Source organism: Clupea harengus, chromosome 7 (genome assembly GCF_900700415.2).
Source record: "Clupea harengus chromosome 7, Ch_v2.0.2, whole genome shotgun sequence".
NCBI classification, from domain to species: domain Eukaryota; kingdom Metazoa; phylum Chordata; class Actinopteri; order Clupeiformes; family Clupeidae; genus Clupea; species Clupea harengus.
The window spans coordinates 8,570,285-8,712,249 of NC_045158.1; the positions used below are offsets into that span (position 1 = coordinate 8,570,285).

At 43.8% G+C, this 141,965-nt stretch overlaps 9 protein-coding genes and 2 non-coding genes across 23 annotated transcripts in view; 4 read left to right on the top strand and 7 right to left on the bottom strand.

The window, feature by feature from the left end:
* fbrsl1 (fibrosin-like 1) overlaps positions 1-2,394 on the top strand; it is a 232,000-nt gene extending 229,606 nt beyond the window's left edge. For all 8 annotated transcript variants that reach the window (XM_031570377.2, XM_031570371.2, XM_031570375.2 and 5 more), the window contains one exon: positions 1-2,394. This exon is cut by the window's left edge and continues 117 nt beyond it. In XM_031570377.2, coding sequence (XP_031426237.1) covers positions 1-1,192 — 1,192 coding nt within the window. In that variant the 3' untranslated portion in view covers positions 1,193-2,394.
* An 11,571-nt stretch (positions 2,395-13,965) lies between these two features.
* Positions 13,966-27,592, top strand: chfr (checkpoint with forkhead and ring finger domains, E3 ubiquitin protein ligase). The gene is made up of 18 exons (XM_012815985.3): positions 13,966-14,307; positions 14,796-14,938; positions 15,833-15,932; positions 16,185-16,294; positions 16,917-16,973; positions 17,241-17,459; positions 17,914-18,129; positions 18,348-18,522; positions 19,273-19,427; positions 20,289-20,451; positions 20,999-21,141; positions 21,701-21,823; positions 21,935-22,018; positions 22,290-22,360; positions 22,538-22,625; positions 22,830-22,937; positions 23,594-23,666; positions 24,357-27,592. The coding sequence occupies exons 2-18, from the start codon at positions 14,827-14,829 to the stop codon at positions 24,397-24,399; spliced, it is 2,040 nt and encodes a 679-aa protein (XP_012671439.1). The 5' UTR covers positions 13,966-14,307; positions 14,796-14,826; the 3' UTR covers positions 24,400-27,592.
* An 85-nt stretch (positions 27,593-27,677) lies between these two features.
* si:dkey-112e17.1 lies at positions 27,678-46,244 on the bottom strand. Its single transcript, XM_031570388.2, has 7 exons — positions 44,797-46,244; positions 36,880-37,865; positions 35,165-35,216; positions 34,030-34,165; positions 33,264-33,415; positions 30,634-30,873; positions 27,678-29,491 (listed from the first exon to the last, which is right to left on the bottom strand). The coding sequence occupies exons 1-7, from the start codon at positions 44,875-44,877 to the stop codon at positions 28,820-28,822; spliced, it is 2,319 nt and encodes a 772-aa protein (XP_031426248.1). The 5' UTR covers positions 44,878-46,244; the 3' UTR covers positions 27,678-28,819.
* A 139-nt stretch (positions 46,245-46,383) lies between these two features.
* On the bottom strand, positions 46,384-98,108 carry zdhhc8b (zinc finger DHHC-type palmitoyltransferase 8b). Its single transcript, XM_031570385.1, has 11 exons — positions 97,801-98,108; positions 55,931-56,052; positions 54,669-54,826; positions 53,147-53,319; positions 52,771-52,873; positions 52,263-52,354; positions 50,897-51,029; positions 50,653-50,764; positions 50,280-50,389; positions 48,848-49,935; positions 46,384-48,073 (listed from the first exon to the last, which is right to left on the bottom strand). The coding sequence occupies exons 1-11, from the start codon at positions 97,902-97,904 to the stop codon at positions 47,905-47,907; spliced, it is 2,364 nt and encodes a 787-aa protein (XP_031426245.1). The 5' UTR covers positions 97,905-98,108; the 3' UTR covers positions 46,384-47,904.
* Positions 98,109-98,503: 395 nt separating this feature from the next.
* Positions 98,504-102,285, top strand: pgam5 (PGAM family member 5, serine/threonine protein phosphatase, mitochondrial). 2 transcript variants are annotated; one of them, XM_012815944.3, is made up of 6 exons: positions 98,504-99,430; positions 99,969-100,141; positions 100,238-100,363; positions 100,601-100,689; positions 101,022-101,155; positions 101,628-102,285. In XM_012815944.3, exons 1-6 carry the CDS (start codon positions 99,198-99,200, stop codon positions 101,776-101,778), a joined length of 906 nt encoding a protein of 301 aa, XP_012671398.1. In that variant the 5' UTR covers positions 98,504-99,197; the 3' UTR covers positions 101,779-102,285. The 2 variants fall into 2 exon arrangements, with proteins under 2 accessions (XP_012671398.1, XP_012671399.1); XM_012815945.3 differs by having other exon boundaries at positions 101,025-101,155.
* Positions 102,286-103,836: 1,551 nt separating this feature from the next.
* Positions 103,837-114,154, bottom strand: ankle2 (ankyrin repeat and LEM domain containing 2). 4 transcript variants are annotated; one of them, XM_031570383.2, is made up of 13 exons: positions 114,070-114,154; positions 111,520-112,053; positions 109,198-109,389; positions 108,835-109,028; positions 108,291-108,479; positions 107,870-107,992; positions 107,694-107,757; positions 107,436-107,605; positions 107,040-107,146; positions 106,748-106,938; positions 105,140-105,995; positions 104,930-105,061; positions 103,837-104,737 (listed from the first exon to the last, which is right to left on the bottom strand). In XM_031570383.2, exons 2-13 carry the CDS (start codon positions 112,040-112,042, stop codon positions 104,521-104,523), a joined length of 2,958 nt encoding a protein of 985 aa, XP_031426243.1. In that variant the 5' UTR covers positions 112,043-112,053; positions 114,070-114,154; the 3' UTR covers positions 103,837-104,520. The 4 variants fall into 4 exon arrangements, with proteins under 4 accessions (XP_031426243.1, XP_031426242.1, XP_031426244.1 ...); XM_031570382.2 differs by having other exon boundaries at positions 114,030-114,115; XM_031570384.2 differs by lacking the exon at positions 114,070-114,154 and adding an exon at positions 113,879-113,988.
* Positions 114,155-115,016: 862 nt separating this feature from the next.
* golga3 (golgin A3) lies at positions 115,017-130,304 on the bottom strand. 2 transcript variants are annotated; one of them, XM_031570381.2, is made up of 24 exons: positions 130,078-130,304; positions 128,566-128,867; positions 128,113-128,241; positions 126,367-126,479; positions 125,109-125,827; positions 124,675-124,786; positions 123,987-124,293; positions 123,505-123,707; positions 123,274-123,411; positions 122,913-123,074; positions 122,399-122,767; positions 122,225-122,302; positions 121,867-122,130; positions 121,580-121,674; positions 121,205-121,421; positions 120,921-121,064; positions 120,526-120,723; positions 120,237-120,353; positions 118,569-118,708; positions 118,243-118,375; positions 117,774-117,896; positions 117,347-117,511; positions 116,926-117,083; positions 115,017-116,525 (listed from the first exon to the last, which is right to left on the bottom strand). In XM_031570381.2, the coding sequence occupies exons 2-24, from the start codon at positions 128,705-128,707 to the stop codon at positions 116,342-116,344; spliced, it is 4,410 nt and encodes a 1,469-aa protein (XP_031426241.1). In that variant the 5' UTR covers positions 128,708-128,867; positions 130,078-130,304; the 3' UTR covers positions 115,017-116,341. The 2 variants fall into 2 exon arrangements, with proteins under 2 accessions (XP_031426241.1, XP_012671436.1); XM_012815982.3 differs by having other exon boundaries at positions 127,990-128,241.
* Positions 130,305-130,444: 140 nt separating this feature from the next.
* ranbp1 (RAN binding protein 1) lies at positions 130,445-136,828 on the bottom strand. Its single transcript, XM_031570392.2, has 7 exons — positions 136,811-136,828; positions 136,552-136,690; positions 134,660-134,799; positions 134,400-134,557; positions 132,676-132,804; positions 132,256-132,333; positions 130,445-131,845 (listed from the first exon to the last, which is right to left on the bottom strand). The coding sequence occupies exons 2-7, from the start codon at positions 136,564-136,566 to the stop codon at positions 131,697-131,699; spliced, it is 669 nt and encodes a 222-aa protein (XP_031426252.1). The 5' UTR covers positions 136,567-136,690; positions 136,811-136,828; the 3' UTR covers positions 130,445-131,696.
* On the bottom strand, positions 132,096-132,226 carry LOC116221230. Its single transcript, XR_004164075.1, has one exon. It is a non-coding gene; the product is annotated as a small nucleolar RNA SNORA77 (small nucleolar RNA).
* Positions 133,952-134,082, bottom strand: LOC116221229. Its single transcript, XR_004164074.1, has one exon. It is a non-coding gene; the product is annotated as a small nucleolar RNA SNORA77 (small nucleolar RNA).
* Positions 136,829-136,954: 126 nt separating the features above from the next.
* trmt2a (tRNA methyltransferase 2 homolog A) overlaps positions 136,955-141,965 on the top strand; it is a 5,762-nt gene continuing 751 nt past the window's right edge. The window contains exons 1-10 of the mRNA XM_031570389.2: positions 136,955-137,240; positions 137,543-138,172; positions 138,350-138,458; positions 138,550-138,731; positions 138,906-139,020; positions 140,535-140,650; positions 140,738-140,849; positions 140,988-141,110; positions 141,252-141,327; positions 141,449-141,565. Coding sequence (XP_031426249.1) covers positions 137,553-138,172; positions 138,350-138,458; positions 138,550-138,731; positions 138,906-139,020; positions 140,535-140,650; positions 140,738-140,849; positions 140,988-141,110; positions 141,252-141,327; positions 141,449-141,565 — 1,570 coding nt within the window. The 5' untranslated portion in view covers positions 136,955-137,240; positions 137,543-137,552. The remainder of the gene's footprint in view (positions 137,241-137,542; positions 138,173-138,349; positions 138,459-138,549; positions 138,732-138,905; positions 139,021-140,534; positions 140,651-140,737; positions 140,850-140,987; positions 141,111-141,251; positions 141,328-141,448; positions 141,566-141,965) is intronic.

The window sequence follows — 141,965 nt, forward strand, 5'->3', positions numbered from 1 at the left end:
CCACCACAGCGCAGACCGAGCCCGAGAAGCCGAGAAGAACTTGATCGAGCGCCACCGAGAGGCTACCATGCTGGGAGACATCAAGGTGAAGGAGAGCCGTTCCCCCGGAAAGGAGGTTCAGGAGCGCCGGTCCTCCGAGGATCAGTGCAAGCCTATTCACCGCTCCCCCTCGCCTTACTCCAAGGCCATCAACCTTGACACTGGTCACAAAACGGCTTCTGCCCCTCCTCCACAAAACAAGGATGTGGACAGGAAGGAGCCGCCATCCGAGATGATCCACAAGGTTAAAAACGACATGAAGATCAAAGAGGAGCGCAAGGAGGAGCAGGAGGTGATGGTAGTGGGGTCAGAGCCCTCCCCTCAGCCCTCGGTGCCTCCCCCTCCACCTGCACCTCCCGCCCCTTCTGGCCCCCACTCCCTCCACCCTGCGCTATCCCATCAGCCGCCTCCGCCCTCACCCCGTTGCAGCGACCTCCCAACCTCAGCCGCCATGCACGGCGTGCCCATGTCGCACTCGCTCCCTCTCTCCATGTCGGCCATGCACCAGATGGGCAGCCTGAACGTGCTGGATCGTGCCCGCATGGCTCCCTTCATGGGTGTGAGTCCTCTTGCGGCAGCAGGCCGCGAGCGTCTGCCCCACCCGGCCTTCAGCTGGGACCCGCTGCGGGAGGCCTACCGCAGTCTGGACCTGCAGCGGCGCATGGATTTCCAGCTGCGGGCCGAGCAGGCACAGCGCTTCCAGCCCGGCACCCCATATGAGGCAGTCGAGCGCAGCTACCGGGAGCGGGAGTCTCACGACTACGCGCACCACGAGCACCTGCTGGAGGTGCGGCGCGAGCAGGAGCGCATGCGGCAGCAGGCCGAGGAGCGGGAGCGCATGCACCTGCGTGAGGAGCTGGATCGGGCCCGGTTGCACCAGCTGCACCAGTCGCCCATGGAGGGACACCTGCCTCACATGCCCCCCTTCATGTCGCACCTTGGGGGGATGCCTTACCCGAGACTCAGCCCCTCCACCGGACATAACGGCCTTCTCAACCGCACCCCTCCCACCGCAGCGCTAAGTGCCCCACCGCCACTCGTGCCCTCGGGTAACGCCAGACCGTCCTCGCCCAGACGGACTACCCCACTCAACACCCAGGACCCCCGCGATTACTCGCCCTCCCGAAACCCCAAAGAGGTTGAGGCACGATAGCTTCAGTTGCCTGGATTGACTTTTGAGGGGAGTCTCTCCCTCTCCCATTCTGAAGACAGAATGCACTTATGTTCCTGAGTGAAAATCAAAAATGTCAGAAAATGAAAGAGACGTGTATAAATTGTACAAAGATTTGTACAGCTGAAGAAGCACACGCCATTATTTTATATGGACTTGGAGAGTAGAATGTTGGTTTGAAGAAAAAAAAGTTGAAACTCAAAGCATATGTTCATCAACAATTTAAATCCAATTTAAAAATTGATATTAATATATTAATCCAATTGTTCTATCATTTTTCGTGTGAAAAGTGAAATTATGAAATGAGTTTGTATATTTCCTATTATCTTTCCATGTATAGACATTATTTTTATGAATTTGCATATTGTTGCATTACAGTATGTCATACTTCCCCTCATCTATTCCTGTTCACTGTACGACCTAAATCACGTCCACAGTGGAGGCTGGATTTTTTTAAGAATTGTTTGGACAGTTAAATTTGCCCTACGGTACCTGACAGTTCTCAGTGCTAATGATGTAAAAAAAAATTACATTTAAGGTGGTTTTGTTCGCTTGGTTTGCCTTTGAGATATGCAGACAAAAGTGTATTATCCCTGTTTGGTTATTGTAAAGAAAAAAAATGTAAATATCTTGTTGATATTCCTCGAGACGAAAAATTACAATGTAAATTTACTAGGCTTTTTAAATGTTTCTAGAAAAACAAAATTCTACAAAATTGAAACCACTTCCGAAATGAAACCATGGTAACAGATCAGCCACTGCAATCAAAAAGAAGGCAAGCGTTAAAGCGGGGGTCATAGAATGATGACATGCAATCTATGCAACAACGCATTTGAAGACCAGAATGGAGTACAACCTGCAAGTGATATTGGGAATATTTTACAAGGAACCTGGATTACTGACATCCATCTGTTTTTCAAACAAAGGATTATAAAACCGAACTAGAGACTGCCTCCGCCAAGACAAACTTTCATAGAATCAAACCAGTCTTGCAGCCCCAGAGAACTTGAGAGGAGATTGATTGATTGGGCGGCAATAGACTTTCTCTGTCGACCTTGTGGTGTTGTGCAGTTTCTTCTTTTCTTAGACTCTTGTATACAAAAAACAAGTAGAGTTTTAGGCGTGCAAAAAATGAAAATGAACATTCATGGTTTTAAAATGTACGGAATAAAGGTTGGACCTTATATCTGCAGACTGTCCGGTGCTTTATTTGATGTGCTCCTACCACTAGCAACACTGTCCTTAGATTAGAGCTTGTACTCAACACCCATGCTCTATCAGTTGTACCAGTAGACACCAGCAAACTGAAGTTAAACGCTAAGATGATGTCCCTGACCAAACATGTAGTACACCAATTCTGGTCATCTGGAAAAGCTATGAATGTGCTTACTTTCTTTATTAGAGCGGTATCCAATAGCTCGTTCATATTTTATTTCCAATTATTATCATTTTAGTCTGACATTTTCATGCAATAAGGTCTAGTCTTCCTTGCGAATCGATGAGATGTGGGGAGAGGGAGAAGGACTAATAGGACATTGATTTTGTGAGAAAGCAGGTTTTGAGTGTTTGTGTTGCAGGTAACCGTTATTGACTCACAGGCGAGCGGTGTATTGACCTGCGGTCTGCACTCATTAACAGAGGCAGGCGATCGGATGTGAGGGGAGAGAGAGAGAGAGAGAGAGAGTGCCTCCCCCACCACCTCCTCCTCCTCCTCCTCCACTCTCTTCCACTCTCATGCTCGTGTGTGTCTAATAAGCCCAGAAGGCCCTCTAGTCTCTCTCAAACAGGAAGAGGAAGTGTAGGTCAGCACTGCTATGGCCCATTATCCATCCACCTGGTTCTGGCTCCACTCTCTCTCTCCATCTCCCACTCTCTCTCCCTGTCTCTCTCTCTCTCTCTTGTGCTGCCTCTCTCAGTGACTGTCCTGAGACCCACTATCCATCCTTCTAATGCCCTCTGCGTTTCCCATCTGTTTCTCGGCCAGCGTCCCGCCTGGCTCCCATCCCCGGGTATCAGAGCGTAATGACAGCGCACATCAAACCTCAGAGGTCATTAAAGGATGTTATTGAAAATCAATGTCCCCCTGTGTCTGGCAGACCTCTAGGCACAGTTTTTTGTGTTAAAGGAGAGGTGGGGGGGCTTGTGGACTAGATTGCCAGCCGGAACAGCAGAACAGTGTATTGGGAAGATTTAAATCACGATCACTTTCAATTTGGGAGCGATGTAATTGAGCCACGCAGTGTGCAAACGGGAGCTGGTGTTTACGGCACTGAGCCTGGCTTTAATGCCTGTGCTTTCGGGGCCAATCATTCAGTCCGAACAGACAACTTACCACCAACCTGTAATTGCAGAGTGCTTTTTCACTGTTGTTTACCTCCGGAAAATGCTGCCTCCTTCCTCCTTCCCCACTGCATCAAGCTTTGTTTGCATGGAGTCACATCCAGACGTGTTCTGTACAGAGGCCCGAGACTCCATCGGTTTCGTTTATTGTGTTGCAAAGCTCGATTTCTTTTTGACCTTTTCAACAAATCAATTTGTGGTCAGTCTTGGCAGACATTACATTTCCTACCACTGCAAATCTTTGGGTTTGGGATTTTATTCACGTTTAAAAAAAAATCTAGTCCTGATGCAGGATTTTCAAGCTCAAATGTCCCCACCAGACATAAAATAAACAAAAAGATATTTCTGCTGTTGCTATTTTTTTTTTTAGCAAGCTAATGTTTACCATCCCTGGAATATCCCTGTGAGGGCCATTGCATTAGTTCCCACTTAGAGAATGTTTTGCAGTGGAGATTGGTAATGAGGCTGGAGCTCAATGATCGTATTCGAATTTCACCAGGCACCACGGGACCTACAGATTTTGGGAGGTTCCGCTCTTTGAGCAAGCCCATTAAATAGCAGCACTGGTCCACTGCTGTTTCCCTTCAGTCAAATCAGCCAAGCAAAGGCCAAGCCTGTGCTAAAATGTTCAGCTAAGAAAGACTGAAAATGCAAAAACTGTAGAGGTAGTTTGTGCACTCTCATTTACCTAGTCTTAGTATTTATGTGCCTTACTGTGTATTTGTAATTAACATAGTAACATAGAGTTGCATTACTCTAGAGATACCGTCATAAATCTATCTATATATCATTTTATCTCCTTTAAAGGTTATGTATGACCATTATTCAATTCCCTCCCTAATCTTTTTATAGGTCCCAACGTCAACAGATCAACAGCTGACATTTTCCAGGCCAGTCGCGTCAGTGGAGCTTTGAGCTGAAAGCCGCCCAGACGGTGTCAATTCCAGTCAGCAGTGACAAAGTGCTGGCTAATGTCTTTGCACCTCCAGTCCAGTGGCAAACGCTCCCTCTGTCACGGCCTGTCGTAAAGCAACACACACACGGGGGCCAGAAGTGTCAAATATAAATCAACACATTTCAAAACAGAAGTCTCTATGAGCGTGGGGTAGGGTAGGGTAGGGAAGTAGTGGAGCTGGGGGCAGAAAAGAGACAGGGGAGATCGGGTGAAGAGAGATGCCAGTCAATTTATTTCTCTTCCTCCACTTTCATTCATAGTCATTTATTCACTTTATGAACCCCCCTGCTCACACTCTGGCAGCATTATGTATACTCGAGCTGTGCAAAATGGGGGAAAAAGGAAACGTTTGTGCAGCTGGGTGCAGCTGGCAGAGGTAGTCTCTTCCCCGAGAGGAGGTCGGAGAGCCTGGCATGGCGCCCTCGCCACCCTGTGCTTTGTGTGGGCCAGCGAAGTGGAGAGTGAGGGGGAGGTGGAGAGAGAGGAAGAGGCCCCCCTCAGAAGCTCTTGAGAGTGAGAATCTTGAAGCAGATCGTATGCACACAAAATCCCTTCCAATTTGGCACATTCAGAGCACACAATTAGTCATTGAGACGTTAAATCAAATGTGCCTCCGTGTTCGAATCAGGGAGGGGAGGACATTTTGCCAGCTGGTAACAACACGACACGCTTGGACGAGCCAAAAGTGTACTTTATTTAAATATTAAACTTGTCTTGACAGTATTCCTCTGGAGTTCTGTTAGCACTTTGTCTGGCCCACTGTTAGTGGATTGCCTCAGAGCTATTTGGCAACGACCAAGATTAAAGATTCTTTTCAGAGCTGCAGGAGGGGAATAAAGTCTTACTCCACCAACGTGTGATGTTCTTAAGCATTTACACCACTTAACTGTTACAAGTACACATATTTTATCTGGCAGGGATCTCATACAATTTTTGCAAGGATGACAGATGACTTGGTCGTAAATCTCCAAGGTTTGAATGAACATACAGTACATTTGGCAAGTTATCTAAGAACGTGTGTTTTTAAGAAGTTAATTTAATACAGTCGTGGCGATTGAGAAAGAGCCATTAGTTATTAAATAAATGAGGAAAATGCTGGAACATTCTAGTTCAGATTGTGTATGTTGCGAGATTTTCTTTGCTTTTCAAACACACTAAATCCAACTGAAGAGTTTGTTACTTCATAATCCATTTAACCTCTCGAGTTCATCTTTAAAATGTTCCATTGCACTAAGTGTAGTAGTCATGACAATGTCATTGATAGTCTCTTTTGCACCAGTGCCAAAGCCAAACATACCATGAAACCGTTGAACGCAAAGACATTGGATATTCAAGCAATGTCTCAAGCTACCGTTCATAATCCTCCTCTGTAAAAGCTGCAAAAGCTCTTGTTAGTAATGAAGGGGAACATTTCAGTAGTGTGTTTACAGTGCTCCTTGTACTTAACATAACACTACCTTGGTGTTTTGTCTGAATACAATAGCTAACCCAAACACAAAGTTCAGTAGGGAAAACTATTTGTCTCCACCGGCCAGCAAAAGTGCTCCCTGTGCAGCACATTATCACCAAAGAAAATGGATCAATTACAGTAAGCCTTTGTCTGAGACTGACCGACTATTTTCCTGCTCTCTCCATTTTTTTTTAAGTTAGCAACACTTCCTGATTCCATCAAGTTGTGTGAGAACTGGAAGTTCAACCTCGTGAATGATTATGAATTTATAGATAACCTACAAATGGATAAAACTAGCTGTGTAGCTGTTGTTTAGACAAACCTTGGCATTCAATATACCTTGTACTATATAACGGCTCTGGATGTGTTTTGCTTATCAGTCCCCCTTACTTGTAGTTTCATATTATCTAGTTCCAAGATTTCTGTGGATATTTTAATCTATTTTTTTTCCATTCATACTGCTAAATACACTATTATGTTACTATACACTGTTATGTAAAGTAAGTTGTCATTGTCTGCTATGCATTTAGGCAAGAGGAGTTTGTGGTTTCTATGTTGATACAGGGTGAATTGTTACTTTGAAAATACAAGACAAAAATATCGTCCTTTGAAATGTTCAGTCTGGGGCTCTGTTCACTAGCCTACTGAATAGCTGTTGTACTGCCAGCATGTGTACACAGTCCATTGTGTTCTGGGAAGTGATCTCCTGTTGATTCGCTGAGCGCACACAGCCAGCATGAATTCTTAGCCAGGTATTATTCATGAAGTTCACATCAGAAAACCCCCAATCACATATACAGTAAGGGTGCTGGAACAGTTGTTTTCAAATGGAGAGAAATCAGCAACAATACAGACTGCTTGGGTGCATTCATGTTAGGAACATGGTGCAGCCCAACTTCATTCAGTTCTTGTCCCTGTGTTTGGCACCGTGTTTTTTTTAATGTTTTCACACCATTTCTGTCTGCATTGAATGCAATAATTTGACTTAATACTTTGTGAAGGAAAGAAAAACATCCACTGGCATAGTACATTGTGTTCATGGCCCACTATCATTCTGCATTGAGCACAAAGGGCCTATTAGAGCCGCACAGACTGCCAAAGACTGGTTCTCCAACCCTCACTCGGAAAACCTTAAATAGATTGTTCCCTGATTGCTAAAGCCATGACATTCCGCAGGGCTGACATCACCGGAAACTAGATAAAAATGTTTGTTATCGTCTCGTCTGTTTTTGTTGTTGTATATAGACGCTGTTCATTACAGTTAAGTCAGTCGCAGTGGGAGACGACCTTCAGTTCATCCTGAGCATTAACGTGTGCGTTGTTGTATTTCGTATGAATCGCCTGGTCTAGTGTCAGCTGGGGAGCAATATGGGTGCAGACTAATAAAGTGACAGCAGATGACTTAGGAAACCAGAAACATGCAGCATTCCTCTCCTGGCCGAGAGAGATTGGGGGCCTGGACTGTGTAGAAGGCCTGTCTGGCAGCGTGCTTTGAAAAAGCACTTATCTAGTATCTGTGCAGGAGCACACGATAACACTCCCCTATCTTATCTCTCTCTGTTCGTTAATGTCACAGCTTAAGGGCTGTTTCCCCACTTGCACCAGGACCTGCCGAGTGGATTGTTTGCAGATTAGCCAATGCGGGCCTTTGTAAGCTTGGACGACAGACAAAAAAACACACCCCAAATGCCTTGCCTGCCCTGCAGAAGTTCCCATGTGTACGTGCAACTGCCCACTGTTTGCTTAAAGTGGTGATAGGATCACCCGCCTGAGGAAGGTAAATACAGTCTACTGTATTCGATGTGATGAGGCATTTTTAGAATTGCCCCTTACACCAAACATGACATACAAAAACACAGAAGTGTAACCATTAATTATTTGACTTCCATTTGATAGCACTGCCACGGAATATTTTCAGATAAAAATAACTCTGATGCATCACATGATGTTTTGAGGAAACAAATCACAATAATCTTGCTATGGAATAAGGAACTGCCATGCTCCATTGACTTCAGACATCTGGCTATCTCTCCCTACCCTTGGCTACACAGTGGCTCACTCAGCGGTTGGCTGGGGCGTTGAAGGCCAGCTATTTAGCACATCAAAACAACAAGTACCGATATCAAGCAGGCCCTGTCCATGGCTTGTTGCTGTGCCGCCCAAGAATGTCTCTTATCTGGCTCTCGGTTTGTCGGTTTAAGTTGCCAAGCAGATGCCCACATTCTCTCCTGCGTGTTGCACTCTGGGAGAGGTGTAGCCATGACAGACAGGTCACGTTGAAATGGCAAGAAGGATTTAACTCTTGGAGGGATTTTCTCAAGGAAGGAGTACAGGGAGGGGGAGAAAAACTACTGGACAAAGAGATGGGTTGCCAGAACTGTCAATGCTGTAGTGGTGTGTGTCACCACGGTTGTCAGGAGCTAAACACATTCCCCCTTAAGCTGTTCCTGCAACTGATCATCTTTCAGTCTCTGAAACAGCCACTACAGCCACTACACACCACACACAGACACACGTACGTGCACACACACACACACACACACACACACACACATACACATACCACTCCCTTCTTTGTTATTAGCATTGCCTCTATTGGAGTCAGCCTCATTTAGGCAAGCTGCGTGCAATCAGGACCTGTTAATTCCCCACATAGTCCGTGCTCATTGTTGTTACTGAATCCTTTTTAAATGAAAAGTTGAGGTGTGGCATAATTATCTATCTGAGGTTATTATGAAATCCAATATTACAATGTAAGTGATTTTTATTTCCTTGTAATCTTTCTCACCCAGCCTAAAATGGGGCGTTTTTTAAAGTGCGCACAGGAGGCTTTGAAGGCTCTGGCATTTTTTAAATGAAGTGGATGGGGCCTCAGTGCTCTCTCTCTCTCTCTCTCTTTCTCTCTCTCTCTCCCTCTCTCTCTCTGAACTCTCTCTGTCTGTCTCTCTCGCTCTTTTGTCTTTTGATTTCCACCGCCAGGGCCTGAGCACAAGAGACACAGGGGATTTGTCAGTCTGTGATCACGGAGACCCTTTGACAAATGAGTGAATTTGGCAGGAGTGGCAGAGTTAGGGCTCTAGGCTCTGTCTGTGGAGTGAGAGATTGGCCTCGTGTTCCTGTAAATGTAAGAATTCAAAGTAAAAATCACTCACACAATGCCATCTGTGGACGCTATGAGATTCTGTAAAATGAGACCAATATCTGTCCGTTTGCCCCAGAGAAATCATTGGTTTCACATGTACTATATGTATTCGTAGACAAAAAAACATATCTGCCTTCTTGTTGCAGGATCATATCAAGTGTATTTTCACCTCATGGCATGGAAATAAGAGGCAGTCTTAGCTGTCAGATCTGGGCGGAACAACAAATACTAATATAGAAGACACAGAGCACTGCATTATACCACAGTCTTTATGTTTTGGTAATAAGGTTATTTTCTGACATGACTGGTGAATAGGTTGTGGTGTATCTCTTTTGGTTTCTGTACAGCATAGTGTCTGAATAAAATAACACTTTACTGAGCATTATATCAAATATCCACAAATGGATATTTTACAGGTGTAAGGAGCTGCAGTTGTACATGAAACCATCCCAAATGACAGCAAGCAGCTCCACGAAATGAATACCAATGTGTACGTTTTTGAGTTTCAAACAATGTTTAGTAAAATATGAATACATCCACTTTATCAATATAATATGATTATTTCACTTTTTGTGAAACTGTATGTAATTTAGCCCATTCTTTTATGTCATTGTACATATGAATTACATATTGTATAATTAACGGGAATTTAACACAAATTGGACCCAATATCCATGGTTTGGATAATGCAATTCTAATGCATGAACCATAAGCTTGCTAAAGCACTATACTAAACGGTGTCCTCTAGGCCGGTGCATGCATACAATTTGAGCTCTTTACGCTTTATACATCTAATTTTTCACTGAATGCCCTGTATCAATGCATGATTCCAAATAAATTGATTAGTATCGTGTGGCAGTTGAGTGTTATTTCAGTAAATTCATTACTGTCTGTGTCTTCATATTAATACTAGATACTGAATTGTGGCCATTTTACATGAGAAATATCCAGCAAATCTTATTAGTAGAGTAATTACAATGCAATCACCTTGTAGTCAATCTTTATTACAGTCAGGTCGAATGCACACACAACACACCGTTGCTTCTCCTTGACTGACATTAAATTCATTGCTTATGCGTTGTGCTCATTTGCCCATAGGCCACGAACACAATTCAAATCACTCCTTGTGGTAACAAATTGGTATACATGCACTAAGGTAATTGCCTTTTTATGTTATATGTACACTCTGTACATGTTTTCCTGCAAGATTTTTGCGAGAGTAGATCTGCATTGATGGTAATAACTGTAGAGGTGCTTTAAACATGGCTTTGTGTGGTGGGTTGTTGGAGCGTTTGACCAGAGTGGTGACTCATAGAAAGAGCAAGTGCTACCCCTAGTGGTAAAGCTGGCAAAATGCTCATGGGTTTTTGTTCCTACCTCATAATAACAGAGCGCTAATGCTTGATGAGTGAACTAATTAGACATAGATTGGCTGAGATTATATTTAACAGCAAACAAAATTCGGCCTTTTCATAAAACACTGCTAATCTTTCTCACTGATTTCCTTAAAAGTTTTTTTTTATGGTTGCATAATTATTTATGTTTTTTGTTTTATATAGGTAGCCGAAATATGCAGCAGTGATAAACACGCAAGTGTGGGTGTGCGTTGAGTTCATTTGTGGGTTTGTGTGTATTTAATGTTAATGAATAACAGAGCATTTGTGTGGGGGGGATATGTGCGCCTGTGTATGTGTTCAGGCCCACCCTTAACAAGCATGAATCAACACATTGGAAAGGACCGTAGACTCATCAGCTTTCACCCTGGCCACTCTGTCAGGGAGAAATAGGAATATCAGAAATTAGCACTTCACTAAGGAATCATTCACTAATTCTATTACAACCCAAGAAGGCTGGGTTATTATTGTCTCATCAGACATCAATTTACATGTAGGTTTTGTTGCTAATTATTTAAGCCCACCAAAACCCCAGCAAATTAAAAAGCCAAGGGACTCCCTTACCTGACCTACCTGACCTCCCTTACCTAACCCTTACCTGACCTTTCACCCTGAGTAATGAGTGTGATCCAGCATGCTGTTTGTGAAAACCGGGTTTTGCCATCCCCACAGACACTGTCAGAGCTACTGATCCTCTTAAACTCATAACCATTAAGGACATTAAAGTAATTTAAATATTAGCTAGTTCAACTTTGAGTGATGTTTAGCGCTGCATGATGTGCCTGCTAGCATGCTATCCCGCCACCTGAACAGGCCTCATATCTGTTGGCTCTTGGAATCTGTTATTATTCCCTTATGTGTCAGCGATATCATCGCTGCCACATTCTTTTATTACTGTTTTGCATCCTGGCAGAATCCTCCAGCAGCTTTCCCAGTAACGCAGGACCGACCAGAAACCTTTGTGTTGTTTTAAATTCTTGTATTGTTACACTTATATATATACTTATTATTACAATATTTTATGTACATTCTGAACTGTTCTCCAAGCACAATCACCATCACAGCAGCGGCTAGTCAGCAAAGCGGACAGCTTTCTGGCCTCACAAAGCATAAATGTTAGAACACTCTTACTTCATTAATTTATCATTAAAATGCTGATTTAAGTTTACTTTGTAAATGTGACAGTGATATAGAACCTTAGGGGATCATAAATGAAGGAAACTGGTTAAAGCATCAACTCGTGAACTTAGCCAGCTGACACCCCAAGCATGGAAAACAAAAGGTGATATGACAGCGATGAACATAAATGAAACAACCTATATACATAAACTGTACTGTAAAATATTGTATTAACTCTTACCATCACTTCACTACCTATGTACATATTATGCACAGTACAGTACTCATAGCAACTCCATTGCACTGTATATACTTGCATGCACTCTAATACATATAGATTTATTTGATCTACTTGTTCTGTAGGTAATGTTACTTCTTGCACTTCTGATCAGATGTTCATTGTACTCTGCACAATGACAATTCAACAAAGTTGAATCTAGTATGATCTAAATGTGTGATAATCTCTGTACAATGTACATTGTATGACATTATTTCACCTAAGTTCTCGGGTTCTCAGCAACTAAATTGTGAGTTCCTCAAACAGTTGGCAGGTAGGTCAATGACAGCACGGTTTCACCAGTTTTCTTATTTCAGAGTGTAAAGGTATGTACTCCTGAAATGCATGGCCAGTTTAGATGGACATTATCCGTATTGAAACTCAACAACCAAACAAAAACATCCCATCCTTTTAGTAATCTCCTCCATTTGCATGCACACTACAGGGCTGCCTCAGCTTGGACACAATTAACAGGCACGCCATGTCCTGATTGGTTGGCCTTAGGCTGTCGTTTTGTTTGTCTTTACAGAGCTTATGGTGGTCTTAGAGACCAGAGTAATTCCTTTACAGCATGCTTTGACAGCCACCTAAAGCTGAGGTGAATTTTCTCAAACGTTACAAAATGAGTTTTTAATTATCCTACAGCTGTGTCACAGGATTACACAAGATAAAGCATGACACAATGTCCATAAGTAGCACAGAATTCACCTCTGTCCTCAGACGCTACGTTATGTGAGGCATGAAGTGTAAAGCCTGTTTGAGGACTCTCAGATTAGATAATCACACACTCGCCTCACCAATACCAATACATTCATGGTATAATTGTTGTTAAAATGACAGTATAACATACCATGGGAAGCAAAATAACATTCTAACATTTTACGCATGAAAGGCATTGAAACGCAGCTCTATGCACAGCTGAATGTCATGTGTGGTAAATAAACTCAGTCTTGTAAGGTATATAGGTTCAGAGTGAATAAATTGTTTAGTGACCTTCAGACCTCCATGCTATTACATAGCCCGTATCTAAAGAGTGACAAATGGTTCGTCCAGTGAAGCAAACAAATGTAGATTCTGCTGCCAGACTGAATCTCTATGTCTGAGTGATATGATCAGTCTGAATAGTTACAGCATCTGATCTTCATTTATATATATCATACATACCATTACATTTTTTTTTTTATCTCTGCCACAACTGATATTTAGTAGAGTGTTAGAAATGTATGTTACTCTACATGAAATTCATCACGGAAACCGCTCTTCACGAAAGAGACTGATGTAGCTGATTGAGCTGGCCCCCATGTTGTGGAGACTCATCTCTTCCACCTGCTGTATGTCATTCAACTCCATTCATGGTGATGACATCCAGTGCTTGCAGCAGATTTTGGAACGCACACAAACGGACAGGCAATGAGATTAAACAGCCTGTCACTCTCTTATCTGAGCCAGACAGAGCAGAAACGTCCAGGCCCCTCAGGGTGGGGGGGCTGCATTGAGTCTGTAAGACAAGTAGGGAGGAGATGACTCCTGGACTGCCATGGCAAATCAGTGCCGTCTGTGGTGTGACAGGGTCTCGTGGTGACACTTGACCCGGGAAGCCTTTGTGTCCTCTGATCTCGCGCTGACAGGTAGGTGTAAGGGAAGGTGAGGCGAAGTGGCATACGCCATGAGAGCTCAACATTAATTTCTGACTGATCGTTTAAGATTGTGCTCAGGGCTTGGCTAACCTGAGATACAGCATCAGTCCATCATTCAGGTTATTGTTACCTCCCCAAATCCTTTTAAAGCAAAACAAAAAAAAAACACAGGATTTGGTTATCAGTCAGAATCTGCACTACAAACAGAAACCAGTGCTTGTATTTTTTGGTGTTAAATTTTAGTTTGCTGGGGGGGGGGGGTGTTCTACAGTCAAGGAAATATGAATGCATTTATATTCAATGAAACTGCATTATTATTACTAAATGTAAAATAAATCAATATGACCCCACACAGACGATTGACAAGCATGCCCCCTTCCTCCAGTTCCCACAGTCCACATCCTCCGCCCCTCCACAATCAGCTGATGTCTGTAAATACCTCTGGTTGCCAGGAAGTGTTCGACTTCGGGCCAAGCACTGACTTGAGGGTGCAGAACATCGCCAAACAAAATAACCTAGGTTAACCTAGATAGCTGACCAGATATATTTGCCAGCAATGAAGAACGGATTTGATCCTTTATTTCAAACGAATTCCCTTCGTTCACTTAAAAATAACTTTGCGATCCATATGTTGCAAACTATTTAACTAATTTTGTGTTGCAGTGGATGTGGACCTAGCAAAGAGCACAGAAACACTGGAGCCACGTTTAGCTTTTAAGGCAACTAACATTAGCCAGCTAGCATAGCCACTTTGTCACCACCAGAAGGACCGAATAGTATCTGGTAAGAGAAATCGTCGACATAAAAGGAGACAAGACAGACTTGTTTTCCTAAAAAAAACTGTGTTATGTTCATGCATGCTTGATCATTTATGTCGGGTATCCATCGACGCGAGTTAGATAACTGTTGGTGGCGATAATTACAAGCTAGCAAAGCACTTCCTGGCTAGCATGTTGGTGGCCATATAGCTTGTTAGTTTACTTTGGGCTCTGTCGCTTTTTTTCGACATAACTGATGCATATGTACGTAAACTGTTTGTTTTTTGATATTAGTCAAATTGGGCTTCAACATGGTTTAGGAATCATAAAAGCAGTCAACATAGTGAGCTTACTAGCGAGCTAAGGATGGCTAGCTGAGGTTCGGCAGGACTTGCTGTTATTGTCGTTCTTTTGCCAACTAGCAAGCTACACCCTTGTAATGCGAAACGAAAGCTGTATTTCTGAAACATTCGAACGACTCTAACCGTAACACCACTGGTCTTTTAATCACAGGCTTGTGTATTGCTATCAAAAGCATAAAAACATGGAAACCCAGTCTAGAAGTCAACCTTGGGGGAAGCTGATCAATTTAGACCGAAGTTGCGAGTCTGAAGTGTTACTTGTCAACCGAGAATGCACCATCGGGCGAAGAAAGGGTGAGTTACATTTCTCCATCTTGATTGCCTATGGCTTTGCATTCGCTTTTACTTTCTTCTGGTGTTTCTATCATTACAACACATCAGGAGCTCAACGGTGTTTAAACGAGGAGCAGAAGAGGAATGTTTACCGTTCGATTAATTGTGTTTGTTGAAATACTGGTGAATGCTATTGTAATTTGCTATCCAAACTTCGCCATTCCTTTGCAGCAGTAATCTACTTTTGACATGACAAAAGACGCTGCAGACATGGGCTGCGAGAGTCTGTTTGAGCCCTGTATAATCATTTCATCTCATGCACAATATCTTCTTTAGTTCTGTAAACTTAGACCCCCCCCCCCAAACACACACACACCACCGTCACCCCCAGTAATGACAAAGGCGTCTATTGAGAACGTGCTTGCAGAATATTAATCAGTTTTTTTTGTATGGGTTTGGCCCAGGGAAAGGTTAGATGTCCCCGGCTCTGTCTGAGTCTGGCCCTTTATGTCGAGATCTGTGTCTGCTTCCCAACCAGTGGTCTTTAATTTATTTGTCTGCACGGCATGTTGAATGAGTTAGTGCCCCTTCAGACCCATTCCGTCTTAAATAATTAATGTAAAAACCAGGAGCACTTGAGACTACAACTGCTTTCACACGCTTAATGCTAATAAAAACAGTCACATTATCTCAGGAAAAAAGTCAAACTTAGCAATGTCTAACCCTAGTTGTTGTGCTGGGATATTTGGGGATATGTTAAAATGTATTCACATTTATGTGTGTGTTGTTTGAATCTCTTTATTAGTTTGTTATCTCCATGCAGCTAGGCATACCACAACATAAATGTGTTATGTCTGTGTTATATGGTTTCTTTCACCTGTTGGCCAGAACCTAGACTAATCCATGTTTGTTTAGGCTGTGATCTGTCCTTTCCTGCGAACAAACTGGTCTCCGGGGATCACTGTAAAATTGTGCAGGATGAGCGGTCAGGGAAGGTTTGGCTTGAGGATATGAGGTGAGCTCATGTTTTAGCAAACGTTTCAGTAACCATATATATCTTTATCAACACCATCCCAAACTATGGTTGTGAACTATTAACTGATGCATGAATTCATATTGGCTTAGTCAATTTCTAGAATTCTGCAATCTGCCTGTCTTTTAAAATAAGGCTTAGCCTGAACAGTACCACACAGTCCTGTATACATTGCTGAGATGCTGTAACGTCAGGGTAAAGTTGATATGAATGAAGTATTTTCCTGCCCCACAGTACAAACGGTACAGTGATCAACATGTCCAAGTTGGTGAAGAAACAAATGCACCACCTACAGAATGGTGATGTTATCTACTTTGTGTACCGGAAAAATGAACCAGAGCAAAGTGAGTATGACAGGCCTCAGCGTGGGCCCTTTGTTTTGTTTTGTTTGTTTATTTGGGTCCTACATTTTATTGACCCATATTATACAGCTCTGCGAATGAAAGACATCTAACAGCCCTGACATTTACTCAAAATGTGAAGTCAACTAAATAGGAAATTAGTCTTCTGTGACTATTGTTATTCGTGGTATTGTTAAACCAGAAATCTGGTCCTTGTCAAGGGGCATTCAGAGTTGTTCTTTGCTTATTGTGGCTTTTGCATGCTTTACAAATAGCAATTTTCCTAGACATTGGAAAAAAAACACTCAACTCAAACAGTCATAACGCCAGTTCCTTGTTGAGCTAATGTGTAATTAAATTGGTTTTGTTATCAGTTTCTATGGAGTGAATAGCACCTGGCAATGAGTTGGTGCTATTAACAAGTATATCATTTAATGCATTTAAAACATTAAAACATGACTAAGCTATTCAGTGACTCTATTTAATTGCCTCTTGAAACTGTGACATGAAAGAAAATTAATTCTAGATTTTTATAGCAACTGCTGTTGAGCTCTGTGCTATTTATCGTGATGATGCAGTGGCCTTCCCAGCGTGTAACTACAGATTGTTTTTTTTTCTCCTGCAGATATTGCATATATTTTTCAGTCCATGAGACCACCCCACCAAGCCCCTTCACAAAATGGCAAGTGTGATTTTCAGTCATTTTCATTTAGTTTGGGCCGTATGGAATTTTCACTTAAACTTATGTTCCTGTCATATTGAATTTGATTTAATTCAAGCCATGAGGTGTTGTGAATGGAAACATCCCCAATTGGTTTGTTTTTGTTTTTTATCTGTCGTTCGCTGTATTCAACAACGGCCATTTCAAAGTTACAAGATCATTTTATGATGTCTAGTGTGAAATTGTCTTTAACGTTTGTTGATTTGTTGTGTTGTTGTGTTCTCACAGACAGTGGAAGGTCAGCAGAGCCCAGACAGGAGAAGAGCGCAGAGAGCACACCAGAGCCCCCAACAGTAGCAGTGACTCCTCTGTCTCCTGCTCCGCAGCAGCCAGTCCAGGAGGAGCCCCAGCCCTCCACCTCCTCCTCCACCTCCCACCTGTACTGCCACTCCCCCTCCGTGCCCTCAGGACCCCAGGGTACAACAGGCACAGTGCAGAACCCTCACGGTAGGGGCCATGACGTACAGGTTGTCCCAATGCAATTTTCCGTTTCCTGCCAAATTCACACAGGCCTGCCGTACAGATGCTACCTCCACCATAGAGTTTCTCCCTTGTGTTTTTGGCATTCTCTCTGTGTCTCCTACAGCCTCATCTCCATTTCTTTTCAGTATTGCACATTGTGAGGAAGAGGAGAGAATCAACAGGAAATTATAGTTGTGGCTTATTTTAATTGGAGCGTAAACAAACAGTTGGGACATTTTAAAGCAAATTCAGTTTTCATGATCTTACCTGTGCCGCTTTTAAACACAATAGGAAGGGGGGAACCCATCATTTTGTTTTTCTGATTTCATCATGTGATTAATCATTCCATTTACTAAACATCACTGCCTTAAGTAATAGCATAGGTCTTCATTATACGTGAAATAACACTACACACTGTATTGTCACGTCAATGCTCTAGGTATAGGCGATACTGCTCACTTAGAGGTTGGTGGTGCCGAGTCCTCCTCCCCCTCCTCCTCACAGACCCCCGCTGCAGGGCTGCTCTACGCCGCAGGCCCCCATGCCAGGCCTCTCACCCTCAGGGAGATGCTCAGGACCCATGAAGCCAGCCCAGGCTCTGTGAGGGAAGGAGAGAGTGTCGAGCCGGAGAGAAAGAAGAGGAAAATTGCCACTGGTAAGCAGGCTGGTACTTGGTTAGACTCACCATGAGGAAGATGCCAGCACACCGAAAACGCATATCACACGCATAGTACTTTTTTTTTTTTACTTTTAAATCATCGTGTTGTTTTCCTTTGATGTTTCACTTTCCTTCAAGATGGATTCTGTTAGTTTCTGTTTCACTCACTCACTCTCTGTTCCTCTCTTGCGCTATTTGTTTTTTTGGACATCTAGATGGTGGTGATGAGTCGTCTTTGCCGCCCTCGGTCTGCAGTGAGTTGGCGGCCCTGCCGAAACAGCCTCTGGTGGAGCTGGCGGGGAAGGAGCGAGCCGAGGGGGCCAAAACAGACAAGATGGAGGAGTCGCTCACGTGCATCATCTGCCAGGATCTGCTGCACGACTGTGTGAGGTAAGACACAGTAATGTCCACGGGTGTGACTGTCATCCTCCTGGGCTGCCTGTGTGTGGGGCTTTGCTGCTACACCCTCCCAGTGACTGAAAATGACCCAGACCTCTCTCAGGTTGCTGAGAAGCCGAATATTGAAAGTATTAATGATCTAGGTGTACTGCTAAACAAAATTGCTAAAAAGTAATGTGGAATAAAAAAGGAAGGTGGCTGGAAAAATCCTACCCACCACACAATATTTAAAGCATGTGATGTGGCTAACCTGGCATGCTATGCCACATCATATCACCATTTTGGTGCAGCTCTAACCTTGTGTTCGGCATTGAGATATTTCCCCCTCTAACTAGCGTGCTTTTGTTTCAGTCTGCCGTGTGGGTGGGTGGGTGGGTGGGTGGGTGGATGGATGGATGGATGGATGGATATCTCCATAGTGCAACAATATGTGGGTCATTTAACATTGTGAATCCCAATTAGTTTGTAATTTTGGTTCTGAAGGCAGATTGGGATATTCACACAGCAGATGTCACACTTTGATCAGCCACTCCGCAGCATGTGCCGTCTCAACCCTGTCTGATGCCTCGCGCCAACAATCGGTCAAACCGGGCCATGGTTTTGCCAGACATGCGGCTGGCACGCCAAACGCAACTCTGTTGTCTCCACCAAATATGGCGCCAACCCTATATTTTGTGCTGTCTATAGTTTATGAAATTGTATTCATATATTACATTGAATTTGTGTGTGTGTGTGTGTCAGTCTCCAACCCTGTATGCACACGTTCTGTGCTGCCTGCTACTCTGGCTGGATGGAGCGCTCCTCCCTCTGTCCCACCTGCCGCTGCCCTGTGGAGAGGATCCGCAAGAACCACATCCTCAACAACCTGGTGGAGGCCTACCTGCAGCAGCACCCAGGTAATATACACACACTCACACACAGAGAAAGATGGATACACACACACACACACACACACACACACACACATAGGCCCCTCAGTTAGCTGGAAGAGACTTATCTGCAGCAGCATCCAGGTGAATACAGGTCATACCACAGATTACCTTTATGGATTTGTATCTCTGCAAATTAGGGCTGGGGACAATAATCGTTGCATTGTTAAAACGTACTTCACTGCGACGTGTAGTTATAATGATGAATGTAGAGTTAAATGTACGGATAACACTGCTAGTACATACTACCTGTAACATTACACATTACCTCGGTCTTGTAATGCTGGTTAAGTACAGTTAATGTAAACAAATAATTTACTTTTCATGTTGCCAGCCATCATCAACAACGATGAATCAATGAAATTAGGGCACATATCGACATAGGCCTACTGCTGGGTAGTCTCTTACAGCTTTTTATGTAATGGGACTCATTCGAATAGTTCAAAACAGCTGTTTAATAAAAAGTGGAAAGGGAAAAACTGTTCAAATCTGAGTGCTTGTATTTATAAATTTAAAAAAAACCATGAAGGATAAGATGCATGGTGATTCGTCAAAGTCGTTTTATAATTGAATCGTTACCCTTTGAATCATAATCCAATCATGAGGTCAGTGAAGTCATACCTCCACACATATTTTCTCTCGCTTTCTCTCTCTCTCTCTCTCTCACTCTCTCTCTCTCTCTGTGTGTGTGTGTGTGTGTGTGTGTGTGTGTGTGTGTGTGTGTGTGTGTGTGTGTGTGTGTGTGTGTGTGTGTGTGTGTGTGTGTGTGTGTGTGTGTGTGTGTGTGTGTGTGTGTGTGTGTGTGTGTGTGACGCTACTCTACCACAGAGAAGTGTCGCAGTGAGGAGGACCTGCAGAGCATGGACATGCGCAATAAGATCACTCAGGACATGCTGCAGCCAAAGATCGAGCGCTCCTTCTCAGACGAGGAAGGCAGCTCCGACTACCTGTTTGAGCTCTCCGACAACGACAGCGACACCTCTGACATGAGGCAAGCCACCCTACAACATTCCACCACATCAACACACCATAAAACCTACCTGCATGTATCGGTCATATCTGAACAACCGATCACGCATACAAAGAATAGACACGTCAACAGATTTACACATCAAAACCTCATGCCCTGTGATCTTTGAAGAGTTAATTCAGTCTGTTCAATGTGGAACTGTTTGTATAATTATAGTAACCACCATTTACGTCATATAGCCATCTGCAAAGCTACAATCTTCAAAAAGCATCAAATTAACACCTAACACCAGCCCACTGATAATTACAGTTAACCCAGGTAATATGCTTGGTCATTTTGCTGAAATATTTCAGTTTTCAATTTCAATTTTCACGTCTTCCCTTTAGTATTTACAGTTCTTTATAAACTGTCTTTGATCTTGAACTGTGTGTTCACTTCTTCATTGTGTCATTTTAGGGTTATAACATGGGGGTAAACCATTACACAGCTTTCCAGTCGGTCTTGGTTCTGATTGATGAGAGAGTCTGGCGCTGGTAGACCAACGTCCCTTTGTGTTCTGTGTCCACAGTCAACCGTTCCTGACGTGTCGGCAGTGTCCCGGCTACAGGAAGGACATGAGCCAGGCCTCGTGGATCGCCGGCCCGCCTCCAGATGAAGGGCCAGGGAAGCCCCCAGGAGAGGGGCCCTCTACATCTGCAGAGGCCTCCCCAGGTGCTGCTCTCTCTGTCCCTCTCTTTCTTTCTTTCTCTCTCTCTCTCTTTTTTTTCTCTTCCTCCCTCTCTCTGGAGCCTGTCTGTAGTGCTACATTTCTTCATACGGGGAGCTCATACTGTCGCCAGTTTGTGGTCTGAAAACGATTCTGTTTCCTTGCTTAAGAACGTCTGTACCAGTTCCACATCACTAACATCACAGAACTAGTCTTTTCATTTTGTCCTCAAAACCACTGAAATGTGTTTATGTATTTTATTCAGGTTTTTAGTATTGATTTTTTATTTTTTTTTTTAGATTTATTTTGGGGGTTTTCTAGCCTTTATTGACAGGGCAGTGAATAGTAGACAATACATGATTGGGGGAGAGTGATGGGGAGGGGGCGTGAGAAGGCCGGATTCGAACCTGGGTCCTTGTGGGTATTTTAGTTCATTTTGTAAACCTAACTTTGTGTAATACTGTATATCATTGGTTTTGTATGGTGTAGGGGGTGACCATGCTGTGTTTTCTCCTCCATATCTGTAGCAACTAACGCTGTGGCTGTGCTTGTCTCTCTCTGTAGCCACCGCACTCCAAGAGTTCAAGTGTCCTCCCCAAGGCAGCCACGTCATCTGCACATGCTGCCTTCAGCCAATGCCGGACCGCCGTGGCGAGCTCTCCGGCCAACAGGTCTCCTCCCAGCAGTGTGAGTGATCACCTCACCTGTCAGTCAAAGACAACCAGCCAGTCAGCGAATGCAGTCTTGTTTGGCATTTTATGTGATTTATTTTATTTATTCCATTGTCTTGCTCCGCAGGTATGGTGTGTCAGCGTCCCTTCTGCCACATGTACTGGGGCTGCCAGCGCATCGGCTGTCACGGCTGCTTGGCGCGCTTCAGTGGTAAGCATCACGGATAGAACTGTACACACACACACACACACACACACACACAAGTCGTCCAATTATCTCTGTCCAGGGCAGTGGACCTGTCAGCCTTTTTGTCCCCTCCTCTTCTCTCTTGCTCTTTTCCTCTCTCTCTCTCTCTCTCTCTCTCTCTCTCGCTCACTGTCTCTTTATCTTCATATAATTCCCATGACTGTTGACCCTTGAATATTGTATTCCAGTAATGGATCACCATTGTGTGTGTGTGAATAATCACATCTCTCTGCAGAGCTCAACCTCACAGACAAATGCCTCGATGGGGTGCTGAACAGCAACAATTACGAGTCTGAAATCTTGCAGGTACCAACAGCATTTTTCACGGCTGTGTTTGAGAACGGCTGTTTGTAAATCCATAATTTAATCATGTTCACCCAACTGGATACAGCCCCCCCCCCCCCCCTCATCACACTTTCTCTCACATACACACACACACACTCACACACACACACGTCTTAATTGCCATGTTTCTGTTGGCAGAATTATCTGTCCTCAAGAGGTATGTCGTGGAAGGAGATGCTGCAGGAGGGGCTGCAGGCAGCACAGCGGGGGGTCTTCCATCTGTCTGGTAGGAAGTCTGCTCTTCCTGCCACCACACATATACACACACACACGCACTCACACAACGACATACAACACACTCTTTCATATACCACCCCAGCGTACACACACAGACATAGAGCATGCAACACACTGTCATTCATATACCACAACATGTAAATACATAATGAATACATATTTTGTGTGTGTGTGTGTGTGGCTGTGGCTGCAGATTTCCGCATCAACACCAGTTCTGTTGTGTGCTACTGCTGTGGTCTGCGAGCCTTCAAGGAGCTGGCCTACAAATTCAGGGAGAGCATCCCTTCCTCTGAGCTTCCAGGTGAGTGTGTGTGTGTGTGTGTGTCCCGTCGCCCCCCCCCCCCCCCCCCCCCCCCACACTCCCCTTAAGCTAGGGGTTAGCAAGTGATACAAAAAATCTCCTGCCAAGGAGTCTGCCCGTATGCCCAACGCAGCAGATGACCTCCTTTCTCCTCCCCACTTCCTCCCCCCGGAATCCCAGTTGTATAAAGTGACTAGGTAAATAATGGTGGTTTATTCTGGCTCATGGCTCCGTCTGCTGCTGCTGCTGCAGCCGCGCGCTGGGTGGGGATGGTGTCACCGCGCGCTGTTGTTGGTGCTAAGTACATGCCCGAGGGGAGGAAGCCATTAAATAACACAAGGGAAGGGTTTCAGCTATCACAAGAACACTACATGATTTAAATATAGAGTGCTGTTGTAGAGTGTTATACATGATATTTATTTGCCTCAGTTTTACTTCCTATATTCTGTTGAGTGATTTAAAAAAAAAAAAAATGTATTTAATTTTTCTTTCCATTTGAGAATAACTTAATTTTAACCTTGTATGGTAGTATTTCTGTTATCATTTGTATTTCAAAGATGTATTGATATGTTGGTGCAAGTATTGATGTCCAGTTTATGAGGATGACACTGGACTGCATAAAGAACACAAAACACTCACCTTTCCTGCTTTCACAGCTACGGTGACGTCCCGGCCAGACTGCTACTGGGGACGTAACTGCCGCACACAAGTCAAAGCACACCACGCCACGTAAGCTTCCTCTGACCTTACAGCCGCCCTACAACACCCTTCTAGCAGACTGCCGTTCTTTTAATTGAGAGAGTAATTTCAAAATGTGCATTTCACAATAGTTTCTTTAAGGCAGGAAGGTCATCACCATGTGTTTGTTTTAGGCTGGTTACTCGTTTTGGATGCCACCAGCGTTAGGTTCTGTAGCTGATTTCTGGCTGTTTGCTTTTGTCTCAGACCACGCAGCTTACTGGCTCAGATTGGCAGTCAAAGTAGTAGATGATGACCCGCTTAGACATTAGTTTGGCATCATGCTTTGGAAGAAGCAGAAGAGATTTTGTCTGCAAATTCTTCCAGTTTTTGAAAATGTTCCATGTTGCTTGTGCTAATGTCTGTGGTACATTTCAGTAATATAAGTGAAGAAAATGCAGTTTGGCAAGCACTAGCTCATAATATTCCATAGTGGTTCTGCCTGCCATGTGTGTATTTCACCAGCAGAGGGTGTTCCCATATTGCCTTGGCAGTTTTAAGAGTCTGCTGAGAATTAATTTTGTAACTGAAACCAGCTGTAGCCAGCTCTGAATGAACAGTTTCTATTTAATTCTGTATAAATGTAATATTTCCTGTGTGTGTGTGTGTGTGTGTGTGTGTGTGTGTGTGTGTGTGTGTGTGTGTGTGTGTGTGTGTGCTCCTCTCTCTCTCTCTCTCTAGGAAATTCAATCACATATGTGAACAGACACGTTTTAAGAACTGACTTGCTGCCTGTGATGGTGTCCATTCCACTGAAGAAAGAGAAAAATGCCCTCGCTGCCAAGCAGCCCCATAGACTGTATGAAAATGAACACGATCCTGTGGACCTCATGTCACCAAACCCGCAAACTACAGATGGTGGACTTGTTCCCCGAGAAGATATGTTTTATGGATTTACTCATGTACTCCACAGTACTTTACCGCATTGCTTGCTTGTGAATCACTGTACTTTTTTTTAGTTTTTGTCTTGTTGTAAGTATATCTTTTGGTCATGTGTACTTTGGGGAAGCAGCAATCAGACCAGAAGAAGCACTTTGGAAGGAGAGCAATCAGAGAGCCTGTGAAAATAGGCCAGCCACTAATTTCATTCCGTACTCGTTGCAATGCTTAGTTTTTCTGTATGTGACTCACATTTTAAGGGACTATATCTTACATTAGCGGAGATAGCAATCAAACCAATCGTTGCGTGTGAATGTGTGGTCTGTTAGTTGAAGGGACTTTGTTGAGAATGATCAGGGTCCGCCCTGCTTCTTTAGACAACTATGCCATTAGATCATCAGCACCGAAGGAGCTTCGTTGAACTAGATCAAGGCAGTGTAAAGTCTCTTAGCCAGTGTGCCTAACCCTACACAGTTACAGAAATGTAAAAAGAAAAGACGGTAGGCTGCATGTGCCTAGTGGCCGGCTGTAGTGATGCCAGATAGTGATCGGCGCTGGAACAGCTCCAAGCGTGGATTCACCAGATCAGGGGCAGAGCCATGCCAGAAATCAGAAGCTAGCTGAAATTATTTTTATTATAATATTATTGTTATTATTATCATTATTATTATTATTTTTATTATATTTTTTGGAAAGTGCTTCGATACTTTTGTTAGCTTTTAGATATTCTTTGTCAATTTTTTTTTTTTTGTCTTTGCTGTAGTGCATGTAATATTTCTGGAAAAAGCCACCTGCTGGTGACTGTCTGTTATGAGTGATTCTAGTCACTTGGAAGACTAACGGCCAACTACACAGGTGTATTGCCAACAGTCTCTCATGCATCTTTTGAAGAAATCTAAAGTTATTTGCGGTCAAGGTGGGCCACACACACCGAAAAAAAGAAACGCACTCGTATTGCACCAAGTCAACACCGTTGCTGCTTCCATTTAATCTGCTTACTTTGGGAGGACAATGCAATTCTGTATTTATTTTGGTGTAGGATAGTTTAGACAAACAAACAAAAAATGAGTACAAAAAAAAATCTTTTTGTAGAAAATGCTACTTTTTAATTTTTGTTTTTGTTTTTCGTGGAACATATAGAGGTGAAAAGCCATGTGAAAGCTGTACAGCGCAGGGCTTAGTGGGAATCCATGTGATGGTTGTATAGGATTACACCTCCTACTCTGTGAGGGGATAAGAGTAATGTGTTGAAACTGTGTAGTTTTATCGAAGGCTGTGGGGCTCAGTTGTATGCTTTGCTCGGGATAATCAACTCTAAGCTGATTAATGCAGTGCATTACAGACGCTTACTCTGACCTGATGGTAATGGCCAGCGCTGGCTCTAGGTGGTGGAAAAAGGCAAAATGGTCTTCCACAGGAAAGGGGAAGGATTCCTCTCTTTTTTCTTTTTTTTGTATTAGGCTCATAGCGTTGTTTAAGCCCACACACATAAGTCAACCCCACTCCGACACGGAGGGCTACCTAATTAGGCGCCTAATGGAGCGAATAGGCGTGACTGCGGTCAAACGTGCTGTGGGGAAACTCCACTCGAGACAATTCTGCCAAATTCAAATCTCCAATGTGCCAGTGCGTATGACCGCTATTACGCCACACAGGTTTTTCTCGTGGCCGTGGAGGGTCCGGCGTTCGTGTGCCGATCTCCGAAGTTAAGACACGTTTGTCGGTGCTCTTGAGTGGGATTGAGGGAATAGAGGAGTGACCTTTTTATAACTCTGGAGTACATATTCTTCCCTTTTTAATCATTAACAAATCAGTGGTGGCCTAGCCAGAATGCCCCTGGTACTCCAGTAGAACGGCATGAGCCTTAGTGTTGTTGTTGTTTTTTTAGTTTTATTTTTAGATATTGGACTAGGTGGTTCAGTATGCAATTTATTACACTGTCGTGTTACTTCTATATACATTTCTTCCAGATATTGTTGTAATGACTTTTGATTTTGTAGATATAAAGTTATTGTAGTATTATTTCCCAATTGGGAATGTAGGTAGTATCCCCTCCCCCACCCCACCCCCACTAAATACTAGTGTTTACATATTACATTTGATCAGTTGTGGGGTAGTCACTCTTCTCAAAGGTTTTGAAAGGGTGAATGTTTGTTGTTTAGTAGTTTGGCAACAACTGAGTTTGGAACTAGTTTTGACCTCCCACTCCCCCCCCCCACTCAATCAGTATTGCACAACGGCTTATTTTGACCCAGGGACACCCCCTCGAGTGCAATACGTACAGTAATGTGCATCTTCCAGACTTGCCAATCACTGCACAGCTATCAGGTGTATGTATGAATGAATGTGTGTGTGGGTGTATATGTGTGTGGGGGTGTGCGGTGGATGCAGAAGGTGTGGGTGTGCAGGGCCCTTGGCCCAGAACCTGCCTGCCCACATCCTGAGGGGGGGGCGAGTGCAGTTGTGGGTTTCCAGGTTTGTAGGCTCACACTGGCATTCCTCAGCAGCTCAGGGCCCTGAAATGAGCCCCGGGCCAATCCCCCGGCCAGAGCCACTGCGTTTTAATTGTATCCAAGCAGAGGACCTCTGCACCCTAAAGCCAACAATAGTGCAAGCCGCTGATCAGGAGTGGGCATAAGGCTGCTTTCCCTTTTTTTTTTCTCAAAGGAAACCGTTGTACTCCAGGGCAAATATTTACTCACTTTTGTGAGAAGGTCTGGAAAGCGCCGTACAGTTCGGAGCACATAAGAGGGGGGTAGTTGAATTCTACCTCATCAAGGCTTACTTAAAAGGAGAACAATCCCGTCTGTACATTGTGTTCAGTAGGCTTCTTTCTTTCTGTTTTTGAGTAGCCAAGGACCATAGGGGGCATTTAGAGTAGCACTGTTAAAGTTGAATGCCTTTGACAGCTTTCAGTGCCTCCTGTGTATTAGCAGTAAAAAAAAAGAAAAAATAAATATGTTATGTCAGGTAGAATCACTCTAACAAGAAAGTTCTTCTCTGTTTGCTGCACTAATAAACCTTTGCATTGATTTAAATAACCTGTGTGTGTCTGCATTTCAACCATGCTTCCATGATGCACCTGCAGTGTTGTTTTGAAGAAAGCAAAGAACTACACAGAGATGGCACATAGGTTTTATTAGAAGTGAAGCTCGTTCACACACTCCCCTTTCAACTCCTCGTTTCTTGTTACACTCACTATAATATCCTCTATACAGTAGCGTGTACTTTACACATAAGGTTAGTTGCATTTTTTTTCTCCTTCATGTTTACACAGTTATAAGTTCCCTTTTTAAAGCTTGGAACAACAGCAGCCTTTTCCGCAGGCCACACGCGTGTAAATGAAACGGCATTTTGGGTGACTCCGCGTCTGCCGGTCGCGATCCAGCAGGGCAGAGGAAAGTACCGGAGGTCTTGCCGAGCGGAGGTTATGCGTGAGCACGCGTAGCAGCAACAGCAGTAGCAGCATTGGCCGCGGTCCCACTGAAGGTGTGCTGATATGACGCACAAGTAGGAACAGGGCCATACACGTTATATAACGCAGTGTGCAGAAGCATGTTGGACCAATGAATAACTAAGTGAATCACAGAGAGGGCCTGCCAAGCGGCTTGCTGCTCGATCCACACTAATTGGTCCTCTACATAGTACTGAAGGATTAAGGACAAGGTTGTGTAGAAAAAAAAGTGCAGGTATTTGGAATATCACTTTGATATAGAAAAGAAACATACAATCTATTGTTTCAGTAAGTATTAATTCATAGCACTAGTGGATGGTAAAATGTAATACCTTTACCTCTAACTACTGTATTTACATATACGATGTTATTTTCATTTATAAGCAACATAAAAGCAGAGACTGAAATGGATTAGGCTACTTGTTAAGTGGAGACAGATCAGATACATGACATTAGGTAGTTCAGCTGTGATTTTGCAGTTATGCTTCATTCAGTCTGATAATATATTGACCAGATCTTGTGCAGATATAATGGTAGGTAAATGGATGGTAAAGAGTAACAAAAATGATTACACACATATATAGAAAAAAAGTTCTTTCCTCACTCTTTGTCAAGAAGAATCAGATAGATTCACGGCACGTTTAACTGCAGGAATTTATTTTCAAAGGCTGTTTGGCCGGTTTGCCCTTGCCAGTGTAGTACCAGCTCAACATGGCTGGTTCAACTTAGGAGTCGAGTCATTTCTCAGTTCCGACTCCAAACAGTGCTTTGATTGGTCATGTCCTTGGCCCATCATACTGCATGGCTTTGTTTATTGGCCAAGAGAGGACAGTTGTATCTGACCAGACAAGCTGTTTGACATCACCAACGCTGGATCTGCAACTCCAGTGGGCATGTCAGCCAGGAGAAGCCCCGCCTCTCCTGTGGTGTTATTGGCCCACGGCCTCCACTCAGACTTGCCGCGGGACAGGACGGATCCGTTGACTGCGCCCCCGTCTGTGAGCCTTTTGCCCTGGCACAGTCCGTTGTGCATGACGGAGGACTGGCTGAGGTGCTCGGCCAGCACCAGTGGCTGCCGGTCCTCCTCCTCTGATATGGCGAATACCGGCACGTTGATGTGATCGTCGCCCCCTCCAGCGAAATCTCTGACATTCCCTGCCAGCGCTTCACCAAGCTGCTGTTGTTGCCCCGGGGAACTGCCTCCGCTATGGGGATCAGCACCCTGGTAGCCCACAGGGGCCGACTTGCTGCTCTCCGGCGACCCAGAGAGGAGGCCGAAGCAGGGGGAGGCAAAGCGGGTGCGGCGCAGGTTGCTGGTGGAGTTGAGGCGACGCTGGCGCTGAGCGGGCTGGGCGAGGGGATAGGAGGCGTTACTCATGGAGGAGTCGGACTGGCTGGTGTCGGTCTTGCTCCCGAGCTGGGGGTCAGAGAAGACCTTCCTCTTGCCGTCAGTTTGGCAGTCTGCTACCGAGCTGGAGGGTGCCTGAAGAGTACAAATATTGAGAATTCTAAGTATTAACACATATCAATTGTAAAACAGTTCTTAAACTCAATTCCTGACATAACTCATTTTAATTGAAATATTTGAACTCTTGGCATAGCTCTTTTAGCCATGTTTTAATGAATCGTTGAGGAACTTCGAAGGATTCTTCTAGTGTCTTCATTTAGAAGAACATAAAAATTCTTTAACATTGACCGTCAAAATTATTATTTTATTGTACATTACTATGTTGAAGCCACTGACTTTCAATTTTCCAAAAGGGTTGTGTGGAATGTACACCGACAGGTCAAAACATTATGACCACTTACAGATGAGGTAAATGATAATGGTTAGCTTGGGCTTGTTGTCATAGTCTAGGATATATTAGATGGTAACCATCTTGTTGCTGAATTGCTAGATGCAGGAGAAATATGACGGTGTAAAGACTTGAGCAACTTTGACACAAAAAAAATGGTTAAGGCCAGAAGATTGGGTCAAAGGATCTCCAAAACAGCAAGGCTTGTGGGTGCTCCTGGTCAGTAGTGATCAGCACCTACTGGCAGTGGCCTGAGGAATCCAGGCAACGCACTGCAACTGCATAGCTGCCGCATAGGTGGCTGTTTAGCTGCACACAAGCACTTGCAAGTGCAAGTGTTGCAATGGGCACACAAGTACAGGAACTGGACCTTAGAGCAATGGAAGAAGGTAACTCTGTCCATGAGTCACATTTCCTTTTAAATCATGTGGACAGCTGGGTATGTGTGTGCCATTGAGCTGGCACCAGAATGCTCTGAGTGAAGAAAACAAGCCAAAGGAGGGAGTGTCATACTCTGGGCAAAGTTCTGCTGGGAAACCCCTGGGACCAGGCATGCAAGTGCATACTAGTTGACACATACTTCCTGAGAATAGTTCAAGAAACATAATGCCGATTTCAAGGTGTTGACCTCCAAATTCTCCAGATCTCTAATCGAGTATCTCAGGATTGTGGAACAACAAGTCAGATCTGTGGTGGCTCCATGTTGGAACTTACGGGACGGCACATGGCAGACCGACACTATAGTAGGCAGGTGGTCCCCATGTTTTTGGCCGTCGTGTACATCCCATAAATATAATATAATACATGATAGCTTTTCTCTGTTACTCACACTGTCAACCAGCTTGGTGAAGGGGCTGGTGGAGTTCCAGCTGCACCACTTCTTATGCAGCTGTGGCAGAGGAGGCAGAAAGTCCTGGAAGGTGCGGACGCTCCAGGCTCGCGGCCGAGCACTGCTGAAAGACCCCGTAGTTCCTGCAGGGGTAGCTGTAGGTAGGGCAGAGGGCTCTTGAGATGGCCAGTCACTTACATGGGATGGACCAGTATCGCTGTGTCGCAGGAACCTATCCCGCTGTAGTGGAACAAAAGAGTACATTTTCCATGTCATGACAACCATAAGATACCCAAAGGTGCCACCACAAAAAAAGCGGTTCTGATATTGAGAGAAATGCACTGTAGACATACACTATATCTCCTAATTTACATGGTGAGGAACTGCAGGTTGTGCATACTGCATTTTCATAAAGGTAATCACATAAACACCAATACAAAACACACATCGAAGAAACTTGACTTAACAGACATGTAAATGGTTCCTTCCACCTTTCTCTATCACAGTTTCTACACGGCACTGGAAGCCTCCGACACCCTCATGGACTCTTTTGAACTGTAGGATTTTCGTGCAGGATTTCATATAAGGTAGATATGCAGCATGTTGAAAGGCATGTCCCAGAAGTCATATTCTTCATCAGTATGGCAAAGTGCCCTGTCTTGTCACCATAAATAACTAATCTGGAAAGTCTGTCTAAGCCAATGGAAAGACCTCCTTCGTCATAATATCAACCTACATATCACATCATACATTCTAAGGTACGAATGTGGGTGGGCACTAGCACGATGTTGTCATGTACACAGGATTTTAGGATCTGAAAGTACGCTTAACATTTTCAGCAACTTCAGAAACTTTCTGCACGGTAATATATGTATCATTCCCATGGTTTAACACATAATCAACCGAGAAGAGTTCATTACTGAAGATGATGACACAACCATGTGTAGCTGACATATTTTTATTTTATTTTATTTTATATTATTCAACATTATACCTTTTTCTTATTCATTATCATCTGATTCATTTCGTACAGAATGTATGGAGTCAGTCAGGCTTGTACACAGGGTTTTGGTAGGAATGTATCCAAACATTAGGCACCAATTATTTTCTTTTCTTAAATTAGCATATAGGGCAGGTGTTTAAATCTGTCACAGTCAAATTTAAAATAGCGTAGTAGCAGCTTGGTCACAACAATACAACATTCGACACATTTCCTACAACAGTTTGAGGTGAGTGAACCTCGCAGTGAGTAATGAATGTTCCCAAACAGATTATTTTGTAGAATTTTTATGGATTATAAGAGAACAGCTCCGATTAGCACTCTAATGCAGTCACTCCACAAAGTGGCTTAATAAGCTGCCAGTCTGAATTACACACTAGACTCAGTCATACATTTAAATTTACACACGACAGACAAACACTCTGTTTATGCCGCATAAGGTACCTTCCGAGAAGTACACAAATTCGGTGTATTTACACGCACAGAGCATACGCAGTGTTGACTGAGCTGATTGGTCGGTCATTAGATTATTATCAGGTAATTACACCCATCCTAGGAATTAAAGTGCCGGTGTTTTTTTTTTTTTAACACGTGCACTTGATTCGTGGCAAAAAAACAACAAAAAAAACACTGAGGAACAAAACAAAACACCAAACAGAGCATGAGTTAAACGAATTAGGAATTAGATTAAATTTTTCTGTTTGCGCTTGCCATGCAGTGGCATGGTTTTCTATCTAATCCCCAGCAGCGTGCAGGTATGATGACAGTTGGAGGGGTATGCCGGAAGGGGACAATAGTAGCCATCCTGCGGCCCTCTAACAAGCCCAGGAACACTGGCAGTGGCTGAACCGCTCCATTGATTAGAGTGGCTGATCAGATGTGAAAGGCACATCAGGCACACGTCCCAGTTCATTAGTCAGCTGTTCATCATCGGAAAGAGTAAGGTAATCCTCACAAAGAATCACTAACAGCTCTCCACGTCTAGACACGAATTAGGCAGGGGTTTAAAGTGGAGTACTCCATGCACCACAAAAGCTCCAAACACAATACTGACTTGTTTGAGGGCCGGACACACACACACACACACACAACCTAAAAGTCAATCTAGGTGTAAGAGGCCCTCTAGGCCTGTAGTCAAACTTCTACTTTAAGCCAAATACAACACTATACTTTAAGTGCTGTAAAAGTTTAGAGAGTCACAAACAGAAAGTGACACACACACACACACACATACAGACAGACATACAGAGAGAGAGAGATTGAGAGAGAAAAAGAGAGAGAGAAAGAGAGCCACACACAGAGCATTAGACCTGGGAAATTGGCTGCACAGATAATACATTCATTAGCCTGGGCTGCTGGAGAGCACGCCAACTCCGTAAGTGCTGCCAGAGATCCTTCATGCCAGCTTTTGTTGCAAAGCAGCACAAGTGGTTCACATGCAAAAAAACACCGGGGCAGCCTAACCTAACATTCGCTCCACCAGGGGAGAAGGGAACACGGTTTATCGTATGGGAGGTCCGCTTTAAATGGCATCAAAGGCAACGCCATTGCCATCCTCCCCTTGAGCGTTTGGCAAAGGATACAGCCAGCTTCCCAAACGCACAGAAACCCCCCCAGCTTTGCTACTCACCGTGTGGAGACAGAATGGCAATCTGCTTGGAATGGGTCCGGAGGAGATCACAAACACCTCATCTGTGCCCAGCTCAAGCTCTGTGAGCCCACCAGAGGAGATGTCCAGCTCAGGATTGGTGGAAACCTCACCGCCAGCGGTGAATGACAACCCTGGACAAACAAACAGGCAGAGAACACAAACAACATAAAATAAACAGTTTTAAAATGGATGTTTATGTATAATTAAATCCTTGCGGTGCTTTGTGCCAAACAACACAAAACTATGTAAAAGAGTCTTTTCCTGGGAAACGACCTTTAATTCTCCCCAGTATTGCACACAGAGGCTCCACCAGTCACAGTAAGTAAGACAACAGAATGTTCAAGGTACCCAAATGATTTAAAATCCACAGACACCGCTTCTGCAGAAGGGAAATAGGGAAATAACCTGCACTGCATACTATGTCACAAATTCAACTGCATGTTTTATATGATAAAAGACACTTTACAAAATAAATGACGATGACATGTTCTATATTGGGTGGTAGATGCTGGCCATTTCGGTGGGATCCTCCTCTTCTCATTCGTGAAAACAAGTAGATTCTGTTCCCGACCAATTAAACTGGATGTATAAGTTCAATTCCGGGACAGTTGAGGTCATGGTCAGCGTAGCTGGACTCAGTCCAAAGACCCCAAAAGGGACCCCTCAATTACAAAAGGCACCAGAGAGATAGCAAACTGAGAGCGAGGGAGACAGAGATGGAGAAAACAGAGGGACGCAGTACTACCTGTGTTTGGCAGGCTCAGGCTGTGTGAGCGGTTGTTGTTGCCATTCTTGGGCACAACCTCTTGTCCAAGGTCATTGGGAGGCACCAGCTGGAGCTCACTGACATCCACCCCAGGGTTCTGCACAAGCTGTGGCACCTGCACCAGCACAGTCAGAGGGCCAGACATCATACCACAGGACACATAAACAGCACGGCACCAAACCATCAATGACAACTTACAACAAAGTATGGCACCACATTCCTAACCATCCGTTCTCTTTTTGAGAGAGCACGACACCATGTAGCCGAGGTAAACTCTTTTTGGAACATGATATGAGGCAATACGGCAATTCATTAACTACTCCATATTTCTTCAAGGAGCCCCTTGTTGTTTTTATTTATTTGTTTATTGTGTGTTTATTTATTGTTTATAGTGCAGCAACTTATGGTAGAGAGACTGGTTGACAGACGCCAGGAATGAGTCGATTGCATGCATCCACCACAATGAATCAGGACTCAGCAAAGTCACCAAAAGTTCAAGTCAATCTACATCAGTGTGCTAATCGAGTTCTGAACTCGCTGTTGTGGTAGACTGTTTCAAAGTTCTGAGCCAAAGAATGGCTCAGTCATGTAAAAGAGTTCATGTCCTTAAGTCACCCAATCAAACATCTGACCTCAGGCTCATTGAGAATTCATGGCATTACTGGAGAAATGCAAAATGCAGCCCATAATAAACCACTTGAGAACACTGAGGCCTTTCTGAAGAACACAAATAAAAGTTTGAATAAATTACAGAGAAACTTCTGTGAAAAGCATGCCACAATTCACTTGAGCAAACGGAACACACATACAAGCAGTCTTTATCAATTCATTGAAGAATCACACAGAATGTTAACCATGTTAAGTCAAGCACAAATGCAAGCATGCACTGAATATGTGGCCTAATTCATTCCAATAATGATGAAGGTCAGTGAAGTTCAGCATTGTGAATGCGTGTCATACAGAAACTCAAAGAAGAATATTATGAGGCATATAGCTGTTAGAGAGGAGTAGAGAGGATATGAAGGTAAGGCAACATGATCCGAGTCTAATCTAACCTGAGAAGGAAGGTCTGTGTGTTTTTTTTTTAGATCAGAGAGTTGTTTGGTTGTTTTACCTCAGGGTTGCTGGAGGGAGATGCGCTGGCTCCTTTAGCGCATAGTTTTGGTCTGGAACACAAAAGACCCACAACATTTTCATGATGCGTGTAGAATTTTGTCTAACCTTCAACGTCAGTCAGAGGTAATTGCCTGATTCCTTACTTGGATCTGCTGAAGATTCTCCCTTTAAGAATAAGACTACAGTGGACAACAACCGCAACAACACAGAACAGCAACAACAATAGCAGACATAACATTAACAAAGCACCTTTGTTTTGTCTCTAGGTGCTGATATTCGGGGATCAAGACTAAATAAATACTCATGGGTTGTGCTAAACCAGCCAAGCCTCCAGCCAAAATCAGACTGTTTACTACAGGAATTCCTTAAGTAGAAAATGAGAACCTCACACAATTTAGAATTTCCCTCAACCATATATTACTTAGGGCAGTGTACTGATCCCCTGCTGCTTTTTATGCCTTTCTTGTTTCTCCTAATTAGATGTTCATTTTACTGCAAACGTCTGCTTCATATCCCCCCCCCTCATGAACAGTATACACCACTGATATTATTGTGTGCTACCACTTTCAATGAAAGATGTTGTTTAACAGTGTTTGAATTCCTACAGGTTTCTTTGACACTAACCCAGTATTGCATACAGTATATACAACAGTACAACATACAGTTCAAAATGAGCCCACATTCAAAAAAAGGTTCAAAATCACTAGATCTGGCAAACACTGAATGGCTTTTGCTTTGAGGGCAGTCGACAGCTTGCAGTGTTGGTGGGACTCTCAGCAGGGAGAATGGGCAAAAGATCAGATAAGGACACTCTTTGACAGTCCTCAGCTATATTAGCACATGGCACTCTAGATGGATAGGATTACAACCTCCCAATTGGAACATTGTTTGAGTGCCCCCCCCCCCCACGGGATTAACATGGGAACGGCTTGTAAATTACACCCTTTGATATGAGGGTGCTTGTTCTATTAAACAATTACAATAGCATCTGTGGGACAGAGAAATACAGCTCTACTTGTTTTTCTTCCTTTTCAATCCGCACAGACTATTGTGTGGCTGTGCTTTTCTTTTGTCCATGGGAATCGATGCCAGGTGCTGCACCTTGAGCAGGCCCTCTATCGCACAATAGGAAACAGGCCCACATCAAGGCCCAGCCGAGCAGCACGGCCCTCTTACACCCACAGTACTTCCGGGGCTGGGAAGACTCCAGCTGAGTCAACAGCAACTGGCCACCACGTTAAGGAGTGCAGCACCATCAAGAAAACCCATTCCTGATTGCCATTTACTTCCATGTCAATGCATAAGCAAGGTTATGTCCCTGGTCTATGTGTAACTCAGTGGCAACTGGGTTACGCAATGCTAAATCAGTGGCATGGGAATTTAGTATTCAGTAATTCAGAAAACGTTTTGTAATCATCCGCACATTGCAGAGTTGCACTTGTTGCCACACATGTGGAAATTTAGTGTTAGACTAAATCAATTTAATTAAACTAAATATAAATACAAATTAAAATAATTAAAAACATTTTATGATAAATTTCACCATGTTGTCAACATTTTCTACCAAGCAATTTGTTCTGCTAGGCAGCTGCTCTGTGTTATCCTGTCCAAACTAGGACATTATGGGAGAGAGACTCCCACTAATACCACAAAACCCTTTAAGGCATATGCTAAAGCGAGACAACTGTGGCACTTGCCCCATAAAATACTTACCTGAAGACAATAAAGAGCACACAAGAGAGAGCCACAGCAAAGAAGGCTGCCCCACTCACAATGGCCAGCAGGGCGTCCATTTTCCTGGCCGTGGGGGTGAGGGAGCGCTGGTCGGCCATGGCATCGGTGTGGTTGCGGTAGTGGAAGAGAAGTGCGAAGCCGCGGCCCCAGTGGGTGGTGGTGATAAGCTCCATGATCACTTCCACCATCCCATCTGAAGAGCCAAACACCAGCTGGCTACTGGCTGGCCGATTGGCGCCACAGAAGCGAGAGGAGAAGGTGATCAGGTCAGAGATATAGAGGACGTCATGCGGGCACGCGTCTACTTGTGATTGCTGCGTCTCCGGACTTACTGACTCGGCATCTGTGGGCAAAGGGGGAGGCGAGGTAGGGTCGCTCACGAACTCACCCCCCCCCAGTCTGGCGTCAGCCCTGAGGCCCTGAGGGGAGATGTCGTTCAGGGCTTTGTCTCCCTGAGGCTCCATCCCAGTACCCTGCTGTGAAGGGGACTGCAGTGAAGGGACAATCGACGGCGAAGACGAGGACCATTTGGCAGAGTTGGACACTTTGGCCATCTCCATTTTTGTGGACTGCTCTTGGATGACCACGGGCTTGACCACGTCCTTTGGCGAAGACTGGGGCTCCTTGGGACTGCTGCTGCTGCTGTCTTGGGTCGGCGGGGCGAGGTCTTCGGGCTGGGTTGCGGAACCCACCGCCTCTGACCTCACAGTCGAGTACACAGCACTGTCATCCATCATCTCGTCCTCGTCCAGGCCCCCCTCTGATATTGCTGAAAATCTGGCCTGGCTATTGTGATTCTCGAAGACGTCAAAGTCAAACATCTCCATTATGAGCTGGTGGCCTACAGGCACAAAGAACTGCCACACACAGTGAGTCCCTGATGAGTAGTTATAGGGAAATCCAGGGGACAGAATGAGCCCTTGGGCATCTACAACATCCACTTTGGCTCCGCAGTCAAAATACACCTGAAAAAAGATAATACGTTTCAATAATGTGCACAGAGGATGGTGGAAAGAATTAATGGATAAGTTAACCACTGTTTGTATAATATATGTGTGAGTGTATAATGTAGAATTTGAAGTGAGGGACAAGAAATCCAGCTTTTGCAGGAAACAGATTCTGTGCAAACACTGACCAATTGTGTGCATTCACTTAAAACTGTAGCATCCTCTCTGGTTTACCATTTTCGTGGCAAATACCAAAATGCGCACCACAGTTTCCTCCCCAAATTTCTCAGCCAAACAACAAAATCCACAGACAGAAAATGAAAGATGAATATTATATGTTTGTCATGTCCTTTCATTATGTGGTTATAGTTAAGCCACTCTAAGGATTGTCCAACAATGCCAGCACTGTTGTTGGCTGCCATAGCTTGGACCACCCAAATTTTGGTGAAACCAAAAACACAATGGTTAAGGAAATCAATCACTTTACATTCCCAGACTTTAAGACTTTAAGGCTCACGACTGGTGGGAGGAAAGAATAAAATCATCAGCCCATCCACAAGAGGATAATCATGTAGAATAAGAGGCACCCACTAACAGTATATCATTGTCTCTGGGCTGCCTTGCCATTGCTTTTCAAATGCAGTCGAGGCCAGTCAAATTGGGTTGATTCACACAAAATGTGTGCATGCCTGACCTATTCAACCCTCCTCCTTTGCCGGCATATCAAAGCTGCTCTTTGCCTGCTATGGTAACCCCAGGGAGGTATTTCTTCAAACATGCTGGCGGTAATGTGTCCCAGGTGTGCAGGATGGAGGGGACCTCACTCTAATGGCAGTCAGATGTCTGTCGGGGCAGACCACTCCAGATCCAGACCTTTGTGGGGGTCCGACTTTATTAGCTTTCTTGTGGAGCTGGGTTCTGGACTGTGGGAAAGCCAGGGTGAACAGCCCAGTGCGCCTTGCAACCAGACAGGTAACAAACCCCTGTGCTCCCCCACCTCCTGCTTTTATACATCTTGGCCTAGGAACTAAATTAAAAAGGCTGCTAAAGCAGGGAGGCGAAATGAAAAAGCCTCTCTCCCTCCAACAATGGCAAAGCACAGTGATGGGTCATATCATATGTGCGTTCTCATCAAAAACATTCCAACCAGTTTAGTTTTAAGTACAAATACCTAGACATTCTGAGGCTATATGAAAGCACTAAAGGGTCAACAGAGACTAGCTCTTCACCTGACCTCCACCAAAGTACTTCTGATTGAGACCTGAAGCCGTTGTTATGGCTGACACAGGTGGAGGACTTTGGTCGGTAAAAATGCCTGTTGGTCACTGCAGACTTAGACCATACTCTATCTACAGACCATCTACGAAAACATCAAAACTGCACCCCAACTAAGAACTGAGCTGACAACTCCTACTGCAGTCATTTTGCTAGCTTTGTTAGATATTGCTCTCCTGGGGGGCATGAAGCCCTTCTCTGCAAGGACAGAACCAAGTATAGGCCTACCAGTCGTGACTACCGCTTTTTCTCATCCTCCCAGCATGTCGTACCACATCACTCCGTCCTCCCTCCCCAACCTTGTTACTTGACTGTGCAGTAGTTGTACGGAAAACAACAAAATAAAACCTGCACTGTTGAAACCTAGCTGGAGGCTGTCCAGTAATTTGCACTTTGCAGTTAAAGGGGGAAACATGTTTATAGCGCAGGAGGTTGCTAAGTGGCTTATTGCCCCTGCTTCATAGGTAGGTATTAATTTCATACAAAGCCTGACCAATATTAACAAAAGAGTACCAGACTGTAAACACACATACTTGGACATGCATACACACATGCATGCAAATCCATCCTCTGCATACAAATAGTAGATTTACACAGTGACATGCTGCCAAATTCTGTATGTAATACAAAACAGAGCTTTTTTTATGCAAAACAGAAACTCTAGCAGGCATTGTACTTCAGTACAACTTGTTTATCATTAAGAGTGTTTACCTCCAACACAACCTTCTTTCAGGGTGCAGACACATTGGGTAAGCTGTTCTCCTGAGCTTAGCACAAGTCTGTGTACCACTACACCAATAATTACATGACTGACATTTGAACCGGTCAAATGCCATTCTCACAGAGTCGCAAGAGTAAGCCGATTTTGGCTTTGCATGGTAGTATTGTTTATTGCATTAAAGCATCAGGGGCACTTTTATGAATGGGGGGCTTGCCGAATACACACATATCTGATAATTCAATTTCATGAATAAATAGTTCACAGAAATTATTACTTAGCATAATTGTGATTCTAATGTTAAGGTCTCTCAAATGTATTCCAAGCTGGAGAATCCAAATCTCCATTTGTCACAAAACTAGGTTATAATTGTGGATTGTGCCAACAGACCGAGTTATCTGTTGGTATGTAGGCACAGAAATGTGCATGGTAGACTTCACATGAATGGCTTCCAAAGTGCCACAGTGTATAATGGAAATGGGACATTCTTATAATGCCAAACATCCCAGTTCTGTTACATCACAGGCAGGGGGTTCAATTAACCAAGGATGCCTTTTCTCATAGGGAACAATGCGGGGCCATGCCAGCCGGTGCTGCGCTTCATGCTGGGATAGGAGATGACATTTTAATGAAGTGATGCTAATAAGTAGCAGCAAGCAGAAGTTTACATAAGACCTGCTGGTCATCGCGCCCTAGTTGTGCTTTGGTCAAAATGACTAGACAAACCCCATCCAGAAGTAGATCACCCGGACAAATACAGTAATTGTGTGAGTCAAGTGACGGATCGGAATGACAAAGCGAAGCATTGTTCCCACTCCATTACCACCTATGTGCTTCATTTATTTCGAAAGGCTTTGAAGTATTTTTTCCACAAAACTTCATTACCGTAACACAGTAATACACCATTACATCAGCCCCTGACAACATGCTATTGCATAACCTACCAAAATCTAAAAGCCTACTGAAGTGTCAAAAGACCTATGTAAATTAAGCTTTACTGAGAGAGCAAATGGTTGAAGTTGTAGCCCATTAGTCTGAATATATTGATTATCTATTGCCTATTGATTTCTGCTCCATTTGACTGTTTAAACAATAATATTTGTTTATTTGTTAAATATGGCAACTACATAAGTATCTTTGTTACTATGTTTGTTACAAACATTGCAACTGCATGAGCAACTCTAAGAATAAGCAATAACAATCCAGTACTAATGTGGGTATTCTTTGCTAATAATATTGTGTTCTCATAAAAGGGTATTAAAAGGAACATTAACTTGTCATTAAAGTTTGTGCAAATTTGATCTTTTTGTTAAGTTGGACTTAAAAATCCTCCTGAAGTTACAACACCTACATATCCCAGAATAAAACCAGTCCAAATATGCAAAGAGGGCTCAATAAATCCTTTTTTGATTTGGGAAACAAGCTTTTAGGATTTCCATCGTTTTTTTTCGCTCCTTTGAATATTTCTTCCAAAAAAGGGTGCCTTAGAGCACATTCATTCTCTTTTATTATTTTGCTACTCTCGGTTACTCTGTGTGGGATCACAACAAGTTTACTTCAGCCCCCCCCCACCCCCAATGAGAGAGGGAGAGAGTGAGCTTATGTCCTGACTGCTAAACTCCAGCAGGCTGAGCCCCAGTCCCCTAGGTCTTGCCACACGCTCACTCAGATGCACAAACAGACCCGGAGTTGCTCATAAACAGGCAGGCGGGGCCCTCGCAAGGGGGCTGGGATCCTCACAGGGGCTATTTATTGGTTGTGAAAAGTGAGCCCCACTCCACCGGCTATCGGCTTCGCTGGTGTGCATGTTGTGACGATGTATTACATTGGGTTCATCTCCTGTCTAATCCGTCACCCGGCTACTGACAGCACAGGAATGAATCAACACGTTAAAGCCCAGCCTTGTCACCCCCGGTGCACCTCCTTGAGCTTCCCACAAGAGGAGGGAGAGAAGGAGAGGAGAGGAAAGGAGCGGTGCTTCTTTAAGAGGGGAAGGATCCTTGAGAGCAGTCTTCACACAGCTGTGGAGAGCTCAGATACACTAGCCTCCGACTTCTCACATATCTTCCCTCTGATGTCAACTTCTCTCTCTCTCTCTCTCTCTCTCTCTCTCTCTCTCTCTCTCTCTCTCTCTCTCTCTCTCTCTCTCTGATGGCCAAAAGTTCACCTTGGATACATTTGCTAAACAAAACACTGCTTGCTGTTTTAGGGTCAGCAGGTCAATGTAGATCTCCAACACACTATTGTTATACCCCAAACAGTGTCCTGATAGTCAGTATTTAATATTTCATGTCATAATTCCCAAACAATTACACACTGCCGACAAGATCCACTGGTATCTCGATTCCTCTGACTAAGTGGGTAACAATTACACACTGCCGACAAGATCCACTGGTATCTCGATTCCTCTGACTAAGTGGGTGGGCATACCAAATTTGTATGGTACACACCAATTATCGCACCATTAATCACAGGCTTTCTTCCATCCTAAAAGGAGCTGCCATAATTATGGATGTGCACAGTGTGAAACATGTGGGCGAGATGCAAGTCTTATCTCCAGAGATCGACTCATTTAGCAAAATCGTTTCCAGATTTGGAATGTGATTCAGCCAGTGCTTCCGAGACAGTTAATCCCGATGTAACTGAGAGGCAAGCAGGGTGACAGCAGTTTTTTTTCCCTTGCAAAGACAAGGAGGTTTTCTCCTCATATCTCTGTAAGGTCACATGGAAGGCTTTCCAAGCCACTACATTTATTCATGCATGCAAGCTATTCACATCACTATGCATCAGACTTATGCTTCCCAAATGTTCACCCCCATAAACCAAGGTCAGTGGCAGATGTCAAAAACAAGCGTGCATATGTGCAAACATCTTGAAAACACTTTCAAATGTGTGTGTGTATAATTTGTAAAAACATGCAAGCGCTAACATCTTACAAACCACTACTACCTTCTTTTTTGGGGGGACAGGCATGGCTACCAATCCAATACGCTGTTTCAAAAAAATCAACTTAACACAAAAGAGGACAAAGGCATCATTTAGAGTGCCCCCTCAGGCAGATAATTACAGAGATAGTGAGCACCCTATGTGCACAGAGGCTGAGGCGAGGGGAAGCTGACAGTCCAGTGCGCTGAGGGCCTTTTGTTTGTCGAATTCTAAGAATTCTGCCACTTGCTCCAGCTCAGTCAGAGTGGACGAGGATGAGTCTTGACAGTTCGTACCCCACAACTGTTGCCCTTGGTGGCACTGCACACTTGCTAACTCTCTTGTGTTTGAGGGGGCAAGTTTCAAGTATGCAGGTGAGGGTTATTCGGAGAGTCATAAATAGGAAAGTTTGGTTGTGTGTCGATACTATTTCATTTGGAATGATTCACTGAGTAAATTATTTGTTGTGGTCATACCACCAACTGAATGACGTCAGGCGTGGTTACCCCAGAGTAAGTCCTTCAGATCAGGCTGCTAAAAGTGCCAGGAAGGATTTGATCATTAAAAGCATACCTTCTACAGGAATCTGCTAATCACCTGTAAATCGTAGTCAGATTAGAGAGGCCTTTCCCTAATGCTGAGAAAGTGAAAAAAAAAGAAGAAAAGAACAACAAAAATCGGATGCTGAGTTTCCAGTCTGAGTAGCCACCCAACAGAGGGGGAGGGGGGGGGGGGGGATCCTGCCAGTCAAGTTAACACCAACAACCACCACTTCCCCCTGTCTGTCTCCAGATAATGCTGTCTGTAGATCTAACACAGCCAATGATCCATCATCTCCCTGGAACAGCCGAGGAAACCTCACCAGTTTGCCTCGGCCACCGATGATGTTCATTTGTGTCACCCTGAACGGGCTCAAACCAAACACAAACTTGTCGCTCACAAAGGCAGGGGCCAGCTATCCAACTGCAGTTTGATTACATTTGACACCAGCACAAGCTTTGACCTCTGGGTAGAGTGGTCATTCATATTGTAGCTGCCCCTCCTGACAGCGGATCTAATAAGCAGCGAGCGGACCACCGTAGCGGCGCAGTGATGAGATAGTGTAGCAGTGAGCCGTGTAGCAGGGTAATGAGCACAAATTGAGGAGGTGTTTATGCTGCTCGCTGCAATTCAGAGGCCAGGCTTCCACTGTGAGTGTAACCATGGCACTGCCAGAGGGTACAAAAAAGGCTCCGTACAAAGTATCAAAAATATATATTTTTTTATTTTGGAAAAAAATTAATAAAATGAACTGAGAACCTTACACTGATGCGTGAATTCTGCAATAATTGCAAAGCACACCTCACATTTAAAAAAATGAATAAACTATATAAAGATCTAATGACATCTCTGTTTATATGCCATCCAGTCTGAATAGTGGTGGAATAACAATTACAAAGTCCATTTAAACTCAAAATAACAATAACTTACACTAAACGATGCACTAAACTATGCAAAGGCTTACAAATATGTGAGTACCTTATTAAGACTGTCATCACGGTTGATAACTACATTTTCATATGTGCTCATACTGGATTATCCTCTTTTAGAACTCCATGTCATGCGCTGGCATTTTGTTTACTGATGGCAATGCGTTACATTTTTACCATTAACATACCACAATTTGAATAAGCTGACGTGACACAAAAACAACTGCAGAGCGTTCTAAGTTCAAAACAGAATCGCGCCACGAAACCCTGAATATTCAATGCAATTAATGAAGTCGAAACTTTTAGACTGCGCTACGACGCCAAAACCTGATACCAAAAACCTTTGGAAAAAATGTACTTGCCCTGGTTGTACTTGTTAACCAAACAACACGCGAGAAACTTGATGAAATATTTCCCTCAGACAGGAAAGCAGGGTTGTAACGTAGGGTTTGCTTCCATCGCATCGATTTGACAGGGCAGTTGTTGTCTACAAATCATGTGCTGGAATTCTAAGAGGAAAAGTGACAAACAACATATTGACGGTCAGATGGCTATTACTTACTTTTTGCGGTGCACATCCTGTGATCCAAAACAGGAAGGACAAAATAAAAATGGGTGTCCTTCTAAACTCACAAAGTCCCATTTTCCCTATTTTTCAGTTTCAACGACGAAGACAGGACAGCAGAACCTCTCTTGTCCCCCTCTCTCCATTCACCTGAGAGTCTGTGAGCGCGCTTTCATAACGCGTGGACCCGCACGCACAACAGAACGGCGGAGGCTGAGCCAAGCGTATTCACGACACACCAACTGTCACTTCAGCAAAAAGTAGGCTAACCTGTTAGCAGAAAACCCCATAAAGAAAACCCCATCGATGTTATGAAAGGGTAAGAGATCTACCTCAAGAAGAACATTGGGCAGAAATATTTAGGTAAATTACCTGTTGATATTTGACCGCTGTTATCTGGAAATCATCAGTGAAGTTACAACATTAAAACAGCCCTAGCAGGCATAATTATAGACAAAGCTATGTCTAAGTGTTGCACCTAAGTGGGTCCTCAATGGCTGTGTAATTGCTCTTAATTAATATCTGAATACTATTTTATCTTGTTTAGGATAAAACTAGTCCATTTACATTGTGACATGCCTTATACATTGTGTGGGAATAGATAACAGAGAGAGAGAGACAAAATATATGCTTAGTTCACTCTACAAATGGTTCACTGGATAATATACCTGTTGGGGCGAGATCTTGAGGCTGCCAGCAGAGGTGATTCAGTATTAATTTGGGTTTGGACATTTTTGGCTTCACTGGACGCAAAGAGTGCATTATAGACCACAGCGTATTTGTATGTAGACTATTTGCATTTACATGTCTTTCTTCTTTCCACCACGAACTCCGAAATGCCTTCAGTGTTCTTTTTTCGCCCATTATTTTTTTGTGAATCAAGAGGGGAGTCATGCATCTCTAGGGGCACGAGGGGGCGCCCTGGTAGGAGACTCAAACAAAATATTTACCTGCCTGTGCTTCACTGCCTATCTTTGCCACGAGAGTTGATGTGATGTTGGTATCTATAAGGAAGAGTTAACAGAAAATGTATGTGTTTCCTTTGTCATTTTTGTAATCGTCTGGCAGTCAATATGCTCAAATTTGCCATCATAATTATGCAATCATAATTTTAGGTGAATATATATTAATAATATATGATTAGGACATAATATTAAACTGCAGTGTGATTGAAACATTCAGTGTTGCTCAGTCATTATGTAATCTGGAAAAGAAGAATACTTGAAAGAAGGCAACGTTCAAGCTATATTTAATCAGATATTTTTGATGAACAAAAAATAATATAGTGTACCTTGATATCAAACTATATCTTCATTTCTTCAGAAAAGAAGTCTTCATTTCAACAAAAATCCTGCGATTTCCATGACTATACATATCACATAATACATGTAAGTATGCTGTACCAGACAGCTTCTGAAAATGGCAGGGCATTTTTGTCTGGGGCATTTTGATGAGAGTTACATGTAAAATACAGGCAGTCAGGTATGTGAAAACCAGCTGTGTGAGAACGACAGGTCTGCTGCCATATCAGGCCACATCCTGAATCAAGGCTTGTTACAACATTCAAACCCATGGAGTACATTGTTTCATATTTTCTTTACTATTTTATTTTTTATACACTGCAAAATATTTCAACATACAATTATACCTTCTACAACCCAAATATTGGTTTTGAGTACTTATTTTTTCCATTCATTTAAATTATTTAAATTATGCACAAAATCCACTCAAAATACAAACATTCACTCTTTAATTGAATATCTGTATAAAAAGCAGGATGTATCAAACAATTGGAAGGTTGGGTATAAAAAAAATTCAAACTCATAAAAAACAGCAATGCTTTACCTGTTTGCTTGAGTAAGCCATGTAGCCATGGATCACATGTAAATATCTATTGCAGATGTTTCCATTCTATTGATGTGGCATAAAAATAAATACAGGCTTTTTTAATAAATGCAATCCACAGCTGCATTAAATGTGTTCCAACAAATCACTACATTTAACAAAAAAATAGACAATGAGCCTTTCTGGTTGCTCATGGTTGAGTGCCACATAGAACTGAGAGTCATACTGACATGGACGCAATACAGGGGCCCACTTTTGCATCCCCTGCTGGGTCAGCTTTGTCATGGAACTTGTATGATGCTTGAAAACCAATCTACAATTGCCTTGATTAGCTTGGGGCAAAGGCCAGGAGGCACGGCTATCTGCCTGTCTTGTGCTGAGTATATCAGTGCAAATGTTGTGTGAGGACCTGATGTAGTTAACGAACATTGTTTCTCTTTTGAAAGCATAGTTAGGCAAAAACATGAAAACAACATAAATCTCATTCAAAAGACTAGCGTACAAACTATCGATATGCATCAAATGCACATGAGTACTGGTAATGCTTCAACATAACAGATTCTCAAGGACTGGGTTAAAACACTGAACGTAATACTAATGACAGAAGCAACAAATATGTTAGCAAAAAGAAATGCTTTTACAGTCTTTTATAACATTACTGTATACATTTGAATGGGGATGTACAGAAGGAAAACAAATGGACTCAAATGGGCACTGTGAGCACCTTATTTTTCTCCATCATGGTAATATAATATATTACCTGGGAATGGACAGAGAAAATAGACACAACGTACTAGCCTATAAAGAGAACAGGCTACAACTAGCCTCTTTCCCATTCTCTGTCCACCCAGCGTTAGCATATGCGTGCTACTTGAGCAACTTCTCAACAAACACGGAAGTGCCTTCGTTCTTTTCTCTCTCTCTTTTTTTTTGCTGAGGGCATGTAAGACCACAACATGAGCCAGGGAGCACAGCTATTGAAGTTTTTCACCAATGACAGTTGTGCCCACAGACTTACACACATACACATGCACTGGGCCAAACGACAGAGGTCAGGGGATGTCTACTTCGACAGTCGTCTCCTATTGGAAACGGCTGCCAGCCTCTGAATGGTCAATGTACAGTATTCGGATGAGGTTAAAAAGGAAAGGCCACAACCCTGTCTTTTTAGCACGAGTAGTGGTGGTGTTTGCCTTGGCAGTGCTACCTCCTGTGGATGGCGTTGGGCTGGAGGTGGGTGGAGGTGAGACCCTGAAGCTCTCATACAGATATCTCGTAGGTGGTGCCCCCCACCCCGGACACCTTTTTCACACTGGTGTGACGGGCAGGGCTAAGAGGGGTGCCCTGGGTACCGGAGGTTGTCCCTAGGTGGCAGTCTCGCAATTGGCTCTTAGGTTGTCCATTAACTTTCCCGAGGCCCATGTCCTCTCTGGATGAAGGGAGAAAAAAGATGAAAGAACACACATGTTTATCAGGAAATAGAGATTTGGAGCATAACATACTTCAGTTGCAATTCAAATGTTGATGAAAAGGGTTGAGTGATTTGAGAAAGGTTGTTAGGTCGTTCTTGCGTGCATGATGGGACGGTTAGTCCATCAGATTGCAGGTGGGTCCTTGTGGCATGCAATATGAAGACCAAGATGTTAGAGGAGGGAAATAGGCAGAGATGAAATGAATTTACTGAAGCGAGAGAAATGTGAGATGGGATTAATCAGGATGCATAATCTCAAAGAAATCTGGAAAAAGTGATGCGAGGAGAGTGGTAAAGAAATGCATGACAGACAAATTGAGACAAATGGAACAAACATGCAAATTGGGGGGGAAAACTGTGTGTTGAACAGAGCAAGTTTATTTTTTTTTCTAAACATTACAAATTATATACAAAACAATGTTTGCTATGAAGGCAAAACATTTTATTTAGGACAAAACTATGTAGAGTGTTTCTTTGTTTACTCGCTGACAGTGATAATAAATTCTATTGGGGACAGACTGACTGCTTTACATGGTTTGCAGGCTCCAGTCTCTTGTTGGCCGATATTCGCTCTGACCAGGAGCAGCTGGACCTGTTGGCTCAGGCACTGCAATGCTGCAGTCAGCCAACTGAGTAAAGTTACAGCATGGTCTATTCTGGATGGACTGCATTTCTTTCTGGCCTTCAGCCCTTTTTGAGTAGGGGGGGGGGGGGTGGTGTTAGGATTCATACCTGGGGGAGCCCATGCGTGGTGAGTCACTCCTCTCCAGGGCGCTAATGAAGGAGACCTTCTGGTGGGAGTAGGCGGGGGAGCGGGGGGTGGGCGCGGGGGAGTGGTGGGGCTGGTGGGCCGGGGAGCGGTAGGAGGCCGGCTCGGCGGACCGGACAGTCACGCTGCCGTCAGTATGCAGCGAGCCGGAGGAAGTCCTGGGGGCACGCGCCAAAGAGGCGACCGAGGAGCGCAGCACGGGGGTCCGCACCCCGTAGCCCATCATCCCCCCGACGCCCCCCACCAGGTTCTCCCGTGAGCCACTGTAGGCGGCTCCCTGCGTGCCAGGGCCCCGGGGGCCGTCTGAATAGCAGGCACTGGGTGGCAGTCCGTAGTTGCAGGTGTCGAACACACCTGAGTCGGCGGCGTAGGCTGCCGACTGCTGCTGGCGGTGGCCATGCAGGTGCATGAGTTTCTCCCTCTCCTCCAGCTCCTTGCGCTCCTGGATGGAGGCCATGATGGTTTTGGAGAGGTTGTCGTAGCGCACAGGGGAGGGGTCGCGCTCCTGTGGGTGCGGTGAACGCCGGCCCTTGAAGCCGCCCACTCGCACAGGGCTGTAGGTGGCGGCGACCACGGCAGTGGGCGGAGGGGCGTGCCGCTGGAGTTCAGGCCCCCGCACGTGGCACATTTTCGTTGGCAGGTAGGGCGAGTGGAAGCCCATGGAAGGCACGCCGGGGTGGATGACGCACTCCCCCACCGGCGGGGAGGCGAAGCTGGGGTTGAGCAGGCTGTCGTATGAGAGGCTCCCGTTGCGGTTGGACAGCGTGCCCGGCGCGAACACACCCTTGTATGGCACGGAGGAGGCGCCCGTGGCCTCAGACTTGGTGGCTCCCAGGTGGGGCTTGTCGGCTGCGTGCCGGTGCTGCTTGAGGCTCAGCGAGCGCGAGTTGATGCTGAATGAGTCCAGTTGCAGGGGCGAAGACTGGAAGGTGCGGTGGAGAGGAGTGCTGCTGTAGTCGGGCAGGTCCAGGTTAGGCTCCGAGCGGTAGTCGTGGCCCCGACCGCTCTCCTCCAAGATGGCAGAAGTCTTACAATCATCCGGCATTACAATCTGAAATGTCAGTAAATAGCATGGAACATAAAGTTAGTACTGGTTTTAAAAATAAATGTAACTGTTTAAGGAGATAATCTGTTAGCTATAAGTTTGCAAAAACAAAACTCCAAACCAAAAAAATTATAATGATCCTGTGTAGCATATTGTTAATAATTACAATCAAGATGTTTATTCATTTTCAAATTCCTTCATAGGGATCAAAAAGTTAGCTTAACTAAAAGTCAATACATTAAAAATGTCAATATATTTAAATACAATTAATAACAATTGTCAGTATTTGATGTATGTGGATCATATAAAGTATGAAATGTTCATATGAGTGTGATGACTATAAGTCTGACCTTTTCTCCGGCTGCATGGTAGTGTACTTTGGGCATGGTGCCAAAAGAGGGGCGGTACTTGTACATGGCTGGGGTAGAAGGGTTCACTGGGTTACTGGACAAGGAACTCTCTAGAAAAGGAAATACACAGAGCAGCCAAGTTAGGCCAGACACCTCACTATCACCATCAAGTCAAAATATACAAAACTGAACTACTGCGAGTGCTTCCACTAAGTCACCACCTGATGGCAGTACATGAGTTCATATGAAAGACAATAAGAGAACACTGACTAGTAGGAATTTCCATTCAGCATCTCTTTTACCAAAAGGATCACCAGATCTATATCTAACAGCCTTTCAGAGTGGTCTTATTTCTGTCTCTGGATATACTTGCCCTCACTGGATGTCAGCTGGTTCTTCAGATGGTTGTAGCGGTCAGCTTTTGGGGGAAGCGGTGGTTGTGTCTCCATCCCTTTATCGTCCAGGTCAGCAAGACTGATTTTAGACTGAGGAGGGTGAGTGAAAGAGAGAGAGAGAGAGAGAGAGAGAAATAAGCAGTTAAAAACAGGTTAGCCTCACTGTGCTGGCAGTGGGCAGAGGAAGGGATGGGGAGAAACCGGCGGCTGGTTGACCCTCACTTTTGTTCGGAGGATGCTGCTATGGATCCCGTTGTCGCTGACCTTGATGGTGAGTTGTCTGTCGGAAAGGTCAGGCCGCAGGAACGGGGGTTGGATAGCCACCACAAGCTTCTTCTTGGGATCCACAACGTACCTGTTGAGTGGGGTGGAAGTCAACAGCCACTTCTATTCATATTTCACACCAACCGAACAGGGCACACGTCACCCCGCTACTCATTGAGCTCCACTGGCTGCCTGTAGCTGCTCCCATTAAGTTAGTCACTTATGCTTGCTTACAGAGTGATTGCTGGTTCTCCCACCTTCTTAAATGCTCTTGTAAGGGCAAATGTTACCCCCAGGATGCTGCCCTAATGAGCGTCGTTTAGCACTGCTGTCTGTGCAAGTACGGCAATCTAGACTATTCTCATTCGTAGTTCCACGTTGTTGGAACGAGCTGCCTAGCACTACTAGAGCAGGGGCGTCCCTCTCTACCTTCAAGAAGTTCTTGAAGACCCAACTCTTCAGAGAGCACCTCCCTTCCTAACTTGCACTTCTACTAGTACTTAACTTGCACTTACAGTAGTTACATTCCTGCACTTTTTTCTATTTCTTATGTAAAAATAGTATTTATTGTTACACTAGGTCTCTATTGCTCATAGCTTTATTGTTCTCTTCCTTATACGTTGCTTTGGATAAAAGCGTCTGCTAAATGTAAATGTAAATTGGCCCAAAAATCTCCTATCTTGCAGTAACAAGATAATGAGATATCCTTTTCGAAATGCAAGACTATTGGAAAGCCAACTTCATAGGGAACTGATGGAGGCTATGGAGAATGGCTCTCAGACCTCAAAAGAGAGTAACCTGACGCCAGTCTAACTGAAGCCCAGTCCATGGCTGGTGGACATCGGAGGTACTGTTTATGCAGTGATCACTTTTCCCCTACTGCACCATTGTTCTAGGCAGTGATTAAATCTAAATAGCCATCTGCCTTCCCCAGGGTTGCTGCCTGCAAAACAGGACGTGCTGCCTCCCCGCAGACTCCTGTAGCTGCTGATGTTTCTCTCCCTGAAAAAGCCTCTGCTCCGAAATGACTAAGTCATCGAGGGGAGCGATTGGATGCCATGGAAACCCCTTTGGTGCGGTGTTGTCATGCTGTTTGTGGGGACCTGCGGCATATCGTTTGTCTGAACTCTCCTTCGCACACTAACTCCACTCTGAGCTTACAAGCCATGGAAAATGACCATGCATTCTCTGCTCTGCATTCTCTATGCATTCTATTTTTCCTCAAACTGCCCCCCCCCCCCCCCCCACCCATTCAGCCATTCAACTCCCTTCCTTTCAGTCATTCATTCTTTCTATCTATCTCAGTGTCCTCTCTTCTCCTTACCTGGGAGCCAGGGGAGCGCACAAAACATACTTCACGTTGCCACAGCAACCACGGGTGAATGGATTCACTCCTCCACGGAACTTTCCAGTCACCTGTGGAACAGACAGACGCTTGTTTAAAATGAGAATGCTACATCAACAGCAAACCTCTTGAGGACAAAGAGAAAATCCCCTCGTGTTTGCCTATCTTCATCCATAAACATACCCAGTAATATGTGGGTTTGTGTGATCAAATGTTAATGTAGAAAGCGAGGTTGTATGAAAGAGCGTGTGTGTGAGGTGTATGTGCACACATGTTGCTCTGTGTGTGGGTGTACGTGTCTGTACAGTAAATCTGTGTGAATGTCCGTGTGTGTGTGTGTGTGTGTGTGTGTGTGTGTGTGTGTGTGTGTGTGTGTGTGTGTGTGTGTGTGTGTGTGTGTGTGTGTGTGTGTGTGTGTGTGTGACAGAGTATTCGTTTCAGTGTGTGTGGGGGTTTTACCCCGTTTAACCTCTCGGCCTGGCCTCACCTGCTCGTTTGTCGTGCGACCCCTGGCAACAAGCACCATATGGAAGCCGGTGAGCCCGACGACAGGGATAAGAAACAGCCCTGATATGCACATGACCACCAGACTGCAGGGGCGGGAGTCAAGGAGATTCCTAACTCAGAACAGATCCCCAAATGAACCAGAAGCACTGATCCCATACACACACACGCACACACAAAGCTAAAATCATAATAAATAATAAATCACACTCTCCAACAGGACGCACTTCTTTAAGACCCAAAAACGAATTGCCTTATTCCTACGAACCCGATGATGAAATTACATCGTTTTCTCTTAATCGAGAGAAGCAATTTTTCCATTGACGCAACAAGCACTCGATGAGACATTAAAAGGATACGTCACAGTCGTGTGGAGGGCCCCTAGCCTCTCCAGATGGTGGAGCACAAAGAGCAGACCGAAGGAGAAGACGCCCACCATGTGGGTGCTCAGGGACAGCAGGAAGAGGAAGAAGTAGCGGTAGTTGCGCCGCCCGATGCAGTTGTTCACCCATGGGCAGTGGTGGTCAAAGTCCTTCAGGAGGGAGAAAGGGAAGGGTAGAAAAAATGAGTCAGTGGTGAAACAAAGTTGAGAGATAATTAATGACAAGTTAGGGGCTTTAGAGCCTTTTTGACTTTTATATGTTGCAAATGTTTTGATTAAGCATACCTTGGCTCTGACATGGACTTTGAAAGAGTGTGCTTGAGCCAGAATTTGTGAGAATTTGTGCTCTAGTTTATCTGAGGTCGCAGTTTTGCCAGAGGAATTAATGCAATCTGTTTGTCTCTTGGGATGGGCATGTTTCATACCCACATAATGCAAGTCATGTCCGTGCCATAAGCATCTTGAATTACAGCCCCCCAAAATGTCCCCAGGATTACCACCTACTCCAATAAATAGCCAGCTGGACTGGATCTTGAGGTTAGACTTGCTCTCTGTGGCTGCTCCCACTCCTACACAGTGCGGCCAGTGAGCTCATCCTCAGTGTGTGTGTGTGTGTGTGTGAATGGCGGTGAATGGCACAAGCCCCAAAACACAAAGCTCTCCTCACAGGCGGTGCTCTCACGGCTGACTGACTAAAGCTTATTCTCTCCATCCCTGAAGAACAGATATCATCTTCCCTCACACACACCCTACGTTTAGAATGTAAAAAATAATGATGGCCGTAGAGGATGTGGTGCATCAAAAGGACATTCAAACATGTTGCACACAGATACACCCAGTAATACACAGCACAAATGGTCCCACAATGCAAAGCACTATGAAACTGGCTTGAGCACTCAGGGTCTTGTAATAGCTTATGACCTTCAAATCCTCCACAGGCAATAAACCATTGCCTTGCCATAGCATGAGTGCACTACTACTTTTATAGCTGTGCAGTTCAACAATGTACCTGCTGTGTGACAACCATTAAAAGTCTTGTATCTTCACGCCTGCAGAGTGACAACCCATTTCGCTGTTGTTTCTGCTGCGGGCATTTCACATTTAGTCATTTAGCAAAAACTTTCAGTCCAAGTGAATGTAGGCATTTTATTTTGTGCTTTATTTATGCACCTTTTATCTGGTTTGTGCCATGATGATACAAATCGGCCTACGAGTCAAAAAATATGGAGAAACTCGCAATGCAAATTTAGTCCGCAGAGGAGTAAATCTGACAAGATGCAATCTAACACAGAGGTAATACAATTGGCTGCCCATGCTTCTGAGACAATATCAGTAAACAAAGAGATACATTGGAACAGAATACTGTACAGAACTCAGCGATGTGATCGACCACAGACTGGTGCCTCACACAGTGACTGATCATGAAAATAGTCAGATGTGATACAGTGGGCCTAGCATGGTACTGAAACTGTGTGTGTGTGTGTGTGTGTTTGCCTCACCTCCACGCAGTTGTCACACACGCTGCAGTGGGAGCAGCGGGGCGGGCGGTAGAAGTGACAGGTGGCACACCACTTCATGCGGACCTGGATGCCCTTGATCTCCACGTTCTTGTACAGCGGTGCCCGGAAGTCGTCGTCCTTGTCCTCGTCTTCGTTGGCTGTTGGGGGGAACAAAGGGATGGTGATGATTGCATGATTTGCACTAACACGCTTGGAGAGGGGGAGGGGGGATGGCAGCAGTCTGGGCGAAAGAGGTCTTCATAACTCAATTCCAAACACTTGCCAACAGGCTCCAAATTAGATTTCACACTATGTTCCCAATAAGAAGAAAACATGTCTGTCTGTTTTGGACTACTTTGAAATACAGTCCACATGGCACAATACATGACCAATGTCAACAGCTTAAGAATATTGAAAACAGCCCACAACTGAATGAGGTCTTTCCTCGTACAATTCTCCCGCTCTTCCACAGCTCAAACAGGCTCCACGCAGTACATCACTGCTGTGAATGGAGGGCTGTTGGCCTTGTAGGGAAATGATGGGATGAAAGCCCTCAGAGGGAGAGCACAGAGAAGCTCTACCGTGATTATTACCTGTTTACAGGGTGAGAGCCGCAGAGATCATATCATTACCCATGTGGACTGTTTGAGAGTATCAGATGGGCCATATTCTATTGGCTTTGTAAACACACACACACACACACATACACACATACACACACACACACACACACACACACACACACAGAGACTGAGAGAGAGCCAGTGCTTGTAATAACTGCCATAGCTGTGGCAGATTAAACCTTGGACAGTCAGGTGCGTCTCGTCCTTTGCTGCTATAAATGACCCAGAGTCATTCAATCAGGGGAGTTGTTTTTCCCCCAGGCAGTGGTGCTTTCATAATTTCCCCAGAAACCCTTTGGGCCTCTGCCACAGATGTGTAAGTCACCCAGTGCCTATGGCATATGCTTTCAGCAGGCTTAGAGAGCAGGGAAGAGCCATAGACCAAATATGTGTTGAGAAGTGAGAGCCAATAGTCACGCAAGCTCACACACACACAATTGTGTGTGCTTCCGTTCACAAACACATACACATACAGAGAGCCTCTCACAGTATCACATGTACACATATACACACACACAATTGTGCTCTCTCATTTCTCTTACTATTTCTCTCTCTCTCTTTCCTGCTCTCTTTCTTTCTCTCTCACTCTTTCACACACACACACACACACAGACGAACTGAACAGCTGGAATCACTGACCTCTGGGGAAGACGCCAGGGTCCATGAAGGTAGCCATGCTGAAGTTGGCCAGGACGAAGAGGAAGACAATGCCATTGTAAAGGGGCACAGCTGGGGAGATTGCCTTCGTAAGCCAAGGGCACCTGGAGGGAGCAAGAAACAAAGAATATTTATATCATTAGCATTCAGTCATTTTGCACATATTAGACACAAAGTAGGTGTAAATTCCCCAGATCGAACTTGGTGCCTCTTAGATTATCACATTGGCAAGGGAAGCTTGATAGGGTATATCAGACCTGATCTGAAAACAGCAATGTCAAGATATGTCCTCCCTAGAGCACCTGTGATGATATACTGCCTATGATGTACATATTACCCATCATTAATCATTGTGGACATACGTAAACACGTGTGACACACGTAAACACGCAGGTCAAGATGAGGGATGACACGTGTGCTGCCAATACAGAATCTCCTACCTCCCAGCCTGTAGCACACACACATGCACACACACACATAGCCCTCTACCGCCAGCAGAGAAAATTAGATTTTCAACATCTTTAATCCCGCGGAAATAGGAAACAGCAAGCCTTGCAGAAAGGAGGACATGGTGTAAGCTACAATTAGTTCACCTCGCTAAATTCCCAAAAAATAAAACCTACAGCAACATTTCTTTGGAGCACAAGATTGAATTTAGTCTGAAGTATTAAAAGGTAGATCAGTGATGACATATGGAGACAAACCTATACTTGATCTGGTAGACACTACTTTACTATGGATTACATTTCCTGGCAGTAGTGAGCACAGTGAAGGCTGCCAGGCTTGGCAGTGGTTGGTAGAGTCGGTGCTGTATACACCAGAAGTAGCAAAAGCAGTGGGTTCCACATCTTGCAGTAAAATGGCCAGACAAACCCCAAATCCCTTAGTGCCAGGGCCTTGCCACTCTACATAACCTACCAGAGGCGAGATGTCTGCGTTAGCTTTCCAATAAGACTTCTCCCTGTCTTTCTAAAGCTCTAGATCCAAACATACACTCTGGCATTGGAAGGCTGACAATAATCAGGACAGTGGAAGTCTAATGGCACTTCATCTGTTTAGCTTACATTTTTTGCTGCAAATGGAAAAGGGGCCAAGAAAAAAAAGGAAATGGAAAAGGGGCCAAGAATTGGCTGAATTCTTCATTTTAGCACTCAACACAGGTATTAGGTTGGATTCATACCGTAATCTGGATCATGCCCACTGATCTCATTTTAAAGGCATACTGTATATCCTTTCAGAGCCAACACTCAACTTCCTGTAGATATATATTTACTCACATCTCTCACTCAAGTTATCAACTGAAGTCCCTTGGCATGAATGGTGTTCTACAAAAATGACAGAAGGTAGCCAATGTGCTGAGGGGGACTTGGGCAGAAGCATGGCAGCCACACTGGAAGAGCCAGAGAGAAGTCAGAGGAGCAGATGACAATCTCAGAAATTATTCATCTCTCTTCCATCTCCCTAGAAACCCGGCTGCTGGACCACCATTACTCTGTCTCACTCACGTGCTGTCTGTTCTCTTCTCTCTCTCTCTCTCTCTCTCTCTCTCTCTCTCTCTCTCGCTCTCAAAAATGTGTGCTTTCATTCACTCTCCACACTACTCACTGTCTCAGCTCAGTTCAAATCAATTCAACTCAATTCAGTCCAGTCCAATTCAAACCGGTAATGACAAAGTAGCAGTAAATCAGTCAGGACATCAGCATTTTAGCATAATCATATAAACTAATATCATGATATTCAAATCTAGACTTTAAAACAAAAATTCATCCTCTCTCACTCTTCCCCTTTCCATCATCTCCATCTCTCCCTCTCTCAGCTATTCAGACAGTCTCCACTGCTCTGTTCAATAATTCATGGCTAACATTCAGGGGTCAGAGCGGGATGCTGCTGCAGTTTGTCTGGCCCAGAGAGGGGTCACACAGGCCCAGGGTGCCAAGTGCTCTACCCCGGCCCATAGCCACAGTGGCAGCCCACGGGTCATCTGGACTGAGTTGTTGTTTGTTTGTTTGTATGTGTGTGTGTGTGGGGGGGGGGGGGGGGGGACATATAAAGGGACATATAAAGCTCAGGGGAAAGGTGATCCACCATCAAAACATGCTTTCCTGCAGGCCTACAATCTCAGCTCGCCCTCTGGGGAGTTGGTCATGTTTGAATTCAAAGCCCTTTAAAGTGTGTGTTTTTGTGTGTGCACGCACGCGTTTGTGTGTGTTCTGTGTTGTGTATGTGTGTTTGTGTGGCATTTATTTTTCAGTAGATAATTATTTCATGATTTTATAGCCTACTGTAAGCCAATATGAAAATGTCCCGGTTTGAGATTGTGAGCGCACAATCCATCTCATTGTCTGCAAGAGCACAGAAACAAATGCAGAGGAAAGGTTAACCTGCTGCCCTTCCAGTAATAGCTATTGAGCACACAATAAACCGCATCATTTTCCCTCTGGAAAAGGGCAAAAACAGCTTTGCAATGCAGCACTCTACAGCAGTTCTGAGAACGTTACAAATCATGAGATACACAGGCAGAGGACTATTGCCATTCAATTTCTAAAAGCATTAAGACACAGTGGAGGAGTCTATTGCACTCTATTCCAACAGAATCTAACTGCAGCGTGATGCTATGAAATAACACGTGAGACGGAAAGAGAGAGGGCATTTCATAAGAAATAAGTGATTGTTGTTTGGGGGGGACACAAGGCAGCAGTGGAGATTACAGAGAGAGGAACATCGTACTATACAACCACAACAAAGCCCTGAGTCTCGCTTTGCCACCTGCTCATATCAATTCATATTGTTTTTGTGTTGTTGTTTTGTGGTAAGACTGTGCTGTTTTAATCCTTTGTCTGAATATGTAACACTGTGGTAAGCCACAGAACAGCAAACACATGTGCCTTAGCAACACACACACACACACATACTGCAAAGGCTTACACCCCACCCACCACGGGACGATGATCCTATCACTAGTCCTCATTTTGTCAGACATGCAACCTTTACTGTCTGAGGCGAGCACTTCTATGGTTTCTCATAGGGCAGATTTATACATTAGCCTCTTCCTGGACTGTGCTCTCTCCCTCATGCGTCACCTTAGTGCCTGAATGTGTGTGATGGCTCGGGGGGGGGGGGGCTGATCTCAAGTCAGATGTAGGACAAAAGGACAAACCCGGGAGAGCGGAGGAGGAGGAAGATCTAGGACAGTGAGGCCATCCTTCAAACATGGGGAACCTTGAGAGGACAGTTTGTAAACCATGGGTTGACTTTCCCTTTCTCAATTTCACACAAAAATGCAACAAAAAGACGCAATTTTTCCTCTTTCTCACACCTACAGAAAAGCATAAAGACACAACTCCCATACACATGCAATCTTTCAATCTTTCACATCCGACAAAACAAAGACAGGCCGACAAACAGACACACACACACAAAAACAAAATCGATCTTCCTTGCTGGTCTGGCTCGAGTTGCCAATCAGTGTCTACAGGGAGAATTGCCTCATCCATTGAATGTCCTGACATCTTCATTTGAAGTCCCCTGTGAAACATGGAAAATGACACTACAAGGCTGTGAAACCCCCCTCCCTGCTCTTCCAGCTCTGACCCAATCATGTACCAGGGGACGCAACTAACCCATCACAAACCCATCATCACTTAAACTCACACAGGCCCCACTGAAGAAAAAGACAGCCTTGCTGAAGAGGGACACATCTAAATGTTTGGAAGAGATAGTCTCACACCAAGAGTATGAATTAGCACAGTGTTTAATATCCTTGATACATTGCAAGAGAGTTACACATATCATGTAATGCTTGATGTTTAAAAATGTGTATTACAGTGTCACACTGTGACGTATATATTTCAATTTATCATTATGTGATGCATAACCCTACTCAGGTTATTAGGTGCTAAGGTACAAAGCAAACTTACAGGAAATAATGGTCACAGTGCCTTTGCTTTAAAGTTAACATTCCAACATTGTGTTACTAAGCAGAAAATCTCAAAAAGCAGAATCAAAGGCAACAGTCTATTTTGACTGTTAGCAACTGCTTCTGTTCGTTTAAAAACAGTGAACTTGCACTTTAATGCCAAATCCACTTGCCTAAGCAAAGATAACACTATCAAGAGGTCCACTGCATGTTAAAATATAATCTGTCTAGACACCTCAGATATACTGATACATATACAAGCCCACAACAGCTCTTCCACACATGAATACTGACTGGGGAAAAAAACCATGTTACGGACGGAGCTGATTTGATCTTGGCACTCGAATCCCCTAGTTTCCAGATGTACGCACCCAAGTACCAGCAGACAGTGTAAGGGTAGGCAGAGAGCACTGCTAGCAGCAGTAAAATGACAGATACCAGGAAGAGCGGCGATTAATCACGCCGGGTCTCTGGAGAGGACGCCTCCGTGGCTCATCTTAAGCGCACGCCGGGAGACTCAGACTCAGAGGGAAAACAAACTCCGTCTTCATTAAGAGGCTATCTACACATTGCCAAACACAACGAATGGTTTACTGTCCCTTTCATTAGGACTCTGTTATTGGACTAAATCACTGCTCTAAAGAGGGAAGGATAGCTCCAGTCTCCATAGCAGACACTGCTTCAGGACTGCACTCTAAAGAACAGGCATAACTCTCTCTCTCACACACACACACACACACACACACACACACTGTATTAGTATGACAGATCTTATCCCATGCACCCTCAGATGAGGAGAAACTCATCCGCTTGCATCACTTCTTCCCCTGGGATGCAATAGCCTCCACACTCCAAAATGCTAGGCGGCTATTTGGAAGTGAAGCTCAACCAAAGCCATCTCTGTATTTATAAATAAATGTAAAATAAGTCACACAAACTAAAGATTATTTAATAAACTTTAAATAAACTAAAATCCTTTTGTGACCCTACATGCAGAGTGGAAGGTGCAGGAACAGTAACTCCGCTGGAAGTGTGTCAGAGCCCCTGCTCATTCACTAGTTTAAGCATTTCAGAGTCCACACACACACACACACACAGATGCTGTCAGAAGAGGGACACACGGCTTAAACAGTCTGTCAAACAGCGTCTGACAGAAGGTCGCCTCAGACAAGCTGCCCAGTGAAAGTGGGAGGGCGGGCAGTTGTCAAATCCCAACTCTCAAATGGATGTTAATAGTGCTTCGCTTGATTATAGGGAGATAGAGAGAGAAAACACTGTTTAGTGTACTGTACAGACAAAGCAGGATCAAAGCAATCAAACATCTACAAGGTGCATCCACAGGTGCTGTGATGCAATGCCGACTCTTCTCAATGTTGATGTGCTGCCATGGTCCACCCTGTGGTGGTCACACTGAAACACACAACTGAACTGACACACACACACACCTGAAAAACTGCTGGTACAGATAGATAGATAGATAGATAGATAGATAGATAGATAGATAGATGGATACTTTATTAATCCCGAGGGAAATTTAGGAAACAAAAAAAAGAGAAAATAATTGCCCCAACTGACCCTGACTGGCACCTATGACCTTAGAGAGTGAGGCATCACACTTTAAGTCTGAGGGGTGTCATCCTCCCTCTCTGCCTCTAATAGGCCTCAGAGGGAGAGGCCAGCTCCGGGGCTGAGTCAGACGCCATTAACACTGTGACACAGCGGGGGCTGGGGGTGGCTGAGAGTCCTCAACCCCCACTGGACTCCTCATCTCTCCGCGGGGGTGAGAGAGGACACGCCATCACTACGATTACCCATAAATCCCCTGTGCATTTGTCTAATGGAGAAAAGGAGATAACAACAGCAACAGCAACAACAACAAATACATATTAATCCCATGTGGGCCCTGAGAGGAGCTGATTGAGGAATGATTGTAGAACATGTTTCTGAAGAGCCGCATAATAAAGTCTGGATATGGTTCGGATCAGGCCTGGTTCTGCCTGAGAGTCACCTGCCAGCAGGATAAAGAATGAGACTGCTACCAGGGTTTCACCTCAGTCAATTTCTCTGTATTTCTCCATTTTTATATTCCGTGGGGAAGAAAGGGGAGGGGGTGGCTGGGTTATGGTGAAACGAGGGAATTTAGGACAATGGGTCAATCGGATTGAGTGAGACAAAAGATAGTGGGGCTAAGCCTCAGCTGTAAATATGTATGGATGTCACACATTTCCACAAGAATGCCATCCCTTATTGCCTTTGAAAGTGCGGGATAACCAAATGGTGCTGGTAATGCAGAATTTCTGTGGCAGAAGCTGGCTAGACCCACATTTCATCATTCCTAATCATCCTTATTTTAAGGCTCCAGCTGGTGGTCTTACATTTGTGGCCCTTAGCAAATGGCAATGAAGCATTCTTCTCCTTTGTCTGATGTAGTTTGTTTTTATACTGAAGGTGCTAGCCTGGACACTCAGTACTTTCAAACTCCAAAAACCAATGCTGACAGAACAGAGAAATGCAGGGACAAAAAAACAGGGCAAAAAACAATCAGAGATGTGTGAAACTGATGCAACAATTCAACATATAGAATCTAGGCAAACTCTATCACATGAAAATGTTTTTGTATTCACATCATCCTTAAGTCTTTTTTTCATATTTACTTATTGGCATGGTAATGGTCTGTTTTGCTCCAATTAGCTACAAATCAGCATCTAACTGTAGATTGGTATGGTACGATAGATTGGTAGCAATGGGGTGCTGCATGTCGGTCTTTCTCTCCTTGACCTTGAATGCCATGCTTTGCAGCTGTGAGAACTAGCCGTCCGAGGCGGCCTCTGCTTCTGCCAAACAATCTAGATTGTTGGGACTTTTATCTCGTAGCAGCATCTGCCAGCAGGAGCGAGGTCAATGGCATTTTTCGTCTACTTCCTGCAGGAAGCGGTGGTTGGGGCTGAATTGCTCTGCGTTTAGCAAATCCTTCAATAGAGGGAGAAGAACTAAGAAAAGATTACATTAAAGCCCCGTGTTTACGTAGCTAAACGCTAGTCCATGTAGCGGGAAAATGCCAGTGTCTTGCAGCAATGTGAGGCTTTTGTGTGTTTGACACAAACAGAGCACATGGCTGTGACATGAGTCTGAACTTCCCCCGCTCTGGCTGCGCTCCTGGATCTGGCAAGGGCATGTACTTTAGCCCGCTATTCCTTCTGCTAGCAGTATTTACAAAACAAGCCCTGGGCTTCCACAGGCAGAATCAGTGGGTAGCGCACAGGGTTTGCATGGATGAATGAAATTCTAGGACCAGGCTTAAAAAAGACACTGTTGATGGTAAAATAAAGGAACATACAAAAGGAAAAGCTTTACATGATAACATGACCTTAGTAAAAAAAAAAAAAAAGCCTTCAGATACATGTAAACAGTTGGGTACTTTCCACAGATTGCTGGAATTGAATACGTCTGAAAAACAAATAAAATATTTATATGTTGATGTGCCCGTGACCCCGCATCATCTAACAAGCACCGGCTCACAATTTCTCCACTTCACTTTTTCTCCCCCACACCAGCTGAATAGCCGGCTCCACAGAAGCCATCTCCCTAATGAACTGATCATCAATCAACCTAATGTATTCACCCAATAATGTATACACCGAATACAGCTCAATCTGCGTGGGGGTTGTCGGAGAAGTCTGCTGAAGGGGTAAAAAGGGGAATATTTCACTGAAATTTTTCTACCCTAGACTTCACATAAACCCTCCCTCTGCCACAATATTGAAGGAGACAGCGTTGTTGGCAAGATTAGCAATGGGCTTTATAAAGGCAGGCCAAGGCCAAGAATAACAGGGAAACTTGACAGTTCTCCATGAGAGTGATGGGAGATTACATGCTACATGCTATGACTCCTCAAATCCCTCCAGTTTGCACTGCTATTGAACCTAACAATAATATTGCAGTAGTTTAGAACAGTAACATAATGATGAATGAAATATATGAAAACTAGCTGGATTAAACAATGACAATACAGCCATGTAATTGCGATAAAACACAAAAGAGAAGAACGCTCAAGTCAGTGTGGTGACACACCAGCAAAGCACACTTAAAACCCCCCACCAGAAGCACACGCCCTCTCTGCTCATTTCCCATAACAACAAGACATTGTTTAACTTTAAAGCAGCTCCTGGCAGGCCCCAACAGCACTTTTAATGGAGCTTAGTACAGTACATCACCCACGCTACAGGATGCCGGGGCCTTCTGCTGGGGCCCGCCCCCCTGGGTGTCTGTCTGTGCTCCTGCTAGGCTGGGCCCATGACCAAATAGCCCATCCCTGTCCAGGCTCAATCACTTCCAGATGCCAGGCACAGCAGCCTCACACAGGGGCCCAGGTGGGGCTCCGCCAAGGTTGTTACCGCACTTAAGTACTTATTTGGAGATAATGGGGTCAAGTTGCCTATTGTGTACAACCCCTGGCGAGAGCACAGTTGGGGTTGTTCATTGTAACTCTAAACAAGGACACACAATTGCCAGAGAAAGGACTTCTGGGAGCACTGTGTGCAACAAACACTGCATGTCTGCCATCAGAATAATTGAACTCTATTATGCCAGCATGACCTTTAGCTCTTTCTTGGTGGCTGTTCAATTACCTCTTGTTTTGTAGCAATGAAACCCTATGAGTGATACGTTGCTCCTTCGGGTTTAAACAGTTTCTACATGTGGATATACATTACAGAGAGTGAGATTTACAGGAAGGCCTATGCCAGCTGCAAGATGGCAACCCAGTAGAAAATGATTACTGATTGTTGCTCTAGCCCTTGGGGACACTGAGCCCACTCATACATAAATAACGTTTATAATGACACTGACCAGGTGGACATGAATAACAGTAGAAGCAGTGGAACATGCAATTTGCATAATCTCCATCCACTAATATTCACAAGCCAGCGCAACAGCAGATAGAGCCACAGTCCTACAAGAATCATTCAACCATATAGGGCTTTTTCTGTGTGTGGCTGTAAGGTTCTATTCTGAGTAGGCTTTTTCTTCTGCAGAAATCGGCTGAAATCAGCAGCAGGATTAGGGTCACACAGACTTGCATTGTGGAATGAATACTGAGCGTCAGAGAATATTGGGGGTGGCAGCTTGCTGATATATCCTCTTCCTCGTCTCTCACGACTCCACTCATAAGACCTGCTGATGGTCTGATTGCACCCGCTCAGGGGACCAAAATCAAATGTGACAGTCCGGTGTTTATTCTCGCAGCTTTTTCAGGCCCCCCCCCAGACGAGAATATACTGTATATGCTGATGCAGCAGGACATGGGACACTTCATAACGCATCAATGTGGTTTGTCGTCCTATTCTCTCAGATTGCACACGTTGTTGAGGGAAGAGCCCCCCCGGAGAACAATGGGGGCCTTTCAAAGGCTGAGCTGCAACAAGACACAACAATGACTCCTTTTAGCAATTAAGCCTAGCTGCACTGGGCGAGATCCCAGCAATGTACTCAGGGAATAGAGGGAGTGTGTGTATGTGTGTGTGTGTGTGTGTGTGTGTGTGTTTGAACGAGAGGGGGGTGAGGTCAAGCTCCTGACAGAGCCAAGTTGTATAATAAGTGTTGGCTGGCTATGTCATGGCTTGTCTTTTCACCCACTTAAAACATTTCTTTATGTTGAAAACTGATCAAGTACATTTATTGTAAATATCTGAAGTCACAAATGATTTGTCACAGATTTATTAAGAATATTTACTAATGTTTACAGATTTATTAAGAATGAGTTACTGCACAGAAAGTTAAGAAAAAAATACACATTCACAAATCTCCAAAATACCAACACAAACATCAATACAGACATTCCTGGCAGTTTCAACACCTCACTAAACATTTAAAAGCCAGTCACCACCGGGCAACTTTAAATGACCTTGAAAGGCTGTGAACTTTGCTTTGATTTAAAGCCATTGGATTTTACTAGCTGCAATGCTACGCATAGTTTACATCATGGTATGTATATTGCTGTGGAAAGATTAGATTATACGAGCAAATGAGCTGAGACTCATTCAAGTACACCACAGAAATCCCAACAAAAGGATTACCAAACACACTTTATCCACACAGTACAGCAACAAAGTCCATTCATCTGTCAGTGGTCTTAAGAGTCTCTCTAGGCACTTTTCCACTGCAGGAACTCACGGGCGGTTCTGGGGAGGGAGGGGGGTTGGGGGTGTCGGTAGGAAAACTGTATGATCAGGGAAAGTGTATTAAAACCGGATGTCGTCACTTTAAGCCGGTCTCTGGTTGGATAAAGCTTTTCAGCAGAAATGGACAAGGACCTTTACTTTTTAGTTGAGAAGTTGTGTTGATCGCCTGGCATGCAAACGATCGGTTTTCTTTAAATTATTATTATTTTTGTGAAGTTATACGGCTTATGTGAATAAAGCTATCTACACAACTTTTAATATGTCTACATTGACTCGTTTAGTTGTTCATGTGGTACACGTAGGTCTTAACTGAAGCTAACGCTTAGACCAACAATCCATTGGAACACATAGTAGCTAGCTAGCCTCGCTGCTAATAAGTTTAACGTTAGCATGCTGATATGAATAGACCCATTATAGTCAGGTGGCTTAATGCTCAATTGACTTGTTAACCGAACTTTTACGAAGTCATACAACTAAACACACAAGTGACTTGTTAACCTATGTCTACATTGACTCGGTTAGTTGTCCATGTGGTACACGAATGTTGCAGAGTATTGTCCTATTGTAGGACTTAACTGAAGCTAACGCTTAGACCAACAATCCATTGGAACACATAGTAGCTAGCTAGCCTCGCTGCTAATAAGTCTAACGTTAGCATGCTAATATGAATAGACACATTATAGTCAGGTGGCTTAGTGCTCAATTGACTTGTTAACCGAACTTTTACGAAGTCATACAACTAAACACACAAGTGACTTGTTAACCGAACTTTTACGAAGCTATAAGACCAAACACAAAGCTAGCACTGTTAATTCCGCTATAGCTAGCCAGGTCAATTAGCTCGCCTAAGATACTGCAATTTAAGCTAACCAATTACCTCATTTCCCCCAAAACCCATCGATTACATGTGTTTGTGATGTGTAACATATATTCTTAATCAGTCATTCAAGTTATTAACGTTTATTTACCGCTAGCGATTACACGACACAAGGGTAATTCAATCGCTATTAATGTTGAACTTGAACTTCAACAACGTCACACAATATTAAAAGTCAGGCATTGGCATGGTTCCTACAGAATAAATCAAAGGTCCTTGTCCATTTCTGCTGAAAAGCTTTATCCAACCAGAGACCGGCTTAAAGTGACGACATCCGGTTTTAATACACTTTCCCTGATCATACAGTTTTCCTACCGACAGGGGGCAGCACCTTTGTGCGGTTTTCCATTGCAGGGACAGCCCCTGTAGGACCTCTTTCAGGGCCGTTTTCAGGGGTGAAATAAGTACCTAGACGTAAGTGGAAAACAACAACAAGCGCCATTTTTAAAACCAGTAGGATTTACCAGAGATTATGAGCTGAATATTCTACAGCAAAATAAATTATAGTTCACATAGTTAGCTTGTTGAGGTTACAGTTACTGAATGAACACAAGCAGCACGGCTGCTTAAATATAGGCTTTAATGCAGAGGTCACCAACCCGTCGATCGCGATCGACGTGTCGATCTCGAAGACCTTCCCTGTCGATCTCCAAAATTATTATTTTTTTAAATACAGAAAAAGTTGTGTCTTCTGAAATGTTTTCTTACGGACTTCGGAAGACCAAAGTCAGAAAAGATCTCCGCCTGATTCATGAACGCCAGCTATTTAAATCCGAGGATGTCCGTAGAGTTGATGTGAACGTAATCACCAACGATTTCTCACAAATGTAGCCCTTCCCACTAAATGCCCCTTCTAAAGCAGCTTGCACACTGCCCCGACAAACGCCAACATTCTCCAACAAACGCCAACAAACACCAACAGTTGGGTCAGCGTGCGGCAGTGGTCATTGTCGGGTACTGTCGGATTGGGTAAAGTTGCAGAATGTCTGCCCAATGTAGAGAGATTTCCAACATTCTGACAGCTCGTCTGACAGCTCGCAACTAGGCTCAACTCGCGTGCATAACATCCTCGAGCTCTCTTGGATGTCATTGTTATGTTGGTTATCGGCCAGTTTGTTAAAAAAAACGATCATAAGTCTATTTATAGATTAGCTTACCCAAACGAACGGTTTTCCAGGCAGATATTTGTCTATTTTAATTTCTACGACTCGTTTAACACTGCAACGTGTTTCTAAATATTAATGTTAAAGGTGACACGTTACATGAGTACGTTTGCGCTTATGTTAGTTATCGGCCACTCCCACTTCATTCCAATTACCGCGTTGGTTTTCGAAATATTAATATGCACGCATACTGTCGTACTGTCGTCGTAAAATAGGCTGTGGAAATATTTAGGCACCCTAATCATTTTCATGATTTGAATACCTGTAACTACTCAATCCTGAATAATTGCAACACATAATTAGTCTGATTAGCTTGTTAAGCCTTCAATTCCATAGAAAGGTGCATTCAATCATTAGAAAAACTATCTAAGGTAGCCAATTGCAAGATGTGCTTCTCCTTGATTCTCCTCTGAAGAGTGGAAACATGGGGGCCTCAAAACAACTGTCAAATGATCTGAAAACAAAGATTGTCAGTGTTGTGTTGTAACTTCAGTTGATTAAAAAAAGCAGTTCATATCCAGCCTGCTCATTGCAAATGTGTTTTTTCTTGTTCATATTGTGTGCGGTTAACAAATATTTTCGTTTTTATGTTGCACTGAAATTAAATGATTTAGTGTGTTCTTGGCCACATCAATTTGAAAGCTGGACCAAAGTGTTTAATTTCATTCAATTACAATTAGGCTAAATAAAAAGTTAAGTTGTAAGTACAGTCTGGAGTCTGGACAGTCTTTTTTTCTCAACGCCTCAATAGGTAGATCTTGCCTGTCACCAAGGCAGAGGTTGTGATCTTTGGCCAAAAAAGGTTGGTGACCACTGCTTTAATGAATCATAGTGGTGCTAGTATATTCATTTATCAAGTAATTGCAGCTGCCAACGAAGTTATCTGACAATTTTTTTCGTGTAAATGTCCTGATGTCCTTCGTTTGAAAGGAGGATTTCTTTAAATTGCGTCTGTAGATTTAATTCATTATTTATTAATACATCTTTCAGATGTGGTAGTGTGTTATAAAAGTGGAATGGTGTATGCATCATAAGGACATTTGTAAGAATACGTTCAAATGGAGTGAACTGAAGTCAACGGACACCGTAAACCTAAGAATAGCTGTTACAAATATAATTGTCGGATAGATTGACTGGTGCCATGAAGCCATTAAAGTTGTTAGCAACTCTGAATTGACGTCGCAATCGGAAAGCACAACATTATGTCACTTGTAAGTCCATAGTTCCTGCACTGCGATGCAATCAGAAAGGCTGAAAGGGCCAATTAGAGGACTGTTCCTGTAAATGTTCGCACCACATGGGAGCCTTATAGCACCTTATAATAGGGATTTATTGCAGCCAGGAACCTAAAAGCATAGTGGTGGCGATGCAGGCTCTGATCCAGGGGTGACGGGAGAGCCTGACCTCCTTATTAAAAGGGATTATTCTGGACGTCTCTGGACAAGCTACCGCAACTCCACACCTGTTTGCCCCATCTGCCCACTTGGACTGAGACACACTGTTTGATTCATCAGACTTGCCTCTCAAGAAGGGCCTGATGTGCAAGAGTGAGGGCTTGGGTTTCTATGGTCTTACTCACCTGACCCAACGGTCAAGGTGTCAGGTCACATAAGACAGTGACAGTGTTGCTCTGGCCTGTTCTCAAACACAAACTCAGAATGAATTCGTTTTCTGCACATTTTCCTATAGTGTTGAAAAAGCAGTTGGTTACAGAGTACTTCTGCTTGTCATGAAAAAAATCAGCCAAGGGGACAGTTGAATGCACACTGCATGAATCACTGCACTAAATTTGACAACAGTTTGTTGGTTTTGAAGTGTGTGTGAAGTGTGCCATTTATGGTAAATGAAAACCCTTCATGGCGACGTTATAGCCATTGAAAAACTACACTTTTAAGTTAAATTACAAGTCATCAGACTAGTTTAGCTAGAGAGGCAGTAATCCAGTTTCTCTTCACAGCAGTACAGCAGAGACAATAATGGATAAAGGGACAGTGAATGGTTTATGGTTTAAACACAGGTGCCATTTAATACTATTTAGTGTGATCTTTCAGTGTAGGGGAAAGGTGGGCTATGTATATCTGCACACTGACCTACGCAAGGGTGAGTTACAACTGTGTCTGTGATGCTGATGATACATGCAAATTGGGGTTAAATATGTTTGAAAATGAGGGTAAAAAAACTCAAAGGCAAACATGCAGCAAAGTACAAGCAGAAAAAAAATACTCCCCCCCCCCCGCCCATTTCCCCCAAAAGTTGCCTATGTTTAGCTATTTTGTAAGTCAAACAAGGGTCAGTTCTATTTCCATCTAAAAAAAAGAGACCCTCTCATGCCGTCAAGGGGGACTTTGGGAAGTGCGGAGCAGAGCAGAGGCCCTCAGCAGCTCTCCTTGGCTTCCTTAGCCGTCGTTGGGGCCATGGCCGAACAACAACCCACCCCGCCCCTCAAAAAAAAAAACACACACACACAGGGCCTCGAAACAGGGCTGCCTTTCTGTGGGCACGGTGGGCCCCCAGTCCTGGCGTCCTAATGAGGGCTCTGTTTCAGAGACAGACAGAAAATACATCACCGGGGCCTGGGAGAGAGAGCGCACACCTCCCCGTGACCAAAAATAACCCCTTGCTCTCCTCTCTGCTTTGCTTCCTGTTAATCCCTGGAGAACAGGTGCTGCTATTTAAAGCATACAAATCCTCTTCAATCCACGCCTGGAATCTCAAACCTTCCCTGCGCGCTCGCTATTCGAAAGAGAGACAATGCGCCAATGTTGCAGTGTCATGAGTTATGTGTCGCGCATCCACCACTGTGTACTAGCCTGGGAGTGTGCGGATGGAGAGAGAGAGAGTGATAGAGAGGTAGAGAGAGGAAGTGTCTTTTACAAGGGAACACCAGACAAATTAAGTGTTGCCGTCACAGGCTTTCAGTTGCAGTTGCAGATGGTGTTATTCTCCCCGGGGAGGTGGTCCGTTGGAAGGTATGTGTGCAATTAGCAGGAAGGCTTGTTGACATGGCCGTGGTAGGCTTATCGGCCTTGCTTATCGCCCCGCTTCCATTGAAATCGTGGAAGTCTCTTTGTGAGACGGGCGCTTTGGAAAGATTTCCACAGGGCAGTGATTTAAAAAAAAAAAAAAAAAGACCGTTAGGCCGGGGGATGTTTCCTCTCATTCTTGTGCAGGGAAATATCTCAGGCTGGCTGGTCACAGGAGACAGGCGAGATGACTTGGCATGTGTGCATGCACAGAAAAAGGCAAGAGGAGAAAAGACACGGAGGTGTTTACTTTGTTGTTGTTTACTTTGGGCGTTCGTATGTTTTTTCTGCCCTTTGGGTTCATGAATTGACGCCTTCAAGACGTCTTCACCTCCACCCTCCACCCTCCCACCCACCTTTGACTGGCAGGCATCTGTGACTTCAAGGTTGCCCGCCCCCGCCCCCCTTCCCCGCCCACAATGGGAAAAATGAAATGTTGATGTTGGTTTTTAAGGGCAGTCAGAAGAAGGAAGTTCTGGGCCAGCGCCAATGAGAGCTTAAAAACCCTCATTACAGATTTCCCCCAGGCCACAATCCAATTTGTCTTTGTTTCAACACATCCTCTGCTGCACTGGGAACCAGCTAGGACAAAAAAAAACAATTGCCAACTTTCAAGTACCTTTCCCACTTTGTGCATGAAAATGAAGGCCAATTAACAAATACATAGCCAATCAATTCTACTGTGAGTGTCAGATTTGGTCAAGCTTGACGGAAAAGTGCGATCTGACCCTCTGGGTTTGCCATACATGTGAGCAGCAACTGACCTTTGGAGATGCATCATTTCATGCTGATCTGGAAATCTGTGTTTATGTCTGGCCACTGTGGTCCAGGCCAGGAAAATAAATAGAATTAGTGGGGAACAGTCTGCGGTCTATACTTACTGAAGCCTTCACTCTGCTGATCTGAGCGTGTGTTAGTCAACATCCCTTTTAAGCCATTTACACCACAGCTGCACCACACAAAAGACACATCAACTCTGGGATAAGCCCATTGCATGTTTCACACACTCACGCATATGTACACACTCACGTGTGCACAAACAGAAAAACTCATATACGCAAAGATACACACAAACACTCACACACAAGTGTTGATAACCCCCCCCCCCCCCACACACACACACACACACACACACACACACAGGTGAGACAACATTCCACATCCCACTGGTTTTCATTTGTCACAGCTTTCCCAACACATTCTCTACTAGACTACATATTCATCCATTCACACCGCCGCTGAGCCTCTCGCTCTGGCCTGAGCGCCTCACGGCTGATGAAAAATAGAGCAGTCAGTGGTAGAAATCCCTGGAGAAAGAGGCAAGATTGTGCAAGACAGCTTGAATGAAACACACAGTTCACAATTCTGTTTAGACAGATAAACAAAGAGAGAAAGACAGAGAGAGAGATACACTGAGATACTGTCCTGATGCTCAAGTGAGCAACAGAGAGATGGTGCTGTTTGACCATTAGACCCCCCTAGAGTTGGCTACAACAACACAGGACACTTTGTGCTCAACCTCTCAGCGATGAATCACTGATAAAAATGTCTGGAAACAACTTCCCACAGAGATGAGAAATGGGAAATGAAGTGAGGACACAGAATGAGAAAGAGACTGAGATAGAGAAGGGAGGGAAAGAAACAGAGAGAGCGATTGCACTGAAAACACAACGTGACTGTGGCATGAGTGAAACTGTCGTGCATCTGGGGGAGATAAAGACATTGAGGAACCTAGTGCCACTTTCCATTCAAGGAAGACATAAGACTAAGGCTCAGACTGTCAAACAGGTGGTGGCAAAGATGTGGATTCATACATGCTGTGCACACCACTGAGACAGGAGCAATTCATCAATTCACCACAGAAGTCGGACAAAAGAATTTCAAGTAGGCTGCAGACCCCCTTCACGATTAACGCTGGTTAGTCTGAGCCTTTTCTGGCTAATATTGGACTGTATGTCAAGACAAAGGACTTAAGACCCTCCTACTGACAGCTATACAGGCGAAAATAAGCAAAACAATGAAATCTTAACAACGAGACAAAACATCATTTATCAGTGTGTTTAGAAAATGACACCTCCCATTCGTGCAAAAGAGCAACAACTTTGGGGCAACATGAGAGCTAAGCGAAGCTAAGCTTCAGTCGTGTGCCTCTGCTAATGCTAAAGTGGATAATTAGATTTAACTGACTCTCCAACCCAAGCCGAAGCTGTTACCCACCTCTCAAGAGCCCTGAGGAGGATCACAACAGATAGCACCCAGATCGTCTTCCCTTAAGGTGACGTCAGGAAAGGGGAAATTTGCTAGCTTCAGTGTTTTCTCGTAAGCCTAAGGGTTATGATGAAGATGCTGTTTTCATCCCAGCATAATTTCCAGCTAAAATGGACAGAGCAGGCAAGCCATAAAAAGCCATAACATTTCTAAAGGAAAGGCACGCCATTGTATCACTAATGTTAATCCCTCAATGGAGAGGCAATTACTTAGGTCTAAGAGTCTGTTCCAAACTGCCATTGGTTCTCATAGAAGATTGACTGTCAGAATGTACGGTAGGACATCCTCCATGTTGGTACATCTAGAACAAACAGCCATTCTGTGAGAGAGAAGACCACAAAAACATGCAGAAAAACCGAAGGGTTCAGTCTGTGGTAGTGTAGACATAACTGATTCCAGTGAACCACACAACTGTACGTGACCAACCCTCCAGCAAAGACATGCATATGAGTCACTTGCCACATCAGAACAAGACCTGATTTGAAGGACATCATGCTGTTTACTGTGCGAAAATAAGCAAAACAAAAACATAGCCCTCTCATGAAGAGCATATTAATAAAATGGTACACAGAGGGATACACATTGGATTCCAACAACCATATCACAGGAATGCATTCAAACTACAAAAATGCATTTCACACTTTTTTACACGTTTCACTACATGTTCCCTTTTCACAATGTGTACAATTTCATATTCACATTTTATGATGAAGATTACCTTAATTTCCTTACAAACCCATGCCCTGTAACTTCATGCTTTAATCCGCCCTGCACAATGTGCTAGGCATGTGCAACACACAAACCTGTGAAGGTAAGCTTAGACAGTAAATAGTAGAAGATGCGATTGAGACTGACAGAAAAACCAAGCACCTCTCTAGGAAATTGACACATAATTTAAGACAGCAGAGCAACTCCACTGGCCCAGTACCACAACGCATGGTGACACTGATATCAAAGCCGTCACGTGAACCAAGCAAAGCTCCTACTTATGCGGCCAAGCAGCTAGATTCAGTGGGATTAGGTAATTATAGGCAAACTGCACACAGATAAGGCACTTTATCTTAGACACAATGTATGACTGGAAAACACTGTACACTATGAGAACTTGTAAAACAGACCCATTATGCTGTCTCGTTCTACCATCAAAAGTAGAATCCAATATTTTAATACTGGGACAACAGTTATTCCAAACTTCCATTTATCCCTTCAACATGAGGGCAGCATGCCAAGTAGGACATGGATCTTAGCAGCCAGCCTACAGGCAAGGCATTCTGTGGTCACTTAACTCACCAAGGACCTGCCGAGGAGCCAGGGGAGATAACTTTGTAATTAAAGCTCTTTGAAATGGAAATGAGTTCCCCCCCCAAAAAATTAAAAAAAATGCACCAGACAATAAATAATTGCTCCCTACTATATGTCCTTGGATCAGCAGAAACACCGACGCACAGGTACAATTAGTGAATTACAACCCACGTGGTGGCCTTGCCAACAGAAGATTTCAAGTCCAAGGGCTTTTTCATCGCACACGAGTTGGACCGGCTCGAGGCCCTCGCCATATCTGGGGGCCAGAGGATGAGCGATTATCGTCCGCCTGCCCGCTATCCACTCCTCAAGGCCGTTAATCATCTGACAAGCAGGCAGCTCACCTCAGCATTAAATATGCATGAGGGCAATTTGTAGTCTGGGGCCTCGTATAGCTTACTGCAGCCCACCAGAGTTTCCAGTCGAGAGAGAGTGAAAGAGAGAGGGAGAGAGAGAGAGAGAGGGAGGGAGAGAGAGAGAGGGAGACAGAGAGACAAGGAGAGAGAGGGGGAGAGACGGGGAGAGAGAGGGAGAGAGGGAAGGAGGATGTGCAGTTTGGGAAGCTGAACCCCCAGAGGACTTTAATAAAGTTTTTATAAAGCCTTACGTGGGCTGTAAGCTCATTACGAAGCCCCTCAAGTCTTAATGCGTTTCAGAGAGTAGAGAACACACAGAAACGTGCAGGGTCTTGTAAAAAAACATGTCACTGGTCTCCTATTCCTCAGTTCAACAACATCAGTCTTACTAAGACCATTGTGAAGAACTCTCTGGTTTCAAGGCTACAAGGAACAACAATAATAAGAGCCCAGGGAAGATGGATAATGGTTAGTTGCAGGCCTCTCATTCATGTATTTCTACTCCCGTGCGCAGAGTTCACTGTTGAGGGTCAACCTCTCTCTCTCTCTCTCTCTCTCTCTCTCTCTCTCTCTCTCTCTCTCTCTCTCTCTCTCTCTCTCTCCCGCCTGCACGCTCGCCCTCACAGCAATGAAAGGAGCCCTGTTGAGCGCAGCCCTTCTGGCCCGAGCCCACGGTGGAAAATATGACGGGCCAACGGCAGGCAGGCAGGCAGGCAGGTAGGAAGCAGAGAGCTCTTTCTGCCCGTGTGGGTGGGAGGTCCCGGCGACCGTGGCTCCCTTTCAAAACACACCCATGGGCATTTTCACAGCCCCTACACAAGGCAGCCGCTGTGAGCTCCCTTGACCGGGAGAGAGGGTCTATCTGTGAAATCATGAACACGGCCGTTAGGACAACAGGGGAACTGATTGATGGGCAAGCGGTGGCGTGCTAACCAACACTGGCTTTAGATGGCATAGGGCACGGCAGTGCTTTTTTTGGGCATATCTAGACTATAAGCTCCACCAGTCACTCCCCCCCCCCCCCCCCCCCCTATTCACCACAACTCTACCTTGCAACAGGCTTATAACCTGAATCCTTGTTTTAAAGTCAGTGGGCGAAACCTAATTTATATTTTAAAATGCCCAGTAAATAGCAGGACCCGGCATAAGGCTGCCATGTCAGTACCACAGCACAGTGCTTGGGTCTGTCTGTTCATGAGAGAGGTGATACAGTCCTAAAGTTAAAAGTTGACTTGGAATGTTTTTAATGTCCATGCATGACTACACAGTACTTAACACGGTCAGTGCTATAATGCTTAAAGCTACAGAGCGCATTTTCTCTCATTCTTTTTGTAATATGCCCAAAAGCATATCTGAACATGGACACGCCTCCCTAAAGGCCTCTGTAAGCCAGGCTCACTGACAACCTGGGCAGCATTACAGAGAAAGTCCCTTCTGATGGTTCTCAGTGAGCCACAGGCTTTAACCAATAAGAGGCTCAGAGAAGCTCAGCACTGGGAAAGGAGCCTCCAGAATATCAGTTAAACACCACAGTGCAGCTGAGGGGCCGAGTGGACCACAGACGAGGGTGTGAAGGTGTGGTAGTTCAGGCTGACACCACATTAAAGTGACAATAAGTGGTAGTATTCAGGTCAGAAGCACAACTAATGATAATCGAGTATTCTGTCGATTCGTTTTTCGATTAATCAATTTGTTGAATAGTTTTTAAATTAAAATCCTATATGTGATATACTGTATTTCAAGATTCAAGGTTTATGTACCATGCCTTTTTTCCTTAGGCTTAACAGATGTTTATCTCTGAACAAATCAAGAGATACATTAGTTGATGCATTTATTAAAAGGAGTTTGATTTGGTTTAGTGCAACATTTAGGCCTAATGGACTTCTAAGTATCACATCACTTTATTTCACTTATGTCCCAGCATGAGAACATAAACGGGTCTAGTGCCGTGGGCTCATGGATGTGCACAAATCATTTGATACTTGTTATGCCGCAGAAGTCCGGTGTTGGTTCCCTGTGTTAGTTTAAAGTTATCCATCCACTGTTAATGTGTCTGTCAATATAAATGGTGACCTTCCGTCCTGTTGTGCCATTTAACAATACCTAAAGTGTGTATGTCACCAATACTTCCAATTCGTCACTCCAGATGAACCCATAGACGATGCAATATTCAGTTTTGGACAAAACAAAAGACAATATATACTTTCCCACCACTAATTATGTACATGTGCACATAGGGTTGCTGGACACATAGCACAATCAGTAGAATAAGCAATTTTCTTGTTTTTCAGTTTATAGTCTTCCGTTTACATAAACCAAAATTGAGTTCAAAGTTTAGGCTAATTACACCAACATAGTGAACCATTGCCAATCGTACTTAATCTGGTTTTGAACTAAAGTTAGCAAAGTCTTCATCGGCAGACATGTTTCTTTTTCAAATACCTGTATAGCAGATGTGTGCATGTGCTTGTCAACTACGCATCATTGCTAGGTAACCAGCAGGCTTCCAGCCACAGTTAGCAGAGACCAGGGTTTAGTGAAATGTTCCTAGATATAAATGTTTTTATCATGCGGATGTTACCCCCTGTCGTTTTTAGATATGCTTTGTCCCTCATCACAGCAAAGTGATTTCTTAGCTACGCCATAGATCTAGAAAGAACCTTGTTTATGTCTAATGAGCTAGTCAATGCGTGCAACAACGTGCTTAATGACGTAACCAACTAAATGACAATTACATTAGTTGGCAACTATTTAAAGTCGATTTTAGTCAATTAATTAAATTAGTTGTTGCATTCTAAAGTACAAATGGTGTACAAGAGATCTAAAACCTAAGAGCCATCCTGGGGTGCTTCTATTATTTGCACTTAGCATGGCGCCACGCTGCTCTGCACTAGACATGGGTTTATTTTTTGTGCGTTACATATTCCCAAGGACCATCACAAAGAACAAAAAGAACAAACTAATACACTAAGGCACAGTTGACAGGGTATGAACACCTTCACACTATTTAAAAACACACAAAAGCACCCTCATTATCCAAAAACCTATTCATATATTTTGGCAATATGTTACGCAAGCATCACACGGTGTGTATTATTAGCCTCTGGCCTTTGTTGAGATACACAGACGCAAAAAACAGAAATCTTGAAACCACATCAATGATCCCTTCAAGCACATGCCATGTGTGACGTCCACCCAAAGAGGGAACCGTACAGGACTGAAAATACCACAGGCACCGTTGCTTACCGGACAAACAGACACTCTGACCAGGGCTATGAAAAGAAGACAGTTAAATATAGCCTCAGTTAAAGCCAAGGGTGCAAAAGCTCTTAACTGAACCATCTGTATGGCCACAGTGTGCCTCTGCTGTGCTCCAAGGGAGACTGTTCTATTTTAGTTGACTTGACAGGGCCATTTAACAAACGGCAACAACGCACATCAGTCAGATTCCTCCTCCTGGGCCGGGCATCCTGTGCAGGATTCCATCAAACAACAGGGACTTAAAAAAAAGGGAAAAAAAAGAAAGATCACATTCCTCATTCTAATTTCTCCCTCCAGTCAGTGGTCTTTTTTTACTCTTCTCTCACTGTGCACTTCAAACGACGCGGGGAAAGTGAGATGAGCTGGATCAAGGGATGTGTTTGGTTGCTTTGGCACAAAGCCCTGAGGTATACAAATGCATGCGCCCAAGGTGTGACTATCTGCCTGTGTTATCAACTGCATGTGAGCCACATGTTTATGACCACGTTTACCAACTAATGCAGTAACATCCAGGAACCAGAAATTAAATGGTAATAGGTTAGATGGGTTATGGACAGATGCATTAGCCAATCACGTCACTCAAACAGAGCACAGGCATAGCCATTGCACGCTCAGGCCACTCAGTCAGCTGTTTCCTCTGGAATTCACCTCAGTCTGTCACCAGGCAACCGCACTATTTATGGAAACCATTGACATGCCATCCTCCATTTCATTCCAACTTCTCTTGTAATCTATTAACCACTTCCGGGCAAATATGCAATTAAAATTCGAATGCCCAAATGATTTCATGCAATTATGCCACAACCTATTTTCGGACAAAATGGTCCACGTTGAAAAGTCATTGGGGACTTCGCTAAAGTGGCGGCATGCCGCGGCGGTGACAGCCCATGGTGTTGGCCTGTCACCAAAGCCTGAGAAAAGCTCTAAGACACAATTACAGACACAAATCCATTACTACCTCAAGAAGCCTAAGCCTTAGTAGCTGAATCAGCCAAGCTGGCAACCCCAAAAGTTGGTGGCATTATGCCCCCCACAAAGTCAGTGTGAAAAGAAAGCAGAGGCCTTCCAACGTACATAGTGTGGTCTACAAACTGTGAATGAAAGCTGTGTCAGCTAAAACACTAGTGTGAACGTATTCTGACAGCTCTGACATGCTGACAGGCTGAATGAAGCGATAGATTAAAAACCCTGCACATTAATGTAATATAATCAATCCCTCATCAGATGTGGGAGGATGACAGTGAGACCGGTGTAAAGCACAAAAGGTGGGGGCTTTTCAAGAGGTCTGTGTGGAATCTTTTTAATTAAAGAGCCCCATGTTCTCCTCTTCACATCATTATTATTCAACACATCCATTTTCAGCTGCCGATGTCAGTGTTTGAATTAGCTGCAACCGAGAGAGGCACAGTGAGAGAGACGGCGGCAGAGAACAGAGGGAGAGAGAGAGAGGACAAGAGGACTACAGATGGAGGAAGAGAGGAAGGAAGGAAAGGAAAAGATAAGGGAAAAATGCTAAGAAGAAGACACATGGTGAGCAAGAGTCTTTATCTGTCCTTACTTAACCTGCCTTTATCTATTGAGCCTAGCTTATTGTGCATTCCAACCGCAGGACTGCAGCTCACAAGAGGCAAAAATGGATAGTTCAAAAGACCCATGTATTCATTTTGGTCAAAGCACAGGGACTTCTCTGTGCCGACACACAGTCCTGCTGACATAACCATTTGAAAGCCCACATCTACCCAACGTGCTCTTTTCTGCTTTCATTGCCCATAAGCGGCAGACAGCAACCTCTGACCTGACCCTTGTGTACACCTACACTTCTATTCACATGATGGAAGAATCCTCAGACCAGTAACACAAGGCCGTTGGCAAAGAGAACTCACCTGCCAACTGCCTGCGTAACAGCACAGCACAAGGGCAGCTGTAAGGTTGTTCTAATGCTCTTGTGTGCAGTGCATGTGTGGTGTAATACAATGTCCCTGCTGAGAAGTACAAACGCTTATCTAAAGTGCTGACATGAACACACACATGCTTGCACACACATATACACACACACACACGGAACACAAGAGCCCCAGGTACAATCTGTGGAACAGCTCCTCTTAATGCACATAGAAATGAGCAGTTCCCTGAACTGAGCATGGGGTTTGCTAATGCTAATATATTGCATGGTCCCGCATCTGTGATATTATCTCAAGTGTGTTATTAAAAAAAAGGTATGCCTTTAAAGTCTTTGACATGTTCAATATATGTTACACGTTTGTGTTCGATAAAGGTCAATTTGATCTTTACTGTGCAAAAATAATGAATCAAATCAATTATAATAATACAATAAATAAAGTAATAAATAATTAGTTACAAACCCCAAATTAGACAAATGGTTAAATGGATAAATGTGAATATCAATTCATACGTGTGCATTTTCTCATTATTTCATGACCATCTATGATCCTAACCAAATCCAGGCTGCTTTTTGCTGTCATTTAAGTTCCTGCCTCTCCTTTAACTACGCCTAAGAAGAAAGAGGTGCATCCGTCCTTTCATTAAAATGTTTGACCAACAATCGGCATAATATTCAAACCAGTGCTTTACTGATCTACTGTAACAGAAGGGTCTAGAAGAAACTGTACAGCATAAGCCATAGACAGGCCTTACTTCTAAAAGGGGAGTTATTTCTGCCATATAACTACCTTCAACGCCTAGAAAACATGTGAATCTAAGCATCCTCCTTGACTGACAGTGAGGACAGAGCGTGAGCATACAGCCTCTATCCTGTCAGGGAGTGCAATAGGAGGCACAATAAAAAATTCAGCCTGATCCGCAAGTAAAAAAAGGTACATATGTTTCTGTACCAGTGGCACTCGCTGCAGCTGTGCAGTCATCATTTTTGGCAGATATCTGCTGGAATTGCAAGTTTTCAGTTGAGTTTAGAGTTTTCAGTTTTGTGTGCACTTCTGCACTAGTTCAACTTGGTGCCAAGTCACAACTTCGGTTTTGTGTTCTGTAACTATTGTAAATCTATTATGCTATTTTAATGTGTGTTTGTCCTGCCAAGATGATGCCTGTGGAACACTAATCATTAACATTAGCAACAGCAGCAGCAGCATCACAGCAGAGCAGAGAAGAGAAGGGAAGAGAAGAGAAAAAAAAGAGAAAAGAGAAAAGAGAAGAGAAGAGAAGAGAAGAGAAGAAAAGAAAAGTCTCTCACTCACACTGTGCTTTCAGCCACTGGAGAGTCAGATTAGCTATGAGTCAGCTAAGATTCACAGAAATATACGAAGCGACCGATGCCAGCTGCAGGATAACCCGCGGCTCATTACGCCCTGGCACAGGGGGGGCGGTCGTGGTGATTCGACGACAAAGAATCCGCTTTCTCTGTCTCTCGGGCGTTAAGGAGAGAGATAGAGAGAGAGAGAGGGGAAATGGAGAGAGAGAGAGAGAGAGAGAGAGATGCCCGCCAGGTCTTTACTCACACGATGACGAGTTGAGAAGCCAACTCGTGTCAGCGTGAGGACAAAAGACACCTTGCTGCACGTGGGCTAACACACATGGAGCCCCTGCTACCTCCATGCTATTTTACCGCCCCACCATGTGGACACTGGACCCACCCCAACCTCCCCCAGGATGGACAGCTCGAGTGAGTGGCTGCGAGGCTGGATGTCAGTCCTCTAACGTGCTGAGTCAGTGCTGCTCGTCCTCCACTCTCATCGGAGGCGAAAGCAGAGCATAAGTCACGATCAGCAGGTGTGAACTGACAGCAGGTCCATCAGAACGTATGTGCCAGAGCCATCTGCCCAACTATTAAATGCTACTGATCGCTACTGATATGCTTCAATCACATGCTCTAAGCCCCAATAGATGCAAGCGAGTGTGGAGGCTTGAGTAACAAGCAACAGAGAGGATTTAAAACAACCTTGAAATATTGGCCATCATCCTCAAGTAAAACACTGAAATATTCAAAGGCAGTCAGCATGCTGTGTTGTATGTGTAACTTCTATACTTAGCCAATACTTGAATTGTGAGGCCTCACATGAAACAGTCAGTGCCAAACAGAAGTCATCCAATTAGCAATTCTCCAAAACAAGACAACAGGCATGCATACAAGCATTTGCCATTTTACAAAGAACTGCCTGTAAACTTGGATGGAGCACTTAAGTATTTATGCTACAGATGGAGTTGGGAGTTTCGTTCCTTCTGTCTGGCACTCGTGTTTGTACACAGAAGCAGACAATAAAATGTCCTTTTCAATGTGATGAGGAGGTAAGGCTTGGTACTCTGCCAACACAGTAAGTTGCTCTCGCAATCTCAGCATGTGTGTGTGTGTGTGTGTGTGTGTGTGTGTGTGTGTGACTGCCGGGGCTCAGCGACAGCAAGCAAGCTGATGTCGGCAGCTCTGAGGACTACTTGCACCCCCTCTCTCTGAGGCACTATGCTCACTGCCTCTTTACTTCATAATGCCATCGTCTCCTTTGGAGAGGCAGCATCACTTCATCTGCAAAAAAAAAGCGACAAATTGGCAAATCTCACAGGGAAAGTTAAAAGACTCGATTGTGACTGAAAGCAGTCTGCACACACATGAAAGGACAGTATGCAACAGTTTGCCACTCTCTGGGGTATGTTTTTCCAGGCAACTCGTTTTTTGCATCACCGTCAAGTTCATTTTGATGGCATACAGTCATGTGAGGGACAGATAAACACACATGTCGTTCCCGCTATCTATCTAGGCTAAGCACTGTGTAGTTCTGTGGTTCAGGTCAGACCACCACGTGAAAATGTAAGACAAGCTTTCACAGCATGACACTGCCTACTATATCGCCTAAAGATACCAGATTAGCATGCTTTTATCAGTGCCAACTGTGATGTTTATACATGCCCTTTATGCAGTGAGCTGGCTAGATTTAGACCAAAACTCCTCACTTGCTGCTTTAAATAAAGGAATTTCCTAAATGCTTTCTCCCAAAGCAACTTGAAGTGAAGGCATAAGCCATATTTCTATCAGCAAACTGCATTAAATGGACCCCTTAAAACTTGCCATCGTTAGCAACGCTCTATACCACAGCACAGCTAAAAGAACTTAGAATGGAGGGAATATCATTGGAAACAGGAGGTGGTCCGGCACTGCTGCTGATTGACAGCTGCAGGCTTCAGGCTCCAGGTATATTTTTAAATGAAAGAGCGCATTGCTCCAGTTACGCAGGCAGGGCGTAAAAATAGGCCTGGCACTCTGGTCCACTCAGTCACCACTTGGGGTCCTGTGCGCGGTCCAAGAGGAGAGAGGGTGAATGAGTCACCGAGGTGTTTGAATGGCCGCGCTTGTCAAGGGGCCCTCCTTGAGATCGTATGTCCGACACAAAGCACAGCAAGGAGGTAACACTGAGGCCCATTGAGCTGCCGCTGTTTATCGGACTGGGCTGCGTGGAGAGGGTGTGCTGCGTTTTTAAAACAGCAGCCCCCTTGTGCTGATATACACCTGCCTTATGGCTTGGTGGTCCAGCGGTCCGAAAATGGTAGAGACTGAGGTCTCCACTTAAAACAGCACCAACATGTGATGCCTGATTCCCCCCCCCCCCCCCCAAAGCAAATGCATTTCTCGCTTGCTTCCTCCCCTGCACACAGGGAATGCTAGGAGCTTGTTACTAGAAGTGAGAGAGGGATCAGCTACGTTCTCAAGTGTGTGCTGGGCGCTGTCAGCCTGTCTAGGGGGAATGAATCGGTTCCTCAGCAGTGTGGGGAATGTAACGGACAAGAAGCACCCTCAGCGCTTACACCTAGCCACCGTCTCCCTGAAGAGAGCCCGCGGGACACTGGAGACATTGCAGAGGAGTTGACAAAGCACTTGACCCATAAAATGTGTGCGCTTGTATGTCTATGGTTGGGAGAGTTCTAAGGACCAGCTGTCCACTGAAGACCAACTCAAAGATGAGCTCAGACAGTAAGGCTACAGCCAAGGGTATGCAAACCCTTAATGCTGCTGCACAACTGGGCATGCCCTTTCTTTTTCCATGTTCAGTATGTCAGGGGTAATAACTGAAGGCATCTTACGCCACCTATGCGGTAAGTGAAGAGAGGGGAAGACTCTTGACAGTCAGGATCAGACGCCAGCAGTCGACGCCCCTCACTTCAGTGACTTCAATTTAATTAGCCGGTGTTTTAATTCATCCCTGTGTGCCTGGTGAGCTGTAACCTCGTTCATAATGACTACCTCATTATGCAAACCACAAGGCACCCCATAATAGCTGCCTGTGAAAAATGTGTCACTTAGCAGCAAGACTGGTGTCGCTGTCGTCGTCGCCCGCATCGTCGTCAAGGGGGGACCCCGGGGACGAGCCTGCCACTCCGACACACTCTATGGAGATGCTCCATTTTCCACCCTCTCTCTTCTACCTCTCTCTCCCCCTTTCTCTATCTCGCTCTCTCTCTCTTTTATATGAGGACACCTCAGAGGCAAAGATGAACCTGACGCTTGACTGCTCTCTCTTAGTCGGGAGCCATTTCCACACGGTTTGCCCTTATACGGACAACATTATCTCTCCAGCTAGGCGACGAGCGTTACAGGCCTGTTAAATTGTTCTGAAATGGTCACTTCAGAGAGAGAGAGAGCAGCCCCGCAGGAGCAGCTGCCGGAATATTGCTGTTGATGTCAGGCCAACCTTCAACAAAAGCATCATAAGCTAATAGAAAATTCACCCCAAAGCCCCTTACATGCCCTTGTTGATATAAAAAAGCCATTTTCTTTTCTTTCCTTCTATTACTTTCAAATTGCTGGCAAACACTAACAAAGCACCCCCCTGAGGGTGAAATAAATGTATCAAGCTGTTCCTGTTCTAATGTCAAAGGTCATTTCCGGTAAAACATTATTTTGTCAACAAAGCAAAGCTACTCAATCAGCTCTAAGAAATAGGCAGTGAGTGCCCCAGTTCTAAAGCCCAGCCTCAAGGGCACTCCTTACCAATCCACCTTATGGCATGCCCCAAGGCGTTAAGGCTAATCCATGCCCACAGAAGCCTCTGGAGGTGAGACTGGGTCTTCGGATAGCCAACCCAAGGGTAGCACAGGGCCCAATGGGGCATTTTAGTGGGGTGGAGGGCGGCTAGTGGGGTGCATCGTGGTCTATAGAGGGCTTTTAATCCTGCGGGTGAACACCAGAAGGCAAGGTCAGGGGCCTGCCCACATTTAGAGCCCCCAGCTGCCACCTTTCCTCAGCCTGGAGATTCCACAGACCCCCCAAGGGGCAGCCCCCCCCCCCTTCCGTATCCCCACAATCCCATGGCAACTGGCAGGGGAGCGCTTCCTCGAGACATCCACCTGCCGGACACTGAAAACACACACCACACACAACAAAACACAGTTCCCCGTAATGCAACCATGCCTATTTCCTTTCAAGTGTTTACCTCTGAGACAAGTCTGAGAGCAGGCGTGGCATCAGATTGCCCCCTGTCGCCTCGCTAAGCAGCTGACGTTTTTGTAACAGCACTGTTGCACAAAGTTGCATCTTTTAGTTGTGGTTACAGTGCTGCAATCTGGTCTGACTGTGACAACACTGTTAAATCATTACACACTAAAGAGAGACATTTCCATCAGGATTGGGAGATTACATAAGTGACACTGCTCTGAATTCAAAGGCGAGGGGGAGGGGGATTGTTGCAAAGCAGGAGAGCCAGTAAATCCAAATGCATTCTGCCGCCACCTTCTTAATTTGCGGTAGGAGGAGTATTAGTGTGATTGATGAGATGAAGCAGAAGGCCGGACTGAGCTCGCTGACGACGAGCACAATGCTAAATGAGTTCATTAAAGGAGGAGAGGAGAGATTGAGGAAGGGGGAGGGACGGAGGGATAAACCCCCAGAAACCCATCTGAAAAGCTTTTGGCTGCAACACTTAGGAAATGAATCCCATCTTAAAGTTGAACTGACATCCCAAAAGCTGCATAACAGACAGACCTCAACCAAATCCTCAACAGCTCTCTCTCTCTCTCTCTCTCTCTCTTTGTCTCTCTCTCTTTCTCTCTCCCCCTCTCAGAGAGATTGACATATGCAAATGCTTGACCCTTTCTAGAGATCATATAGGGGTGTGGATGCAAGTGTGGATGCAAATGACTGTCGCCAAACCATTTCCCAGAGCAGCACTCGTGGAGTGTTTCTGAAGCGGAGGAGAGAGAGCAAAAATACTTTCTTCTTTCTCTTGCATGGGGCCCATAATCACATGCTGTGCTGTGGTGTCTGAAGTGTTGGCTATCACTGGTGCACTGCAACTCCCTCCCATTGCAGTTAAACTCAGCATGCCTCCTTTTACATTTTCAAAAGTGAGATGAAATTGGGAAACATCTGCAAACGGCATCTAGGCAGAATACAAAATATTTAAAGGTTGGGTTTTGCATAATACAGAATTGCAGAAGTAGTTTTCTGACAAAATATGTGGTAAGGACATTAGTATCAAAGTAAGCATTCACCCTAAAATACTTCTTCTAAAAAATATCCCTGCAACATACGTGTAGATTCTGGGACCAATGTGTTTTCGTTGATGGATAGTAGCGATTCTCTGAGACACTGTACACTGTACACTCACATAAGAATGTGATGGTTACTCACAGATTTTGTAGTTCTTTCTGGAAATCAAATGAGCAAGGATTGCTCTCTTACACACAATCAATAGGAGTAATTCAAAATATGTAAGGAGAAATGTCCGGAGTTCAATGCAACTATAGACATTCTGGAACATAGATGATATACATACCAGACACTGGGTTATGTAGCAAACAGTTCTTTCACTCCACACTGGCACTTGGATTAATCTCTGCTTCCACCTTGAAAACTGTCCTTACTGATGAGAAAAGCCCCTTAAACTCTCAATTTAACTCAAAGGGACAAACCCACATAGCTGTTCGATTAAACATGCCCTGCATCCTAATGTGCACTTCTGTTCAGGACTGAGAGCTTGTATAATGTATGGGAGAGGTACACACAAAGTGAGGGAGAAGAGGAAGAAGTCAGGAAGATTTAAGTGGAACAACCCATGTCTACAACTGCCTACAACTGCTTCATATGAAACATTGCTTCAACTAGTACACACCACCAAAAACAGAACAGCTCAGTATTTAAGTATTCAAGGTATATAACAGTTTTTTTTTTTTTTTTTTTTTTTTTACAACTGCATGGGTAAAATAGTACTAAAAGTAAATCAAAACAAATGAACAAACAACTCTATTTTTTTTTATCACTTCCTGGCAAAGCAAATAAGAGTCAATTATGTTTGATAGAGGAAACGCTACAAGAGATATGAGGCAGAGTGGCTGATAATATGCAGTGGTGTATGTACTGAACAAATAGAGAAAGCCGCTTGAAAGCTGGTGCCTACAATAGCTTGTATTTGCACAGTAAGCTTTGTATGGTTATATCTGGGTACACTTATCAACAAACCTGAAAACAATGACAAATAACTAAAGAAGGTGTAATGTAATATGATTGACACATATTACCACTCGTAGAATTTTATGGGCATTTTACACACATTTTAAATTTTACACACAAAATCTTTTTCAAGCCAAGACACTAATTGTGTTTGAGTGTTGGTTTTGCATTGTATATCATCACCCACAAAATGGCTCCTTTATTGTGGACCACTACATTCAGAGAGTTACGGCTGACAGATGCAATTAGAGAATGCAAGGCTTTTGCAGCATGGCAGACACAGGCCTACAGATTGTGTACTGTGTACAGTGCAGGCATGCGCACACACACACACACACACACACACACACACACACACACACAGAGATGCAGCCCTATGCTCAAGCTGAACCCAGAAGAAAATTTTCACATGAAAGAAGCGCCTCTCCCCCTCTCTCCAGCCTCGTGAATGAGACAGTGATTTGCGCTGTTTGGGCTTTTCCATCTGCCCTCCCTCCCTCCCTCCTTCCCTCTCCTGTATGGGCTATTTGCCATGGCAACATGGGTAAATCAGGGAGGAAAGCTTAAAAAATGCATTTCAAACAATTTTGTACAATCATCTGGATTTGGCAGCAGTGGTAAGTGCTAAGAAGGATTGGTAAATGTGTCTATGAAGCTAAATATGTTGACAAAATGGCAACTCCAACAGGCACCAGACAGATTACAGCCCTTTAGCCATGTACAATAGCTGTACTGTAATTGGTGTTTCATTCGAACTGACATGTTAAGTATGCTGTGTCTTAAGTGTGTTCAAGCAGCCTCTCTAGTTACACTATCTAGGCACCCTCACCAGATTCCCACAGTCTCTCTGTCTCTCTCTCTGTCTGTCTCTCCCTCACCATCCCCCTCCATTTACCCCAGACCACACCACATGATGTAGTCTACACCTAATGCCCACAACACCAAGCCACTTTAGCTGGTGACGAGCTAAGAACAGCCCAGTAAAACCACATACACAGTTCTGAAACCACACATGATTCACTCCCAGAAAAGTACAGAGTGACCATTGAGAGTCAGCTTTTTTATGTCACACACACAGAAGACCGAAACACAGACGACGTCATTGCTATCCTGTGCCTTTTTATTCAGCTTTTCAAACAGAAAGAGTCAGAGTTCAACCAGTGACGATCAGAAATGGTTCCCACTTTAAGAACGTGATCGCACTTCCCTGTCTCTCGTAGTGGATAAACAGTATTTTAAGAGGTCATTGAGTGCTTCTACAAATAATAAACTAGAAGGGCACTCGGAGAGCACAGACCTCCGCCATGGCCAATAGTCCACTCTCGTCAAAAGATCCCGCAATGCTAAAGAAAGTGAAAAAGAATTCCTGGATCTGCCAGGTTTCATGAAAGTTGGCCTGGTAGTTTTTGCATAATCTTGCTGACAGACAAACAAACATCAAACAAACAAACGGTAATGAAAACATAACCTCCTTGGCAGAGGTAAAATGATAGGAGCTCTCTCGTCTCTCACTGTGTCATCCACAGGCAAGTTTTAATTTCACATACCCGCGGTTAGCTTATCATCATCAGCATATTGATTTCAAGCTCAAGTTCCACCATGGAAACACTATAGGCAAAACATGCCCAGACTTTCCCAAAATGCCTGCCTTATGGACTGATTTCATCGTAAAGCTAACCAAAACATTAAAAAGGTCACTTGCAGTGTCACAAGGAAAAGTGGAAACACTGCACAGATAAGACACACACACACAACCTAACAACTACACAGATAAGACAGAATTCACCCCATCCTCCAAAACAACCCTGACCCATCAGGGAAGACTGTGAACTCCCTTCCTGGGGGTTGGGCCCGTAATTATCAATGAATACACAACTTAATTATCATTACATTAATGTAGAGGCCTATATAGACCCTACTCAGACATTAGTATCAGGGTAACAGCATCAAGAGGCTCCACTATGTCAACTTAGAGATAATACAGGCATGAGGAGATGATTGTGATTGAGATTGAGAGGGAAGATGGCACATCAATGACCACACAACTCCTTCATGACAAAACCTGTTCCTACATTCCAACGCAAGCCTCTTGAAGTCAGCGCAGTGTTCAAAACTTCCTGCCTATACTGTTCACCGATGGATTTCCCCCAGTAAAACAACAATTACCTCATGGTATTTTGACAGCATATGATCTGATTCTTGGGTTCGCATCAGAGGTTATTCTCCCAAAGCCAAGAGAAACATCCCCCCGGAGTGTAAACACAGTGCAGGAATGTTTGGTGGGGGGATGTGTCCGTCAGCAAGTTGCCATAGTTACCATATCCGTGCTGTATATGTGCAACCTTGCATAAGGTCTGACTCACATTCTGAGGTAAGGCAAATGTGACACACAAATCTGTACTGAATTAGATTAACATAACCTACTTTGGAAAACACAGCACAATTTAGACAATTGCGGTCAATAGAATCCATGTGACTGGATCTGACAGCCCATGATTTTTCAGTCGATTTTCCTCTGTGAGTTTTTACAGTCAAATTTTGTCCATTTGCATTTGCAATTTCTCTTCAATTTGCCTGACCAGGGAGCTGAGGATTACAAGCGGCGGCAGGAGCTCTTCACGGTGAACAGAACCACGCAACTTGTCTTCTGTAACACTCTCTTTCACAGCCTCAGTTCTAAGGCCAGGCACTACGTGTGGTGTTGAATACCGATTAGACACAGACACACACCAGCATTACTCACTGCATGAGTCGACTATCAAAGACACCACTCAAGGACGTGATTTCAATAACCTCCGTAAAAATGGCATCAAGAACATATCACACAGCTGACATTTAATTATACACTTAAAAATATACCCTACACAATAACAAAATAATAACGATTAAAAAAGGACTGAAATAATTCAAGAGCAAACAGGGTCGAAAATGTCCCTAAGATTTCAGAGATTGTTGCTTCAGGGGATAGGATTTGTGTAATGAAATGTTTTGATCTTCTCAATGGCTGACAAGAGATAATACATGAAGACAGTGGTATAGGGGAGCTGTATGCAGACTAGAACACACCTACGACATTAGAATTCAACCCACACAGTCACACAGCTTGCTGTTATATATTGAACACTATTTTATGTACTATGAGTATAGTATACAATGTAAGTATTAAGTAAGCAGAGTAAATATTAAGTACAATGTGCTGAAAATAAGTTTAGCTCTGGGCAGGCCTGAAACATCAAAAGGGGTTCAGTGCAGCTGCACAGCCTTGTCTCTCATGTCCACACACACACAACAAAGCACAAGGACACCTGATGGTTTCACTCAAGCCCATTCAAGTTCTGAGCTCCCTTTTCTTTGAGCTTCCAGAAGCTTTTTCCCCCCAGAGACATGACACATATGGTCATCAGCCATCACAAGTCCAGTTTCATTTCCATTTTTTAGAAACATTCTCATTCCAAAATACTGCTAACACTTCTTCCAGAATAATGGTGTAACTAGAAGAAAAGACGATAGCATATTCCAACATATTCACTCATAGTCACTGAATGCTCTCTAGTAAAAGAGTAATCATTAATGACAACTAAATGCCTATGTTTGTATAGATACTAGTAGCCACAATGATCTATGCACAGTCATTAAGTCTGTCCCATTTTGTCGGAGTAGTAATCAATGGTTTATTTCTGTCCCGGACTAAGGCGAGAGGCCAATGACATCTCTATCTCAATGCTACTGCTTTATGACTGGTTACCCCTTGTGAATATAGGGCATGCTGGAATCTTTCTAAATATATGTGACTGCGGTGGACATGATAAGAGCTCCTCCATGCCAGTATAAAGACAGCGGTAAAAAGCCAACAGAAAGCCTGCTAAGCATTTGGTGCTCATTCTTCAAAGCCTTCCTGACCACTCGCATTTAGGCTGAGCTGCCCTTTGCAGATGAATGGCGGACATTTCTGTTTGATGTCTCCGACTACTGGGAGTATTTTTTTGTTTTACTTTTTTTTCTGTGTGTGTGTGGAGGGGGACTTCCAAACATGCCGCTCTGAAAATCCCACTATATTTCACTAGCTAACTCTTTCCATCCATCAAACGGCATCTCTGCTGTGCAGCTAGGCTAAGCATGGGTATGAGGTGTGAGAGGCAGATTTCTGTCTCAACTTATTCCTGGTCACGGTCTCCCTCTGCCAAAAAGAGGGGAGGGAAAGAGAGAGAGAGAGAGAGAAAGAAAGAGAGAGAGAGAGAGAGAGAGAGGCAGGAGAGGGAGCTGGGTGGAGACACCCATGGAGGGAGCAGCTGGAGATGCTAAATCAGTTCCACATGTTTTTTTGTTTTTTTCTGGGAGGCGTTTCCAAGCCGCTCCTCCACACCACCGGAGCAGCGGCAACGTGGGGCGGCCAACACAGGGGGAAAGCAGAGGGCCTCCCTCCCGCGCTCCGCTTCGACCTGCCTCAGCCTCGGCCTCGCCTCGCCTCAACCACTCACTCCCAGTTCCCGCACTTTTCACCTATTAAGCTGCTCTCTCAAACACACATGGCTTCATTTACTTTCTACCATGCCATCACGAGGTGGGGCTCCACTTTGGTGGGTGGGTGAGTCAAAGCAACATATGCAGAGCAAGAGCCAGGTTTCCATTGTGAGGCAAGAGCCATGTGTGGGCGTGTATTTTTAAATGGACTCTTACGTCTCTGGTCACTGAGATATGCACTGATGAAAAAAAGAAAGAAAGAAAGAACCTAAAAACATACTGGAAGCCCACAACCACTCTCCAAAAATAGGGAGAGACAGACCACAGGAGGGGACAGAAACAGTACACGAGGACATCAGAGGGAGAGAAGAAGAAAAGAATGAATGTCTAATTCATTATAAGCCCTAAACCCAGGTTGAAAATAAAAAAAATATCAATAAGCTCCATTGCCTTCACAGCGCCGGCTGAAAGCTGAAATCGATCCAGGGCTTGTTAAAAGCACTGGGTCGGGAACACATGTCTTGGAAAAAAAAAAGAACACGGGGAAAAACAGCATGCCTCATTACAACCCGCTTAAATACCAACAAAACAGGTCTATTACAACAATACAATCTGCTCTTATGAATTATGCATGCACTCTTTCCGTTCACGCCACTTCCTTGAATCTACGATATGCTACAACGGAAAAAAAACTAAACAAAATTTCCAGTATGTTTTACATACTGGCAATACATTGACGCTTGATTCATTTTGATTTCACAGAATCATGTTGTTTTCTGTCTGTGTGCCAAAGCCTCTGTCTAAGGTCTGATAGGGAAGAGGATGTTGCTCGGAATGACTGGCAGTGACTGCGCCCAGGTCAGTCTGCATTATCTCACGCTAGTTGTCATAAGCTGACAGTGGGGCATAGACAGAATAAGATTAGACACTCTGGACATTTTATCCTCCAACCTCCATTCACAGAAATGACAAATACTCATGCAGGCAGGGATCAGCCGATGCAATGATGGCATCACAGCCGGCTGTCCATCTCACTGCAGCGTCTTTGCGGCTGACAAGGAGCTCATGGTCAGCTCCGGGAGACGGGGACGGGAGAGCTGAGGCGAGGCGTGAGTCGAGGCAAGACGAGTCACTGTTCCCAGACACATCCACTCATTTGCAGTGGTGGGGGGGCCTGGGCAGCTAGACGTGCCACAGTTTCCCAATAGGAGCGAATGCAACAGATTTACTGCGGCTCACTGGCGAGCTAGATCAAAGGGGAGATAGTGATGCTTGTGGTGGCTGCGGCCTACAGCTGGGAGTGGGAAGGACTGTGACGAGGTTAATTGTGTATTATCATGCTGTGCTCCCTGCCATTTTTGAAGTCCCCCTTCGTGAGCTCCTCTGTTGGTATTGCCAAATAATGTTCCATTTCATATTGGCTGGATGTCACTGCTGCTGCGAGGCCCGTGTGGGAGTGTGTCTTCATGGGGGGAAGCCACATGTAAAAGATTGCATTAGTCAGATTGTCTTAATGAAGTCCTCTGCAGGTGCATTCTGACTGTATGTATTTGTAATTCATAATCAGAGTGCTGTAGTATTAACTGACAGGGTCAATTTTACAGGTATTTCCCAAGCTTGCTGTGGAGCAACGTTTGTCTAATGGTATGTGTCTAGATAAGGCAGCAGACAGGATAGGTTCACACAGAACAAGTGCACAAATTGCATTTATCTCGCCAGGCACTGGCCATGCTCTCAACAGAATATTAGGAACAACGCTAAGGCAAAGCTGTGGCTAGCAGGGATTCCTTCTCAATTCCTCCAGTGCTCCTGAATCCCTCCCTGGTTACAGATGAGTAGCGCTGGACTAGCTCCAGAGTGTTTGAGCTTCACTGGGGACGCTATAGACAAGCCATTTCTCAGTGAGAAAACAGAAATGACCTAGATAGATTAGCAGGGTTTGAGGAGCTGGAGAGCATGTTTTTTTTTTAGATATGCAGACTTTGGTGTAGGTTAGGACAAGATATTTGGAATGGCAGGACGCACCCCGCTGTCTTTAATCTTCACAACTGTTCTGATTTTCTAGTTTTAATTAGTAAATGTCAGGGGATCCCTAAACAAAGACAGAATCTATGACCTAAATACAACATATGACAAAAGGCTTGTCTCCATCTGATTTGACGAGGCGCACATTCTGCTGTGGAGGTGGAGGTGGAAGAAGTGATATTGCTCTGTGGTCCCACAATTAGAAAAAAGAAAAAGAAATCTTCGGTGAAAAGCTGCAATTAGCTCTTGACAGTGTTGGGCAAATTATATGAATCACTTACGGACATTAACGCATCCGTCTTTCTTCAAAATAATAAGCATTCATCTTGTGTGTTTCAAATCCTGCCTTGAAACTGGGGAATTAATAGCAGTTGGAGGCGCACCAATCCAAATGTTTCCCCGTACCCGTTTACACAAGCTTGGTGTGCTGCGATGAAGCGTTTAGTGGATTAAACACAATCTGTAAGCAAAATAGCCCTACATTTAGCTTTTGTAGGGCTGTTGAGTGACTAGAATATGGACAGACAAACAACTGAGCCCAGAATTATGACTATACATCTGAACACGTCACAAACAAGTAAATGAGCTTTGCTGGATGATAATGCAAACCATTAGGAAGCCTTACTAAAGAGTACTGTTCTAAAGCCACCTGCCATGAGAAACTATTAAAATCATTGGGGGATGAATGTTCAGTTACACGCTCACAAAGTTGTCATGAATGCTCTGGGGATTAGTGAGATGTTTAAAAACAGAACAGATGAGAGGACAAACACACTTAGCCCTCTCTTACCGGAGTCAGCTTGGCATGATAGAAGAGTGCCTGAGATTAAAAAGTCCCCTTCTTAACCTTTGACCCTGAAATCTATCCTCATCTGGGATGGCTGCAAAGCAACTGTGATCACCCCTAAGCACAAACACTCATCTGAAACAGCATCCACTGATGTATCTTTACAGCTCTGATGCATGCACACTAAAGACAAAATTCAGCACTATACCACTATAACAATATCAGGTATCACTGCATTAGTGCAATTTAATGAAATACAATCTACTAATTGCATAGTTAAAGCTGGAGCGCATGCTAAGAATATTTCCATTACACTTGGCTAGTTCCACTTCCTCAACTCAACTTCAGCCTGCTAAATACACTTTTTTTCCGACTGGCCAACGGACACTTCCCTGAAATCAATTATATTTTCTAAGTAGATATGGACACTCCAAGTAAGTGATAAAACTGTGGCTGCCTGAGACATTTTTGCTTGATTTTTCTGTGTGTGTGTGTATACTGGCTGCTACTCTGCACACTCTGATGGATGTAAGCTACTACAAAGGGTATTCATACAAGCCAAGTAGGGTGAGTGTGGTGTTTTGCATCTTTAAAAAAATGACATGGCTTATTCACCACTAGCAATTTTCACAAACAGAGCGAACTGGACACGCAAGTTTGTGAATCATGGGATCTGTTGTCAGATGGCTTTCTGTACCCATATGGAACTGACTGTATGCACCATAATGCCACTCTAAGCTTTCTGGCTCTGAGCCATTGTAGCACAAGCACAATAATGTGGCGATTTGTGTGAGTGCCAGCGACAGCCCGGACTTCCCTCTGCACGGCTGATGAAAAGGCCGGAGAAAGGGAGCGATCACATGGGCTATGACTCACGCTTCCCTCACCATGACTTGGAGGGACCGGCTGGTCGGCAGACTGTACTCGGAACCTAAAGCATGTTTGGCTTCACCTATGGGGGGGGGGGGGGGGGGGGGCAGTGTCGGGGCAAGAGTGAATGAAAACATAATGCAAGCCCATGCATTTTGGTGTAGCTCAAAGCACAGCATGTAATATCCCTCTTAGTGATTCAGACATTTCCCAATCCTCTGAATATTTATCGGGAGAATCAAAGAGCATTGGGGTAAAGTCCTAATCTCCTCAACCACCCATCTGCTGGGAGATCAGTCCCTAAAATGTATGGTTATGGTCCCTTCAAATGAAGTAGGGTGCAAAAGGAAAATGCGACAAGACAGAGGAGTCAAATGCTAATTGCAGAGCTCCTTCTTGCACCCCTCGCATATCAGACCTTTCATCACCTTGTCATACCATCAGATACAAAGTCGAAAGGATCTGAGAGGAAAGCTAATCAGTGTATGCTCACTGTGAAAAATGAGTAAGGAGATTAATCAAGTCTTCTCATGTTGTCAAGAATAGTCGAATAGTCATAGCTCTTAAAATCACTCGGAGTGGTCAGCTCTATATTTGAGTCAGATTCATGTGATAATAACTTGCCCTCCGTAAATTGTTATAGCCAACAACGTTTTTATCTTAGTTCACGTTAGAAGTAAAGTCAATGTGGTTTGAGAGAAGAACATGCCACAATGCACTCTAGAACAACTGACCATTCTCTTTGTGCCACGGTTAAACTACCCCTACAAATAAGTAGGCCTACATTTTTTATCTGAGCATATTTACCAAAGCACTTTAAAAGTGCAAACTCACTGTACCCTGAGAGCAATACTGAATAGTCTATTTGGGGATTTAAAAAATCGTAGTGAGTTGTTAATAGCCTCATTACAACCGTTTTTTACATTTTGTGCAACATATTTTTCAAATAAATGTTTTAGAAGTGACAAAATAATAAACGATTTGGGTTTACAATTAGCAAAGAGTTTGAACTGACAAAACATAGAACAGTTTGGATACATGAAGAGAACAGAATGAACAGAACTATATAAGTGTGAAATATTCAACTGACCTACATCAGTTGAAGCCAGCAAACTAAAGAAAGATCACTGACAGTTGTCTTTGCCCGTTGTCTATACGTGCAGCTGCAATCAATAGTTGCCTACCAGTAGATCGCCTCAAAGATCAATGGCCCGGATGAAAACATTGCTTTTCCTTCTTAGTGCTTCTCAAATAAGAAAGTATTTTACCTTTTCTCTGATCAGACTATTTAGCTAATGAGAACGATACAACCCACGATGTATCCGCCTGAGGCCTAGCTGTATTGGTTTCAGCAGTCTTCAGTCAAATCATACAAGTAACAAATATCCAAATGAATAAAAAAAGTGGGCCATTTCGTAATATCCATCGTTGGCTCCAGACGATGATAACCTACAACGAGGCCGAGTGACGCTCTCTGAATGCTCCGACGTGCTGCCTAACTTTGCCGGGGTGATCTCTAACTGCAACATATGACGTGAAAGATGCATCGCTCATAGTCAAACAAAACACAAAAGTTATTGCTCCATGTTGAACTGTTGAAGAGCATAGTCATGTGTAATTCTCGACCACAAGTTTTCCTTCATACAACTGATTCCATTGAATGGTGCAAAATCTATGCGCGTAACACATCCTACAATTTGGCTGGAAATATGACTAGCGGAAATAAAACAACCGGTAAATATGCCTATATTGAGTATTGAGTTGCCGTTAGCTACCTCATCGATAAAGATACAACATCGGCCCAGGATTGTGGGCTCGGTCTGTCAGAAACTTTATCTACAAAAATAGCACAGGCAACGATTCAATCCAACAACAAAATTATGAATGACCATATACCTTACGATAACTGAATTAAATTGTCCAAACATATTTCTATTAAAAGACATTGCTGGACTTACGTAAAAACGAAGAATAAAGTGGTGGATCCAACAAGAAGAGTAGCTGCAGTGGACACCGGGATATATTTGGTGGGTTTAAATCTCTTTCCAGCGCTGTTGGGCATTCTGTAATGTCCACATTCCTTAATTATTTATTCCTGTCGTGGATGCATATAAATCTGGAGGTCCGTTCTGTGCGACCCTTGAACATGTAAGGTTTCGTCACTTCGTCGCCGCTACAACCGTTAATTTTCACTAAGGTCGTTAGACAGGCAGTCAGAAATACACGGCGCTCTAGAGGCTGACAATCCCACCCTAGCAATCCAACCCACTGCTGAGGTCACTGCACTGCTTGAAAGGTGGAGCCTCTTCTATGCAAATCAAAGAGGTGTGTATGGCGCTTCGTTTAACTGTTACAACTAGTCCTGAGGAATTAACCTGGATAACCTGCTGCGATGGCGAAGAGAGAATATGCATCAGTGTTATTTAGTATGGGTTTCAGTCATACCAAATGGTCCGGTGTAGCTTAGTGAAATATAGATAGATTGAATCATGGAACTGAGTGTATAAATGTCAGGTTGAGGCGATACTAGCAACTGCAAAAGGAGAGAGGGATATTTCGTTACGTGAAAGAAACGAACCTGTGCTTAATAATTACTCACAAGACCATTATAATAATAGCACAACGAATAGCTGTACCTGGAAATCATATTAGAAAAGTATGTTGTTTAGTAATGTTCCACATACCCTCTACTGGTTAGGATTGATAGTGCAGAGAGGACTTTGTTTGGCCAACGTGCTGACAAGACCAAAAGGTAAAAATGGATTGCTAAAAACAATACAGATAATATCCACCACCACGAGTCTACGTTGATAACAAGCTAATTATAATTCTGTTTTGTTCAAAACGGTTTAGCGAAGTAAAAACAGAGCAGAATGAGAGCAGAGTCAGTGATTCGAAATTGTATTGTAACTATTGTATTCGTCCGGTTTGACGCAAACAAGCCACCGTATGAGCTTGGTCTTTTGCCTCCAGTGAGTCTTTAGCATAGTGTGAGAACTTTATTTTTAGCTAGTGAACTAACATTAGCTGTCGAACATTCCAAATCCTCATTTGCTGTGGGTTTCATTGACCTTAAAAATGCTAATCTCTTCATAAGTGGGTTGGTGATATGAGTGTTATGAGTACAGTTTGTGGCCGACAGCTGACACTTCCAAGTCATCTTATCAGCTAGCTAGCTAGTTAGATCAGTTAGCTGGCTTGCTAGCTGCTTTCTTAGCCGACCGGTGGCCAACGTGATTATCCTTTGTGCGTCATTAGCTAAGTAGCTAGCAATTCAGTTTGCTCTCACAATAATCGACATATATTACCCGGAAGGAAATCAGTGAGTTGCCTGGCTGTTGGGAAATCTACCAATATGTCGTTTCGGAGGGCAGTCAGGTTGATGTGTGGTGTAGCGAGTGGTTCGGCCGTGTTAGTTTACGCTGCTTCAGAAGCCGAATCTAGGGGCTATTTTGGAGAGACGCAAGGGAAACAGCAATGGTTCAAAACGGGCTTCGCAGTTATTCACGCAGCTCAGCCAAGCGCATGGTTATCAGGAAACAATTCAGTGCAACCGAGTGGAAACGGTTGGGATACCAATTGGGATAAGTATGTTTGTGTTTCTAATTATTACTTATCCATAGGACTCAGTTGAAATGTCAATATCAGTGAAACAAATGTTGCCAGACCACTGTAGATAAACTAGGTTACAGGCCTAAGTTGACTTGGGCATATCATAGAACTCGCAATATGTGTGTTTCAGTTCCCCACTTCAGCAATAGGATCTCACAATCATTAGTAGTAATACAATGACTTGTCAGATTAAGATCAGACCTTTCGGCTATAAGCAGAATACATTATTTCCCCAAGTCTTTCATATATTTAGTACATTTGAACGATAATATTTGTCTGTTGATTCGCCTGTCATGGCTGATTTTAGGTGTCTGGTCTAGAGTGGCATACTTTCTTCAGGCATACAAATAATTGAAAAGAAAGTTACCATATCTTCATGAATACAACTACAAAGTGATTGTTTAATTACATGGTGTATACATTTTAATTATGACAACTAGCCATTGAAGTACAATCAACAAGGAAGAGTTGGTCAACCTGCTAATTGCTTGCACTGTTTCCTTATTGGATACAGGAGGGACCCTGCTTCACTAGTAAATGGAAAGAAGAAGGAGAGCTCAGGTGATGGTGACTTGGTAGCAGAGGTGGAGAATAAGCCGAAAGCCACCCGTCATATACTCCTCATTCGCCACTCCCAGTACAATCTCAGTGGCAGTGAAGACAAAGAGAGATTCCTCACCATGTTGGGTATGTATAGTGATAAAGGAGTTGTAAGTGTTTGAAATTTCATTGCTCAAGGACGTGGGCAGGAATGATCCGTGCCCCCTCTCCCCTCTTCCTCAGGCCGAGAGCAGGCGGAGCTGACTGGACAAAGACTGTCAGTTTTGGGAATGAAGTATGATATCCTGGTGCACTCCTCCATGACGAGGGCTACAGAAACAGCTAACATCATAAGCAAACACCTCCCAGGTCAGAAGAAACTCGCAGTTGTTGTCATTCTGTTGTAGGTTAGCAGTCAGCTGTGCTAGAGAGATACAGTACACCAATGTAACTTTGACAGATCCCTGGTTTTGGGTGCAAATTCTCCAGCTGTAATGCTTTATATAGCATCAATATTTACTTCTCACAGCCTTGTGATTTACAAACATGTTGAAGACTGAAAGCTTGTGCAGTGCCTCACTCTGTTCCCGTTTGAATATATTGCAGGGGTAGATCTGTTGAGCTGTGACTTGCTGAGGGAAGGAGCTCCCATCAAACCAGTCCCCTCAGTTGGTCACTGGAAGCCTGATGCAGTGGTATGATTCATGTTCTCCACCTCAGTCACTTCCATGTTCTGCAAGAGCTCATGTTTTTGTGTGTCAGTTATCAGTCCGTCTCTAGATCCCTAGATCTAGAACTAGCTCCTAACGCCCCTAAGACCTCCATGTACTAATCCAACATCGTCATCTAGCAGCAGTCCTCTCATAAGGTCGGTTCACTGACACAGTGAATACCGCATGCAGTGCTATGTATTCCTTGTCATGACCCCCAAAAAAATGAGAGGGCCCTGAGGTCCTCATTTGTTTTGCGTGTGTGTGTGTCGTGTGTCTGCGCGCGCGCTGTGTGTGAACCTCTGTACCGATCTCAGCAGTACCACGAAGACGGGGCCCGGATTGAAGCCGCCTTTCGCCGCTACATCCACCGCGCTGATGTCAAGCAGAAGGAGGACAGCTATGAGATCATCGTCTGTCATGCCAATGTCATCCGCTATTTTGTGTGCAGGTGTGTTACTCCCTCCTGGTTGGGGTTCCGCCTGGAGGAATCCCCCACCCCCCGCTCAGTTTGGATCCCGTCACTCACCCCCTCTGTAAAATGACGGGGCTCAGTCATCATGTTCACTCTTTTCTATCTATGCCGTTTCGCTCTATCAGCTCTTTGTTGTGAAGCTCATACTTATGTGCACTTCACTTGTGTGTCAGCATATATCGAATGAACATTGTATCAATCAAAACAAAGACTTTGGTTAATTTGGTGTCAGGTCGTTGCTACATATTTAACTAGTAAATCCCAGGAAGGATGTCTGCTCGAGTGGCCCACGAGTGAAAGGAGAAACTGTTTGGCAGAATAACTACACTTGCACACAATGAGATGACATATTTTTTGAATGACATTCTGTTGTTTGGCTCATGAGGAGAGGCTCTTCTGTCTTGGTGCTGTTGTGTGGCTTTTGCATCCTACATCTCTTGTGTTGCAGGGCTCTCCAGTTTCCCCCCGAGGGTTGGCTCCGCATGGGCCTGAGTAACGGCAGCATCACCTGGCTCACCATCAGGCCCAGTGGCCGCGTGGCGCTCAAAGTGCTGGGAGACTCGGGCTTCATGCCCCCAGACAAACTCACATGGACCTGACATGGCCACTCGCACCGCGTGGGACTGCCGCTTCAGCTGGAGGCCGCAGATTTTTTTTTTCTCATCGATTCTCCTTAAGTGTCTTGGAAGTGTGACAACTGTTTTTGTTGTTATTTTTGTATTGATGAGGAGGCAAGCAGTTTACCCCAGTGCCACACTTTTTGTCAATTACATTCAGGACACAGTACCACCTTGTATTAAGTTGGGTTTTGTAAGAAAATGGGCATGGTAAAGTTGTATGGTGGGGTTGGGGGATAGTGTTTTGCGTATTTCTTCTCTGGATTAATGGAGCACCTAACATGAATGTAAGTGTCCTGTCATTCAAGGGGTTAATCAGTGATTTCAATCAAACCAAAAAGAGATATTTCTCTGATCATATATTATGTAGGTGGTTTGCCTGCAAAATAATGAGACTCTTGTAGTTGAATCTGTGTGCTGTAGAGTTGAAGCATTTTATTGTGTTTCTTCCTCTATGTCTCTTCAGGAAATATACATCTATGACAACTACTCCAGTTTTGCTTAATTAATTGGTTACATAAGTAATAAGACATTTCAGGTGTTCAACATATAATTTAATAATGGTGTAAAATTTGTAAAATGTCCATTTCCAAAAGTGCCAAATACAATAGATTTTAAGCTCCCAACTGTATACGGAATGTTATTCATGTGTGGCATGGTGTGAAAACCCATTTACAACTCGATACTCAGATGGTCACATGCAAGAGCTCAGAATAGTGTTCACTGTTTTATTCGTTCCTCAGTAGTACATCAAATACTTTTCTTTGACATATACAGTAATAAAATGGGAATAAAAATGCATGCAATGGGGAAGCCAGGTTAAAAATAATTGAAATATTAACAATTAAACAGCAAATCCAATGCACCAGTGTTGGCACTACAAAGCCTTTAACAAAAAAACAAAAAAAACAACAGTAAGGCTGGCATTTATGTACTGTATTAGCATACTACATTGTAAACGTTTTTTTTTACAATCTTATGTAAGAGGTATTCGAATGCTGCATAAAACCAATGCTACTGTACTTTATTCAAATTGGGATACTGTCAAAAAAGATATTATGAAGCCTTGATGTCATCAGTGCAACCGTAACACTGTGAAACAACTGGGTTTGCCACACATCGTTATACTAAAAAGGCACTAAGAAAGCTGAATGAAGCAGGGAGCAAAGTTTCAGGTTGTCACCACATTGAGAAGGGAGGTTGGATACACAATCTTCAAAATGAGACTTCGTCAAGTGTACTCAGAAAACGGCTGAAAAAAAAAAAAAAAAATCCAGAGTCCCCTACTGCTGAACAGAATAAAAGTCAAAGTGAATTGTCTGCATTTTGGGCCAGTAGTCCTGTGTCAAAAACATGGCCTTGAGCAGAAAATACACCCCTCATGGTCTCAATGAGGGGCACAATTCAAATGTGCATGTATGTGGTGTCACCTAATGGCCTCCCAATAAGAGCTGGTATACAGAAGAAATTATCTGTCAGTTTGACCTCCAGGTGATGAGGCAGATGGTAAGTATCAGGGCAATACATAATGACATTGAGGAATCCTGACAAATTATCTGGCCATCTCTTGTGCTAACACTGGTGTTGAGAGGCAGTACAAACCAGACCTGATTTCATTCCCTGTGCTCTGTTGTTGTTTTTACAAATCTTAAGAAAATACCACAGATACCTCACTCAAATTCACAACACCACAACTTACACCACTGACCAAGGGCAACAAGTTAGGCCCCACGTGACCATATAGATACAGATGGTACGTTTTTGATTGTTTTTCCCCCCGATTCTCTACAAATACGCCATTCAGTTGAAATATGACAGAGTTGTTTGGTTGATATGTTCAGACACACTTGTGCAGTTTTGTTAGAACATTCATTCATATCTTATGTACAATTTAGTAACCTGCAATGCACAGCCTACAACCAACATCAGAAAGGTAAGAGATCATTATGAAGATGGCTTCTGTATGTCACTGAGAAACTACTTATAAAGTGACATGGATGCAGCTTGGTGCATGGCATAGTAACTGGGTGAAAGAAAACATTCAGGTATCTACAAAAATGTACATTTATTGGATTTAAAAATATGGACAGGGAGGCATTGGTAAAACATGATTGGCTGTTTCTGGACATGGTGTGGCAAATTCTGACTGGAGGCTGGTCCCTCATCTCAGAAAAAATTAAGGCAATTCTCAAACTCAAGAACTTAAAATCCGGAACTGGCAGTCATTTACACACATAAACAAAAACAATCTCCTTTTGTGCTACGTGAGTGATATACCGAAAAATAACGTCACACTTTTTTCCTCCTCACATTAAGCTTAGACTTTTACAAACTATTTTCAAGCAATGCATCCACACAAGGATTTGCATTGGATCTTCTGAAATTCCTATGTAACCTTTTTTCTTTATTTTTCTCCATTTTAAAACGATAAAATCTTTTCTTTTTTTTTGAGCGAGGACACGAGTGCATGTCACCATGAACTATAAATAATATTATTACTGTCATTTTTGACAAAGCTCACACTCATACATACACTGTAAAGAGACTCATTTGAAAAAATCTGAACATACATCCAAAAAAAAAGAAAACTGTACATCGCATGTCGGAGTACCATGTTGTTAATACAAACCCTCAAGACACTTGTGCATATTTCTGATATGATTTAAGCCAGTATGCAGTCACCCGGGTTGGCAGGTGTGCAGTAGGGGTGGGGGCTGGTGCAGTTTAAATGGGAGGGTCACTGAAGTGTTTGAAGCGAAGGCGCTGGATGAAGCTGGCGTGGGCTGGGCTGTAGCGGCCGGGGCTGCCGATGTCTGGCGAGCCCTGGGTGTACCGGGAGGGGCTGCAGCGGCTCAGGGGCGAGGCCAGGCTGCTGATGGGGGAGCCCGGGGTGAATGTCTGAACCTTGGGATGCCTTCGCACAACGGCTGGGGTCAGCCACCTGAGTAAGGACACGGACACGGACACACACACACACACGCCAATAAATGTCTGCTTTTTGGAATAAAAAAAAAGGAATTAGAGGATTATGAAGATCCATCAATATACAATAATCATGGCAGACTAATATCTCTACTTGCTCACCTGTCATTTTGATTACATACAGAGACGTTATAAGGACTTTGGTACACACCTTTGCATCTCAGACGGGGAGTATGTTAGCATTGTGCTCTTCCATTTGTGAATAGAGGGGTATTTCAGGGGATCCACATCTATGGCTTCTACTGCAGACAGCACTTCTCTGTCCAGCTTGGTTGGCGAATCCCTGATAAAAGTACCACAATAAGCTTACACTGCTCAATATAGACATAATACTTCAATCACGACGGCATGACTCACTTACCCTTCAATGAAAAGACATTTTTTAAATCGGGGCGGCGTCCTTAATAGGAAGTCAGGGGAGTCCATTGATTTGTAGGAGCCGGACGACCCCGAGCTGCTCATATCTCGGCCTCCGTGGTCCCACGACTTGGACCTGGAGCAGAGTGTGCGCTCCACCACGGGCCCCCTAGTCCTCTGACTCCCACCCTCCAGGCTCTCCTCCGCCGACACGTACTCCTCTGACCCCGAGCTGCCCCTCTCCTCCAGCCTCCTGTCCCCCTTGTCCAGCCCGTCCCTCCCGCATAGCCCCTTCCACGAGCCGCACTCGCGCTCCGGGCAGCTCCTCTCGAACACGGAGTCGTCGCCGGAGCCCAGCGACAGGCGGCCCACGCTGGAGATCAGCTCCGCTCCCGTGTGCAAGTCCCTCAGGAGCTCCCTCTGCCTGGAGCCCCCGCCACTTTGCCGCCGCTCCCTGGGCTGCCGCTCCGCCTCGTCCAGGAGTGTCATGCGTTCAAATTCCACCATCAGGTTGGACATGGGGGACAGCAGGCAGGAGGACGGGCCGCGGGGCGAGCCCTTATCCCCGTTCGGAGTCCTGTCGGCGGCGGGCGGGCACAGGCCGTTCCGGCTGGCGGAGATCAGGCTCTTGTCTGTGCAGAGGAGGTCCTGCTCGGCAGCCGTCTCGATGAGATCGGCGCTGCGCGACACGGGCAGGATGTGGAACTCGCGGCCGCCCACGGCGCCCTTTAGGCTGTCCTTGGAGCAGACGCTGGTGAGGGCGGCGTTCTGCCGGTTCTTCATCTCCTCCAGGCTCAAGTCGTCGCCCTCGTCGAGGAAGGCGCCCACAGAGATGGAGTTGCAGAACTTTTTTTGTTTGCCTGCAGACCAGGAGAGAATGAACTTAAATATTTCAACAAGGACCACTGAGATATGAAAACATTTACTTTGCCAGTGAAATCAAGCCTTTTTCTCCGTGGTGTCAGGGCATATCAGCCTAGCACTGACTTCAGCACTAGATTACTAGAGATAACAACTTTTGAGTGCACTGAGAGTCGATGGTACCCAGGCTGGCTTTCCTTCCAAAGCCTCCACACAACTTCACAAAAGAACCCCTCGCCTGTTTTGTTCGAATCAACATTGCTCGTTTGGTCTTTGATGGATCGCTTTGCAAGATTTCAAACTCACCAAACACTCATCACTTCCACCTACTTGTAGACCAAATGCCTCCAAATGTATATTATAATACAGATTAGCATAGTGATACCAACACACAGATTCCTCTGACTATTTAGACTGAAAGTGACTGGATCAGCTCCATTAGCTCACATCATATGCATTGAGGTCATGACTGAAGGTATAGGAATATGAAATCATATCACCAAACTCAGCAGGAAGAAGAGCTATAACATACTCTCGCACCTAGAATGACCTGTGTGATTTTCTATGTCAGTTCTCCACAACTTTACCCAAATTAACGCAGATGAAAAAAGTAAATTCTAACCTTTTTGACAGCAGGCATATTGTCCTAGTCAATTTGCTGAGTGGGCTGTTGTCTTTGGCATTTTCTGGTTATAATCCCAGCATACAGTACTTACGTAGCAGTACTTCTACAAGCATTCTTCTCGTTTACCTGGAGATGGAGTTCTGAACCTGTTGCTGGTTTCATTTTCTCCGGTCTCTTGGTGGGCACGCTCGCTAAAGTCTTTCTTGCTCAGGTGCTCTTCCAACCTTCGGAGGCCGTCTGCGGACGCCATGTCGACAAAGGCGTCCAAGAAGTCCCAGTACTCTGCCCAGGGATGGCCCAGTTCATGAGCAAGATCTCTGTAAACAGACAGATTAGACTGATGGTTATAGGCAAGTGCAGAAATGTGCTGAAAGTGGCTTTCTTTAAGATGCATTAGAACAATTTCTCTGTTCCATACCTGCCTACTCTCTCGGCCCCTCGGTCGGGGTCAGACTTCCGGATGTGATGGAAGTGTCCGGCACGATCTCTAGGCGGCGTCTTCCAGGCTCTCCGAAACTCGTCGGCCTGAGAGAGAGAGAGCATTGCCATTTTAGATCAAACATAATCAGAATCAGAGGTAGACTACGCCACACTATGTCATGAAGTTTACAAAAAGAAATATCGCCTAGTGCCAAGCACAACCCTGCGAACATTACTGTTATCCTGTGAGATTAACTGACTTTAACTGACTGTTTTAAAGTCCCAATGTTTTACTAGTGGACATTTTTAATTTGACCACTCTATTCTGTTCATCTGAAACAAAACCGGTTCCATTATATGATGGCACAAAAAGTCTATTTATGAGATTCATCACCTTTGATGGACTCAGCGGCCCAGCATAAGCCTTGACAGCCATGACTGGGTCCATAGGACTTCTAGACATCATGGAGGCCAAAGGCTCAGATGGCTCAGGTGACCATGGAGTTCCAATCACAGGCTGGGAGGAGTTGTCGGTCGCTCTCAATAAGGGCACATAACAGCGATCTGTGTCAGGAGAGGGGGACATGTTCAACTTCCAGCGACAAAGGGAAGCAAACGTTCAATTCTTTTATAGTTGGCCAAGGGTTCATACCTTCTAAATATTCACAGATCTTCTGCTTCACTTCTTGAGTTTTGTTTTTCCTTTCACATATGACCTGACAAAGAGACAAAGTCAGCTGAGGTCTGTGGTCGGTACAAAACAAAGCATGGGGGGGGGGGAGGAGAGGGAAAAAGCAGACAGACAAGTTTGCATAAATAGTCTCTTACATCGCATGGCTTCTGGTCGTACTTGTTCCTGCAATTTTTGTCAATGTCAGGGTGGGAACAGAGAACATTCACCACCTCTGGGCAGCCAAACTTGCAGGCGAAGTGGAGTGGTGTCTCAAAGCCCTGGAGCACAAAAAAACAAAGTATAACCAGATAGATAGATAGATAGATGGATACTTTATTAATCCCGAGGGAAATTTAGACCAAATCTACACGACAGAGATAAGAAATGCAGACATTAAGAAAAGAGAGGGGTGTACAGGGAGAGGGAGAGAGCATGGCAAGGAAAAAATGAAAGAATAATACTGGGAGGCAGAGGTATAGAATGAAAGACAGAGACTGAGAGAGAGGAAACAATATGGGGGACAGACATACAGAAAAACAAAAACAAAAACATCTTAGTGTTGGTCGACTGACTCACAGCTTTGTCTGGAGTGTTGAGGTACAGGTCCATGATGTAGCGGATGCGTCTCTGCAGCATGTCCTCCTTGTCGTCGGGGTACATGAGACGCATGAACTCGGGGTTCTCCAGCGTGTCCAGCAGGAGCTGGGCCACCCCGGCCTGGTTCTCCTTAGCAGCCACATGCATCACATTATAACGGCAGCCCTCCTGAAAACATGCCCGACGGCACAACACTGGCGTTAAACCTGAGGGTGGTTTCTGATTATTTAACAATTCAGATCTGTCTTAAGAGGGCAAAGAACCTAAACAGCAATGGAGATCTTTATGCACATTTCAGGCATTCTATTCCAGTTTTAATGATCCGGTTTGGTAACAAATACACAATTTGCAGCTACTTCCTTTATAAAAACAATGTTACGTGACATGTGACAAAACCAGTTCCATCTTGTAAATGAAAGTATGTTTTATATTGCTTATCTCACTCACTCCCTCTCACCCTGACAACGCGCACACAGACACACACACATACACACACACACACACACACACACAGAGAGCTCACCTGCACCACCGTGGGATTATCCCCTGAGCCGATGAGATAGCGTGGATTGCTCCAGACCAACTCAGCAAAGGCTACCTCGTCACCCCTCTCCACGGCCTTCCGCAGCTTGGCCGTCAGGTCCTGCGTGCGCGGGCTCTTGAAACTGTTTGCCTTCTCCCTGTTGATTGTATCCGTCTCCATCGCAGAGCTACTGTCTGTTGTCAGGGTCAAGGCAGAGATAAGACAAGTGCCATTCCCCGATTCAGCCGAATTTCAAGAAAGAAAGAAAAAAAAAAAAAAGACTTTAGGTATTTTGTCAATTTGCCCAATTCTGCTTAACACTTACAGGAAAGGTCGAAGGTTGGAACTGAGTTTTTCGCTCACCCTTAGTAAAGAGGCCTGGTTTGACAGGCGAGACGCATTGCATGGCTTTGCTGGGAGACGGGTAGTAATCACAGACCCCTTTGGCAAACTTCTCTGCGTCCTCCCGGCTGGCGAAGGCTTTAAATCGAGCCCCTTTCATCATCTTCACCGCGTGCAGAGCCTCTTTCTTATCGCCGTACACATGTACTCTTTCTTTAGAGGGGATAAAAGAAGCAAAAAGCAATTTAGCCATCAAACTATGACCATAAACCATAAAGAACTGGCAGCATGAAAGCATTATTTATAGCCACCCATGCTTCAGTGTATTACAAGAGACATTTTCAATTTTACTTTAGAAAATCTTAAAACTGTTGAGACAAAAGCTGAATGTCATACAAAAAAATGAAATGGTTTAAAAGACTGCACAGTGTACTCAATTAAAAAATACAGCCAACTAAATTATGAATTTACATAATTATAAAACAAGCAAAGCAGGGGCCCCTTGCACAAAACAGCTCATAACCTGTTATCAAATGAATGTATTACTACAATTGAAGTGAAATCGACAGTGCGACAACATAGGCTACTGCGAATCTCAATCTTAAGCATTTAGTGAAGGATGACACACTTGCAGTCACCACAAGAGAGAAGCCGAGTTATCCGACACCCTTCTAGCACCTCAGCGGCCAAGATAAAGGGTATTAGAGCTGGGCTTTACTGCAGGATGTACCAGACTTGACACCAGGTCAAGATGTTCTCTGAGTCTGCTCTCTGGAGAAATGACTAGCATTCCACTAAACAATCAAAATCTTTATATAAAAAAAAAAAATCAACGAAGTTGTTCATTCCCACTAAATGTACCTCTACACACACACAATTCATTCAAGCTTTTAAAAAGGATGTCTTAAAGGTAGAGTCTGCAATTTCATGAAAGGTTGTAGATTTTCTTAGGCTAACCAATCTTCCACCCATTCCCGTGATGATTGGCCTGGATTGTTTATGGCTCAGTCTGAGCCACTATGTTTGGTTACCATTTACGGAGGGGGTGGGGGGTATTCCAAGTACGTGCTTTACCACCTGCCAGGAAAATAAAGGCACAGGGCTCTTCTATGTTAACCTACCCAGGTTCATCACTAAACCACGTACTTGGAATACCCCCCAGCACTGTGTACGAACACTGGAGGTTCTTTTTAGCACAAACACTGAACGGACAGCTAGAGGACTGTGAGGACCAATTTGACAAAAAGTGTATGAGATTAGAATTGTAGCTACATTATTGATGATTGCCAGATGCAAATGAGTGATATATTACTGTCCTGTTTTGTCTCCATTTTAAATCTACATACGTAACCTTAACAGGGATGATCCAATCTGCAGGGGCTTTATTCAGCGTCACTGTCTTGACAGGCTGCCTGTGTCACACACACTTCTGTTTCCTGTGATTATAACTAGTTATATATAATGAACTGACTGCTAATCCATCTCATCATGCACAAAAGTGTTCACTGCTCTTCCCACAGACCATTCAATTCAGTCAAATCACGTTATTCAGAGAACAACCTTTCCTAACAACTAGTAAACTCAAACCATCGCCAAATCTCTGACAAAACCACACTTTTAATATCACACTGAACTTCTCCAAAGGCTGCTTTCATTTTGAAGAGCGTGTGACATACACCGACTTGTTCTCAAACCATTAATAGGCCCTGTCTGTCTGTCTCTGTCTGTCTCTGTCTGTCTGTCTCTGTCTGTCTGTCTCTGTCTGTCTCTGTCTGTCTCTGTCCAATGTCCAAAGAACATGAAGCAAAGCAATTTGGTGCATGTGACAATAAACACTTTGACTTGACTTGACTCCACTGTGTGCAACCAACGCTAACATGTAAATGAGGGCTAACACTGCAACTCAACACAAACTGTAGCTTATTTATCCGATTTGGGGATATCGAGTACTCCAAAATGCCCAAATTCTATTTCAGTGACCTTTTTTAAATAGTTCCACAACTTGTAAAATGCCTCTCCTGCCCATGCCAAAATCTATGCACGTCTCTGTACTGTATCTCAGAGACTTTTAACACATTCACTTGCTCAGGGGATACCCTAAAGAGCTGACTCTATTCACTAGATGTAACAGAAATCTGCTCCCCCTAGCCCAGGCCTCTGTCTCAGCAGCTTTAATAATGCAGACATTCTGTAAATGAATGCCAACGCACAGACTTGCAATTTCAATCAACATGCTGACATTCATAGGGCTACCAGTAGCTAGTCACTGATGATTCATCCGAATTGCACAAACAAGATTAAAATGAACCAGTGGAGCAATATGAAATATGAGGAATATCATACCAGTCCTGACCAGCATGTCCTCCCATGGCGGGCACACGCCATAGTAGAAGGATGGTGAGACTTGTGTGGGTTTGGAGGGCGTTTGCCCATCAGTCTGAGCTTCCTCCGCCCTAATGCAGCCCGACGCCGCTGCCGTCTCCTCAGTCAGAGCCTCCTCCTCGGGCGGGTTGAGCCCCATGGCATAGCCGAAGTCACTGTCCTCGCTGGCCTGCGGCTCTGCATATACTGACGGGGCACAGGGCCTGCACCTGGCTTGTGGCTCAGGGTCGGATGCCCCCATGGCTGGGGTCCTCGAGTCAGTGCCTGAGTCAGTGCCTGAGCCTGTGCTGGCGCTGATGCCAGTTTCTGAAGCACCATTACTACTGCTGCTGCCATCTTCATTCACCAAAGCTCGGGCCAGCTTCCTCTCAAAGATGGCGCGGGTGGTGGCAGTGATGGGGCCAAACTTGAGGTTGGCCTTGATGAGCTCATCGCGCAGTTCATCCGCACTCAGGCCCTGCAGCCTGCTCAGGGTGGTCTCCATGCTGCAGCTACCTGATGGATGAAAAACAGCACTGTGTTAGCAAAGTTATTGTAGGCAAGTCTTGCCATTCGGCAGCCATCTTGGTGACGCGCCCAGGCAGCTATTTTGGGCAAACAGGATCAGGCTCCTATCTAAATTAATGGGGAGAGACCTGTAACACCACATTGGTTGGTCAAAAAGACATTAATAGCATCACATGAATCGTGAAAAACTGCACATGCACCACATTTTGTGGTGTGGCTATGGTGACCGTAGAAATAAACAAAACATTCATGTGAGGCAAAATGTAATTTATGCTTTTTCCAACAATGTAATATAATTGGCTGTTTGTAATGCAGGACAGGACTTCCAATTACAAATCCACCGTGTTTAGCATTACGGACTCCCGTCAGTGATCTGTCTCCTCACTGGTTTCTGGTTTTCAACTAGCTCTTAAGTATACAGTCAGATATAAGTTTTTAAATACAAATCTATCATTCAGTGACATTCTTCGTTTATTGTTAAATAGCATTGTTATACAAAAAATTGAGATCTGGCTGTCAAACACTTGTGCTTAGTGTTTCCTCGTGATCACTGACATGTAAAGGCATCATCCAACCAAAAACACTAACAAGTACCAAAGAAATGTCTGACAGTTTAACTGTTTAACCGCAAAACACTGTCTGAACTCTACTGATGTCACAAGTTGTGCAATCAGACCCATAAGCAAAGCAGATAGCAAAACCAGACAATTAAGGAAGAAAAAACAACTGTTCAAATTGTTCATTGGAGCGCATTGGTTTAAACACCGACTTAACTCGACTTACGACAATTCACCTCTTGTATAAGGCTACACTATATATAGTAACTAAACACACATATTTTGCAATGTCACGCCCAAGTGGCATACACGACAGCTTTTTGTGTTTTAATAATTTTACCATTCCTTATGTCGCGGCTCTATCTATGTCCAGACTGCTCAAGTGGACATAATGACATCGAAAGGCTGCAATCGCATCGTGTCACTTACCACAAATTACCGTTATATCTGGTACTCATGCTGCAAATAATGATTTATTTAAACGTAAAAAAAAAAAAAGGTTCAAACAGACACAATGCTATGGATAGTCTGGAATGGTCTCATTGTTTACAAGCTACGGCGCGCATGCTCACTGAGAAAGGGAGGGCTCAGTCGCACAGCTGAGCTAACCGAGCAGGACTTCCAACCGAAGGAAGTGCTACAAGGTGCTTCATCTACATTATCTTTTGTTAACCTGGTCCATAGCTTGATCAACTGCATGAACACGCACTGCAATAACTGTTGTTATAAAAAAAAATAAAAAAACCACCTATGAAAATCGAGGAGACCAGTCACATTAGGACCGGCTGACATGAAGCCCAAGCTAGCAACCATACGGAAAGTCATTAAAAGCAGGTTGCAAGAACAATTAGTTAGCTCAACGAAACAAGGACACGATGCTGCGGTATAATTTCAAACGAACGAGCAATTCCTATTTTCTAACATTACCTGTAATAGGGTTGAGTATTCAAAGTAACTATACTTAGCTATGGTTGCTAACTAAACCTGTAGTTGTGTTAACCTGGCCATCGCTAGCTCGCTAAATTAGCAAGCAGGCTTGGGGAAGACCAACCGGTATGTTTTATTACTCCCATGTTAGCTAGCCTAAATAACCCGTGTAAACACACTCATATTTATCATGCATATTGAAATATCAGTCAGTCAATGTAGCACAGCCGACAACTTGTCGGTTAATACACCAAACGTGTAATTTTTCCTCTAACCGCTAACCAGCTAGCTTCAATTGAAGGAGCTAATGTCCGTTAACTACAACATACCCAGCTAGCGCAAGAGAGCAGTGGCAGCTAAAGAAACAAGAACTGGCTAACAGCTGCTACATAACTCCATTCATTTAACATTGCAAATTTAAATGGCACCAAATGGCTGCCTTTGTCAAATGTGTGAAAAGACACTGAAATTTTAAATTACAGTTTTTAACTCGCTTCTAGCAGCGTGCTCATACGCCCACCTCCTCTCCGCTTCTCCACCTTCTTTCACCGCGACGCTTTCAAAATGTACTGAGAAAGGACCCTGTTGTGTAGGGCGTCATCACACACTGCCTGTCAGAAAAAATGGAAGAGATAAGTAGGACCAATAAGTCTTTATTTGACAACAGACAACCAGGGTTCTCACCAAATTAGTACGAAACGACATTTCACACACATCCCTTCCTCGTGAAACTACGACAAGCAGAACAATTTGTAAGACTATTCATGTTTTAGGACTATTTATAGGACCTGGAAGTAATGAATTGCAGAGCCTGTCGACGGATCTAGAGATTCTCTGTTAATAGACATTTATTTAATGTCATTCATTTTCTAACACTAGTCGATGCGGGATAAGGGATGAAATGAGGACAATAAGCCTATGATATAAACGGATGCCCTGTGGAGGCACGGAATTTACCAGTGGGGTAGTAGAATATACTAAACAATCTTTTGGAAATCTCTGGTATTGAATCGGACTTGAATAAATGACCAACACTTAACTTGGGAACAACAAATTACGTAGTTTATGTAGATCCCTCATAATTCAATCAAAACGAACAATGTTCTCAGTCTTTACTCATAAAAAAATGTATTTTTGCAGAATTGGGGCACAAACATTTCTCTTTTTTGTACAATTCTGTAAAAGAAGCTCTTTAAAGTTTAAAAAGAAATCACTGTCAAGTGATGAACATTGCAATAAAGTCCTCCCTGCTTAATTACATGTGATGTGTTTTATTCCCTTTGTTGTAGGTGTTACTCTGCAATTATATTTATGAAAGCATTCTAATTATTAAGGATTACAGTCCCCAGAGGCTTGCACCCCCAAGTTAATATTGTGTAAAAGTTTAAAATACAGATACATATGATGGTAGGATATTTTATGATAGTACAGTGCCTCATCTTCAACTGTAAATTTTACACCAACTGGTCACTCAAATTACATTTAATCACTCAGGTAAATAACTTTTGGATGTTGCATACAGCAGATATCACGGGGTGTCTGTACTTGTCGGACAAATGAAAATGCTTCCAATAAGGCTGATAACAGTAAATAAACAGAAACTGAACAGCCTAACAAAGCCTAGATGTGCAAAACTTTCTTAAATTTAACCATGGTAACAACAAAGAACAAGAAAAAATATACCCGAGTAAAAATCACTCAGAAATAAGTAGTAACATTAAGCATAACGCATATTACAACTTTCTCTCCCTGAAAGTCATTTAAGTTTGCTTTCTAATGGTACAACATCAGTACATTTCTCACACTTTTTTTTACATCCAAGTCCATTAGGTTAGATCTTGACAGCAGTCATTTATCAATCATATAATACATCTCCCAAAACACCATTTCAATAGAAACATTAATTATATTCATTTAACAGAAAAGTTAACAGCTTTGAAAAATTTCCCCATTTCAGTTCAACCCAAAGAGTACACCTTAACACACTTCCATTCAGCATCCAACACCACCACAACCTTGTACAAAAGACCTTAACAAATGCTGTATCTTAACAGTGAGATTCTTCAACCAACGTTTTGAGAGAGTGTGAAATTTAACTGTTTACTAGTGTAAGTGGTCAAAGAGCTGCACCCTGTTGACCTTCAACCAAACAAACCAACTGGAAGGTTCAGAGCTATGACAACAGTGAATCTGCACAAACTGTAGCACAAAAGACTGAGTTATGGCAGAGGCTGTGACCAGTGCAGTTGAAGACCGCCAGGCACACCGATTTCAGCTGAGCAGGAAACTGAATGAGTGGGCATGCTCATTCACAGGCACAGAGGAATGGAAGATCAGTTCATCCGCTGCAGGGCCCGGGACCCTCGGCAACAGTTAATAATACCATCATACTCCTGCATGTATCCCCCCCACAAGTCTTTCATCATGATGAGCAGAATCATACTCTGACCAAAAGAAAAAAAGTAATTTACACAGCTAATAATTAAGCCCTAGACACACTTCAGAGTACATCCCATACTCTGTGCACTTAATATAATCTGATAAAGTTTTTCAAAATTATAAATAAATAATGACAAAAAGATACCAATCAGATAGATATTCTGACACAGTAAAGCTAGGGTATAAAACAGGATTTCACCCAAGAACTGTCAGTAATAAGGGGACGCTGCCAAATGTTGGCAGTTGATAGGAAAGTAAAATACAAAACAACATGGGGGATTTTTTTTGTCGCTTTTAAAACGTAAATAAAACTGAAATCTTTCGCACAGTGTTTTTTGCAGATCTCTTGCATATTACGATAGTGGGGCCTCCCTCTCTGCATCGCCATTCCCCTCCTCCTCAGTGACAGCGATAGGTCCGTTGTCATGGACACCCAGTCTAGTGAGCTCCTCTTCGGTGTTTGCCCATGATGTCATGGACTCGTGTACAGTGACTGTGTGTTCCTCCATCTGTTTCTGAAGACTGTCCATCTCCTCCCTATGGAGACGAAGCACTGTCATTATCAACATATTGACACAGCACTCCTCCGGAACAAGATTAGCTCAATGATGTTATAATGGAAGATGTCACTCCATAAAAAGGGAATTTTGAATAGCTGGGTGAATTTGACAGTGTCATGTAAGACTAATATCACAAAAGGTCCTCTTATTTTAAAATACTATGGCAACTAATGGCATGCACTTTTAGGAGTACTTTGTAAGTCTCACTGAATGCTCAAACCAGATGAATCCCCCCCCCCCAGTAAGCAGACCACTCCAGTCCAATATGAGTCACTTCAAGTGGAAAGCTGAACAGCTATGACTATCTGCCCAGCTCTAATGTGAGAGCAAACACACGTGAACCTCACTCCTGCACAGTGTGCGTCTGTTATACTCACTTGAGCTGGCGCAAGCAGTTGTGCAGGTTATTGAGGGGCTCCCTGCTGATGGAGGCAGAGGGCTTCAGCAGCTCGTCCAGCAGGGAGGCAGGCACAGGGCAGTCAGGGATCTTCACAGGGGTCACCGGGTTGGAGTCCGCCTTCAGGTCCATCCGCTGCTGCAAACGTCATTTTACAAGCAGGTCAGCGCTTGCCATGACAGCAGTAAACAAGTGACACAATGCAGCATGACTCTGCTCTAACATTCATTTATTCATTCATCCACGCTCAACAAACATCAATACCTCCTCTGACTAACTTCCACATGAGATAACACAGGCATGAGTCCACTGCGCTCGTACACAATGCCAGTGCTTGTTTTTTTTCACTAGGGAGGCTGAATTCCACTTTATTATGGCTGCTGACACAAGTGCTGGCTGACCTTTCTCAGGCGCGTCTGTTTGAGGTCTTGCTTGAGCTGCTGGTTCTGCTGCAGGACAGTCTTCATGCTGTTCCGCAGCTCAACCACTTTAGCCTGCAGCATGAACTTGTCTTTCCGGGTGCCGCTCAGCTCCTCCTGCACCATCTCCAACTCCACTTTAATCCTCTGCACACACCAAGGAATGATAGCATAGCATAATTTCTTCATTAAGCCCTTCTCAAAAATAGCAGTGCAGTTTAGACTATGTAATACACACAACTGTACGATGAGTTGAAACAAAAACGGGCATATCAAAACAATGAGAATGACTCAAGTAACATTTTAAAAACATTATATGGGAATACCAGTTTTTTGCTATTTGTATCATGCCATTCATTTGAATAATTTAGACTATTCACAGGCTAGTATCATCCCTTAGCAGTCCTACCTGCAGTGTTTCCTGGAGGCTGTCCATCTCTCTCTGGTTGCACTGTTCCGTCATCTCTAGCTGCTGTTTCTGGGTCTCGATCTCCCGCTGTCTCTGTTCAACCTCCCATTTCAGATCCTCCACCTGAGGCACAACCCCACACACACACACACACACACACACACAGTCATCTTTCTAAACATAGAGATTCATGCACCTTGGAGTACTAGCTAGAGCAGTGCCATCGAGTGACTTCCCAGGGCAATTAAGTCATACAATTCAAATAAAGAGTGAGGGGGAAAAAAACACTATACTGAGTCATTTTGGTGCCTGATTTTTGACCGTTTTGCAGCATATATATACAAAACATCTCTTCACACAGTTAGCCACATTAGACTGGTCTTTCTGCCAGAATATAAATGAGGCTCAAACACATCCATGAGCAAACAGCACAGAGCTAATGGCCAGGTGGCCTTTGCACGGGCCACACCTCCTGGTTGGAGAGAGGCTGTTTGCTGAGGTGCTCGTCCAGCTGCTGCTGCAGGATCTGGAGCTGAACGTTGGCCTCTGCCAGCTCCTCCTGGAACCCGGAGACCTCCTGAGCGTGCTCCTCATCCTGAGTCCTGCAGTCCGAGGAGCAAGGAAGAAAGCAAGGAAATGAGTCAGTATAACAGTCGGTCTTCATGAAAGTATTGCAACCAAGTTCAATTTCAAATGTGAAAATCCCATAGAAGCAGTAAAGCAGAGACATTTTGTGTTGGCTGTGTTCAGTTCCCCTGTCCCTGTGAACCTCCTTTCGCACTGACAGAGACTGACCTGAGCTTACAGGCCTCTTTCTGTAAGGTTTTGATAGCCTCCTCTTTGGACTGCAGGGCCTTTTTGATCTCAGCGAGCTCCAACATGGCAGCCCTGTAGTGCCTTCGGTTGTGGGCAGCCTCCATCTTGGCTTCGGCCACCTGTGAAACAAGCCACAGTTGTAAGGAGGGCTGATTGTTTCCTTATAAAGAGATACAGATATCCAAAACAGCAAGTTTCCTTATAAAGAGATACAGATATCCAAAACAGCAAGAAACCTCGGGGTCATTATTGATGACCAACTGACTTTCACGGACCACATTGCCTCTGTCTCTAGGTCCTGCCGCTTTGCGCTATTCAACATCCACAAAATCAGGCCGTACCTAACCCAGTATGCCACCCAGCTGCTGGTGCAAACCTTGGTGAATTCACGCCTTGATTACTGCAACGCCCTCCTAACGGGCCTGCCGGCTTGCATGGTGAAACCACTACAAATGATCCAGAACGCGGCGGCGCGTCTGGTGTTCAACCAACCGAAGAGGGCACACGTCACCCCGCTACTCATTGAGCTCCACTGGCTGCCGGTAGCTGCTCGCATTAAGTTCAAGTCACTTATGCTTGCCTACAGAGTGCTCGATGGGTCTGCTCCCACCTACCTAAATGCTCTTGTAAGGGCAAATGTTACACCCAGGATGCTGCGCTCTTCTAGTGAGCGTCGTTTGGCACTGCCGTCTGTGCAAGTACGGCAGTCCAGACTATTCTCATTTGTAGTTCCACGTTGGTGGAATGAACTACCCAGCACTACCAGAGCAGGGGCATCCCTCTCTACCTTTAAGAAGCTTTTGAAGACCCAACTCTTCAGAGAGCACTTCCCGTCCTAACTGGCACTTCGACTAGTGCGTAACTTGCAATTACAGCAGTTACACTTCTGCACTCTTTCTTTCTTTTTATTTCATTTTGTTATATTTCTAATGTAAAGTAGTATTTATTTATTGTTACACCAGGTTCTATTGCTCGTAGCTTGAATATTCTCTCCCTTGTACGTCGCTTTGGACAAAAGCGTCTGCTAAATGACTAAATGTAAATGTAAATGTAAAAGATATGTCTTACCAATGAGCGCTATGTCTCTTTCAGACAGTCATATATTCGCTTGCATTTGTTTGTCATTCATTCAAAGAGCATGTCAATAATCAAACGACACTCCATATTCCATGATTTGTATGATTTAACAGATCTATCTGGACAAATATAACAGACATGGAACATGGTAAGACAGTTCCAGATAAACATGCTAAATTTGCCAAAATGCTATGCTAAATGCTACAATTGTGTCTTTGGTGGATGCATTTTCATCTGCCAGTGATGTCAGCCAAACATCAGAAACCCTGCATAAATGTCCCCCCTTGTCAGTTAGAGGCACTTCATCACAAAAAACAATAATTACGAAAAAATCTAATTATTTCCAAGTCATATTTTCATATTCTAGCAGTCAAAAGAAGACTCAATGCAAAACTGTCTGGATGTTTTTGCAGTGCATTTGGGATCCAAAGCTGAACTAATTACACATACTGTGTGAATGCTGCGACCTGCTATTATATCGTGCCGAAGTGAAATACAAGAGATAACACTTTGCAAGTGTCAGAGAGTCTCTCTCAGTGAATGTGGCTCAGGTAGTTAAAAGTTACTCACTTGCTCAGTCAGGGTTTTCACTCTGATCTTCTCTTTTTCAAGCGCCGTCTGTAGAGTTTGTACTAGCTGCCTCATCTGTTCGTCCTCCTCCTCTTTTCGCTTCAGGACAGCTTGAACCTGAAAACAAGTTAAACAAATACCACACCAATCCATTTACTTCTAATTACCACACAGTCAAACTGGATTTTATAACAGATGAAATGTATGTGTTAAAAAAAATAAAAATGGATTTGAGATGGAATCAAACCATTTTCATATAAATGTGAATACCATGCACGCATACACACACCTGAAGATTGAGCTGGACCAGGTCTGCTTCCCTCTTGGCCAGCGCCATCTCCAAGATGTTGGTGTGCTCTTTCAGAGCATTATGGGACTTGCCCAGTCCTGTCAATTTCCCTTTTTCATGCTCCAGCTCGAGAGCCAGCTTCTTGTTGGCATCCTCTAGCCGCCGGATTCGCTTCTTGAAGCACCGAGCCTCCTGAAGCTGTTCCCCAAAAAGACACATTTAAAAACATTACAACTTAACAAGTTAAAGCAGCAGTAAGGAGTTTGGGTTAAAAATAGTTATCTAACCACTAGTTAGTTGCCTACGAAAACATGCTTCAAAAAGCACACAAATTGTTTAAAAAATACTGTCTCATTAAGGTAAAAATATGACTCTAGCTATATCATTGTTTGCACCTCATCCTCCAGTTCCATAACTTTCTCCTGGTACTCCTCCAGTTCTGTGCTGGTGAGAGAGATGACCTCATGCAGCTCTTTCTCCAGCATGGCTTTGCTATGAGCGACAGTCTTGAGCTCGGTTTTTAGATTCTCCATCTTTTCCTGAACGGGTCAAGGACATCATTTCATTGAAATTCACACTTTTTCTTTTTTCTTGGACACTTTTTACAGCTGCATTGTCATGTTGTCTGAGAGGGGACATGTACTGAAGTCATATTTTGAAACATAACTGCTTATTCTACCTGCATTGCCTGGTTATTGCCCCCTTCTGTGATCTGAGCTTTGAGTTTGACCAGCTCAGCCTCGACTGCCTCCTTGTCTCCGAGGGCCTCCTGGAGCCTGCGGCTGAGGATGCCCACAGCGTTCTCGTAGGCCTTGTGCTTGGCCTTCATGTCCTTCTGCGCACTGGTCAAATCTGTCCCCAGCCGCTTCATTTTCACTTTTTGCTCCGAGATTGCCCTGAAAGAGGTAACCAGGACCATTATATAGAACCGAATTATGCCATTGTCCATGTCAGACATTTGCCGTCAATAACATAAAAAAAAAAAAGAAAACATTATGTAACCATTTGGACATCCATTAGAGACAACTTTCGTATATTTAATGCTAGGACTCACTTTTTGGCTTCTTCCTGCATTTTCTCAACCTGTTTCTTCAGCTCCTCCCTCTCCTCTGTCACAGCAACTAGCTGACTCTGATCAAACTGCAGATTCTGGATGAAAATGAACAGTCTCTCACATGTTAAACATCTTGCCTCAAAAGAAAAACAGAGAAAAGGAAAACAACCCCCTGAGACCATTTGCACCTCAGGAGATCATTTCAAAGCCAACTAAACAAACAAACACAACAAAAAAAACACTGTTTTGGGACAAAGCAGAGAAAGAGAGAGCTTGAATCAGTGCACCTGTAGCTGCAAGTCGAGCTGGTCTCTTTCATCCTGGACAGACTGGAGGTGGGCTTCCAGACCGGTCATCTGCTGCTGGACTCGCTCCATCTCCGTCTGCAGCCGGGTCTGCTCCTGCTCGGCACTCTGCTTCTCCCCCTGTGCCTTCAGGAGCTCTTGCCTCAGGTCCTTCACCTCGGCCACCAGACGCTTCTTTGATGTCTTCAGCTCGCTGATCAGCTGTTCTTTGGAGCTGGCGTCTCGGCGGTAGGCCTCTACCATTACCTGCAGGTATTAGGGAGTGACCAGAGTGAGTGAGCATATGGTCATTTTTAGAGGCACCAGAATATAGGATTAAGATGTGGGAAAGCAAGCTCACCTTTTGTTGTGAAAACTGTTCTTTGAGTTTCTGGGCATGTTTCTTTAAGGTGCCGTTTTCCTGTTGTAACGTCTCGATCTCGAGGAAGCAGATGGGAGAAAAACAATTTTTTTGTTAATCTTCAGTCACATACTGAGACAAGCATGCAGTGTTCCACCAATCCTGGACATTCACCTGTGTGGCTTTCACCTGAACCTCTTGCTTAAGCTGGTCCAGAACATCTGCTGCCACCAGCACTTCCTCCCCGAGTTTCTCCGCCCCCTCGTCAATCTGACTCTTGTCCGCTCGAGCTGCCTGAAGGGCCACCTCCAGCACTATCTTCTCATTCTGCAGGAACTGGATAGTGTCCTCCTTGGCGGTGGAGTCCGTCTGCAGCTCGGCCAGTTGTGCCTCCAGCTCCAGGTAGCGAGCCTCCAGCTGGTTGAGGGACTGCTCTTTATTATGAAGGCTCTCCTGAGTGCTGGTCAGCTGCCTCATCAATTCCAAATGCTCCTGCTGGAGAGTTTCCAGCTGTGCATCCTTGTAGGTCAAGGTCATTTTCACCTATGGACCAAAATAAACCTCACTTAGACATCACCGTAAGATGAAAGTAATATGTTGACCATAACTGCTGCCTTATATTACAACAAAATAACACCACATGCAGGTGTTTATAGGCATTATGGAATGTTCGAATGGGGCACTTCACCTGTTCTAGGTCCCTTTCTAGAGCAGTCGCAGTGTCGGCTAATTTCACCAAATGCTCACGCTCTGATTCAAACTCCTCCAGTTTGTGCTGGAGATCCTCCTCCACCATGGACTTGGCATCCTGTATCTGCTGGATGGCAGCCTCTTGAGACAGCATGTCCACCTGAGGACGAGAAGAAACCAGATTACACATGGTGCACCTAACTTAAAAAAGTGACAGTATCGTTCAACTTTTCCCCTTGATAATCATTGAATTCCCACACATTTCAGGCATTCCCTGGAGAAGATTGTGCTGTCCGTTTGGGTGGATTTATGTTGAAATGAGCATCAGAGTAAAAAAGCTAATGGGATGATGGTCAGACCTCAATGCTCTGGAGCTGTACAGCAATGCGCTCCTTTTCCTTGATGGAGCGATGGTTGGTCTCCTGGAGCTGGTGAGACAACGTCACATTATCCAGCTTTAGGTTCTCCAGGACACCGATCTGGGTCATTTGTCCAGCCTGAAAAAAAAGTGCACAAATACCTTCAGATTAGATAGTCGTCTCCTAATAAAGGTCTTAATGTTGACTAGGGGACCTCCTGCAAATTTTTACCTGCATGTTTGCCATTTCTCCTTGCAGGCGGACTCGGGCCTCCTGGGCCAGCGCCAGCTGCTGGTGGTACCACTGCCTGAGCTGCTGCAGGGAGTCGATCTCGGCCTGCGAGGTCTTGAGCTTGCTCTGCAGCGCGTTGCGCTCCAGTTGGACCTGCTGGAACTGGTTCTGAAGACCTCCCATCTGCTGCCGCAAGTCCTCAACTGCAATGGAAGGGTTATGCTTAGGGGCAGTTTGTGGAAACACAGAGCAGCACTGGCTTTACATACATTTATCCATACAGATGGAATCGATAAATCGGACATGGACAGAGTTCTTCCGTGTTGACAGATTGCTACTTTGCTGGTGTCCATGTTGACACACTCCAAAGCGTTATCAATGCGCCAAAACTTCCTGTTCCTGTAATATTCTTCCTCAAGCTATAATTAGCATTACCATGAATGGAAATGTCTGTTCTATGGCCTCAGTATTTGTGTACTCACCAGTGTTGTCCTTAGTAAGTAGTTCCTGCTGCATCTCCTCCACTTTCCCCATGAGCCTTTGGTACTGCTCCTCGGCCACCTGCAGGTCGGTGCCCAGGGACGTCAGGCTGGCATTCTTGCTCTCCAGGTTGCCCTGCAGCTCCACCATGGCACGCTCCAGCTGGGTGCAGTTCTGACGGAGAGAGTTCACCTCCACCCCCAGGGAGCTCTGCTTCTCCTGACTGGTCTGAGTCTGCTCCACCTGGGCATGCAGCTGTGCGTTGACTGTGGCCAACTGGGCCTGGAGCTCAGTCTTCTCTTTCAGTGCCTGGGAAGGAACGGTCCTATGTCAGGGCTATGTAATGTTGTTGGACGAGTTCAGCCAAAGTGGAAAACAGAGGAAAACTACGCTCCCAAAAAGCCCCTGTTTTGCTTTCAATTACACAAAGACAACAAGCTGTTTATATTTACAGTTACCGCTATAGAAATGTGGAAATATTGAAGGTTGTGGCTTCAATATTAACTTGAACTGCAGACGATAAAGAGTTAATAGAGTAGTGCATAGAATATAGATATTTTGCTATAGTTTTGGAGAAGGCCTGACAGATGAACAGACAAACAGACTGTAAAAGAAAAACAGGGACAGATTGATTATGGTGCTTGTATGCTGAGTGGTGTGGCATCAGTAGTCACTGTTACATTACTGTACCTGATTGGCCTCAGATGACAGAGACTCTAGTTGCCCTTCTAGTCTCATTTTCTCTTTCAGGACTTGCAGCATTTCATCATGTGCTCCCATGACTGAGCTCCCTAAGGATACACTACACAGAAATTGGGATCTTAGCATTCACAGTCTGTTTTAATGGGTTACAGTTACCAAAAACCCACTACATGTACATTTCACTAGAACAGGATTATTGAATGTAATCCCTTACCGTCACAATCACAACCCCAAACTAATGTGGGTTATTCGATAAGCATCTCATGTATTTACAAAATTGTTTTGTAGTTTTACATATGTAGACATAACAAAAGCAACCTATTCATTCGGTCCTCCATGTTATCACTGCCTGTGTTCCCTGATACCATCGGTCTTATCTCAAGCACCCAAGTCAGAGAAGCCTTTGTTCCTGGCATGCATACCTGCTGGAGAAGCTGTCCCTTCTGCTTCGGGGCTCAATGCTCCCATCCTGCTCCTGCTCCAGCTCCCCCAGCATCTGCTCCTGGGTGGCCGCCTGCAGCACCTCCTGCAGGGAGGGGAACTGGCCCACGGCCTCCGGGGCAATCTCTCGGCCCTCCACCGTGTACGGGGCCTTCTGCCGCCCCACCACCGCTGCCAGCATGCTGAAGGTGCCCGTGGTGGACACACTGCTGTAGGACGAGCTGTCGCTGTCGTTCCCGTCGTGCCTCGTGCCAGACTCGCTCCCGTCCATCTCCGACAGGTTGTCCCGGATCGCTGTGGGCGACTCAAGCTGGCTCTCCGCCGTCCCTGAGGAGAAACTGACCTCCGAAACGGTGGAGACGGAGGTGACAGTGGAATGCGTCGAGCTGAAGGAGGAGTCGGCAGTGGCCACCTCCATGCTGCCACCACTGCTGCCACCACCGCTGCCACACGCCACCTCGGGGGTCTTGTAGTCGGCCAAGGAGTGGATCTTGCTGGTGTGGGACGACTTGGACTTGCGCACTTTGGCCGGCGGGTACCCCAGGCTACCCACTTTGGGGCCCCGGGGAACGCTGGTCCTAAGGAAGGAGTACTCCGTGGTCATGGAGACTGTGCTAGCCCTTGGTAGACCCTCGGGGTGAAGCATCAGCTCGGGGTCCAGAGTGCTGACCAGGCGATTTTTTGGAGTGGAGCGATGTGTCTGTGGAAATCAAAGAACCCACCCTACACATTAAAACCCTGCTGCAATAGGTTAATTACACTTTATGTCATCTAAATTAATTTCTGGCCATCAAAACTAGGACAAGAAAAGACAGAGACTAAATCTGGCCCTACAGATTACTTTACCAACTATAATTACAATGTAGAGAATACACAGGGCTACTGACAAACATAGGTGCTCTAAGCCATTTCATTTCATAGCCTAAAATTTAGCTAGAGATTCAAAACTGCATTTTTGTTCAACAGAGGATCTATTCAAGCAATGGGCTGTTAATCAAGATTGAAAGACAGACAATTTAGGTGTATTTGAAAAAGCATCACTGCAGATTTAGTATCCTCTTTGTACTTCTACAATCGACATAATGGAGCAGACAGCATCTGATTAAAAAAAAGTTTGAATGTATTTAAAAACACAGCCAAAGACTTTAGACGAGCAGTACTAGCTAAATGCTTTAGACTTAGAGCACCAAAATAAATTCAAAGAACTACTAGTCAATCATGTTAAACTCTTGCACTCACCCTCTCCTTATGCCTCTGTACCCTGTACTGCTTGAGCTGTTCCTCCAAACGTCGCCGGGCGTCTCGTCTGATCTTTTCCTCGTTCTCCATCTCAAGGGATGGCTCTAGTGAAGCTATACAAGGAAAATAAGTTTTAACCCTAAGGGGTTCCACCACAGTCTCAGAATCGATAGATCGCAAATGCATTTCCCAGTACTATAACCCAAGTATAGTATGTTTTAGGCCTCTGTGCTTCACTGATGTAGCTATTAATCATCTTTTAAAAAAAGCCTTGATTAGGTTTGAGGTGGGTTGAACTATCTTAGGGGCCTTAAACATACCACACTGTGGATCGCCCAGGAGAGGACCAGAAAATGCTTTGTTATGGTTTTCAGGCCACTGTCATACAAGCAGGACTTGTGTGCATTTTTGGTGACACACCATCTTTGGTGGTTTTGTTCACACGTAGAAGTTGCTACAGCCACAGAAACCTGAGCTTGTATGAGGTGGTGCTTTGGCAATTATGCCTCATGCAGTCAAACCCTGATGCCAACGATGAGTCATAATTATGTCACAGCCATTCTCTTGGTCCTCTGTTAGTCAGGTGCCAAATTAAGATGGAAACACAAACCAATAGCCTCATTGTGACGTGGTTAGTGAGGAAAACGCCCCACAGCCCTCAATTTTTGTAATTTTCTACAAAACTGCAAGAGACTAATGTCAAGTATTCCTTCTTTTCTCATTCCTTTAATGTTAAATCAGAACTGTTATTGTAAGCTTCAACAGAGCAGTGGAAATGACATCATTAACAGACTTGTCACTGCACATTTTTGATAAACACCATTTGGTTGGTCCAGATTTGCTGGTATTTCATCAAAATAGGGATGGGCTCCTCTTTGGTAGTTCCTTAATTTTGTTAACACAGCTGTACTGTGTCAAAACTTTAGTTAGAGATTACAAAGCAAGTGGGGTCCAACAAATATTATTTTCCCCATGAAGCATCCTCTTTTGTTATAACCATCACATCTTAGAGAGTGGATTGAATATTACAAAAATATATATATATAATATATATAAAATATATATATATATATATATATATATATATATATATCTCTCTCTCTCTCTCTCTCTCTCTCTCAAAGCAGCTTTAAAAGATATTGTATATTGCAAGTTCATCTTAAAAGTCCTTATTACCACTTTGGATCTACTTCTCACCTATCCATAAAACACTTAAGTCAAACTGTAGTCTTGTGTACCACAGATGCCACAAACCTTAATCCCCATTTATCCCAAACAAACACAACACAATCACAAAAACACAAACAACTGATCAAAAAAACAACCACAAAAGCATTCACAACCAACTAAGATCAACAACAAGGTAGGAAGCACAACAGAGAAAGGTCACAAAGTACAGCAGGTTCCCACTAAATCTCCAAAGGTGTGAGAGCACAGGCAAGGGCACCAAAAAGCAGGGGTGGGTTACACCAGCCTCATAAATCCAAAGCCAAACGAGGGTTAAAAAGGCTTAATAATATTATTGTAGCCATTATCATTATCGTTATTGTTGAAATGCAGGCTGGGTGGAAGGGGGTTGCACATGGGTGGGTGGGGACTCAGCAGACATCACCGTATGCTTACACAATTCCGTCTCCTGCATAGGTATACTTATTCTGAGCGACAGCAATGCGTCACCCTTGTGAACAGAGCCCTCAGCAATAGCTCCCTCAGACTTCTCTAGGCTGTCACGGAAAGCGGGCACACCTGGAGACGGCTCTTTGGTCTGGGGAGGGGGTGATGGAAGCAGGGGGCCGTTTGGCTGCCGGTCCCCTTCAGCTCCCGGGCCCTCCACCAGTCCTTCTCCATTTGGCACCTTGTCTGCTTTCACAGGACCTGCAGGGAGAGGGAAGGGTGCATCTGTGAGGACAACCGTCTCTTAATCAAATGAGTACTGTGATACAACAGGTAGTAACAGAAAGTAAAACCTTCCTTTCTTGAGGAACTAGTAGAACTGCCCTAACAAGTGACAGGGCAACCAAACCCAAGGACATTTAAAGTTCATCACAGTGACAGGAGGGAAACAGCCTTTACTGAATTAGCTCAGAACAAATTTGCCACAGTTATGGTGACAAACCCTAAATTCCATAAATAACCTCCAAACAGCTCCAATAGAAATATCCACTACTGCATTTTAACTGTATGCCCAGCAAAACGTACCATTAGACGTGTCCTCCACTGCTTTTGGATTCAATTCAGTCAGACTTCCAACAGGATCAGAACTGCTGTCTTTGGGTTGTTGCATGGAACTCATCTGATGGCTGCTTTCCATGGTGGATATTTCTGCTTTGCCGTTTTCCATTTTTGTATAGATTGAGGCGATGCCACAGGAGAGCCCATGGAAAAGAGATGGGGCCTGAGGAGGGATTCACTTCTTCACAAACATCCTTTCAGAACAGCTTTGGTGGCAGAAAGTCCTCATGGATGGAAACTGAATATTGCCCAGATTTCATCAGTGTTTTCTAGAAAGATGAAAAGTAAGACAACTGTTAACATTTTCATTACCACCAATTATACGGACAATCTAAAGATTCACAATTACCTTACAAAGACTTTTTATTTTTTTTACGTAAACGCTTTGCCAGTATTACGCTACAAGAACAGTATGTTTGTTTAATCCATCCATGTTACATTAATCAAATAGGCCATGGTAAACTATAGCCTACTGCTTTGACAGCAAAGTCACGTGTCCCTGATGACAGTTCATGGCATTCGACAAACTAAGCTGTATTTCTCCGCTTTATGTGTTGTGAAGCTACTAATATTGTAAGACATTTCTTTAAAAACTAAGTAGTAACCAGCAAAGAAAACATGGAAGCTCAACAACAGAAATACAAGTAACATTAAGAACACTTAAATGGATTGAGATTAGCTAGGCTTGCTACGTCTAGACTAACGTTAACTCCACTAACTTTAAATACGTCTTCAGATCGTACTGGTGAGATGGGCCTTTCGATACATTCGTGATTAGGGAAATATGGAAATCGCATAGTAAGATTTGTACAGAGAAATGTACCTTTGCTCGTTAGCTGACGTACATTAGCTAATTCTGGAAGAGACCTGGCTGTATTTAGAAAACATGTTAGCCCTCTGCTTATTTTTGCTAATGGGATCCTCTGGCTTTAAAGGGCTGCCAGGTAAGCAAGTTCACATAAAAAAATAAGCTGTCGTTCATTGGTATCGATCTTGCCTTAACCATTTGATGATGGTGAAACCACTCAATCGAGTACCAGTCTGGTGGTTAGCCAGCGCTAGCAACCGACATACCAAACAGCCTACATAGAGAGCTATGTGTCGTCCGCATCTTGATGTATATTTACGCCCACTGATCAACAGAAACTATATGCACGTTAATATGTATTATCAATGTTAAGTCAGTTTCTAAAGATGGCAAGTGCCTTCTAATCACTCAACAAGCATAATCACAAAAGTCAGGTGTCTTTCAGCGTAAGCCTTTGCTGGCCCGAATCATCGTTGGGTCCCTGAGCAGCTAGCTAGTACTCTACCAGGCTAACTACCTTAGCATGCAACCTAAATAACAAAAATACATGAATGCATTTAAATTATTATGGAAGGATATATGCACCAAGTTATACTCAAACCAACTGCTCCATTTTCAGAGTATGACAGAAGATTTTCCGACCTGGGTTGCCATAAAATTAAAGTACAAACCTTAGATTACGTCCTCCCTCTTGGTTCTACGTGGCTGTTTAGATTCTATGTGTCCCTCATTCCGACGCGGAACAGGCTCAAAGCTAATGCGTTCCGGGGAGGAGTGTCCTTCAATGGTGAGAGTTCAGAGTTTATATGTATTTTTTATTTTGCTCGGTGATGATTTTTTTTTAAGACCAAAATTTTAATTTTATGATTATCATATTTGGCATGGGTGGTATCTGAAGTGTAACGTGTTGTGTTAAACAGTCCCCTGAAATACATTTCTCCCATCATTATGACTGTTGCCTATAACTTAGGACATTGAAACCCTCCCTTCAGAGAAAAGCTAAACTTGTCTGTCCAAAGAAGCAAGTTCTCGAGGAAGTCACATAGATGCTGCATCATTCTTTAATTCTGTTCATTCACCACTCTTTCGTACATATCATGTCAGATATTACGGCCATAAAAAGTGAGACTTCAATCAAAATGCCATGGAGAATACATTATACAGTCGTTACCAAAAGTACTATCATTAGGCAAACGATTGAGTAAATAATAGCATGGGAAACGCTATTCAAATAATGACTTGAGCAAGAAATAAGACCAGCCTCAACTGTACTGACTATATAATCCCAAAAGAACTTTTTGGGACATGATCCAAGTTTTAGTTCAAAAGGTCTGAATTATGATTTTCAAAATAGTGTCATTTATTTTCCCCCTCCACCAAACGGAATGGAAAGAGACCGGACATCTTCATTGGTTGTTTAAAATGGTGAGGAACCATAAAAGCACAGATCAAAAGTAAGTCTTTTATCCATGTACACTTATTTACAGATGCAACTGGAATGCCAAAACAATCTAAGATCTGGAGTGCCAACAGAATTGTGTCTATGTGCCCTCTGCCCCAAAATGCATTTCAACTCAAGTTTGAGACTGCATTGGTCATCAAAACTTACACAAACCGTTATTAAATAAAACTTCTGCCCCTCATAGAAAGGCAAAAGCAAAAACATTTTGGGTGTTGTCAGCCCAAGATCCACTGATGCGATTTGAGGGCAAAACTGTACTTTTGTTCTAAAGTCTTCCATCCCTAGGCAGAGAAAAAATGACCACCCCCCGAATTCAAGAAAACCTCTTGGGACTGCTATATTCCCTGTATAATATCCTGCATCCAAATTTGAGAAAGCTCAATGGTCTACCTAGAATCCACCCACACTGCTTACACCCAATCTTAACAGCACTCACAGCTACTTTAGAATGTTTATAAAAAAAGAAAAAAGAAAAAGAAACATTACCCAATGTGGGAATCGATCAATACCACAAGCCTCATTTCACAGCATGTCTTGTCGATACTTTGAGTTACAGATGGCAAGAATGTAACAACTTTATTTTCACCATTAAGAAACCAGGGCAGGTGAAGAGGGCAAGATAAGTACTAAACATCTTGAGTTAGGAATGGACACATTTGTTGAAGAGTGGCACGAAGGTCTTGTGATCTCAAAAGGCAAACAAATAAAATAAACAAAAACAAAAAGTCAAACCAAATAGCAAGAGTCCAAATTCAGTTTCAGAGTCTATTGTAGAAAAAAGGGGGAAAATGACAAGTTGAAGATCTGAGTGAAGCCGCCGTCCAGATTTCATTTCTTCTCTTCCTCAGCTTTCACTTCCTCAGCCTTCACTTCCTCCACCTTCTGCCCACCTGATGTCTTGGTGTCATCTTTGTTCTCTTTTACTGAGAGTTCCTCCAGTTTGTCTGCCACTTTATCTGCACCATCCTTGTCGCCAGCTGTTATAAAAGCCATAAAAAAAACACACACGTAAACAAATGAAGTAAAACATCGCTGGACTCCCAAGTTAGATAAATAGTTTCTCAGCGGTGTAATGCAATAGTTTCAGTTCAATTTGAATGTCTTTAGTCAGTTAATATTCCATTTGATTTTTGTATAGTGTAACAAAGATATAACACAGAATTCTAGATATACACACCTAATACATATGGTGTGTAGGTACACTCTTAATGATGTACAAAACACTTTTGAGATGTAGCAGAACATACCAGCACTTGGCCCATAAATAGCAAGCTAGCGTGTTACATTCTGCATGTTAATGTAGCAGACACTAAAAGTTCCATGCCGGAATGGGGCAGCATGGAACAGAGTGAGTCTGCAGATCACATCAATAAGAAAAATGTCTTACCAGATAGTTCTTCATCTTCTAGGAATTTTCTAACTTCTTCTTTGCACTCATCAAACTTTGCCTTGAACTTTTGGGCATCTGGGGGGGGAGAGAGAGAGGAGGTTATTATATATAAAAATAATAATAATGAAGACAAAACCAGCCAAATCTATAATCATGGACAGTCAATAAAACACTTTTGTTGACTCATACATGAGACAAACCAACGCACTTAAGTACAAGCACACATAAGTGAACAAAAGCGTACAAACCAAGCACAAACAAAATAATCACCACAAAACAGTTTTTGCATTAATCATCTCAATATACGCAGAACACAGTAAGGTCAACTTTGAGGTTTCATGTCAGATGTTCACCCCCCCAGTGGTTCATAACCTGAGCCACCACAGCATGAGGTGATCTAATGTTAGGAAAACGTACTTTCCGCATTTAGGAATCTTAGTGCCAGAAGTTCTGGTTTGGGTTCCTCATCTGCAAAGTCAGCATGTGTGTTCCACACCCAGGCCCTGTCGCTGCCAGCATTGGGTTTCAACTCCATCAAGGGCATAACTGTAAAGGAACAGATTATCACAATCAACAGATGAAACAAATGGTGTTAAAAACAAATGACCTCCTTTCAAAGCAACACACTTCCATTTACACCACAGCAAATTACACAGGAGCAGCTGATACTTAATAACAAACACTTGCCATGTGCCCTGACAACATACAACAAAAAGCACCGAATGTGTCTGACCAATGACTAAAAAGCATAGACCGTATATGCTAGGGGTGGGGGAAAAAAATCGATTTTTCGATTCTCTCTAGAACGATTCTGTCTCGATTCAGAAAAGTTCATAATCGATTTTTTAATAAAAAAAAAAAAAAAAAAATTTTTTTTTTTTTTTTTTACACATTCATTTTGTGTTGAAATGCAAGCTGCATCAATTATTGCATTGTTCATAGAAAGTCATAATTGTGACAAGGACACACTTTTTCTCTAATAAAAAAATTGATCTGTTGATTTTCTTTAATTATCAAACACAAAGTAGGAAGTGATTTGAGACTCAAATGTTTTAAAAATCGAGATGCATCGATAATCGTTTTATCGGTTTAGAATTGATAATCGATAATCGGCTTAGAATCGAGAATCGGTTTAGAATCGAATCGTTGACCTCTGAATCGGAATCGAATCGAATCGTGAGGTGCCAAGAGATTCCCACCCCTAGTATATGCTCACATCAAAAGTGAAACCGCTGGAAGGCACACAAAAAAATAGCATCAATTTAACCAAATAGGGTCAGCGCCTGGACCGGGACCAATTTTCTGTTAACTACATATGCACTGGCTGCAAAAAAGCACTAAATGTGCAGACTGCAATCTTGCAAACACAGCCAACCAATTTTGGCTTAATTTCGTCATAACGCAAGTGCATCACACCATGCTAGCACCTACTGTCCATACTTTTTCAGGTCATTGGGTCTGAACTATCAATAAATAAAGTAGTAAGTAAAACATCGCTGGACTCCCAAGTTAGATAAATAGTATATCTCAGCGGTGTAATGCAATAGTTTCAGTTCAATTTGAATGTCTTTAGTCAGTCAATATTCCGTTTGATTTTTGTATAGTGTAACAAAGATATGACACAGAATTCTAGGTATACACACCTAATACATATGGTGTGTAGGTACACTCTTAATGATGCACAAAACACTTTTGAGATGTAGCAGAATATACCAGCACTTGGCCCATAAATAGCAAGCTAGCGTGTTACATTCTGCATGTTAATGTAGCAGACACTAAAAGTTCCATGCCGGAATGGGGCAGCATGGAACAGAGTGAGTCTGCCGATCACATCAATAAGAAAAATATAAATGTAAGTAAAGAATGACAAATACACTCATTTTCTGCACAGCACTTGAAGGCAAAATCAAGCAACTTTTTTGTTTTAGACTCACACTGACATAACCTGTGTATCAACTTTCATCTGACATCTGTTTAGTGTCCTCACATCAACTCTTTTTACAAAAATAATATACATAAACACAGAGTACTACTTTGGAGAACAGTCTAAGGCCAGTGTGCAAATAGCAAACTATTAGACAAGATTTGGTTGTTAGCATCCTACTTAAATATATTGAATAACTACAGCAAGACACACATACCGTTGTGGTTGGCACAGATCTTGAGAGTGCGGTCTCTCCTCATCAGTAGACGAACGGAACCCTTATCTTTGTGTCGCAAGAGTTTCACATCACCTGTACCACGCTCCTTCCATTCTGGTGGTTCATTTTCACTAGCAAAACGGTAGAGCTTTGCTCGCCTGATTAGAGTAAAGAGAGAAGTTTTTTTTTACAATAAGTTAATCAGAGGATGTGATGCAAAATGGCCAATAATTCCAAAAAGTCCAGTGGAGTCAACTTGCATTTTAAAAATCTCCTCCTCATCTTCCTCAAGTGTCTTCACATCTTGTACTGGTAATGACACAATGGGCTCAAAATGGGGGTCATGGTTTGTGTCATCTACATTTTCTGTAGATGTAGTTTCATGCTCCTCTGGTGTGTCCTGTCAACATCACAGAAAATGTTTGCAAACATCAACATTCAGCACAATATGGCAGAAGACAAGCAAATGCTTTAAGTTATTAACACTCACCATTAAGATACACCATTTTAAATACTCCACCCATAACTAAAGAATCGCCCCGCAATGATCGGTTTTCTACTGCGAGGTACGACACCACTGGTGAACAACACGTTGAAAGACGGGGGATTTGGGAGATCAAGCTTTAGGGGCTTCCTTTTGTTAGCGATTTGCTGCGACAACCAAACTTATTTCCACGGCTGCTGAGGCATGCACTTATGTTAAAAATCAAGTGAGTTCTGATTGACCAGTGGTAAGCCCACTGTTAAACTATTCCTGTTGGGTAAACGAATGATCAGCCAAATACCTTTCCTCCACACTTATTTTATATAGCGAACTATTATTCGTTTGACGGAAGACCAGAACACGGTTAAGTTAACAGTTAGGAACAAGTGCAAGACAGGCTTTGAAGATATGTGTAAACTTGTACAAATATGTCCTGTCTGGCGCAAAGTAAATACAAAAAAGATAGGCTTGGCATGTGCCTTCATGCTTTCTAACTTCATGGCTAACGGTGGCTAGCTAACTCAGCTCAAGGCTAACTTGATAGAAAACCGGACAAATCCTCCGGCTAGAACCTGTGGCATGAACAATCTAGCTAGCAAGTGAACGTCACGCTACAACAATTTAATACCCGGATAAACCCATATAGAAAAATTCAACAAAGTTATCGTCACAGTAGTAATTTAGGACTGGGCCGTATTATCTGGCAAGCCATTTCACTCAACTTGCATGACTGAGGAACAGATGACAAAGTCAGCAGTCTAGATACACTTAGTTACCTAAACAAACTCAGTAAATATGTCTACTATCTCCCCTACTAGCACCCTTTCTATCTGCCTTGCTAGCCCATCTAACGGTTGTGGTAAAACGCTAGTTTATCTAGCACGCTAGCTAATGTTAGCCTCCAATGCTACAGCTAGCGACTGGCTAGCTATATAAGATTTGGGGTGTAACTTTAGCTAACGTTACCCAGCTGACAATACATACGTATCTAGGGCTAGTAAAACAATTTTCTTTGGAACAGTCTCTCCCAGGTCGTTTAACTTCTGTGAGGATACAGCTGTTAGCAAGTTTAAGTTTTTTTCTTCAGACATGTATGTAGATAACTGACTAGTTGCGACTAGCGTCAACGGCAAGTCCAGCCAAGCATTTGTCAATGTACCTGGTGAGTAGAAGAGCTAATGTTATTGATTAAGATACGTGAAGCCCTATGAGTTACAAAATGTCAACTCCATCAATCATGATGAATCTAGGTAAATACAGGAAACTGATACTGTGCTTCCTTTACATGCATCATAACTGCGATTGAACTAGCTAACCTAGCTAACTCTTGCCGACTAGCAAGTTAGCGTGAGATGTTGGCTCCTACAATAGGGCGGCAAACGGATCTTTCAATAGATGTTTGCTTTTAGACAGTAGACTCGCAGTGAATGCAAATTCAGTGCCGTCAACACACTGATGTTAAAACATAGCTAATTAGCAATAATCTCAATATGTAACTGAACATGACGCACAATTAACATTAGCTAGCTACCGGCTTTTAAAGCTAACATCAATAGCCACAGCCCACAATGAACTTCTTTTAAGCCAACCGAAAATGCAAACATACAATCAAATGTTTGTACAAATTATTTCTATACACCAACGAAAGAGTAAATAACCTATAGTCACCTTCGGATCTGCCATTTTAATGTAGATGTTTTCAGATTGCGACAATTGATGATTTAGAAAGTCGTGCACTTTTCCAGGCTTCCTGCACCGACCTGATTTCGCGCGCGACAGAAAGGAAGTCAAGAGCCCGCCTTCTTTTCTGATGAACAGGAAATCGTGTGAAATGAACTTGGAAGTTATTTGGAAGTTTACTTTCCCTGCATCATTATGTACTTACATCATAATAGTTTAAATCCGATATATTTCAGAAAATCCTTACCCTCAGATAAATCAAAGCGAAATGTACCATGCACCCGTCATTCCATGAATTCCGTGGACCAGTACCTACTGATTTGCTGATTGCGGAACCATGTCAGCCTGTGTGAAGGCTGGATTTGTGTTTTAAGTCGCATTTTTATGTCATATAATAATTTTCGAAATGTCATTTATTGATGATTGTAAGGCTGTTATTGATGTACGAAATGAAATGCAATTCTCAACCGACATGTCACCATAGGGTTGTTACAGATGAAGGACCAGTTCTGGTGAATGTAAGATAAAGGACAGTTGTAGTGCATTTCCCATAACCCCCATGTTTAAACACGTGGTCTTGAAACATGGCTGCGCACTAGGTAGCGTTGCAGTTTTCTGGACCCTGCAAGTATTTCTTCAGTTTAATAGGTTCTTGTGGCATTGTCTTTTACACAAAGGTAAATCAAATCAAATCTTTCATTTATTATTTCTGTTTTTTAATGGTTCACCTGAGTTGCGTAATTTGAAGATTTATTTTAACTTATGTGTGTTAACGTCACTGTTACCCAGTAAGTTATTTGTCAATTGATGGCTCATACAGTTAGGTCACGCCAGTTATGTTGAGCAACTTACTAGCTGACTATGATTTAATACGTGCTTGATATGTGTTTTACGATTGCCCAAATTTATATCGGATTTTGAAAGTTTTTATGCCTGCGATGTTGTAAATCACATTATGTTAATTGTCTCCCCTCTATAGCCCGAAGAAGATGACGGACGTTACAGACACAACCCTACCTGTCACTTCACTGAATGACAAAGACACGCAAGAAGTCACTGACCAAGATGGAAAAGGCAAAGATCCATTAGGGGATGATAGTGCTGTTACTGTGGACCCCGACTCCAATGCATATCGATATATTAAGGAGGATCTTTTCACCTCTGAAATCTTCAAAGTGGAGATTCAGAACATACCCAAGTTTATTGGCTTCAATGATTTGAAGAAGTTCCTCACTAAGCATGGTCTGAACCCACATAAAATCAAACTGTTTGGGAAACAGACCTTTGCTTTTGTCACTTTCAAGAACCTGGAGGAGAGAGACAAGGCGATGAAGGTGGTTCATGGTGTACAGTGGAAGGGCCGGGTTCTAAGTGTGCGGCTGGCCAAGCCCAAAGTAGACCCCATCCTAAAGAGAAAGCAGGGCAGGGTCGATGATGGCGAAGAGCCCCCCTCTAAGCGCAAGGAGAAGGACCAAGACCGACAAGAGAGTGCAGAGCCTCTGAGCACACAGCTCGCTAATGTGGTCACCCCCTTATGGAACGTGCCCTATGACCAACAGTTGAATACGAAAGAGCAAGAGGCAGTGGGGATTCTGCAAAGGTTAACCAGGTAGTGCTCATAATCCACTTTCTATGTATGTTTTTATTTACACTTGGATCCTTTTCCTATTGTAGGAGTTGCTTAGTCAGCAAATCAAGTCTTCTCTGCGGTTTAAACTTAGAATATTTATCTTCATCTACCAAAAACTTAACTCTCAACTGCTCTCATTAACTTGCTTCTTTTCAGAGAAATAGGCAACAACAATAAGGCTATGTTGCCCTGGCTGTTTATCCAGAAAGAGAAGCACAATGGCATGTGTTGTCCCCTAGAGAAGATCCGGCCTTCCCCAATACAGGTACAGTCATGAGTGTCACCACAGAGAGACTGACAGCTCCCCTGCCAATTGGTTATGTTAATAATTTGATGTGATCTTGTGTCAATTGCAGACTGAATATAGGAACAAGTGTGAGTTTCTGATTGGAATGGGTGCAGATGGTCAGGACAAGACTGTGGGCTTTCGCCTTGGGAAGTACAAAGGTGGCTCGTGTGCGGTGGTGGGACCTGGTGACACCATTCACGTTCCAGCAGAGACTAAAAAAGTGGTCCAAGTTGTCCAGGATTACATCAGGTAACATGGGGGGGGGATTGAAATACATTATAATAGTCTGTGCAAATGTAATACCCTATTGTCTATTTAAAATAAAGAAGATGTACAGATTGACGGGTGACATGGGGGGGGGGGACACATTCTTGCATTTACAAATCTATCTTACTTAAATGTTTATTATGTACCCCTGGACAGGACCACGGCATACTCTGTCTACTGTCCCGAGACCTATGAGGGCTACTGGAGGCAGCTAACAGTGCGGACAACGAGGACTAATCAGGTCATGGCCATGGTGTTCTTCAACCCCCAGGTACATTAGAGAAATGGCATGCATGTAATCAAATGGTTACGTGTGTACATATTCGAGACATACAGAAGTGAAGATGTGTAGAAGATACTACAGAAGTGAGTACACCCCTGTGGAATAACACTTGCATGTCAAATGATTTAAAATTGTATTCCCTCTAAATAGCTGCAAGTAGAGTATTTCCTCTTATAAACAATCAAAACAAATACTTTGGAAAGATTACATTGAAACTCAATGCATTATAAATGAATACACCTGTGATAATTGAAACAAATCAACTAATCTGTCCTCCTAAAATGAAAGCTGCAAGATTAAACTTAATTTAAATAACATGAAAAGAAGCCAGATTAATATTGGGGTATCATTCTTTGGTCAGACTAAGATGGGGTCCAGCATGTTTGGCGTGAACCTGGCCAGAACTACCACAGTGAACACATATAACACATGTAAACGCTGCTGCAAGGCTCCTGACTGGTACCCGGAAAAGAGACCATATTAGCCCCATCCTGGCCTCTCTCCACTGGCTTCCAGTGCGGTTCAGGGTTGATTTTAAGGTGCTCCTGTTCGTTTTTAAAGCCCTTAGTGGGCAGGCTCCATCTTATATCACAGACCTCTTAACCTCTTATTCTACTACCAGGCCCCTCAGGTCGTCTAACTTAGGGCTCCTGGCAGACCCCCAATCTAAACTTAAATCCAGGGGTGACCGCGCTTTTGCTGTTGCAGCCCCTAGACTGTGGAACAGCATCCCCCTCTCTATAAGATCAGCCCCCTCTATTGACTTCTTCAAGTCCAGGCTCAAAACCTACTTTTATTCCTTAGCATTTGGACCACCCTGATTTTAGTTGATTATTTGTATATTATAACCGCTCCCGGTGTGCAGGTTGGCACCTTGGATAGTAGCCTCCGCCCTCGGTGTATGAATGGGTAGATGTCTGAGGCATTAATCTGTAAAGCGCTTTGAGTGCTCTATGAGTAGAAAAGCCCTATATAAATGCAGTCCATTTACTATTTACGTAATTAAGTATTGAAAAAATAAAAGATTTTAATCTCCGTAATGAAAGGTGTACTAACTTTTGAGTTCCTACTGTGGGGCCTATATTTTTAATATAGTAAATCTAAACTGATAGTTTTTAATTTGCCATAAGAGCTAATACCCTAATGCAATTACTGTCATGTGATACAATTTTGAATCATTTGACATTTAAATGATTTTGCACAGGGGTGTACTCACTTCTGTTGCCATATGGTGAAAGTTAAAAGAAAATTTTAAGGCAGTTGAAAAATTACATTTCTGTTTGATTCAACAGATGGTACAAATCACCATGAACCAAAATACTATTTACTTAATTTGACCCACAGAATACAAATTAACTGTAAATAATCCAGCAATGCAAGATTCTTCTAGAGAACAAAATTCAATGGCCTTGACTTCAACAACCTGAACAATAACTCTCTAACATTTTCTTGACAAATGTTTTAGCAGTGTTATTTCATGTGTCTGTTGCTATTCTTTTCAGAAATTGTCAGAAGAAGAGATCGGTTCTCTAAAAAAGTCAATGGAAATGTATTTCACTGAAGGAGAGGGGAAAGACAGTGGTGTCACATCATTATATGTTGTCAGACATGGACAAAGGTAGGTGAAATTCCCAAGAGGGTATTTTTTTCTTTTTCTGGCCTCATATTTTGGTCTATGTCGACTCATTATGATGTCTCACTGCAGGACATCGTCTAACTCTGATGACATGCCCTGTGAGCATGTCACTGGAGATAAGTGGATTTACGAGGAGCTTTTAGGCCTGAAGTTCCGCATCTCGCCACACTCATTTTTCCAGGTAAATCTGGACTTTGTTTGATAGTGTGTCAAGGTGTATTGGGTGGGGGGTGTTAATGGGTAGTCATAGATGGACACCAGCCTCATGTCTTTCTGTCAGAATTGGTTGTGAGATGTTTGTGGGCATCCTTCTTGGTAGATCAACACACCAGCTGCAGAGGTGTTGTACTCTGCCGTGGGGGAATGGGCACAACTGACCCAGGACAGCACTGTGCTGGACGTCTGCTGTGGGACTGGCACCATCGGCATCTCTCTGGCAAAGGTACAAACTGCTTGTCTTCTCACTGATGTGCTCTGTGTATGCTGGCCCGTCACCATTTTGCTGAGGATTGAATTGTCTGTGATTGTTGCTCCTTTGTCACGGTTGTGGAAATATTGTCATTTAATGTTCTTGCCATCACAGAGAGTAAAGAAAGTAATTGGGATTGAGCTGTGCCGGGAAGCTGTGGAAGATGCCAAAGTCAATGCTGAGTTGAATGGCAAGTCTTCCTTGATACGCACACATGCTTTATGTTGTTCTTAAATGTTTACTTTCTATACCCCATTTTAGGCCACTTCCCATGGTCTCATTATGGGTTTATCCTTTTGTATGTGTTCTAGGATTGAGTAATGTGGAGTTCCACTGTGGAAAAGCTGAAGATGTTTTCCCCACTGTGCTCAATGCAGTTATATCTCCAAATGTCACTGCTATCGTTGACCCTCCAAGAGCAGGACTACGTATGTTATTGACTATAACCTTAGTTACTTCGAAAAGTGTTTACTCATTGCCTTTTCTTACCATACACATTAAAGTTACAGCATGCAACAATTGGCCACTTTTTTGAGGTATGTTTTTATAGATTACTAGTTTTGACATGTTCAAATCTAATTTTGTGGCATATGGTCATGTAAGGGACAAATAAACACACATTTCTCGCTAGCCCCCCAGGCTAAGCACTATGTAGTTCTGTGGTTCAGGTCCGACCACCCCATGAACATTTTTCACAGCATGACAGCGACTATAATGATAGCAATTATATTGCCAAAAAACATCAATTTAGTATGCTTGCTAACTATTTAGTCCCAGTGGTGCTGTTGTTGGTGGTTGGAAGGTTTTTGTATGCCTATTATGTAGTCA

Excerpts from the sequence above, each read along its gene's own strand:
- ranbp1 (XM_031570392.2), bottom strand. Across the intron at positions 134,558-134,659 it reads GAGGAGGAGATTTTTAAAAT|GCGAGCAAAGCTCTACCGTT; the intron begins GCAAGTTGACTC and ends TACTCTAATCAG. Across the intron at positions 131,846-132,255 it reads AGAAGATGAAGAACTATCTG|CTGGCGACAAGGATGGTGCA; the intron begins GTAAGACATTTT and ends CTTTTATAACAG.
- chfr (XM_012815985.3), top strand. The coding sequence starts at position 14,827 with ATGGAAACCCAGTCTAGAAGTCAACCTTGGGGGAAGCTGATCAATTTA. Across the intron at positions 18,130-18,347 it reads GAAGAGGAAAATTGCCACTG|ATGGTGGTGATGAGTCGTCT; the intron begins GTAAGCAGGCTG and ends TTGGACATCTAG. Across the intron at positions 23,667-24,356 it reads GTCAAAGCACACCACGCCAC|GAAATTCAATCACATATGTG; the intron begins GTAAGCTTCCTC and ends CTCTCTCTCTAG.
- pgam5 (XM_012815944.3), top strand. The coding sequence starts at position 99,198 with ATGTCGTTTCGGAGGGCAGTCAGGTTGATGTGTGGTGTAGCGAGTGGT. Across the intron at positions 100,364-100,600 it reads CATAAGCAAACACCTCCCAG|GGGTAGATCTGTTGAGCTGT; the intron begins GTCAGAAGAAAC and ends AATATATTGCAG. Across the intron at positions 101,156-101,627 it reads ATCCGCTATTTTGTGTGCAG|GGCTCTCCAGTTTCCCCCCG; the intron begins GTGTGTTACTCC and ends CTTGTGTTGCAG.
- si:dkey-112e17.1 (XM_031570388.2), bottom strand. The coding sequence starts at position 44,877 with ATGGGACTTTGTGAGTTTAGAAGGACACCCATTTTTATTTTGTCCTTC. Across the intron at positions 35,217-36,879 it reads GTGCTCTTTATTGTCTTCAG|ACCAAAACTATGCGCTAAAG; the intron begins GTAAGTATTTTA and ends TTTGTGTTCCAG. Across the intron at positions 29,492-30,633 it reads TCACCAAGCTGGTTGACAGT|GCACCCTCCAGCTCGGTAGC; the intron begins GTGAGTAACAGA and ends TGTACTCTTCAG.
- zdhhc8b (XM_031570385.1), bottom strand. The coding sequence starts at position 97,904 with ATGCCCAACAGCGCTGGAAAGAGATTTAAACCCACCAAATATATCCCG. Across the intron at positions 52,874-53,146 it reads GCCCTCCACACGACTGTGAC|TCTGGTGGTCATGTGCATAT; the intron begins GTATCCTTTTAA and ends CCGCCCCTGCAG. Across the intron at positions 49,936-50,279 it reads ACCATGCAGCCGGAGAAAAG|ATTGTAATGCCGGATGATTG; the intron begins GTCAGACTTATA and ends CTGACATTTCAG.
- ankle2 (XM_031570383.2), bottom strand. The coding sequence starts at position 112,042 with ATGGAGACCACCCTGAGCAGGCTGCAGGGCCTGAGTGCGGATGAACTG. Across the intron at positions 106,939-107,039 it reads GGGGCCGAGAGAGTAGGCAG|AGATCTTGCTCATGAACTGG; the intron begins GTATGGAACAGA and ends GTCTGTTTACAG. Across the intron at positions 104,738-104,929 it reads TCCCCGTCTGAGATGCAAAG|GTGGCTGACCCCAGCCGTTG; the intron begins GTGTGTACCAAA and ends GTCCTTACTCAG.
- golga3 (XM_012815982.3), bottom strand. The coding sequence starts at position 128,707 with ATGGAAAACGGCAAAGCAGAAATATCCACCATGGAAAGCAGCCATCAG. Across the intron at positions 126,480-127,989 it reads TATGCAGGAGACGGAATTGT|CTTCACTAGAGCCATCCCTT; the intron begins GTAAGCATACGG and ends TTCCTTGTATAG. Across the intron at positions 117,897-118,242 it reads AGCCTCTCTCCAACCAGGAG|GTGGAGGATCTGAAATGGGA; the intron begins GTGTGGCCCGTG and ends GTTGTGCCTCAG.